Source organism: Talpa occidentalis, unplaced genomic scaffold (genome assembly GCF_014898055.3).
Source record: "Talpa occidentalis isolate TD23 unplaced genomic scaffold, MPIMG_talOcc4v2.1 talOcc4.17, whole genome shotgun sequence".
In the NCBI taxonomy this organism is placed as follows: Eukaryota; Metazoa; Chordata; class Mammalia; order Eulipotyphla; family Talpidae; genus Talpa; species Talpa occidentalis.
The window spans coordinates 680809-815589 of NW_023601754.1; the positions used below are offsets into that span (position 1 = coordinate 680809).

The 134781-nt window shown below is 65.5% G+C and overlaps 5 protein-coding genes across 6 annotated transcripts in view; 3 read left to right on the forward strand and 2 right to left on the reverse strand.

Moving 5' to 3' along the window:
* Positions 1-5028: 5028 nt before the first annotated feature.
* On the reverse strand, positions 5029-43920 carry BANP (BTG3 associated nuclear protein). The gene is made up of 13 exons (XM_037515757.2): positions 43853-43920; positions 35667-35804; positions 31833-31924; positions 30234-30433; positions 26279-26395; positions 24924-25099; positions 21950-22189; positions 19232-19408; positions 19004-19134; positions 17919-17981; positions 17521-17559; positions 8051-8194; positions 5029-5531 (listed from the first exon to the last, which is right to left on the reverse strand). Exons 2-13 carry the CDS (start codon positions 35734-35736, stop codon positions 5460-5462), a joined length of 1521 nt encoding a protein of 506 aa, XP_037371654.1. The 5' UTR covers positions 35737-35804; positions 43853-43920; the 3' UTR covers positions 5029-5459.
* A 2272-nt stretch (positions 43921-46192) lies between these two features.
* CA5A (carbonic anhydrase 5A) lies at positions 46193-56536 on the forward strand. Its single transcript, XM_054697618.1, has 8 exons — positions 46193-46213; positions 46328-46409; positions 50065-50262; positions 52054-52172; positions 53462-53557; positions 53664-53726; positions 55683-55838; positions 56352-56536. Exons 1-8 carry the CDS (start codon positions 46193-46195, stop codon positions 56493-56495), a joined length of 879 nt encoding a protein of 292 aa, XP_054553593.1. The 3' UTR covers positions 56496-56536.
* Positions 56537-63811: 7275 nt separating this feature from the next.
* Positions 63812-85117, forward strand: SLC7A5 (solute carrier family 7 member 5). Its single transcript, XM_037515756.2, has 10 exons — positions 63812-64346; positions 73052-73177; positions 78315-78420; positions 79119-79163; positions 79567-79690; positions 80447-80550; positions 80896-80992; positions 81971-82120; positions 82200-82377; positions 83186-85117. Exons 1-10 carry the CDS (start codon positions 63812-63814, stop codon positions 83239-83241), a joined length of 1521 nt encoding a protein of 506 aa, XP_037371653.1. The 3' UTR covers positions 83242-85117.
* A 17591-nt stretch (positions 85118-102708) lies between these two features.
* KLHDC4 (kelch domain containing 4) lies at positions 102709-118350 on the forward strand. 2 transcript variants are annotated; one of them, XM_037515753.2, is made up of 12 exons: positions 102709-102856; positions 103874-103965; positions 104841-104919; positions 105413-105511; positions 108553-108689; positions 112002-112094; positions 114142-114301; positions 115505-115580; positions 116016-116224; positions 116847-117249; positions 117505-117603; positions 117798-118348. In XM_037515753.2, the coding sequence occupies exons 1-12, from the start codon at positions 102758-102760 to the stop codon at positions 117860-117862; spliced, it is 1611 nt and encodes a 536-aa protein (XP_037371650.1). In that variant the 5' UTR covers positions 102709-102757; the 3' UTR covers positions 117863-118348. The 2 variants fall into 2 exon arrangements, with proteins under 2 accessions (XP_037371650.1, XP_037371651.1); XM_037515754.2 differs by lacking the exons at positions 102709-102856; positions 103874-103965 and having other exon boundaries at positions 104858-104896; positions 117798-118350.
* A 2364-nt stretch (positions 118351-120714) lies between these two features.
* JPH3 (junctophilin 3) overlaps positions 120715-134781 on the reverse strand; it is a 22422-nt gene continuing 8355 nt past the window's right edge. Inside the window, exons 2-5 of the mRNA XM_037515752.1 lie at positions 128857-129634; positions 123533-123657; positions 121839-122734; positions 120715-121085 (exon numbers count right to left, since the gene is read on the reverse strand). Of these exons, the coding sequence (XP_037371649.1) occupies positions 121005-121085; positions 121839-122734; positions 123533-123657; positions 128857-129634 (1880 nt within the window). The 3' untranslated portion in view covers positions 120715-121004. The remainder of the gene's footprint in view (positions 121086-121838; positions 122735-123532; positions 123658-128856; positions 129635-134781) is intronic.

Genomic DNA, 134781 nt, shown 5'->3' on the forward strand with positions numbered 1-134781 from the left:
GCAGCGGGGACCGCCCCTGGTGTGCGAGGCGCCCCACCATGGCGCGAGGCCGCACAGAGGCGTGCTCTACGTGGGGCGCTGCACCTCTGCGGACCCCCATCCCTCCCCGGCCACTCTGCTCAGCATGACCCTGGCCCACCCACGTCTGTCCTTTCTGAGTCTGTCTCTCCCGTCTGTCTCCCCTCCCTCTCTCCCCGCTCCCCCCAGCATCTCGTCAGGCCTGATGTCGACATCAGCGCCCTCCCTTATCCAACAACAGGGCCACGAGCCTCTCTTTCCTGCTGCGGAAGAATTTACGACAAACTGTTCTTTCTTAAACATTTGGAAGCACTTAGCACTGGAGTCATGTGAGCCCGGAGTTCTCCTTGTGACGGGACTGGAGCTTACAGGCGGCTCCCGTGACGAGCTGTGCTCAAGGTCGCATGAGAAGGCACAGCTCGGGCCACCCGCACCAGCCCCAGCCCCACCAGAGCACCCATGTGTGCCGTGTCACCATGCGCGTGAGGGCGGCCGGGAGGGCCACGGCACGGGGCACAGGTGAGAATGGGAGGAGGAAGACCACTTCACCCCCCACAGGCCCAGCACAGACACCCCCAGGGTGCAGGGATGGGAAGCGGCCCCTGGCGTCCCCACAGACACGGGCCCAGAGGGGAGGCCGCCTCCCCACCTGCACCAGTGGAATGTGCCCGCGAGCTCAAATTGGGGGCCCGGCACATGACCACAGGGTTGCAACAGTCACGGCACAGAGTGAGGGGCCCTGAGATGATGGAGCCCGAGCAAAGGCTGCGAACAGCGAGCCGTGCTCCTCCAGCTCCACAGCAAACGCATATGTGTACGCATGTGTAGGCGTTACCCGTGCACACCAATTTAGTTTGATATATGGTTTCATACTCACATCACACCAAACTTCCTGAAGAAGAAAAGTAAATAAATGTCATTCACAACACCACCAAAATAAAACTCTTGGAAACCAATCTAACTGAGGAGGTGGAGCTTTGCACACTGAAAGGGAAGAGGCCTGAAGAGAGACACTAGAGACGGGGCAAGGGAAATGATGCCGCTTCTGGGACTGTATCTGAAGACAAGACGAGGTTTTCTCTAAGCACATCTCTTAAGACATGCCACAAGCTAGTTTTTAATTTTTTTTTAAAGATTTATGTATTTATTTACACAAGCACTGGGTACAGTCAGAAGCGTGGGAGGGTGAGAGGATTCACCAGAGCCAGAGCAGGGAACAGAACAGGCAGACCGACGAAACACACTGCTGAGGGGAGTAGCAGGCGCGGCAGGAGAGGTCTGTGCACCATGTGGGACCCTCGCCAGTGTCGGGGATCGAACTGGCACCGCAGAGGCTGCAGGCAGCCTCGCAGCCCTGCGCTCAACCGCTGCGCCACCAGGGGAGGCCCTAGTTTTTAATTTTTATTGAGGTTGCCACAAGTTTTGACACATCAATTTGTCATATTCAATTGTTGATAATAAAAATACCTTTCCATTTTTTTTATTTGACCCATGGGTTATCTAAAAGTAGATTAGTTAATTTGCAAACAGTTGCTGTTTTTAACTCATTTTTTCTCATTAATTTTCACCCTAATCTCACTTGGTCAAGGGACACAGTCTCCAAATTAACGTTGTCAAAATGTCCTTACTGCCGCCCACAGCCACCTACAGACTCAATACAAGCCCCATTAAAAGATCAATGGCATTGGGTCTCCCTGGTGGCCTAGGAGTCAGTCTCAGTGCTATCACCATTATGGCCTGAGTTCAATCCCTGGCCAGGGAGCTGACCCATATGGCGCAGCAGACCTCTCATGTCTCCCCGCTGCTCCCCTCAGCAGTGTGCTTCAGTAGATCTGCCTGTTCTGCTCCCTTCTCTGGTGAGTCCTCTCATTCTCCAAACTTCCAGCCTATACTCCAGTTCTTCTACACAAAATAAAAATAATTTTTGGGCCTCCATGGTGGCACAAGGGGTTAAGCACCGCACTATGAAGCAACCCGCAGCCACTGCAGCACAAGTTCAATCCCCGGCCGGCCAGCAAGCAACCCACACAGTGCAGCAGACCTCTCCTGTCTCCCCACTGTTCCCCTCAGCAGTGTATTTCAGTCTGCCTGTTCTGTTCCCCACTCTGTCTCTAGTGAATCCTCTCACCCCCCGGCATCTCTCACCTGTACCCCAGCTCTTGTATGCATAAATATGCATAAAAAATATGCATAAAAATATATAAAAATATATAAAATATATAAAAATATATAAAAAATATATAAAAATAATAAATATGCATAAAAAATATGCATAAAAAATATGCATAAATAAATATGGTGGCATAGCAGTTGAGGGCTGGGCTGCGAAGCTGCCCGCGGCCTCTGCAGTGCAGGTTCAATCCCGGGCCACAGGCAAGGGTCCCCCGCAGAGCTCTCCTGCTGCACCCGCTGCTCCCCTCAGCAGTGTATTTCGTCAGTCTGCCTGTTCTGTTCCCCACTCTGGCTCTGGTGAATCCTCTCACCCTCCTACGCTTCTGACTATACCCAGTGCTTGTATAAATAAACAAACAAACAAACAAATAAATCTTTAACCAAAAAAATACAATAAAATAAATTAATTAATTAAAAAAAAAAAAGACCTACAGAGGGACCCTGGGTCCTGACAAGGTGTCAGGGAAGGCAAATCAAGTCTACCATCAGGTGCCACCTCACTCCTGAGAGAATGGCAGTCATGAAAGTCACCAGGCAGCAGTGTTGGCGAGGGTGTGGAGAACTGGACCCCATGTGCTGCCAGCGGGACCAACACTGGTGCAGCCGCCTTGGAAGTCAGCCTGGAGGGTGCTCAGCAAAGTGGAAGTAGGACAACCCAAGGGCCCCACAACTCTTGATATGGTCCACCAGTTTTAATCCCAATTTGTCCTATTTAATTGCTAATTAAAAATACCTCTCATTTTGATTTATTTCACCAATTTGATTAACATTTGGAGTTTTCTACTCATTTCGTCATGATGTTTCGCTTACTCCATGTGGTAAGAGCTCATTGTCTGCACGATTTCAGTCCTCTGACATTTATTTATATGTCTTTGATGACCTTCCAAGAGCCCTCAGTGCTCCAGGCCAGCGGCAGCTGAGACACCCATCACGTCAAGCACTTCAGTCACCTCACTCAAGTGAGGGGCACACCCAGTGCCCTCACCGAGCCAGCTCGTCCCCCAGCTTCACCTGGGGAGCCACCGTGGGTACAGCTGGCAGGGTCCCGGGCCCCCTCATCTCGCGGGGAGGGAAGGGGGCAGCTCAAGATGGCTGCCAGCATAAGCCTTCACTGTGCAGGTACTGGACTTGCTGTCTTCAATTGTGCAATGACTTGATCCTTGCTCTCCTGGGTAATAAGAAAGGACTTCAAAACAACGTATCTCCTTTCCTGCCCACCCCAACCTAGGAAGTATTTTCCATCATTTCATCATCCTAGAAAATCTCATCATCCCATTTTATGCTTAGAAAGCGCTCAGATGTATCTCCAGGACTAACACGGTGCATGTTCACCGAGTCGTCTGCCACGCCGCCTGTTTCTGGAGAAAAGTCCAGTTTCTACAGTTTTCATTATGAGGCATCGTCTGCAAGTGACACCCTGAAGGGCAAGACTCAATGACTTTCAGTGTATTGACAGTGGTGTCCACATCACCACTAAATCCAGAATGTTTTCATCACCTCTAAAGAAACCCCCACGCATCAGCAGGCGCTCCCCACGCCCTCCTGCGGCCACCACCTGCGGCATCTCATGGACCTGCCTGCCGCGGACATCTGCAGTGGTACTTCACTGCTCAATGACACGCCGGCTTTTGTCCGGCTTCCTGCACTCCTCGTGGCGGTCTGTCCATGAAGGAAGGTGGGCCAGAACCCCCTTCCTTTTCACGGCCATGTAATATTCCAGTGTGGACAGAGAACATCTTGTTTCTCTGTCTTCTGATGGACACGGGCTCGTTCCCACCCTTTGGCTCCTGGAACAAGGTCATGGTGAAGCTCCACTGCAGACAAAGAGCTCAACCCTCTTGGGAGTGCGCTCACAAATGCACTGAGCCGCCAGACACGGGAGCAATAGTTTAGTGCGTTTTCCGACACCTTGCTGTGTCTGCCTCTTTGCCTGACCTTTGGAGGTCGGGTCCGTTCTCGTCCACCGTCCATTGAAGACTGCTGGCCCTTCTGACCAATCTCAAAATTTTGTGTCTCTTTGCGGTCTGCACGTGCTCGGGCACGGATGTTTCCCTCGCTGCTTAGACCTGGTCTGCTTCCTGCATCCTGCGAGTATCACCTTCCTCTGTCCTTCCCTCTCCAGACAAGCACTAACCAGACCGTCTCCTGCAGGACCACGCACCTCCTTTCCTTCCCAGAAAGTTCTGAGATGACCAGCCGGCAGGCCCCAAGTCCTCACCGCCCGAGACTCCCCGGAAGGTGGCCAATCCCACCAGGCAGACAGAAGCGAGGACTCTAAGTCGGTGCAGTCCACTGGGCAGCTGCCGCCCCGACTCCTGCCTCCAACCATCAGCAAGGAACCCCGTGCCCCAATGGGGCAGAGTGGGAAGGGGCATGATTGGGATGCAATTCTGAAGGTTTTCCAGAGAATGCGGAACAGTCACATTCTAGCCAGTGAAGAGTTTGGATGTGGGAGTTTCACGGCCGTCCCCCCGTAGTGTAACAGCTAAGACGGCCGCGGGCGGGCCAAGCAGCTCTGCAGGACCTCTGCTCACCGCCTCACCTGCCACAGCTTTTAAAACGTAAGGTGCGTGCGAGTGCACACAACTTTCTCTGTGAGGCCCGGAGCTGCCGCTGTCGAAAGGGGGGTCAGAGACAAGCGCCCCACGGCTGACACGTCTGGGCCGCGTCTGGGCATGGACGGCAGAGCTGGCACGGCGCCCCCGTGACCCGCAATGACACGGAGCCACAGTCTTTGGCAGGAAAGGATCCCACAGCCCCCACTGGCCCCGCTGAAGGGCCCTCAGGGGACACCCCAGCCCCACGTAAGGCATCTCTTAAGAGGAAACAACGCGGACGCTGCTGCAGTGCTCATAAATACATTTTATTTCATTAAAAATGTGTAATTACAGTGTCTGAGAGCATTTCCCCTAGAAAAGTAGGTAAGCAATATTTCCATCAAAATCGTTAGTCGTCTTTTGCAAACACCTATTTTCACGACACTGACCAGAGCTCACGGCAAAAGGCTTCCGGCAATCCACTTTTTTTTCAGTTTTCTTTTTTGTTATAAACAACAAAGCTAATTTTAAAAAGCTGTTTAAACAGAGAAAAATATGATAGTTCCTGATACTCTGTGGATCCTGGAGGCCGCCGCGCTGTGCCTCCCCACCCGCTGGACGCCGCGCGGGGGCTGGGGGAGCTCCGGCCGGGCGGGCGACGGGCTCTTGTCCGCATCTGCCCGCGCCACCCGCGGGCCAGGCCCGGTGCACGGGAACAGAGGTGCGTCCGACTCACTGGATCTGGATGGCGCCGTGCTCAAGCTGCATCTCGGGCTGCAGGGCGGGCTGCAGGGTCTCAGCCGTCTGCAAGAGGGAGAGAGGACGGCTCGACAGACATCCCTGCCCGGGAGGGCACAGGCCGCGAGGCAGCCAGGAGACACCGGCGTCAAGCGCCAATTAAGACACACCCTGAGCTGGGGGTGCTCCGTGGGCCTGTGCTCACGTGCAACGACTCCCACTCTGCTCCCCTGGTCGCACCGCACCCACCCACACACACACAGCGCAGCAGCCTGTCCGCCTCTGCACCCAGCCCTGCTTGTCACCGGGGAGCGCCCTCGACCCGACGTGTACCCAGAATGTCAGCTACCACTTGGCCTCTGGTAAAACTGTTCTAATGTTCCCATGAGGTACTTTAGTGGCAGCTACCCCAGCCCCCCTACAACCTAACCTCTAACCCACAAGTCAGACATCTGAACGATTTTAAAAGCATGACTGCGGTTTGAACATAAGCATAGGGACAATACAAACTTGGAATAATCCACCTCAACCCTGCAGAGTGAGCTCCCAGATGGAGATCGTCGGGGGGTTTATTTTACAGACTCCCTTAACCTCTAGGTCAAAGATGCCATCATGAAGATGGCCCCTCCGAGGAGGGCTCCCTGGCTCCCCAGGCAGGAAAAGCAGCTGCAGAGGCCGGCCAGGGCAGAAGGGCAGGAAGACAGGCCGGGGGGCAGGGGCTGCGGCCTGGCTTAGTTGAAGGCCGCACTTCAGAACACACACACGAGCAGCTTTCAACAGCACGTCCTGAAAAGCAGGGCCTTCTGTTTTGATGAAGGGCTTGGCACAGGCACTGGCTGCAGCCTGTGAGAGGAAGGGCGGGGGTCAAGAAAGGGGTCACCGTGACCCAGACTGCAGGGGTGGGGAAGCCCCGCACAGCTGGAAAAGGCAAGTGGGCTTGAGCGTGATGACTGGGGCCCCAAGGTGCCGGCGGTGGGGCTGTCAGATGCGAGAGCCGTGTCCGACACCACAGGGCCGGGAGTAGCAGGAGCTGGGAGCCCCCTCAGGCTGAGCAGTGCTCGAAGGGGAGGGGAGTCCCTAAAAACAGAAAAATCAGGCCCCAGACTTAACTCCTGCTGCAGTTTCAGCCTCTCCCCAGAGTGTGGCTCTAAACCCACCCACATCAGTCTAGAGGTGGCACCCGGGTCACCAGCAGGACCGACCTGCTGGCCTGAGGGAAGGTGCCAGGCCTGGATGACGGGGCCCCACCCTCCTTCACCCTACTCTGCAACCCCTCAGGGCCCTCCTCTGCCTGGCGCATGAGGCCCACAGGAGCCGTCTAATAAAGCCGACGCGCCCCGAGCAGTGGACTTGGTCCCTCAGCTGGGTCTCTGCAGATGCTGTCTGCAGGAGGCATCCGAGGAGCAGCCCACCAGCAGAACAGGAGTGGAAGGGGAGGTGCTGGCCCTGCCTTGGGGCCGCCCGATGAGCTGAAGGCCCAGTCCCGGCCAGCTGGGCTCTGCGGCAAATGCCCGGTCAGCACAGATCTGCTCACCCGGTCGAAGGCGTACGTCCTGATTAACAGTTCCCTGAGACCTGAGGGTGTGGACGGAGACGGCCTGACAGGACACTGAGCAGAGCTAACGCAGGCAGAGCTCAACGTCAGGATCTGTGAGGGGGCCGGGGGGTGACCGAGCTCATAGCACCTGGTCTAAGCACCTGGGAGTGTGGGCACCAGGCCTGCCCTGCAGCAGAGGAGCCAGAGCTTCGGGGTGCTCCTACGAGGACGTGCATCCTGCCTCCCAGGACTGGCCTGAGTGACGTCCACAAAGCAGGGCCAGGCCCAGACCTCAGAGGCAGTGTTGTCAACACTGCCAGTCAGTCAGAATGGACGCTGCCGGCCCCCGGAGGGGCATAAGCTGCCAGGCTGTCCACACTAGCATGGGGCCCTGCACAACAGTCCCCCAGACCTGGGACAGGGAGGGGGCCCTGAAGTGAGAGATCACGATGCTCTCAGCCAGCACCTGCGCAAGCTGCCCAGACACCTCACACTCCTGAAGAAGCATCCTGTCATCTGACATTCTAGAAAGCGCCCAAAGGAGCTAGAGGCCAGGCTTTCCAGTGCTCCGGGAGAAACACTGATGCTGGCAGTGCGGGCAGGGCTCAGGGGGAACATGGCCCAGCAACGCCAGTGACGGGGTGGGCTCTGCGGGGCAGCGGCACGCCCCATAGTGCACCACAGTGGCAGGGCCTTCTTCCCACTGCAGAGGGGCCGCTCAGAGGCCAGGTCCTTCTACAGCAGCCCAGGCAAGGCTTGAGGCCGCAGGTAAACCGGGATCCCTGTCTCCACAGCCCCCAACGCAGGACTGAATCACAACATTTGCCAGAGACAAGAGTCAGGGTAACGCTGGTGCTTGTGCCAGGACCTCGCCCTCACCTTCCCACCTCCAGGCACCTAGACACCTGCCCAGAACGAGTGCCTGTGTCCAAAGCACAGGCTCGCTGTGGTGACCAACTCCTGCAGGAGCATGCCAGGAGCGGCAAGACCTGGGCTGAGGCCCATGCTGCAGAAGCAGAGGCCCAGGCCCATTGGCAGGAGCACCCACCTGAGCCGCAGCGGTGTGGTCAGTCACTGGCGCCAGCTGGACGTACTGGACCTGGATGTCGCTGCCCTGGAGCGGTGACCCGTCCACACCTGTGGCCGCAGGGTCAGAAGAGGCCACGGCAATCAGCTGGGCCCCCTGCAGCACCTGGAAGAGAAGGCAGGGCGTCAGTGGCGCAGCGGCAAGGGGGCTCTGCTCTGGCGAGTGTGGGGCACCGGGACCCCTGCGCTGCACTTCTGAGGCGAGGAGGCGGCTACACACACATTTGTGGGGCGCATGTGGGTGCTACGGGTTGTTTGTCTCATCTGCACGTCACCCCTTAGCTGACACGCAGGCGGCACGTCTGGGCACCCAGGAGCCTGACCTGGAGTGCCAAGGGGCCCCGAGAGCTGACACAGAGGCGCCGCACACTGCCCGGTCCCTGCAGGACCCCTGGGGAGAAGCCCCCCCCCCACACCTCAGAAGGCAGAGTGACAACCCAGTCGGCTCCACCCAGGCAGCCCAGCCTCCGGCCTGAACTCAGAGAGGCCTGCACGCCAACACGGTTCTCAGTGCCGCCGCGCACGCCCTGTGCAGGACACGCACCCTCGGCACGAGCCAGTGGCTTTGACCGCCCCACGGCCTGGTCTGCAGAGTCCTGGGCTAAGGACAGTTTCACGTTTTTGACGGTGAGAAAAAGAACAAATCCAGAGCGATTCATGGTGACAAGAGAGCACGACGGGAAACCCACACCCCCACGCCGTCACCACACCAGAGTTCTGGGGGGTAAAACCAGCACCACAGCCGCAGGCCTGGTCTGCGGGAGTCCGGTGGCTTCGCGGCCGCAGGCCCGTTGCGGAAGAGCAAGGGTTCTGCTCTTTGGCGGCGGATCCGCCCGCGGGAGAGGCTGTCTCACTGGAAGAACGCCACCGGATGCCGGCGGAACCTGGCCATTCCTTCTGCGCCACAGCAGAAGCACCGGACACAGCTGCCCCACAGCCCCCCGCGGCCCTGCCTCACAAGGAAAGTCCTTCCTTTGGGACCTAACGGGCCAACGAGAACTGTGAACCGTTTCCGGAAACTGCTTTGCTGTGACGAGCGAGACCACGGGGAGCTGACGCGAAGCCCCTGGAGAGAGAAACCTGCCGGACTGTGACGCGGGCGAGGGGGCGCCTGATGCGGGGCCACCGCCGGGCTGGGGCCCTGGGCTGGCGAGGACACCCAGGCCACACGGCACTGCCAGGCAAGGCAGGGGAGCGCGCATTTCTGCTCCCACGAGAAACCACGGGTAACTTCTAGACAACTCTGTCCACAGGCCCAGCACACTCGCCCCTCCCTTGCCAGAGGCCTGCAGGGCCTACCCTTAGGCCACTGGGCTGGGTCTCCCTTCGGAGCGTGAAACCCGGCCCACCCGTCACCTCCGGCCTAGCTTCCCGCCTGGCACACGGGCAGGAGACGGTGGCCAGGCCACATCCTGCGGAGCCTGGCCCACACCCATCTAGCCACGGGATGGCCTGGGGAGCAGCCACCCCGCCCTCACCCCAGCCCCACTGCTTCCTGGGAGCGGTCGCTGGGCACCACGCGACTGAGAGGTTCAGGGGGGCTCAGCAGGGGAAGGACGCAGGCGCGGGCTGTGCAGGGCCACTGCACCTCGGGCTAACCAGGGAGACCAAGGGCAGGACAGGTGGGTGGTGGGGGTGGAGGTGAGTCCACCACAGAAACAACCGTTTCCACAGAAATGGGGCTCGAGCTGCAGCTCGGGGCGGTGGGGGGGATGCTGCGGGCTCCCGGCGGAGGGAGTCAGAGGAATGAGGGCTGTGGCACAGCCCTGCGCCCTGCAGCCCCACCAAGGGAGGTGGGCGGCCAAGGGCGCCCGCAGAGGACCGCCCGGGAGAACAAGGCTCATGTGGCATGCAGCCTGCGGGATGGCCTGGGCCACCCCCGACAGGCCTCTCGGTGGCCGGACCACCAGCACCACGTTGTCCCACGTGAGCAGTGGCCGTGCCTGCAAGGGCGCAGGGCCTGGAGGCGCCGTCTCTGCTCCGGACCGCAAGCCATACTGGAGAAATGGTGTGGACACAAGAGGCTTTCAGGGCTGCTGCCACCGCCCGGGGCTGCACCTGAGTGGGCCCGAGGCGCTGCAAGGAGCGGAGCTGAGCACGGCCAATGATGTGGGCGAGGCCTCGAAAGTCTCACTTGACTTCACAAGTACTTTCTCCTCAGAGTGACGAGGGAAACGAAGCCACCGCCTGCCCGGCCTCCTCATGGCCATGGCCTCCTGGCGGCAGGGGGCTTTCTGTCCCTCAGGGGCAGACTCTCCGATGCAGGGGCCTCGGGGAGCTCAGCTCAGGGGCCAAAAACCTCCCAGAAAGGTTCTCGCCTGCCCCGGGAACACTGTTCTGCAGACCCTGACGCCTCTGTCCGTATCAGGAAGCCCCTCGCGGCGGGGGGAGAGGGGCGCTGGGCGCTACAGGCCACTTACAGGCGTCGCTGCCTGGCTCTCAGAGCCCGGTCAACGTGAGGTCCGGGGCGATGTCCGCGGCTGGCCGTGACCCAGGCTCCCTTCCCACCAACACCCGCCTGCAGGACGGGGCCCACCGGGCGGGGCTCCCCTGCGCCTGCGGCCACAGCACCCCACCTGCAGGCTTCCGCTGCCAAACCCCGCCGAGCCGCTCTGCTCTCCGAGGAGCACCGCCCTCAGAACGGGGCGTCTGGCATGGACAGCGGGGATCTCCCTGGGCGAGGACAGGCGCTGCGAGAGCACACGGGGCACGGGGGCCGGGACAGGTGGTGCCTCAGGCCGGGCTGTGTGTTCTCAAGCGACGATTTCACCAGAAGGGAAGTGACAGTGGGCAGCTGCCTACCACGGGTTCCCTGCAGCGACACTGGGCGACAGGAGACGGCCGCGCACACCCCTCCCGCACGCTACCTGTAAGATTCATGCTGAGATTTTTCTCTGGCTGGGCTACGAGCGCCAGCGGGGGACAGACAGTCAAGGCCTGGAGAAGAGCCCGCTGTGGCCCGCGGGCCTGGGGCAGCCGCCCCACACACACAGAATGGCCTGGGCGCCCTGCTGCTCTGCTTGGTGCCGCGTCACTCACACACACGCACACACACGTGCTCAGGGCCGCAGAATGCACATTCTCTCCAGGCGCCGTTGTTTGGTCCATAGACGCTGATGAACTTTCAGTCACGCTCTAGGTGCCACGACAACCATGAAGGCACACAGCAGGTCCACCCACTGTGGGCGCGCACCCCAACGCGACAGCGCCAGCAGCTCCACAGCTCATGATCTAAGCAACGCGAGGAAACGAGGTCTTTAAAGACTTCCCATGCATCTGGACCCTCTCAGCTCCCAGCCAGGAGAGGGAGCAGCCCCCGCCCCCGCCCCCGCCCAGTACCTCAGCAGACACCACATCGCCCAGCAACAGCCTGGCGTGAAGCTGACGGTGCGCTCGCTGGTCCTCGCCTGAGCGCCTCAGCCTGGCCAGGAGGCGGAACTGTGCCAGCACAGCACACCCCACGCCCAGAGCACCTCCCCCCTCGCCCACATGCGGACAGTAGGGCAAGCGCTCTGGCTGATTTCTCCTACATGTTCGCCTCCCACAAACACGCAATAGGCTGGCAAAGGAGGCAGAGAACACAGATCACGCCACCCCTGGGGGTGGGTCTGGTGCCCCAGAAGCCCGATGCGGGCTGGGGCTTCCGGACCCAGGGGAACTGGTGCCAAGCCTGCCTTCTTGCCCAACACAAGGGCCGCAGCATGACGGCATCGCCAGCCTGGCCGCCACATCAGCCCAGGAACATGTCCCGCGGGGTCTCGCAGTGGGCGGGTCACAGACAGGAGCAGGTGCAGGGCGGGGGGGAGGGGTCGGCGCAGGGTTGGTAGACCCGAGCCACTACGAACACCCTGTGAGGACACGCCGGCACTTCCACCCCTCTCCCCAGTAGCCCCCACTGCCTGCAGGCACACATGCCCAGGTGTGCCCTTGGGGCCCCAGGCCTGTGTTTGGCATAGGCTCTGCCTTAGAGGGACTCTGAGTCAAGACACATGGGGCTCAGAGGCCGAGCGACATATGTCCAGCCCCACCGCTGCCTTCCCAACTCCAGCCTCCAGCGCGGACATCCTACGCTGTCTCCCGGGTCCTGCAGCGTGCCCAGCCTGCGCTCCCTAACCCCGGGACAGGCCCTCCTGGAGCCCGAACACCATGCCGTGGCCCAGGCCGCAGGAATGCCCACACGGGAAAGCTCGGTGCCGGAGACTGCTGTGGAGACACGGCACGGGCCAGCCCGCTGGGTGCCCAGGCCACCCGGAGCCCCAGCAACGCCACGTGGAGCAGAACAGTCCCCCCACCCCGCCCGGCAAACAAAGGCCGTCGGTGTAAGCACTGCACACAGGAAGGAGGCGTGTGACACAGCCAACAGCAAGAGGCGACCGGGAGCGGAGGACGCACCCTGGCGTGCAGACTCCCTGGGCATATTACGCCTGCTGCCAAGGCTGCTGGTGCCTGCAGCTCACCACCACTGGACTCAACGCAACAAACACATCTGGCCTCACACATGCGCACGGAACCCCGGCCATCAGGACCTATGCATGCCGAGCCCTGGCTCGTTCACGGCTGGTTCTAAGGCAGTTTCAGAACTAGACTCGGCCCAGTTTCACGGACACGGAAACTTCTCGTTCCGCTGTGTCCACCTAGATTACTAAACGGAGACGTCTACTCACTTGGTTCCACTGGGACTCAAAATGCTCGAAGCAGCCGTCCAGAGGACGTGTCTCAAAAGCAGAGTGACACTCAACGGCATTGTGGCTGCATTTATCCCAGTCGAATCTTGCCTGAAATATCTGGAACGAACCCAAAACATAAGGATTCACAGCCCTGCCAAGGTGACTGAGTGCTCAGCCGGCAGAGGGCCCGATGCCCAGCCCACACGCCCGTCCTCTCCCGCGGACGGCCTGCCTGGAGGGGCCGTCGTCACCCGCAAATTAAGACAACACATCCCACGCCCGTGCCATCTCAACCCCCAGAACACGGTCACCTCTAGCGCAGAGACCCAGGCAGTCCGTCCCAGCACACTGAGGCGAGTCACTGGGCGTCCAGTTTGGATGTTATCGCCGGACGCCAGCCTGCACAGTGCATGGAGGGTGGCGCCGGGGCCACGCCTCCGTCGGGAGGCCATGCCGACCCCGCAGCTGGGCGCAGCCAGCTGGAAGGCGCAAACCGTGACTCGGCACTGACGCTGCATCAGAGCAGATGTCCCTTTTCTTGCCTCCTCTCCTGCACTGCTCAGGGCGCCCCTCCATGCGGTATCGGGACCGCAGTGCTGGTGGGTAACTGCACCGTGGTCTGAACTGAGCCAGCGATTCGTTCCTCCAGCTGACCAGATGCCCCTGGAAAGTCACGCTCAGGTGACCGCGGCCTCGAGCACACCCAAGCTGGCAGCAGCCCAGCAAAGGCATGTCCTGCTGTCTCAGCTGCGTGTCCGCACGTGGACTTCCTGGCGTTTCTACCTAAGATCGATCATTCAAGGTGAACGAGTGTCGTAACAAGCTCACAGCCAACCACTGCAGCCATAGGTGACCCAAGAGCTCCCCTCGCCTTCCTGAGGGCTGGTCCCCTAAGACACAGTGTTGGCTTCTGCCAGCCCCAGGCCCACGGCTCGGTCAGGGGCACGGCCGCAGCATGTGAAAGCATCCTCACAACAGCATTTTGGCACATCACAGGAACTGGGGCGTTGGCCAAGTTAAGCAGACACCCTGTGGACACGACACAGCTGTGAGGCAGCGAGGGTGTGCTGTCACCTGGGCAGAGAGCAGCACTCTGGGATGGGCTGGGATGTGCCATTGCTGTTCCCACCCAGACATCAGAGTAGCACACAGGAGCCGGGACCCCACGGGTGGGCACCTTGCTGGGTCATATCCTGACCCACACCAAAATGCCACAAGGCAGAGGACAGAGACAGCCACACAGATTTCCAGACTCCGTAACCCGGAGACGGGGCTGCATGCAGCTGGGCTTAACTAGCTCCTGAGTGTGGCAGGATAGTCCAAGCCAGGCTGTCAGTCACCCCAGGCCCCGGATGCCCCCTGGCCCACCTTCCTAAGGGGAGTCCTGGCAGATGCAGGTCTGAGTCCCAAGCGAAGCTTCCCAAGCTGCCTAGCAGCAAGGGCCGCTGGCATATAGGTGACAGCGTTCACGGGCTATGCTTTGTGAAGATGGTTTGTGGCAGCCTCCATTTTTCAGTCTCAAATACAAATTTTTAAAAGTTAAAAGGGGGGGCTTCCCTGGTCACCTAGGGGTTAAGTCTCAGCACTGTCACCTCTGTGGCCTGAGTTCAATCCCTGGTTAGGGAGCTGACCCACATGGCGCAGCAGACCTCTCCTGTCTCCCCGCTGCTCCCCTCAGCAGTGTATCTCAGTAGATTCACCTGTTCTGCGCCCCACTCTGTGTCTAGGGGATCCTCTCATGCCCCGTACCTCTGGACTATACCCCAGATCTTCTGCACAAAAACAAATAAAATAAAATAAAAATCTTCCAATAAAGGAATAATTCTTAAAAAAAAAAAATGAAACACTGAAAAGGGGTTCAGAGATCCCCTTGATCCGATGCCCTGCTTTCCCAAGGCAAAAGCCGCCTTGGAGGCAGCACCACACACGGCTCGTGGGCCTCCGCCCCGGGCCCAAGCAGGGTGCCGGTGTACGATGTTAGTGACCCCCCTCTGCCCACGCCAAGCCAGCGTCTCCACGCCGCCCCGGAGCATAGCAGGGTCTGGAAGAGCCGGCCCCCAGCACCGAGACCCCTGGAAGGTGAATGAGAAGGCCGCGTGCCCAGGCCTCAGGTTTACAGGCTACACAGCAGGTTCAGCAAAGGAGAAGTGCGTGTTACAGGGCACGGGCACAGTCCAGGGGAAGTCAAGGGCCGCTCCCAGCCACGTTTTCACGTCATTCTTCATTAGCACACACACTTGGGCCAAGTTCCCTGCCTGTATTATCCTTTTAAAAACGGACTTGCCAGGGTGAAAACACTCATACCCTCTCCCAGCATTTTCCATGTATGAGGGCCAGGGAGCCAGTGGCCAGAGCGGTTACCTTACTGGACAGCAGCCCGGCCTTCCCGCTAAGCCTCCAGGGCCTTTGCTGGCTGCACGGGGCCAGACCCCACGGCCCGGTTCCAGGAAAGGAACAAGACTCCCTGAAATGCACAGAAACGCAGCCTGGACCAGATTTTGTCCACTGAACAATATTTGGTAAGAAACGTGGCCGGAGTTTCCTAGTTAAAGCTCACGCTGCACCCCCACCCTCCAGGCGCCCCACCTCCCACCTCCGCGCTGAGCTGTGTGCAGTGCGCTTCCCGGTGACACGCGCCCAGTGCCCTGGCACCCAAGCCCCCACCGTTACCAGCTCCCTAAGATTACCAGCACACGCTGACAGCACGCCTGGAATTTCTTCAAAAAGTAATCAATTTACTTTACAAAATTTAAATTTCAAACCTGAACTGCTTCAACCTCGACTGGCTCACGTGATCTGCTTTTGTTAAAAGGTTCGTTTGAGACAATAATTTTGACAAGGAAAATGCTACCTCTTAATCAATGCTGCAAGCGCAGCGCTTGTACGTGCTCTCCCAACGTCACAGTAAAACTAAAGGGTCGCCCCCTCCCCCCATCTCCATGAGCAGTTTCTGAGGCTGCTCAGCCAGCTCAGACATCACCTCTGGGCGCAGGGGGAACCCACCCTCTTCACACACCGCCCATCACTGCCATTAAAGGCAGTGCACCTCCCAGCACCCAAGACCCTGCTGTTACCAGCTCCCCAAGGACCGGCCCCCGTGGTCAGGCAACGCGCCACCCTCCTCCCAGAGCACGGCTGTGTGGACCACGGGCACCAAGCAGACGCCTCCAGGACAGAGTTTCTATCTCCCCAAACCCCCACAAGGGCTCCACGCCAGCACCGGAGGCTGAGGTGTGGACTCCCCCCCGGGCCCCAGAACCTGCAGCACGGCAGGCCCAGCGCTCAGGGAGCCGGTGTGACGCTCAAGCCACACACAGGCCTCAGGCCCCAACCCGGGCGCAGGGCCGGACAGGCGTGCGAAGGAGGAGGTCCTCACTCATCACTCGTCTTCGGCTCGAATATGGTTTTTAAAAGTCTCGCTAATGCGACCATGGAGCTCTGCACCAGCCGCTCGTCTTCCCCGTCACCTCACTCATCAGACAAGACATTTAATGTTTACACACGTCACGCCGTAAAACCACAACCGCCTAGACCCGCAGGCTCTTAAGGAAGACGCGGGCACAGCGGTCTGGCCCACGTGTCAGGCTGCGGGCTGGACATCACGGGCTGTGTCCTGACACGTATCCGCGAGTGAGGGAAAGAGAACGGGAGCAGACAACTGACTGGCGAGTGGCAGCCAGGCTGCTGTGCTGTGAGCCCGCTCCTGTGTGCACGGGGGTGCGTGTGCGCGTGCCTGTGTGGAGGATGGGGCTCTGGCACCACCACTGTCATGGACACAAGTGTCCAGCTCCCCCCGTTTCACAGGCTGCTCTCTGCTCTACGATGGGTAGGGCCCTCTCCACACCCCCAACCGGCCACTAAGGCCCTGTCACCGCAGGATGACGAGAAAACAGACGTGGATTTTTTCAATTTTGCACTTCCTTGGCCTTTGACGCATTTCCAGGGTGGTTATGTTGTTCGTACACACGTACTATTCCAAGACTCTGACTAAAATCCTGTTACGTTTAACATGAAACATCTGAAGGAAGACACATCCCTTTAAGAAATGCTCTAAGGTGTGCGACACCATCCCTGGAGCCGAGGATGCGAGAGAAAACCCGCAGTGTAACTGTCCTTCCACACACACTCTCCAGGTGTCGCCCGTGTCTGTCCTGGCAACAAGGGCTTCAAGGGTGATTAAGCACTTGGTTCTGAGAACAGCGTCATTATGATAAATGAGCTCTGTGTTTACGCTTCATAAATAATCATTCATGTGTTATCGATGCCTCTTGGATAGAGACCCTTCAAAATGACATGCCAGCGTAAACCCTCAAATTCGCCAGGCATTTCCCTCCATCCTGAAGAGCACGCCAGCCCTGGAGCCCCCTTTTCTGCAGCGAGGATGTCACTCTGGGACCCACCAGCATGCTCAGGAGCGGTGCTGGTTACTTTCTGGGCCACAGATCGGAGGGCAATGGCTGGAGCTAAACAGTGATGCACACCCCTTAGCGCTGAGGCGGAAACCCCCTGGATCTATCGGCACCTACATGGGCACCAGCAACGCTAATGGGAACTTATGGAAAACTGGGAGATGGGGGGGACTGCATGTGTGAGCCAAGGAGCCACGTGAACCCTGCAGTGATGCTACCCACACCTCCACCTCCCCCGGGGAGGCTGGTAACAACATGCCCCCCTCTCACTCCCTGCCTCCCCCCAGGGCAGCGGCAGATCTGGCCAGCAGAAGGTCCCGGCAGGGCGCAGGGAGCGAGGGCAGGTGAGTGCTTACCTGCCCGTCCTGTCCAACATGGTGTATCTGTAGATTACCCTGCAAAATGGACGAAGAAAGGCGCGATCAAGGACCAAAACCACTTCAAGGCAGATTCAGACAGAGGCAGGAGCGTTCCTGAGCTGTTTCTTAATAGCCAGCCAGACCGGTCACACCAATTCTACGAAAATTCAACCCCTCGAGCAATAAAACTCCTGAACAGAACCTTCAAGCAGAATTTATGCGCCTTTTTTTTGTTAATGTAGATAAATCAAAGACCCACCATGACGGCCGCCACCTCCAACCCCAAGTGAGAATGCCCACGTCGTCTGGGGACCCCCAGCTGTGCACGACATTCACAGGAACCAGGTGAGGGAGCCCACCGCAGAGGGGCCCGGGTTGTGGTGGCCACCACTCACCTCGCTGTCCTGCGTGATCTGCACCTGCTCCCCCTGCGGCACCTGGGCGATGTGGAGGTGGCCCTGTGGGATCCGCAGCGAGAGAAGACACCAAGAAGCATCAGAAGAAAATCAAAGCCAGGCAAAACAAGAAACACTTTGCAAAATATTCCTGACTGCCGACTCTGAGTTCAAGGAAAGACACCTGAACCCTGGCAAGTGCCACGTAGCTGTGTAGGAAGTAGCCGCATGAAATCGCCCTAATGTGAAGCGTCTAGTCTCTCACATGCAGAGGACATTTTGCAACATTCTCAAAGCCTCACTAATGCTGAGGGAAGGTGCGTGGAATTGATACACTACAGGGTAAATTTAGTGAAAGGCACACGGGGAGGGAGGGGGACAGACGTTTCCCACAAGTCTAGAATGACAGCTTGTTTCAAAACCACACGGTCAAGTCAGAGGGTCCAGAAAACCCTTGGAAGCAGTAGGAAGAGTTCTGGGCAGGCCAGGAGGTCCGGAAGGACATTGCGTCTGTGTCTATGCTGAGAACAGATCGGGCAATTTTTTCTTTAAATCAAAGAAAACTTATGTGACTAAACAGCGAGAATAAACACTAACAAATGTGGTTCCAAAACAGAAAAAATATCAAAGAACCCAGCTTAAATAGACTACGTTGCAGATACAGGCCGGCAAATGACTCCCATAAACCCCAGCCTGGCTCAGCCAGACGACCGCCCCTCTCAGCCAACATTCTGGCAGTTAACAGGGGATCGTGAGAGAAACCGCGCAGCCTTCCCACTGCTCGCATCTCAACCGTCTTTTTAAACTCCAGGCCGAAGTTGTCCGTCCCGGAATTCTTTCAAAGAACTTCCTTATTACGAGATAAGCGTCGGCCTCTGCGCGGTACCGCAGGCCTCGCTGTCGATCCCCTTCTCCCTGCGGCCGGGCGGGAGCCAGGCGGGCCCGGGGTCCCGGCGGCCCCCCGCGAGCGCGAGGAGGGCCGGTCTCCGCCCGGAGCCCGCCGCGCCCCCCCGCACCCGCGCCCTCCTGCCCGCCGCGCCCGGGGACCCGCCGCCCGCCCGCGCGCGCGCCGGGAGGGCACATACTACTTGGACCTGGCCGTCCTCGCCGATCTGGTGGATCTGGACCTGCTGCGCGTTGGCCAGGGCGTAGTGCAGCGCCTGCGGCGGCGGCTGCGGCATCTCGCCGGCGGGGGACGGCGCGCTCAGCACGGCCTCTGCGGGGACAGCGGCGTCGGCGCGGCCCCGGCCTCCCCCGCGCCCGCCCGCCCCGGGAGCCCCGACGCCGGCCCCCCTTCCCGCCGGCGCCCGCACCTGAGGCGCCGTAGGCCGCCGAGGCGGACGAGGACGGCGTCCGCCGCGAGAAGCTCTTGACCGCCAGGCTCTGGCCGCGCTGCTTCCGCCGCCACGCGGTGCGGCACTTGGAGTCGATGCTCTGCTTGATGCGGTACCAGTCGGACTCGGTGATGCCGAACTTGTAGAAGAGGTGGCCTGCGGGGGCCGGGGCGGTGAGCGCCCCCCGCGGCCAACCCCCACGGCCGCGCCCACCCGCCCCCACTGCACCCACCCACCCACCAGGTCAAGGGCCTAATTCAGGAGCAGCTGATTCCCCGAATTGGCCCCGCTCTCCCTCCTGCTCCCACCTCTGCAGGCCGTCCCCCCACTTCCCATAGGGCCCCAGGATCACCCCACCACCCTGCCCTGAGGGCCACCTCAGGCCTGCCGGCAGCTGGTGCCCACAGTGCGGGGAACTGACACACGCAGGTTCACTCTGGTTCTCTCCCCCAGTGGGGGTCTTGGTGTTGCCCCCCTGGGAGCCAGGAGCCCGGACACCCAGCCCGGCGCACACCAGGTGTCTCCAGAGACGGTGACCCCAGCATCTTGCACACCTTTCCACCACTGCTCAGCCCAAGGCTGGCCTCAGGGCCGCTCTGTGGTGCCCCGCCTACCTCCAGGGCTGGAATAAGAGCCCCCCCAGCACAGCAGCCTTTTCACACTCCTGAATGGGCACCCCCTGAATGGGCACCCCCACTCAGCTGCTGCCACACAAGGCACCTGACCAGCACCCACATTCGTGAGCCACAGAGGTCCCAGGGACTCCCAGCCCTTGCCTGCACGGCACCCTTGGGAGCGTGTCCAGGACCCTCCCCGTGCTGACAACACAGGCTCGGGAATGTGGGGGCAGGAGACACCCTCCCGGAGGCAACCTTCTCTGGCCAGCTCATGAAACTTCGCTGATGAAGGGAAGATAAATGGAAGAAATTCAAAAATTCAGTAATAAAAAGATTAAGCTGAAAATTTCCTGTTTTGATTACTCAGAGCATTGAAGTTGGACGTGAACTGAGAGATAAACTAATGCCCAATCCCTAAAATCTGCTCCTCTCAAGACAAAGACACTGGAGATAACCCCCAGAGGAAGCCCCGGGTATGGTGGGGGCACAGAGCATCTGCTTCTGGAAAGCCGCGGCGTCCCTGTGCACGTACACTCAGACACCCCGCCCGAACAGTCACCGCACAGGGCCGCGACGTGAAGTGGGCTCGGGAGGGCGGGAGTCAGAGGCCATAAGGCACCGCCTGTGGTGCGGCCACTGTGGGCCTCGGTGAAGGCTGGGGTCCGCGCCCTGTGCACGCCACCCCTCAGCGTTCCTGCTCGCCACCCGCCGCGCCTTCTCCCCGGCGTCCAGCCAGCCCGGTGTCCCCAGAGATGTGCAGCCGCAGCCTGGGAGGGAAGCCCTGCAGCCCTGGGTTTAGGGCTTGAGCCTCCAGACCGGGAGGGCAGAAAGCCTCAGCCCCGCAGCCCAGGACATGCACGCGGCCATGCTTGTGCCCCGCAGAGATGGGAGAGCACCCCCACAGCCTGCGGAGCGTGCACGCAGGACTGGGAGTTGGTGCTGGGAAGCTGGGGCTCCCGCGTGGCTGGGCGGTCTCTGAGGTGTGGCGCAGTGGGAGCCAAGGGGCGTCTCCAGGTCGCCTCAGTCTCGCAGCTCAGCTGCTGCGTCTCAGCTGGCGTCCCAACCCACCGGCAGTGCGCAATCGCAGGGGCGAGAGCAGCCACCAGCACTTAGGGGCCACATTCTTCATGAGAAGACCCCAGTTTCTCAAGTGCAGGGGGGTGTGCCTTCGCGTAGCATGCACAGCGCGTGAGTGGTGCCCCAAACCTGGGGAAGGCCCGACAGCCCTTGGGAGACTGGAGCTGCGGCATCTTGGGGGTGGAGGCCGCTGTCCAGGGATGGTGCTACGCACTCCTCACCAGCACCCCTTCGCCCCCAGGCGCGCACAATGGGAGAGTACCCAGGAGGGCTGGGCACCCACGGGACAGACCCTCCAGAGCTCCAGGCCCGGCCAGCACGGGTGGGCACGGCCAACACCCTCAACCGCCCTGGTGCTCGGCTCAAAATCCCTAGGCCCAGCGGCAGGGGTCGGCCCCGCCAAGGGGGCCCAGCTGGCTGCTAAGTTCAGCTTCTGGGGCCGCAGTAGGTGCGTCAGCAGCACAGCCCTGCCCCACACCACGAGGAAGCTCTGGGCACAGGCACATCCACCCACCTGTGCTCCTGCTGGGTACCATTATATCTCTAGAACCTTCTTCTCTGTTTCTGCCTAACCAGGTACCTCTCTGAATCAGAGGCATCCCCCACTAGCTTCATGCCTGCTGGCCCCGTCACCCCACCCAATGCCAGGGCCCCGCAGGCCTGAGGCCCAACTAGGCCACTCCCGGGGACCCAGCCCCCAAGCACAGCTCTTCGCCAAGGCTTCCTCCCCAACCGCTGCAGGTGGGGGGTTCCCCTGGCCCAGAGCGGGGTGGGAGTCATCTGCCCCCATCCGTGCTGCGAGGGAGACCACACAGCCACGAGGGACAAGACGATAGGACGTGACACCCCAGGAACCCGCTAGAGAGGTCAGCACTGGCCGGAAGGAGGGAGGACCCCACTGCCTGGACCCCGGGAGGGCCAGTGAGCACAGCTGGCGCTTGCCCCTCAGCACACCAGGATGGCCCAGACTCGCCACCCAAACGCCGGGCCCCAGGGTACTCACAGCGGATCCCGTAGATGGTGAGGGGGTCCAGCTGCTTCTTGCCGTGCTTGCCCTGGCCCGAGAGGTTGGACACGGCCTGCACCTCCCGGTGGAAGAGGTAGTCCAGCAGCGTCAGCGCCATCTTCTCGGCCGTGCGGCAGTTGGTGCTGATGTGCAGCATGTCGGAGGGGATGATGGCGCAGCGCACCCGCATCTCGGGGTTATTCTCGTCCCCCAGCCACGTGCCATTGGGGTAGTCCTCTGGAAAGAGGGAGGGGCTCCAGTCAGTGCTCCCACTCCAGCCCCCACACCCTAGAGGGACCTCCTGGGCCGGCTGTCCCTTGGGACCCCACTCCCAGGAGGCTGCAGCGCCCGCGGTCACCTGCGTGGAGTGGACAGGACCACTACGCAACCACAGCCGCCCGCAGGGTGCTCGGCGGCCTCCTCGGCAGCATCCAAGGGGCTGGCCCGGTGTCGGCGCAGGTGAGAACACAGGGAACGCCTGGCAGGAGCCTACTACCCGACGGGGCCCTGCCCGGGGCAGCTGGACCCGCTCGCCGGCAACGTCCAGCCCGCCCCAGCCTCAGACTCAGTGGCAGCTCCAGCCGATCAGGCCGTGCTCGCGTCCTGCTCTGCCCTGTGGCGGGGGATCACGGCAGCCGGCCTGCCCCTCCACTGGCTGGACCACGCCATTCACAGAAGAGCTGCTGGGCAGCTCGGCACATGCTCAGCAGACCCACGACAGCATGACCGCCATGCACTCCAGCTGCTCAGTGCTGGCCCCACCAGCACCCAGCACTCTCCTGTCCTGGCTGTGTGAGCCGTCCCTCAGAGAACCCCTTCTCTGACTGCCGCTCAAGCTTGGCTCCCCCTCTCGAGGGCCTCCCTTTACTCACCACAAGTCCTCTGAGTGCAGGAACTCAGAGAGAAAGCCAACACTGGCCCCCAGGGACTGCAGGATGCAGGAACAGCAGGCCCGGGGGGCTCTGGGCCTCCAGCCGTAGTGCCAGCTGTCCTGAAGCCCAGCGGGTGGCACCCTCAGGGCAGCCGAGCCTGGCTGCACACCTCCTGACCTTTCCCCACAAAGCAAGTGCCTGGGGCAAGGGTGCTGGGCAGCGGACACCCCATGGGATGGGGCTGAGGCAGAGCCCAGGGTAGAGCACTGGGCTTGGCGCTGGCCTTGGCACAAGCCACCATCCCCGCCTCTGGCTCTCTCCAGCAGTCAGAAGAGCCAATCCTAGAGACCCGGCGGGCACCGGAGCACGGGCGTCGGCAGTCTGTGGGAGGGAGGGGCACCTGCCACAGGGACACACCTGCAGGTTCTGGAGACGTGGCCTCCACCCCCAGACACCCCTCACGCCCAAGCGTGGCAGGTGTCAGCTGTTTCTGCAAGTCCATGCCAGCGCTGGGCACCACCCAGCGGGCAGTACGCCAGCCCAGAGAAGGCTGCCCTCTGAGGTTCACTAGACTCCGGAGAGCCTGGGGTTGACCCCACCACTCCGGGAGCCCCGCAGCCAGCCAGCCCCCAGGGCCAGCCCCACCAGCTGAGTCTTCAAAGGACAACGTCAAGGCCGCAGCCGGAGTCAGGCTGTATTTTCCATCCCCACCAAAAATAAATTATCTGGCTTTTATAAAGGCCTGACCAAATTATTTATGGATTTCTACAGCAAAACACCAGATAAAATGGGAGAAAGGGTTCCCAATATAGACGTGACACAGAATACACCTGCATGAACACCCCAGGGTGCCCGGGGCGCCCAGCCACAGCGCTGCCCACGTCACAGCACGAGGTGCGTCCGACAGGATGGGACCCAACAAGCACGCCTGCGCCCCAAGTGCCGTGCGTGACACAGAGTGTGAGTGTCCTGAAGACAGGCGGCGTGTCGCTCACGGTGAGGACAGCCAGTGCTCCCCGCAGGGGGCCCCCCCCAGACCCGTTGCTCATGCGTGATTTTAGAAACCCACACACCGACAGCCCGCAAATTGCAGAGACCGGCCTCGCCCGGAGCGGTACAGCCCGCCCTACCCTGTGAAAGGCCTTTCTGGAGTGGCCAGTTTGGCTTTCTCCCCACTTGAGTGGGGTATTTCAGGCCAGCGATTCTATTAGAAAGATGTTATCAGCAATCCTCAAGCGTCGCCGAAAGCGAGGCAGCAGCCCAGCCCCCCAGGGAGCCTCCAGGGCCGCGCTCCCACTGGCAGGCACTGCCACACCCGAGGCCACAGCCGTCACGGCCTCCGCGGGCCTCAGCGCCACCCACCCTGACTGCTGGCCTCCGCAGGGGCTACGGTTTCAGCTGCGCACACATCTCCCTTCTCGGAAGTACCCTGCAGAAGGACAGTGCGTGCCCAGACTCCTCCGCGCCGCCAAGACTCCCCAGAATGCAGGGGAGCCCCGGCAGGGAGCAGACCCACTGCGGGTGCTGGGAGGAAAGCATCAGCGCGCCCCCTTCCCCAATTCTGGGGCTGGGTGAGAGGCGAGGGGCCGGCTCTAGGAAGGCCTCGCCCACACCGGAGGGACAGGCGCGCGCAGGCTGTGCGGCAGGGGCTCTGCAGCCAGGCCCGCCGCCGTGACTCTGTCACCAGGCAACAGGCCCCCGGGTGACTACAGGGCCAGCCGGCGTGCCTCGCTGGGGGTGACGGGCGGCCTGCGCAGCCCAGGAGCCTGGAAAAGCAGTTTTCTCCGCAAGGGCCTATGACTCGAGAGGACGCAGCGACACGGCTTAGACCAGATACACATGAGGCCTAGAGGGATGAGCCAGACCCCAGCATGGAGAGGCAGGCACAACTCCCCTCCTCCGCAGCTGTCACCAGCGTGACCCTGCTGGCCATGGGCTTCGATGAGGTCAGTAGTGTCCCTCTAGCCCTCGAATTCAAGGTGCAAAATAACTAGGCGTCCCGTCCCAGCATTCCAGTGCCAGGGCCTCCGCCAGGGAAAGGGAAGCACGACCCGCACCCCGCTCCCGGGAGTCCAGACGCGTCGTGCCCCTCCACGCACCTTCCGAGTTGAGGGTAATGAGGGTGACGTTGTTCCCGATGCTCTGGCTGCCCGACTGCCCGCAGTTGGAGACAGAGTCGCTGGCCTCGGACCCGCTCTCGCCGTCCTCATTGTGGCTGTCTTCCTGGCCCGGCACCTTCACCACGATGGTGTTCTGCCGCCGCCCGGGAACCGCGCTGAGCGAGAAACAGAAACACCAGCCAGTGTCGTGAGGGCCCGAGGCAAAGCAGAGGCCAGGCGCGTGCCCCGCACCCCTCAGGCCTGCACCCACCCACTCGCACGGAGCCCGGCAGCTCGCTCTACTGAGACTAACGGCAACTCCATGAGAACAATCCAGGAAGAAAAAAACAACACAATTTTAATGCTTAAAATACATTTATCCAAGACAAGTGAAACCAAACCCACGGTGACTCGAGGCCAGGCGCTCCGTCCGACCCCGGGGCCGCCCTACAGAGTGTCGGTGTCTGAGAAACCCCGAGGCTGTGTCGGAGGAAGGACTGAGTGAGGAGACGTGTCTGGAGGCCGACACTGACCCCTGCCCACGCTGCAGATGCCCCCGAACCACTCAGCCTCTGGAAGGTGGTGGGCCCCCTGCCCCCGCTGACTGCCTGGGCCCGTCACCACACTGGGGACGTCCCCCCACCGTAGGCTGGGGGCAGAGGGTGTGGAGACGCGCACAGGCCTGCAGGGGGGCTGCAGATCCAAGGGGCCCTGCCTGCAGAGCCGGAACCACGCTTACAACCCCGGCCGACCGGACTCCAGAGACGCCGGCTGACCTGCCCCGAGCGTGCCGCGGGTGATGGTCTGGACAGAGCGCAGGCCTGCCCTGCCTGCTTCTCCCGTGGCCAGACCGCGCAGCCTCTGCACAGTGAGGTGCCCTCCCTGTACCCCAACAGGGCAGCTGAGCCTCAGCCGTGCCCCAGGCCCCAAGCCCCAACCAGCAGGACTGCTTGCCTCGGCTGGAGGGTGGGCCAGGGCCAAAAGCCCGGTGCACATGTGGGGGGGGCACGGGCCTCCCGGGGCAGCTGCTGGGTGGGCAGGGCCCCTGTGGAGCAGCACCGGCACCACCGATGTGAGAGGAAGTTGTCCCCTGAAAGGCCAGTGTCCCTACGCAAACTTAAAAGAGAATGTGGTTGGCCCGCCACAGCCATGTAGACAGACAGACAGACAGATGTGAGGGAGCGGCTGTGGGTGAGCCAAGGAGACCCGGGGCACGCGAGGCCCCACAGCGCCATCCTCTGCGGCCTCACACGCTACCCCACGGGACGGGGCCGGGGCGGGCAGAGGCTGGCAGGGCGCTCTCCGGCATCGCGCGGCAGCGGAGCGCAGGTGGGGTTGGTAGGGAGGCTACTGACTTGCTAACGATATTTTCCAGGGGGTCCGGCGCCCTGCTGCACAGGGGGTCCTCCGTCTTGGCTACTATGGCGCTCTGCCGATCGCTGTTGAGTATTACTGTAGTCTGGGGGACGACGCTGGGAACAGAAGATCACAGAGAAAGAGAAGACCTTAAGCCACAGCGTTCACTGCAGGCGCGCGCGAGTCCTCCCCGGTCGGCCCGCACAGCCTGCGCAGCCGCCGCGGGCCCCTCGCTGTCAGAGGGCGGGTGCGGGCTGCTCACGGGCGCCGTCCTGGCAGCGCGCACTGCCCGGCTGGCGGACAGGTGCTGAGTTGGAGGCCTGAACCTCCCGCAACGGAGCGGCGTGGCTGGCGGCGGCACGGGCAAGTCCTGGCCGCCAAGGAGCCATCCCCGCAGAGCAGCCGGAGTCCTGCGATCCTGCCGCCAGCTCATGGCCATGCAGCAGGTGAGCACTCTGGAAAGGAGGGGGGAGTCCCGCCGTGGTCACCTGGGGCCCCAGTTAAATGTGTGCCCTGCAGCCTGCGGGCCTCGGGCTCGCTTGGAGGAGAGTGACGCCCTGCCGTGAGCAGGCATGGCCAACTGCCCGCCAAGGACAGACGCCAGACCCCACGTGACTCGCCCTGTTGTCAGCAGCAGCCTGGGGCGCTGGCCACGGAGGGCATGGGCTCTGGCGTGGAGTGAGGGTACGGCCACAGACAGGACAGGCAGCCACCTGAGGAGCACACCTGGCTCTGGGGCTCCTGTCTCCAAAGCACACCTGTGGGAGGACGTGCTTCCCAGGAGGAGCCACGTGGCCACCCACAGAGACCCGGTCCCGGCCGCGGGGCTGCCCCCCATCCAGGGCGCACACCACTGCCTCATGCAGGCACCTCCCTGCACCTGCTCCACCAGGTGCTGCTGCTGCTTCTCAGTCACTTGCTCTCTGTTACTTGCCCCATCCAGGGGCCCTCCCTGGCATCCCAAAGCACTGAGGTGACCCGTGCCAGGGTTGCCGCGGTCACCTACAGCTTCAGCGCCCTCGGGCCTAACACCTGTGAGGGCTGGGGCGGAGGAGCCGGTGTGCACGCTGCTTGCACTCTGAGGCCCCGCCCCTCGGGGGCCCCCCACTCATCCCCAAAATCCTCACCCACCAGCAGCTGAGTGCGGGTAACTGCTGAGCAGACAACAGGCCCCGAGGGCAACTCACAGGGGTCACTGGCTCACGACAGGCCTGAAAGGCCGGGGGTTGGGGGTGCGACAAGGAGCTCAAGTCTGCTCACGCCATGACTGGTGACACGGTTTGGCCGAGGCGTCCTGTTCCCCTAAAGAGCCCAGAGCAAGACCGTCCTGAGGCAATGGCTGAGGCTGGCAGGGACGTGACCTGGTCCCAGAGCACCTGAGGCTTCAAGGGACCCCTGACTGTGGGCAGCAGGCGGCAGCTCCATTTCCAGACCCTCACCCTCCAATGCGCTTCCCGAAACGGCGCTCGTGAGGGCCCCACGGCGAAGCCTCTTCCTCACTCTGCGCGTGCGGGTCAGGGAGCCGGGGCAGCTCCCCTCGCTGAAGTGCTGACCAGCTGACGGCGGCCCTGGCCAGTGTTCAGCTCGGACAGCCTCAGAACAACTGCTGTGCCCGCCGCCCCGGCCCGCAGAGCCCAGCGCCGCGCCCTGCCACCCACGTGGACCAGATGTCGGACGAGACAGGGTAACACTGGCTCGGTGCCACCAGGCCCTGCCACACTCGGCCCCGCACTCGCAAGACCGTTCCTGCACGTGGCTTTAGTGTTTACTGCTGTTGCCCGCGGGATAACGACCAAAAAGACATAAACACCAAGACCCCTTCCCGCCCCTGCCCTGCGCTTAGGGAAGAACGAACCAGCACTGCAGACGCCGTTCCGGCACTGAGAGATGAACACGAGAAAGCATGGGACCACCATCGCCCCTGCCCGCCCCCCTCCCCTGACCACGGCCCAGGACATGGACGCCTCCTGCGTAAACCTGGAGGACGAGCCCTGGGGTGCTCTGGCCCACCACAGTCGCACCCTCCACGGGAGCAGCCGGAGGCGTGCCTGTCAGGACGCACCGCCCTCCCTCATCCTCCCCACAGTCGCAGAGATGACCACCGATGAGGGCACGGCACCCGCGTGGGTCTCCAAGGGAGAGGAAGGAGCCCACATGGGGCAGGGACCCCGCAGAAGACGCCCAGCGCTGGGTCTTGGGCACGATGCCAATGGACAAGGACAGAGGACAGCCAAGCGGAGGCAAAGCGCACAGAGGCCGGGGCACTCAGGGGAAGACCCAGAAGACACAGCCAGCTTCATGGGGTGGTCAGGGAGAGCTCCCCGGACCAAAGCTGGAGCCGTTAGGGCAGCAACACCGAGTGGCCCTGGATTCCGACCCAGAGTGTCCAACAGTCTGTCCTGACGTGGATCACGGCTGGGCAGGGAGGTGGGGAGCCCCGCGGGAGCCTTCGCCACTTGGCAATGGCAACTGACCGCACACCAGTGTCCTACGAGGGCACAGATTTACCTCACGACACGATCCCTTAGAAGCCCTGGCCAGTCCGGGTCACAGAAAGGGATTAGAGACCTGACTTTCCTGGGACCATGTGTGGATACTGAGAAACACGGGTGGGGCTCTACGGGCGGGGAGACAGCACAGCGCCTCACTCCCAGCCATCACTCGGGCAGACCCTCAAGAAAGCAGGAAGGGGTGGCTCCCTGCAGCCCCAATGCCTTGACTGGGGGGCTCTGTAGGCACCCCCCAACAGGGTGAGCCCAAAGCTAAGGGAGCCTGGGCCCAGGGCCCTGCTTCTGTCTTCTCTCCACAGCTGGAGAAAGCAGCTGCAGCTGCTACAGCGCCACAGGCCGAGCAGCCTGGGACAGACACGCTCACTGGCCCTGACCAGCACGCAGGTCGCCGTGGGGCATGGGAGACTGCGGTCCCCGGTTCTGAGACCTCGCATGGCACAGTGCCCACGCAGGGGCCCGGGCCCTCTGAAGCCAGAGGGCAATGTGGCGGCCGTAACACCGACGAGCCACTGGGGCAGGGGTGCTGTCCTCCACGTGGTCTCGTGTGATGCAAACTGTCCGCTCTGATTCCCAAAGTCCTCGACGGTTGTGGGCGCGAAGCCCTGGCCTCGTGTCCCCGCTGGCCCTGAACCTCGCTTGCCCCAGGCAACGCAGGTGAGCGGCCCCAACGTGACCCAGCGTCCCAGGATGTCACAGGCCTGGCCAGCCACATGGGGCTCCTTTGCCCCCCAACCCCGGTCCCAGGCACCTCCTCCAGGACCCAGCGGACACTGTGTGAACACCCCTCGTCTCTCTGCACTGCCACCCCCTTGTTTCTGGGAGAGTCAGCATAGCCGAGATGGCCACGCACAGGGTCACACACACGGCCCCACACCAGGACAGGGGCCGCCCCAAGAGTGGGGCCTCTTCATAGGGACCCTAAAGCAACAGGAGCCCCCTGGATTCCGCATTCTTGTCATGCCCAGAGTCCTCCACCACCCCTGCCCCTCCCTGGCGAGCACAGGGCCCCCTCGGCCACCACTCGTGTGCGGGGCGGGAAGCACAGTGGCCAGAGACCTGCGGAACCAAGACACACACTGTCAGGCACAGGCCAGCCCGAGTCCCCACGTGTGGGGCTCCCGGAAGCCGGTGCTGCGGACACGCCTCTGGGCGCCCTGGGCCATGGACAGGCGAGACGGGAAGAGACACTGCCACCCAACCTTGCCACGCTCCCCGTTTCCATTCCGGCAGCACAGCGAGCCCCACGCACCCGCTGAGGCGCCTCTGAGCACCCCCAGACAGCAGGCACTGTGAAAACCGGCAGTGCCGGAAAGTGTGACACCCACACGCACGGAGAACACCGGGCCAGGCGCTGGGCTCTGCCCCCAAGCTCCTTCCAGGGAAGGACATGCGGGCCCCACAACTGCGGTGGCGGGCAGGGCGTGCGGAGTGGCGGGCATCTTACCATCGTACTTTGTTGCAGGTCTGTGTGGCGCCCAGGGGGGAGCCGGCCACCATGGGCACCTGGATGGGGCTGTGCTGCTTGTTGGTGACCAGGTCCAGCTTCTCCTCCAGCGACTTGCATGTGGCCTCAAGCGCCTGCAGCTTGGCCTCGATGCTGTCCAGGCGCAAGCATATGGTCTGGTTGATTGAGTACAGGAACGACTGTGGCGGGAGAATGGTGCTCAGGCGGGCGCAGGGCTGGGCTGGCTGAGCCAGTGGAGGCAGCAGGAGCCCCGTGAGTGCCCAGGCACACATGTGATGCCAGGCACGCCCCACGCCCAGAACAGACATTTAGGTACTTGAAGACACCACTGGACTGGTCAGCAGATTTATACATAAGGCCAGTCAAACTTTTCTCGCTAGAAGAACAGGCCTCGCCTGACACCAATCAGCCCGAGGGGCACCTGCTGCACTCCCCTGCGCCCACCTGCGCAGAGCAGCCGCCAGAGCAGCCGCTGCCCGTGCATTCTGGGCAGGTCAGCGCAGCAAGCCTGCCACCTGGTGGCCACAGCCCAGCATGCATGGCCCAGTTGCCCATCCTGCAAGCAGGGTGCCAGGGCTCCACACCCCAGAACTGACCCGATACACACACTCCTGTAGCCGCCGTGCAGTCCCGCCCCATGGAGGGCGCCTGCGTCCCCCCTGGCTGTGCTCCAGGGTGACAGAACCCAGTACGTGAGGGCAGGGGCCAGAGGACCTGCATCAGGGCTAATGTCGCCCACCCACCCACAAATGCAGCTCCAGGGCGTCGTGAAGCCGTCCCAGAACCGCCAGCTGTCGCTGCCTTCTCCAGAGAAAAATGACTATGATTTTTTCTGAATGAGAAGCAATTCTGCCTGAAATTTGGGTGAAAATTGTGGCTCTATAGGAACAAAGCAATTTATCAAGTAAATAACACAAACTAACAAGGGAAAGAAGATTATAGACTAAGTCTTGCTTTTCACACGCAACGCTGAACAATGCCCGTTGTAAAGCGCTGCTGGCAGCCACTAGCCAGCTTCTTCACGCGGGCCCAGCAAGCCGGGCCCGCAGCCAGAGGCCGCGGGACAGCATGAGCGCGGAAGCCGGCCTTTCTCCAGTCTCCTGTGCGTCTGTAACGTTTCTGTCGTCCCGGATGTGTGCAAGTGTCTCCCTGCGGGACTGTGACTCAGAGGTGCACCAGGAGCGACAGTCCGGCCCTGTCTAGCAGCATGCCCAGCACCTCCGGACAGAGGAACCGATGTCCCTGCACAGGTGCCACAGAGGCCCGGCCACGTTACGCTGGCTCGGAAGCTCCCCAGGGGTGGCCGCTCAGTCAACGCCCAACAGGTGGACACGGAGACCAGCAGGGCCACCTGGCTCACTGGCTGCAGCCTCTGGGACAGCATCTGAGGGCCACTGGCAGGCAGGTGATGTAATTGACAGGGCCCAAAGTCCTTCCCCTCATGGCAAGCACAGCCAAGAGCCGCGCGCCCTGCCCCAGGTGGTCTGTGGGGCTGGGGAAGACCTCCCTGGCCGTCCCGACCCAACCTGGTGCCCTGGGCCGAGACCTGGGGCGAGACAGACGCCTGTGTCGCCCTACCTTTATGGAGGGGTCCTGGCAGTTGATCTCCAGGCGCTGGCGTTTCAGAGCCGGTTCGTCATCATCTGTCACCACGTGGTTCTCCAGGACAACTGAAACCAAGGGCGGAGCAGAGGGGACACTTCAGCAGGTGGTTCCCAGAACACCGCGGATGCGGAGAGGGACGGTTCTCAGCCCTGAAGGCGCGTGGGGAGGCTGCCACCATGTCTGGCCTCCCACAGTTTAACCGCATCCTCAGGCAGGCAGGAATGCGACGCCCTCATCTCAGAGCGCTGAGGGGACCTGACCAACTGAGGTGCCGGCCAGCACGTTGCTGACACACACAGCCTCTTCGAGGAAGTGCTGAGCACCTGCCTGGCCGCGGCCTGGTGTCCCCCACATGCGATAACAGCACCTTCCAGCATCAGGGCATGGGGCTGTCTGGGCCCTGCGTCCACACCCTCTGCTGCCCCCTTTTCTTTTTTTTTTTCCTTTTACAAACATTTATTTATTTATGCATACAAGAGCTGGGGCACAGGCCACAGATGTGGGGGTGAGAGAATTCACCAGAGACAGAGTGGGGAGCAGAACGGGCAGACTGACTGAAATCCACAGCTGAGGGGAGCAGCGGGCGAGACAGGAGAGGTCTGCTGCGCCATGTGGGTTGCTCCCTGGCGGGCCAGGGATCTAATTCGTGCTGCAGAGGCTTCGGATTGCTTCATAGTGCGGTGCTTAACCCCTTGCGCCACCAGGGAGGCCCCAAGCTTCCCCTTTTCTTAGGTGCCGGTCCGCACACCGCCCTCACTGCACCTGCTGGCTCCCCGAGAAGCACCTGAGCTCCCATACGAACACCCGAGAAGCAGCTGAGCCCACGGATGAGGTCGCCACGTGCTGTCCTCGGGTCTCAGATCAACCACAAAATGAAGACGCGTGGCAAAGAGCAGAGAGCTCCCCTTCACACCCACGCTCGCCCCTCGCCGCAACCGAGGGCCAGGCCTGGGGTGTTTCTCTTCATCCTCTGCCTGCATGTACACAAGTGAGTGTGCAAACACACACACACACCAGGTCCACATGGGGCCAAGAGCTTAGGTCCCACCGCAGCCCCGTCTGCACGTCCAGAGACCTGGGCCAGACAGCAGCCGCGCGAGCCTGTGGCATGTGTGTGCACGGCGGCTCGTGGGGGCCGTGTGCCGTGAGCCCCAGCGTGTGCTCACTTTAGCACATCATCAGGGCACCTTTCCAGGGCCCCCAAACCCACCAGAGAAGGAGGAACGTGCCGGCCTGCCGCAGTGTCACCTCCACCCCAATCTTCCAAGCCCTCCACTCGGCAGCCCATCCCCTACCTCCTAGCCCCGAGCAGAGGCCAGAACACAGGCCCCACACACTGAGGCCCAGCCCCCGCCCCCCCGCCCCACCCCGGCTCAGGCGAGCCCATCCTGCAGGTGTCCATCCCTCTCTGCAGGGGCGGCTCGGTCAGCACTGAGGATCTTGGCACACACACCCCCTGCCCCCTCACGGACCAAGCACCTCCAGGCACAGCTGCACAGAGATCGGTGTGCGTGCAGAGGGTGCACCGAGGAGTCCTGGGTGCACCTCCCACGGCGCTGGGGGAGCAGTGGGCTCGGCCTTGCCGAAGCCCCCCACAGCAAACCCCAAGCAGGAGCATGGAGGGGCCCCGAGGCTCTGCCACCCCGCTCCACAGACGCACATATAGAGAATGGCCCCCTGTTCCGGAGAAAAGATGCGCCCGGGCCTGGGAATGCACAGGGCTGAGCAAGCCACAACCACTCAGCCCCACGGCAGCCCTGGCCCCACTGGAGCGACGCAGCTGGTCCTCGAGGACAGCAAAGGAGAACTCACGCCCTCGGCGGACGAGGGGCTCAATTGAGCACCAGGCAGTTGGACGGGGGCAGGAGCCGCCGACCGGGGTAGTCCCGCAGAGCCGCAGAGCCTCCAAGGCCAGGGCTTGCAAGCTCATCGCCTCCTCTGTGCTCTGCGCATTCTGCACACGCTGCTGGCACTGCTCTTTACAGCTCCGCACACACAGCTTTCGGAATTACACATTTCGCGTGTGCACTGAGAGCCGCCCCACCGGGCCGGCAGGCCTGATGCAGGCACACTGCGACGCCACCGCAGCCTGTGGCGAGGTCACTGCTCAGAAGGACCCAGACCGCGGGCTGTAATCAGAGACCAGGGGGCCAAGCAGCCGTGTTTGCCAGGGGGCAGGAAATGCTTATTTATTCTACTCGCTTATTTCTTTTTTTTTTTTATTTTTTTTTATAGAGGCATATTTTATTTATTTATTTGTTTGTTTGTTTGTTTTGTTTATACAAGCACTAGGTACAGTCAGAAGCGCGGGAGGGTGAGAGAATTCACCAGAGCCAGAGTGGGGAGCAGAGCAGGCAGAGGGACCGAAGGGCACTGGTGAGGGGAGCAGCGGGCGGCAGGAGAGGTCTGCGCACCATGTGGGACCCTCCTCTGGTGGCCGGGGAGCAGCCGGGGATCGAACTGGTGCTGCAGAGGCTGCGGGCAGCTTTGCAACCCAGCGCTCAACCGCTGCGCCACCGGGGAGGCCCTCGCTTATTTCTTAATTTTACAAGATCGCGCACCAGAAACGCAGACGGCTCGGCATCAGTGAGCCAGCTCCACACCCCTCTCCCGGCGCAACCGCTGTGACAAATACCGAGCTGAACAAAAGCACAGGGAGAGCCTCCCAGGTGGCACAAGAGGTTAAGCACTACTCTATGAAGCAATCCGCAGCCTCTGCAGCACGAGTTCGATCCCCAGCTGGCCTGGGAGCAACCCACAAGGCGCAGCAAACCTCTCCTGTCACACGCGCTGCTCCCCTCAGCAGCGTACTTTGGTCAACCTGCCTGTTCTGCTCCCCACTCTGTCTCAGGTGAATCCTCTCAGCCCCCACATCTCTGGCCTGTACCCCAGCTCTTGTATGCATAAATAAATCAATCTTTAAAAAAAAAAAACACAGGGAAAGGGGCCTGCAGCCTGCAGGGGGTGAGCCGCGTTTCTGGGACACCATGAGCATCTCATACGGCCACTGTACTTCCGGGACCTGCCCCCACAAAGTGCCTGCAGTGAGTGGGAACACGGGCTGGGCAGGAGCTGCAACTCGATGGGGCACCTGGAAAGGAGCCGCAAGTCGCTTCCGGCAAGTCGCTTCCGGCTGAGGCCTGCGGAGGCCCTGCAGGCACATGGGAAGCCTCTGCCACTCCCTCGCCTGTCCAGAAGAAGGAAAACTGGGGGTCTCACCTGGACTTTGGGTTTTTACCAGAAGTAACCTTCCCGGCAGAAGCTGTTTCTGTGGCAGGAACAACTTCTGAGCAGAGCACGGGATCCTTGACACGGGCGCCCCCCCACGCCCCATGACGCAGACCCCGTCCCCAGCTCAGACACACACCCTGTCTGGCCTCCCGGCTTTGGAATCTTGATGTCTACGTAGAGTCCCTGCACACGTGTGATTAAATGTGGTTTTCTCCTACTAACGTGTCTGACGTTAATCCGCAAGCTCTGGGCCAGCCTGAGAAGGGCCCGGAGGGTGGGGGCGCCCCTCCCCTACGACGGGGCGCTGCCAGGCCAGCGGCACGTGTGCCATTATGGTGCCATTACGAGATCACTTCACAACGGAGGCCGCGTCTGCAGACCAGCATGGTGCGCTCCCGTGGCAAGGAGAACAGTGAGCTCACGGGGTCCTGCGAGAAGTCTGTGGCGCGCCAGCCCGCAGCCCCCGGGGGAGAGGGAACAGGCCTCGCTTTTCCTCCTGCTTGATTAATAGAAAGAAAATGCCAGAAGCGCCTCCGTTCCGCCGAGACGCGCGCGGCCCGCCGCCCACAGCCCTACCTGGGTGGTCGGGGCTCAGGTCCTCCACGGCGATCTGCACCACGTCCGCCAGGTCCTGCTCTGACATCATCCAGAACCGGGGGGAGCAGCCGGCCGCCGAGCAGGAGTCAGACTCAGGGAGGACCAGGGTTCCGTCACCTACGACACGAAACCGGACAGGGCAAGGGCCACCGTCAGGACAGGGGTGACTCGGCCCCCGGCGCTCCCCCCAGGCGCTCTCCCAGCCACAGGAGGGCGGGGGCTCAGCCTCTCAGAGCGCAGCCCCTCACGCGGCCTCCCGGGACCACCAGAACGTGATGCCCCCACGCTGGTCTCTGGGGATCCCCCACTCTGCTCCGGCCACCCCCACAGCGTTCACGCTGATGCTCCCCAACAGTGACACACCTCCCACTCCCAAATTCCGCCAAGGGCCCTTCCAGAGCTCCCCCCATCTGCCCCCCCTGCCTCGCTGTGCAAACCAGCCTCCCCGGGAGCAGGTTCTCGAGACCCGGAGGGAGGACAGCACCCCCGGGCCCAGGCCTGCACCTACCCCGGCCCCATGTCTGCGGCAGTCACTGTCTCCTGTTCCTGGGGTGCCCTGTTAGGCCTGCGAGACCGCGCGCCCCCGACAGAAAGGCCCCAGCGCGGGTCGGCCCTTCCGGGCCCGGGGGTGCACAGACGCGCTCTGGGCGGAAACGGCCTTTTTCACTTTTTCAGACCAGGGTGGGCGCTGTGGCCCCGGCGAGCCCGCCAGTCCTCCCGCCGCTGGCCTGGGACTAGACCGAGCGCAGAGGAGGAAGGAGCCGCCGCGGGGCCCGCCGGCCTCCCCGGCCTCCCCACGAGAACGGACGCGCCGCCGCCACCTGCTCCCAGGGCTCTGCCCGGCGGGCTCACCAGGTCGGCTCACCAGGTCGGTGGCCGCCTCCTCCCGCAGAGGCCGGCGCGAAGTCTGCAAGCCCCCAGCTCAGCTCCCTCCTGCCGCGGGCCTCTCCCAGGCCTGGGCCTGTCCCGCACACGACCCGCGTGCTCCGCGCAGAGGCCGGGGGAGCGCCCCAGGGGAGAGCCCCGGAGACTCTGCTGCTGGCGGAGGTCTGAGGAGAAACTCCAGGGCGAGCAGGCCGGGAGCGCTGGGGCGGAGCAGTGCCCGCGGCTGCGGCGCTGGCACGAGACTCCCCGTCCCCGGCGGGCCTGCTGGCCCCGAGGCGAGCGCACAAGGCTCCCACCGCAACGTCTCGCTGGGCCCGGGCAGCCGGCGCGCGAGTGTCTTCCTGGGCGCCGCGCGGTGGACACTGCGGGCGTCACGCCGGCCGCTTCCCGACGTCACAGAGCATCGCTTCAGCGCCGGAGAGCTCCCGGGAGCACCGCCGACAGCCAGGAGCCTGCCGTCCGAGAAACACAAAGCCACGGATCCGAAGAGCCGACGCGCCCGCGGCGCTACTCATGACAAGAGCCGGAAATGACCGAAGGCCTGAGGGGCGGACGGAGGGACGCGGCCCGTCCACGCCGTGGAATACCACGCGGCCACACAAAGGGAAGCCCTGCCGCCTGCAGCCCCCGGCACGGACCCGGAGGGGAACACGCTGAGTGACGTCAGCCAGAAGGAGGCCCCACGCCGTGTGACTTCACGCGCGCGCATGTGTGCAGAGAACGCCGAGTGAGTGAAACAAAAACCCCCTTTGGGACGATAACACCCTCACGCCACCATGTCACCACACGTGTCGCTGTCACAGCGTGAGGGAAACGCACGGCAAAGCCCAGCCAAGCTGAGGGTGACCCCCACGTCTGCGCGGAGGTGGGAGGGGAGCGCCGGCATCTGTGCATCCAGATGACAGGCCTGAAGCGCGGGTGGCTCAGGAGGGAAGGGCTGGCCTTCACGCACCCGAGTCCTTCTGGAGCTGGGCCTGCCCAGCCTGCGAGTGCCCGCCCCACTGCTGGGGCGCTGCAGAGACCCTGCTTCAAACCCACAACCACCACGAGGGCGCGCCCCGGAGGCAGCCCTGCCCTGCTCCAAAGGCCTGCTGCCCCGTGTCCTCCCCTCCTCCCTCAGGCTCAGCTCTCTCTGGCTCGCCCCCCACCCCCCCCCCGCCTCTGCTCCAGCGTGTCCCTTCAAAGGCACCCTGCACGCACCCCGAGCGGCACCGTGGCCGAGTGACTGCAGAGAGGGCTGTGGGCCTCACCCACATGCGCCCCCTCCTGCGGGGACGCTGGGCCAGGGTCCTCGCCCGCTCGCACGGGGGCAGGGCGCCGGGTCTGTCGAGCGGGATACCGCCCAGTCTGGGCAGCCTGGGACCACGGTGGCACAGCTCTGGGTCTGCGCTCTGACCTGCTGGGCCACGGCTAGCTGAGGAGGCTGCGTGCTGACCGTGCGCTCCGGGGTGGCCATCGGCCACTAGTGGTGAGGGCACAGCAGACTCGTGAGCGGACACTCAGAACTGCACATTTTGGGGGGGTGAGATTTTTTCAGTATTTTGGACACCCCTAAAAAAAAAGCCAGGAGATCCCTGAAACAGGAACAAGAGCAGGGCCGCTGGGCCTCCCTGGTGGCGCAGCGGTTGAGCGTTGGGTTGTGAAGCTGCCCGCAGCCTCTGCAGCGCCGTGTTCGATCCCCGGCCACCGGTGAGGGTCCCACGTGGCGCGCAGACCTCTCCTGCCGCCCGCGGCTCCCCTCAGCAGTGTACTTCGGTCCTTCTGCCTGCTCTGCGCCCCGCTCTGGCTCTGGTGAATTCTCTCACCCTCCCGCGCTTCTCACTGTACCCAGTGCTTGTATAAACAAAACAAACAAACAAAATAAATAAATAAAACATGCCTCTATATAAAAAAAAAATTTTTTTTTAAATTAAAAAAAAAAAGAGCAGGGCCGCTGCGGGGGAGCACAGAGCCAGCCTAGCAGAGGGGGACGGGGTCGCCCCACAGGCACACCCCACAGGGACCGCACCCTGCGGCGGCGAGCTGGCTTTTCCGGGCACTGTCCTGGAACTGTCCCCCACACCAGCCGGCAGATGCCCTGCAGGAGGCTCGCTGGGGCGAGGTGGGCGCTGCCGACAGCAGCAGGGCGGCCCTTGCTCTTGGAAGCAGCCACCCAGGTGGAAGGGGGAGGACGCTTCAGAGCCGCAGGGGGTGAGGGAAAACAAACTGCTCTCACGGGGCAGCGCTGAGGCTCCCCCCACGGCAGGCGGCGCGCAGGGACAGCGCGGGAAGGGCAGGCGGCTGCGCCGGGCTCCGCTTCTGCAAGGCTGCGTTCTCTTCCCAAGACTTTCCCAGGGCAAACCAAGAGTTTCGGCCCGTCCTCCAGGGTCTTCACACAACTGGGGCAGTTTCGGGGCGTCCTTCAGAGGCCCCAGACACCTGTCAGCAGTAGGCGCAGTAGCGGCAGCCCGTCAGGAGGGCCGACAGCGGCTCCGGGAAGCGCCCTCCTGTCCGCGCCTGGCACCCTGGCCCGGTGCTCCCGCCCGCAGGGCTCCAGGGCTGGCGGGGTCTGCGCGGTGCCCGCAGCCCCGGCCGCTCCCCTGTTCTGGGGACTGTCTGCAGCTGTGACGGGGCCCACCTCGCCCTCTACAGTTTGGGGACTTCTGCCCTACAGCACCCAAACGCGTCCAGGCTCCCGGCATCTTTAACATGCTCAGCCCCTTAAGAGAGGGCGAGACCGAGGCACGAGGAGCGGGAAGCCTGCGGGGGACAGAGTCACCGAGGCCACAGATGGCCGCTTATCCCCCCCTGCCCCCCAGGCCACGTCCAGTGTTTACAGTCCCAGACACGAACGGCCCCAAGACGGTGTCTTCCCGCCACCGAGGCCTGGGGTGGCGGCGGCCAGAATTCGGGCCAGATCCCCCTCGCAAGGCGGCCCGAGATGCCCCCGCAGCGCTGGACACGCGACGCTCAAAGCAGCAGCTGCAGCGGCCGAAGGGCCCGACACGGCCCCACACACGGCTCGGCCAGCCCGCTCCGGCCTCCGCCTCCCCTCGGCTGTGACAGCAGCAAGACGGGGAGAAGCTTCTGCTGCTTGGCTGCTTGCAAAGCCCGAAACTTTCCCTCTCTGGGGCTGGCTGTGGAGGCCCCGCCCCGTCCTTCCCAGGCCGCGCCAGCCTCGGGGAGATCCGTGTGTTGGGGCCGAAATCACTGACCCCGAATCGCTGAAGATCCGAAAATGCTGAATCCCGAACACTGAACCCGGGGGGGCTGCTCCTGCAGGCCCTTGTATTGCTCATCAGTCTCCCCCCAACACTGCGCACTTTCCCTGGGGCGCCTTCCCCACCAGCGCCGCTCCAGGGGGCGCCACCTGCCACCGTGTCTGGCCTCAGCCCCCCCCTTACAACAGGAGCTTGAAGTAAACAAGCCCCGAGTAACGTGCTCTCCCTTTGCAGAGAATGTGAAATTCGCTTGAATCCACAAATCTTTTAACATCCACAAAGCGCTTAATTTCAAAACAAGAAGGCCAGTCAGGTGTGACCGCTTTGCCCCTGGAGGGGCGGGCAGCTCCGAGCAGGCACTGGACACCAGCCTCGGAGGAACTGCCTGGTGCCCAGGCTGGGCTGGCGGCCATGCAGCCTGCGCCAGGCCCTCTGCCCCCAGGCCCAGCCCCAGGCCGCATGGAGCAGACTGGTCCTCCCATCGGCCACGGAGCCACCCATGGGAGAGCAGGGGCCGCAGGGGACAGCAAGGGCCACAGACCGAGTCCTTCCCTGCTAGTCTGCGAGGCAAGGCGCGGGGGTCTCCCACGGCCCAGGGACATGCGGGTCACACCCACGCGGGAGGCCAGCGCACCCGCTCCCCCCGAACCGTGACCAGTTCAGGGGTTACGGTCTGCTCCCCAGAACTAGCTGACATTCCCCCGGAGGAAAGGAGACCACGAGCCGCTTCTCAGAGGCACAAAATATCGTCTTTATTACTCAAGGTTTGAGGCGCAGGCAGCTCGTGGGGCTCCACCTGCTGGGCCCTCCAGCACACGGGGCCCTCCCTATGCGCGGCTACTGGTATTGTAATGCCCCCCCAGGGGACTTAGCAGGGACAGGAAGCTGGCTGCACACCGCACCCGCCTCGCCAGACATTAAATGAGAATCTATCCTCTCCTTTCATCATTTCTGGACTTTTCTGCCAGATCTCAACCTCCCATGGCTGATGCACTGTGAGGACCTGCCTGACCGGCGGGCACCCAGCACAGCCCCGCCCCCATGGCCCGGAGGCAGGACGTCGGAGCATGGGGTCAGGCTGGGTGGGGCTGACCACAGGCCGAGGCTTCATGCCCCTGTGGCGCCACGACACCTTGGGCAGAGGATCTGCCCCGGGCTCAGAGGCGGCCACGTTAGTCACACCTTCCCTCCAGGACACCCGCAGCTCTCAGGCTGGGGCAGGGAGGCGGGGATGGGGCCGCGCCAGCACCGCTTCCAAGAGACAGAGGCCGCAGGGAGCACCACCTCAGACAGAGCCCTGCGGGGCTGGAGCGAAGAGGGGAGCCGGAACCCTGCCCCTTCCGGGCCGCAGGGGCCATGGCCAGCCAGGGACACACAGCAGCACAGGCCAGAGGAGAGCAGAGAGGGGACGGGGGCCTGTCACACCGGCCCGAGCGCCACCGGACACAGCGGGAAACCCGAAGGTTAGTGAAGCCCGGCAGGTGAAGCCCGGCCAGGGCAGACGGCAGCCGTGTAATCCCTGAAACTCGCTCCCCCGCCCCGGCCGGCCGGCTCAGGGGGCCCGGTGGACAGCGCACGCCGGCTGCCGCGGCCGGCACGCTCGGGAGGTCAGAGAACGCCGGGAGAGGCCTGCACGTGTTCAGAGAGAGTCTCAACATCCTTTACGGGAGACGTCCTCACGGAGGCCCTGAAGTGTGCCGGCTCCCCGCGAGTCTTCTCTTCAGGAGGGGAAACGTTCGTTCTTGCAGGAGGCGGCTGCGAAGCCGGACGCTGCGTGTGAAGGCGGGACTGGCACGGGCGTATCTAGCTGCAGGGCGCGCGTCGTGGGCTTTGCACACAGAGACAAGGATTCTCAGGAAGCCTTGCTCACGCAGGCTGCGGCCCCCACCCCCCCAACACCCGTGGGGATCCCTCGTTTCTGGGCGACCACTCACGCGGGACGCCCTTCGCCAGCACCAGGGGCCACCCCGGCAGTGTCTTAAGCGGCAAGCCCTGGGCCCATCCCAGCGGGGGCCCCTGAGCAGGGCGGGAGGGTTTTGGTGAGGGGCCCCCAGTGGGCCGGTGACGGAGACCGCGGCAGGCCCCCCTCCCCAGTGCCCTGCCGGGTGCGCGCTGCCCTCATGCCTCGCGGGAGGTGCTCTGCGGCTCGTGGGCCCTGCGGACACCAGCCTGGAGTGGACAAGGAGACAGGGCGGCTCAGCCTGGGGGGGGGGGGTGCGGGTTAGGCCCGAGCCAGCCAAGGCCCCAGCAGCAGGCCCCCGGCGCGCAGCCGGCTGAGATGCCCACCTTGACTGCCAGGTGGCCACGGGGGGGGGGGGGGGGGGGGGGGCTCGCAACAGCTTCCCTTGCTGGACAGTGACAGTCGCTCCCAAAAGCAGTCTACAGAACGGCAGCCCCTGACGCGCACGCCTGTGCCCAGCCCGGAGGTGGCCCCTGCACCGCAGGCCCTGGCCGCGTGGCCGCCACTGCTCACTGTGCTCAGGTCTCAAGGGACAAAGAGTGGCCAGGCCTCGAGGTCACGCTTGGCGGACAGCGGTCCATGGGGGTCAGGCCCTCCTGGAGTCGCCTCTGCACCCCGGAAGCAGGAGCACCTCGCTGCTGCCCAACCCCGCGGCCGAGGTGGCGTCCTCCTCTGGGCCCCTGGAGGCAGGAGCTGGGTGAGAGCGGCCGGCCAGGCTGAGGCTGACCCACCCCTGACAGTGGAGGCCAACAGCAGGGGCGCAGCCCGAGAGACAGCGGGACCCCGGGGCCCACAGGCCACAGGGCAGGCCAAGGCCACCTGCAGGGAGCGGGGGAGCGGGGTGCGCAGAGGCTCCCGGAGCCCAGGAGCAGCGGGCGAGTGGCCGCCACGCAGGGGCCGGAGGGGCCGGAAAGGCCAGCAGGACGCCCCCCAGGCCCGACCGCCCTCCGCGGGCGCCCTCCCGGCAGCAGGGCAGTCTAGTCACGGGGCGTCCTGAGTCCTGGGTGGGCGATGGGCACGCAGGGCGGCATGGGGGGGCAGCTGCTCCCCACGGCGCGGGCCTCCCGGGACACCGATGCGGCAGGCGCGGTGGGCGGGGGCGGCAGGGGGGGCGGCGCGGGGAGAGGATCCCAAGGCGGCGGCGGACTCGGGTGCACACGGGGGGTCTGGGATCTGGGGCGCCGGGGCCAGGTGTCGTGGGGGTGGGTTGCTGAGGGCCGGGGGGCTGAGGGTAGGGGGCTGAAGGCCACGTGTCGGGGGGTGCTGAGGACAGGGCTCGGGGGTGCTGAGGGCCAGGGTCAGGGGTGCTGAGGACGGGGTTTGGGGTGCTGAGGGCCGGGGTCAGGGGTGCTGAGGACGGGGCTTGGGGGTGCTGAGGGCCGGGGTCAGGGTGCTGAGGACGGGGTCAGGGGTGCTGAGGACGGGGCTCAGGGGTGCTGAGGACGGGCTCAGGGGTGCTGAGGACGGGGCTCGGGGGTGCTGAGGACCGGGTCAGGGGTGCTGAGGACAGGGTCAGGGGTGCTGAGGACCGGGTCGGGGTGCTGAGGACGGGGTCAGGGGTGCTGAGGACCGGGTCGGGGTGCTGAGGACCGGGTCGGGGTGCTGAGGACGGGGTCAGGGGTGCTGAGGACGGGGTCAGGGGTGCTGAGGACCGGGTCAGGGTGCTGAGGACTGGGTCGGGGTGCTGAGGACGGGGTCAGGGGTGCTGAGGACGGAGTCAGGGGTGCTGAGGACCGGGTCGGGGTGCTGAGGACCGGGTCAGGGTGCTGAGGACCGGGTCGGGGTGCTGAGGGTCGGGGGTGCTGGGGGTCAGCGATGCGAAGGGCCGGGGTCGGGGGCCGGGGCGGGGGTCGGGGGCCGGGGCGGGGCGTCGGGGCCGGGGCGGGGCGCCGGGGGCCGGGCGGGGGCCGGGGGCCGGCGGGGCCGGGCGCGGCGGGCGGGCGGCCGGGCTCCCGGGGCGGCGGGCGGCGCGGGCCGGCCGCGGGCGGCGGCGGTTGGCGGCGGCGGGCGGGGCGGCGGCCGGAGGCGGCGCAGGAGGCGGGCGGCGGAGATCTCGCTCTCGTCTCGCCCCGCGGGAAGGGGGAGGCGGAGACGCGACCGGCTGCGGGAGCTGCAATTACCGTGTGGGCTGCGGAATTCTCGTGGTGTTTGTCGGGGAGCTGCGATAATGGCGTCCGTCCTCGCGAGAGAAGCCGCCGCTCTGCGCAGGCGCCGCGAGTTCCTGCCCGCGGCCCGCCGCCCGGCCGCGTCTGCGCAGGCGCCCGAGCGCGCGGGACGCGGGGCGGGGAGGGGGCGGGGCGAGGGCGGGGCGGGGCGGGGCGGGGCGGGGGCGGGGGCGGTGCGCCGAGGCCTCCAGCGCGCGGCCCGGGCCGCGCCTGCTCCCGCGTGCGCGCGCGCGCGTCCTTCCTCGGCGCCAGCCCGGGCCGCCGGGGTTCTCGCTTCGCCACCTCGCGCGCCGCGTCCGGAGGGCCCGTGAGAAGCCGCGCCGCGGGGCCGTCAGGGAAATCTGCGCTTTCTTTGAATACGCATGAGCTCCCGGACGACTACATATCCCGGGGGGCCCCGCGCGAAGTGCTCGCGGTGCTTTCTGGGACTCGTAGTCCCTGCGTGGGGGCTGTGCCTGCCGGTACTTGTAGTCCCGGACTCCGGCCGCCCCGGCGGGCCGCCCGCGGGCTGCTGGGACTTGTAGTGCAGCCGCGCCGTCGGCCGCTGCGCGCGCACCTCCAACCGCGGGGCCCGTGTCGGCCCGGCCGGCGCGCTGGGCCTCAGCCTCGCGAGGCCGTGGCGCCCGGGGAGAGGCGCCCAGACCCGACGGCCCCGGAAGGGCCCCTCCGCCGCGCCCGCCGTCTGGCCCCGCGCGAACGGGGGCGCGGCCGGGGTCCCCGCGTGCCCGCACCCCGCGTCGGCTCCGGGGTCCCCGAGGCCTGGCGGGTCCCGTCTCCCCCAGAGCCAGCCCGGGGAGCGCGGCGCGGGGACCCGGGGCCGGCCGAGCGCGGGCCGAGCCGGGCCCTGCCTGAGGGGAGCCGGGCCGGGGCGCCGCGCGTGGGGGGACACGGGGCGGGGCCGGAGCCCGGGCCGGCCCAGCGCCCACGCCCGCGGCCCGGCCGAGCGCGCGCCCCCGCCCCTGGGCGGCCTCCCCGCCTCCCCGCGGGCGCCCGCCGGGGCTCCGCAGCCACCACCACCCCCACCCCACCCCCCCGGCCCCGCGGGCCGTGGCCGCGACGAGCCCGGCCCCCCTGAAGCTGCGGGGGCTGCCGCGGCGTGGGCGGGACGCGGCGTCCGCTGCTCTCGGTGACGCCGGAGCTGCGCGGCCCGTGCGGACCCCACGGTGTCCGGCCAGCGGGAGGAGCGGCCGGTCGCCGGCCAGGGCCGCCCCCCGCTGTCGGGCCCCGGAGGGCGGGGGGAGTCTTGCGCCTGGTTTTGACCGGGTCCTGCTTGGGGATTTTGGGTTCTTGGTCTGTTTTGGACACAGCCTTTGTCTGGAAGGTGTTTGCAAAGACGTCCTCCCAGCCTGTGCCCTGACGTTGTCTCCGGAGAAGCAGAAGTTGCTTTTTTTTTTTTTTTCACGCAAACAAGAACCGGGGTGCAGGCCAGAGGTAAGAGGGGAGGGTGGGCAGGGGTGTGAGAGGACGCCCCAGAGACAGAGCGGGGAGCAGAACAGGCCAATCCACTGAAACGCACTGCTGAGGGAGCAGCGGGAGACAGGAGGGGTCTGCTGCGCCGTGTGGGTAGCTCCCTGGCTGGGGATCAAACTCCTGCTGCTGTGGCTGTGGACAGCTTCATAGGCTGAGACTTAACCCCTGCGCCCCCAGGGAGGCCCTCCTCCTTTTTTGTATTGAAGTCGTCCCTTTGGTGTTGTCTAAACAGGTGTCTTGTGGGCCTCCTCGGGGGCCCAGGGTTGAACGCTGGGTTGCGAAGCTGCCCGCAGCCTCTGTGGAGCCGGTTCGATCCCCGGCTGCTCCCCGGCCCCGGGAGGAGGGTCCCACATGGCGCGCAGACCTCTCCTGCCTTGCCCGCTGCTCCCCTCAGCAGTGTCCTTCGGTCCCTCTGCCTGCTCTGCTCCCCGCTCTGGCTCTGGTGAATCCTCTCACCCTCCCGCGCTTCTGACTGTACCCAGTGCTTGTATAAATAAATAAATAAAAATCTAAAGGAAAAAAAAGATTTTTAAAAATAAAATTTTTAAAAATAAATAAACAGGTGTCTTGTCCCTAAGGTCGCTCAGCGTGTTACTGTGCTGTCTTCAGGGAGCGTGGGAGTTTGGCATTTTATTTTTAGACCTGTGGGCCATTTTGAGTACATTTTTGCAAAGGGCGTGTGCGCTTGCGTCTTCCTGAATTTCTTTGAGTGTGGACGTCCAGTTGTTCCAGCATCGTTTGTTGATGGGCCCTTGCGTTGTGTTTACCTTTCTGTTACCGTGACTGGCGCTGCTGGGATGTCTGCACACGGGTCTTTGCGTAGACATGTGTCTGCACTTCTGCTGGGTACGTATTGTGAAAAGCTGGCATTTGTGTCTGTTCCAAGCAGGTCTCTGCCCCTCCGCGGCCACATCGGGACGGCCCCCCACGGTCTTAGGATGGCGTATGCCCTTGCGCTGACCAGACGACCCCGGAAAAGTACAAGCTCATTCTCAGAGCCTGGAGGTCGCCCAGCACCCTGGCCCATGCAGCGAGACCACAGGTACAGGAAGAACCAGCCCATGAGCTGGGCTCTGCTTTTATCAGGGTTGCAGGTGGGCCCCGAGGGTCTTGCCGGCTCCCTCTTCACTGGTGAATTTAAAAAACAAGAGGAAGGGGCCTCCCGGTGGCGCAGCGGTTGAGTGCTGGGTTGCGAAGCTGCCCGCGGCCTCTGCGGCGCCGGTTCGATCCCCGGCTGCTCCCCGGCCACCGGAGGAGGGTCCCGCATGGCGCGCGGACCCCTCCTGCCGCCCGCTGCTCCCCTCAGCAGTGTCCTTCGGTCCTTCTGCCTGCTCTGCTCCCCGCTCTGGCTCTGGTGAATTCTCTCACCCTCCCGCGCTTCTGACTGTACCCAGTGCTTGTATAAATAAATTAAAAAATCTTAAAAAAATTAAAAATAAATTTAAAAAAATAAAATACAAGAGGGAGAAAAAGCAAAAAACACAAGCGGCCCTCCCAAAGGTTACCTAAATCGGCCAGGTTCTGAAAACAGAGGCACCCAGGGTGGGGGTGGGGGGTGGGAGGGGAGGTGGCCTGGCCCGGACCTGCCGCTACCTGAGTCTGCGGGGCCTGCACTGAGGCGCGGCGCCTCCTGCCAGAGCTAAGTCAGGCTGGGGAAAAGCCGTCAGGGTCAACACTCCCAGTCCGGAGCCTCACTGGTCATCTTCAGGGGGCAGGGGCTGACCTTCTGGTTCAGGGAGGGCCTCACTGCGGGGTTCTAGAGTCCATACCTCCTCACCAGCCAGGTGGTATCTCCGGGACTCAGAGCCCCAGTCCCGGGGGCTCAGCCTGACAGGTGCCGGGTCGAGCGGCGGCTGGCTGTCCCCTGGGCTCCACCCCAGAGGCTGGGGACGTCCTCCTTGTCTGTGCGGTGAGCAGAAACAGTCGCTAACTGGGGCCCGGCCAGAGAGACCGGAACAGCCGATTGGCATCACCCCGCTGTGCAGCTCGCTGTGGGGTGACTGTGGGGGCCTCGGAGGCGAAGACGGCCTCCCCGCCTCGCGCTCGCCTCAGACGCGCGGCCCTCAGCCGCCGTGCCCTCCCCGTTCATGGCCGCCAAGATGTCTACTAAGTGAGGATCTTTTGGCACCAACGAGAAAAGGTAACTGGCTTAATGACGAGAGGAGCGTTGGCTCACGTAGCTGAAAGGCCAGCAAGTGAAGGCTGAGGCCAGGGGTGGAGCCGACCCAGGCTGTCTCTCCTCCCTCGTGTCTCCGGGTTTACTCTTCTCTCCATTCTGTGGGGGTTTCAAGAAGGGTCCCCAGCACCCCTCCAGCGAATACTGGAAATCTCTCCGGCTAAACCCCCACCGGGCAACACTGAGGTCCCAGACAGGGCCAGGGCTGCTCGGTCACCTGGCGGCCCCGCCTGGGGGTGCTGAGCCTCCGCCGGGAGTGGGCAGGCGGCCTGGGCCCCATGCACAGTGTGGGGAGGGCCGCGCCCCAGCACACGCAGGTGGTGTTCCCAAGGGAAAGGGGCTGGCAATGGCCTCGGCATGGAAGCCAGAGGACCCGTCAAGCTGCCAGCGCTGCCAGCGTCCGTCTCTCCAGCTCTGACTCTTCCGTGGTTCGTGCTTTCTGGAAGGAGAGGATGAGGCTGTTCAGGTGGAGCAGGAGAAGACGCCTCTCCTGGCGCCCAGGCTGCCTTGACCGCTGCTTTCCGTTTGCTGCCCGGTGGCCATGAGCACGTGGGCACTGCCGGGCACCGCGGGCTTGAACAGCCTCTCAACAAGTTTCACACCCAGGCGCCCGCTGGGCTCCCCCACGGGCCGAGAACAGGCGCATGAGTCCACGAAGCCGAGCTCAGGCAGAAGCCGCACGTGTCTTCCAGACTGCCGGCCGGCCAGCGTCTCCCATTGCTGTTGCCACCTCATTTTCCTGGACTTGGCTTTATTGCGCTCCACAGACTTCGCGGTTTCCGGGAAAGGAGGGTCCGTGGCCCCCCTGTGCCCACACACCCCCGCAGCGGCCCTGCGGCCGTCTTGGGCCCAAGGGGGTTCGGCGGCCGGAGTCAGCTCAGCTGCCCCCTCGGCCTCAGCGCCCCGCCCATTGCCCGCAGCTTCCCGGACTCGCCGGCTCACCCGTGTTTACCTGGGCAGCGTGGTGACCAGGGGCCAGCCCTGGCGAAGGCCGTTGTCCCTGGACGCACCCCCAGGCCAAGCCAAAGGCCACCCGGGCAGCTGGGGCGGGCGTGGGTTGAAATTTAACCTTTAGGTCAGGGGTTTGGGTGAGTTTTCGTGGAGAGTCGGGTCCGCGCTCTCCACACTGTCCCGGTGCAGGGGGCCGGGCTGGGGGGAGAGTCACCCTCTTCATCGGGCACTGCGGGGGGCACCAAGATGCTGCGGGCGCTGATGTCAGGCAGGCGCTGCCCCATGCGCTGGGGCTCCTCCGTCTGGGTGAAGCAGATGTGGGGGTGTCTCCAAAGTCGTCTGCCCCGGCCGCGGCGAGCATGCTCCCAGGGCCCCTGCGCCCCGAGAAACAGGACTGACGCTTGTAAGTAGAGCCTGGGGTTTCCCGGGACGCGGCCCCAGGGCTGTCTGCTTTCCCGGGGCCAAAGCACAAGACAGGCCGAGCCCGGCGGGCTCCCTCCTGCGTCTCCCTTGGTTTCCTGGGGCGCTAGGGAGGGGAGAGCCCAGCAACAGACAGGCAGCAAGCACCCTTCCCCCAAAAAAAGGCTACTGTGACCCCACGCCCAGCTGGACAGAGTGAGCACGCCGGCCAGGGTCATGGCGGCCGTTGCGGCAATCGTGAGCAGATGGCCCGGGCTTCTGCGGGGACCGCCCGGTCCCGTGCCCGGCTGATTCCCTGCTGGGGTGCCCTGCGGCCTCGGGCTCGCCCCACCTCTGGGGATCCCAGACCTCCCTCTGTCGTTTGGGGGCCTACACCGCAGCTGACAAGCTCGCTTCCAGCCGACTGGCAGCCCTTCCCCGCCCCGGGTGTCAGAGCTGGGCTCCCGGCTCGGGCGCCCCCGCCGTCCTGGGCGAGAGGGTCCTGGGCGAGAGGGTCGTGCTGCCGCGCCTGAGCCCGGCCTCCGTGTCTGCGGGGGGACCGGCCGGGAGGGGCTGCTCTGTGTTCTCCCCTGCGGACCCCGTGGACGCACCCCTCTCCCGCTCTGCCCCCCATCCCTGCTTGAGCTGGAATTGGGCATAAGTTACTTTCAAGGTTTGTATCGCTGGGATTTCCCTCGGCGACACCCACCAGGCAGGAAGCTGGTGTGGGCTCGGGCCCCAGGAGGCCACTGCGGAGAGTCAGCCCAGAGAACACTCCACCGGGCCCGGAGGCCCCAGAGCGGCGGGTCTCCAAGGGCAGGGGTCGTGCTGCGCTGTGTGCCCTCCTTTCTGCAGAGTCTCTCTCCTGCTCTGGGACAGACAGGCCGCGGGGTGGGGCTTGGAGGGGCCTGAGGCCGGTGTCAGCCAGAGGGGTGTCACATAACTGGGAAGAGCTGGGTCTGCCACCCGGTTGGACAGAGCTGCAGGGTCCTGAGCTGTCCGGGAACTGGCCCCGGAGCAGACCCAGGGCCGCAGCCCAGGCGGGCGTCCAGAGGAGCGGCAGGCAGCAGGCGCGGGTGTGTGGGCGGCCCAGCGGCCACAGGCTGGCTCCTCCGAGACCTTGTCGGGGCCGGTGCATCACCAGGCCCCGTCTGTCTTCTCTACCCCCCAGTGCACCCCCTCTGGAAGGGCCCAATCTCTGTGCCAGGGGGGACCCGGCAGTCCCCCATCAACATCCGCGGGAGGGACAGCCTCTACGACCAGCAGCTGGGGCCTCTCAGCGTCTCCTACGCGGCGGCCACCTGCCGGGGCGTCTGGAACACAGGCTACTTCTTCCAGGTGGAGTTCGACGACTCCGCCGACGGGTCAGGTGAGCAAGGTGGGGGTCGAGGCCTGGCTCTGCACTATGGCAGCTCAGCGTCAAGGAGGAGAGGCAGGTCTGCACGCGGCACGAGCCCGAGGAGGCCAGAAGCTTCCAGATGCTCCTCCGGAAGACTGGGCTCTTGGGGATGTGCTCCCCCAGCCCGAGCACAGGCCGCTCCCCCAGGACTGTGAGAGGCCTCGAGACCAGGCCCAGGAGGACTCCGTGGCAGGGGTGCTGCTGCGCTGGAAGGCCAAGGGCCAGGGTCCCCGGAGAGCCCGCGTCCTGGAAGGCAGCCCGGCCTGCCCCAGCCCAGTGCGGGGAGCGGGGGGCATAGACTGCCCGCTCCCTCCATGGGCTGAGAAGTGCCACGCTTGCCCTCTGTGCACCCAGTGCCTTCCCTCCTGCTTTCTCCCCACCTCAGCTCACCCAGCAGCCAAGACCCGCCAAGGCAGCTGCTATCCCCCCTCCACGGAGTGGAGCTTGGGACCACAGATGGCAGAGCTCCCGGCTGTGCTCCAGCACCCCTCTGCCCTCTCCCAGCACCCCACAGGGTGCGGGAGGAGCCCCAGCCTGGGGCCATGAGGGGCTGTGAGGTCAGTTTCCCCACTGACCAGTCCATGGTGCGAGGAGGCCCCAGACCTGTCAGACCCTCGGTCTCTGCTTCGGGCCCTGAAGGCTGGATGGCTGCTCTTGAAGGGATGCCGGAGCCTGGCCCGAGCCTCTGTCAAGGTGGCTGTGCCCACTGCGTTTCCATAAAGTGCCAGCTCCCCACCAGGACGCGCAGAGGGCCGCCCAGTCCGGCCGTCTCAGCCCCCAGAGGCCGGTGCTCCTGGCCGCCCTGGAGTCTGCGCACCGCACCGCCAGGACCCTTGGTGTATTTCCCTAGAGTGACTGGTGATGTGGGCGCGTGGTGGCAGAAGCGGGGAGACCCCCGGGAGACCTGTGGGGCTCACGTGTGAGGTCCAGGGATACTCAGGCTAACACCTGCTCCAGCGAGGAAGCCGGCAGGAAGTCTGTGGGCGTGGGCGGGACAGGCGTGGGCTGTCTGGAGGATGCGCATCCAGGGCCTCCTGCTGCCAACACCTGACCCCGCAGCCCACGCCCCTCGTGTCTTCCCGCCTTCGCCACACGGTGGCGCTGTGATGCCAGCCAGGCGGGAGGCGGCCCCGCACGCCCGGCCCCCCGGGCCCCCAGGCTTGGCCAGCTCCAAGCTCTGCCAGCTGCTCTGGGTGTCCAGCTGTTGCTGTTCAGTCCACAGCCTCTGGGGACGCGGTCGAGGGACTCGTAACCACCAAGCGCCGGCAGGAGAAAGCAGACCATTCGCCTCCGCCAGCCCCAGCCGCTCCCAGCAGGTTCCCAGTCGTTGCCTGGACCTGCCAGACAGCGCGCTGGGGGGCGCCACAGCTCGGCGGGGGATCCAGCCCCCCAGACAGTGCTCGAGTCAGCTGGCCCCAGGGTGTGGGGATGACTTAGGGGAAGGCGTGCAGCGACACCTGGTCCCACAGGGTTAGGTCGGGCGAGCGCGGTGCAGAGGGCAGCAGAGGGCAGGAGGCCACCGCCTCCCGCATGGGGTCAGGTCCAAGTTGCTTCCTTTGTCCTCAAAACTTATTTTTAAAATTAGAGTCCAGAAATCTCGTGGGACCGGCAGGCAGCTCAGGAGCATGTGCACGCGGGAGCAGGCCGCGCGGGCGAGGGCCCCGGGCGAGGGGCCCAGTGTCTGGAGAGTGCACGGGGAGCTCAGGGCGGACAGGCTGGGCCAGCCCAGCCAGCAGGCCGCTAACCCACCCCTCCCCGCAGGGATCAGCGGCGGCCCCCTGCGGAGCCACCACCGGCTGAGGCAGTTCCACTTCCACTGGGGGGCGGAGGACGCATGGGGCTCAGAACACACGGTGGACGGCCGCGTCTACCCGGCCGAGGTGGGTGCGTCTCATGGCCGTGCGGGGCCGTGCCAGGCTCTGCTCTCAGGGACACCTGTCCCGCTCCCCAGGGAAGGGCCTGCCTGGCCGCCCGGCCCTGTGGTCACCCATGTCCCCCCCCGGGCACAGCAGCACCGTCCTTTGCTGCCAGGACCAAGGTTCCGAGTGGGCACAGGACTTGCCCAATCAGACAGGGCCCTGCTCGCGCCGCCCCTGCCCCCTCCCCACCTCCTCTCCCCTCCTCGCCTCCCCTCTCCCTCCCTCCCCCCAACCTGACTCCCTGACACACCCTGCGTGGGCTGCCTGGCCTCAGAGGCCACGTTGGGAGTAGCGAAGGTTACAGTTGAAATAGACCCAGAGTCCACGAACCTTGACGTGGAAATCGCCTGTGAGTTCCCCGCCGAGTGCCCCTGGGGACAGTCAGGCAGCCACAGCCGGGGCTTTCCCGGCCACGGCCGCTGCCCTCGTGACACAGCATGTCGCAGCAGACACTGGGCAGCGGAGGCAGCTGTGGTGCGTCAGTGCAGAATGAGGCCAAAGAGCCAGGGGCTCTCCTGAGTCTGGCCCAGGCAGGTTGGCAACACTGGCCTCTCGGGGCTAGACGGCAAGGCCAGCCCTGAACTGGGGTCCGGAGGGGACAGCGGCTGTCGGAATCTCGGGGCCTGTCTCTGTCCTGGGGACCCCAGGGAGCTGCTGCCGCAGATGGGCAGGGAGAAGCCATGCCCTCTGCTCAACCCCCCAGGGCTCTGGAGGCAGGAGGGCCCCGAAGGCAGGAGGGCCCTGGACGCCCCCCCCCCCCCGCCCCAGGCCTCAGCAGGTGCAGAGCCAAGACCCTCCTCTTCTGAGTCAGAGTCCGCCCATGCCGGCCTTTCTGCAGTCCCCACGCCCCCCATGTAAATCCAATCCTGGTGCCAAGTTTGGGCTCCACAAAACCAGAAGACACAGGTGAAGCTACGGGAGGGACCTGGCGGTGGAGGGCAGTGTTGGGGACGTGCCCGGGGCCACCTGTCCGCCTCGCGTTGGCCCGAGGCCTGCGCTGTGGCTGCCTTCCCAGCTCAGGGCAGCCGCAGGCCGCAGGCGCCATCCCCATGAGAGCCTCCCTTTGCCCACCGGGCAGACACCCAGCCCTTAGGGCTCAGCAGATTTGCGGGAACCGCACCCCAGCTGGCCTGCGGCCGCTGCTCTACCCCTAAAATCATCCAGCGACCTCAGCCTTGGAGCAGCCATGCAGAGGACGACTGTCGACCTCGGGCTGCGTCCTGAGGGTGCCCCTCCTGCCTGCCTTTCAGCTGCACCTCGTTCACTGGAATTCTGCGAAGTACCGCAGTTACAAAGAGGCGGCGGCGGGGGAGCAGGGCCTGGCGGTGCTGGCCGTGTTCCTGCAGGTAGCCGCAGCGGGGCGGGCGCTCCGGGGAGGGACGGAGGTGGGGCCGGGAGGGATGGGGGCACAGGGCCTGCGCCATCCTCGCGGCGTGTGTTGTGTATCTGCAGCTGGGGGCCCCCCACGAGGCGCTGCAGTCGCTGGTGGGCATCCTGCCGGAAATCAGGCACAAGGTAAGCTCGGCACGGGGAAGGGTCTCAGCCCCGACTGGGGGTGGGCCGCCTGCGGGTTGCGGCCACGGTCCCGCAGGTGCGTCCTGAGTCCAGCGAGCCCTGCCGTCCCGGGCTCCCCTCCCCAGCAGGTCAGGGAGCTGGGCCCCAAGCGAGTCTCCCAGACGCGGCCTGCAGGTCCCTCGCTCAGTGTCTTCCCGCGCGTGGTCGGCTGCCACAGACGCCAGCCTGTCCCGGGAGCGACCCCCTGCGGGACGGGGTGTCTGTGGGCATAAGCACGTGGCTGCTCACGTCTGGGGTGTGGGTCCCCGTGTCCCCGCCTCACTGCAGGGAAGGATTTGGGAACCCCCCTCGAGGGGCGCCCGGGGGGGCTCAGCTCTGAAAAACAGCCAGGGCGCCCCTGCCGCTTTCCCCACCGTCCGCTGAGAAAGGACCTGGACGGGGAAATGGAAGTTTCAAGACAAACACCGTTTATTTGCTTGGAGAGGAACAAAGGACCCCGACGGAAGGGTCGCGTGGGGACGGATGGGCTCCCACCTGTCTTGACAATGGCGAGATGGCGGCGCCAGATGAAAGCTGGGGGCCCTTCCTCGCCGGCCCACGGGGGCCTTTTGATCTTGGGAGGCCACCCTTGCCGTGATGTCCGGCAGGCCACCCCCCCCCCAACCCCGGCCGGCCAGCCAAGGCACAGGAACGCGGCAAGGTCAAGGTGCTGGGCGGCCCCTTCCCTGGTCTGTGGCCAGAGTCAACCTGCGGTGTTTTCCCAGCCAGCGCTGCCTCGTGGGCCTGGTCCCCGGGGACAGGAAGGTGCTGCAGGAGGGGCTGCTTACGGGGTCTGCTGTCCTCCAGAGGGGTGCTCCGGGGCTACACCAGAGCCTCTTGGGCACAGCACGCAGAGAGCCGTTGTTGCAGGTAGCCGAGGGCACCACCGGCCTGGTTCTGGGCCCCCCAGCATCTCTGGGCTTCAGTGTCCCCCCCTGGAATGTCAGAGGCAGCGCCCGAGAGTGAGGCCAGCCTCGGGACACAGGGCTGTCCGGCGCCACAGTCTGCTCCATCTGGGCCTCCCCACATCTCGGTGGATTTTTAACTTTGCGACACAGTAGCTGCTTCTGTGTGTAGTTCTGTGGGTGTGCTGATGGCCGTCGAGCCCCCCCCGTGGCCCTGGACCACACCACAGGGGTCACGCCTCCCGCCCACGCGCCGTCCTGTCCGTTCTCTCTGCTTCGCTATGCTGTGCACCTGCCAGGCCTCCCACTCTCTCGGCTCTCAGACTGGGGGGCTGCCAGCCCACCCCAGGGCCTGAGCCAACAAGCAGCGGTGACTGAGTGGAGGGGTGAGTGATGACGGCTGCACTGTGCTGCTGGGGCTCAGAGGCGCAGACCCCAGGGTTCATGCCTGGAGAGACCCCCACAGACCTGAGCAGGGGGCCCTGGCAGAGCCCTCTAGCGCAGCCCAGCCCCACCCCAAGAGGACCCCGTCCAGACCCACGCCTGCCCTCCCCGGGGAAGGAGTCAGGAATTAGGGCGGAGGAGCCCCCGGCCTTGGGGGGCTGCTTCAGATAGGAGGAGCCGCTGGTGTCAGCATCCTGGGGCGGGAGAGCAGAGGTGACCCAGCACAGGGCGGGAGCGCTGGCCCCTGCCTCGCGAGGGCTGACCAGGCCACGGCGCCGGACACGAGCCAGACTGACAACTGCAGGGACCCCACTCCCCAGGGCAGCCCCCCACAGAGGCAGTGTGCTGGAGAGCAAGAGGGGGCGCGTGATGGGTCAGACTCCCCTTCCGAGCAGCACCCCTGGCTGTGGGCTTTCAGGCGTGTTTCAGGTCCAGTGCGGTTGTCGGAAGGGGCCGCTTCACGGGAGGTGGAGCCCAGCGTGCGGGGTCCCCACAGAGGCCTCGTGGCTGAGGTGGAGGTGCCTCCGCCACGCAGGCTTGGCCTGCAGCCTGAGGTTCTGTCCCCCAGGACGCCCGGGCGGCCATGGGCCCTTTCCAGCCGTCCTGCCTGCTGCCCGCCTGCCGGGACTACTGGACCTACCCCGGCTCCCTCACCACGCCGCCGCTCACCGAGTCGGTCACCTGGATCGTCCTCAAGGAGCCCATTCAGGTGGCTGCGAGCCAGGTGAGCCGGGGGGTGTGCGGGGCTCCGGGGCCATGCTCGGTCGCACCTGTGTGCTGCGGATGCCGCGCTGGCGAGGGTGGACAGTGAGGCAGGGCTGCTGGGGTGGACGGGGTCCCGGCGTCGCGGCAGTCCGGACGTCGGCATAGCGGGGGGACGGGGGGAGAGGGGGCGGCTCTGCTGTCACGCTCTGACCTGCGTGGCTCCCGTCCAGGAGGGGCAAGTGTCCCTGGCAGCCGGGCAAGGCCAGCACGCGCTCCGCCTCTGTGCAGACGGCAGTGATTGTTGCAGGCGCGCGCCCAGCAGCACCCAGCAGGCCCCCTGAACCGCGCCTGAGCAGTGCCCCCTGAACCGCCCCCGTCTCTGGGGGCATGACGGTTACAGGCTGCCCTTGCAGAGGATTTTCTCACGTGCTGCCCCGCATGGGCCAGGCGGGGCGAGGCGCCCGGATCCAGCGTGGCAGGGACCCCGGCCGCCGCGGTCCTGTGCCCGGCTCACTCTGGCTGCTCCCCACAGCTGGCCGCCTTCCGCTCGCTCCTGTTTTCTGGCCCCGGCGAAGAAGAGAGGACGATGGTAAACAACTACCGCCCGCTGCAGCCCCTGAGGAGCCGCCGGGTCCGGTCGTCCTTCCCAGCCTGGGGCCAGGGCACAAGGCCCTGATTGGAGACAGCGGGCTGGTGGGGGGGCTTCAGAGTCGGGGGTGTCCCTGGTTCATGCACTGATCACATGCAGCCTCCGCAGCTAACCCAAGAAAGCGGCTCTTGTCTGACTTGCTGGTCAGGAGTGAGCGGAAGCAGTCACTTCAGAGTGCGCGCGTCGGGGGTGCACGTCTGACACGGCGGGGCCCGGCCCTGAGCTGCCCATGGGCCTCCGTGTCTGCACATTGTGGCCACCCTGGTGCCCCCACTGCGCTCCGGGCTCTGGAGGTCAGCTCTGTCGGCCACGGACAGCTCAGCGCAGAGTCCCCACGTCCCAAGCCTAGACAGAGGTGGGGCGCACATGGCGCTTGCCTCACGCTACGCGCCCCTGCCTGGCTGCACAGAGGCCGTGGCCCCGGTGTCACGAGGGCTGCCCTGGCCGCAGGCGCCGTCTGCCGCCGTGCACAGCAGCCGGGCTCGAGGCTCGCACAGACTCTGGGTCACACAGGGCCTGGCTCCGCTCGGTCCGTTGCATGAGCTGGTGGCCTCAGCCTCGACCTCGGCTGACCGGGCTCACAGACTTCTCATTGACGCCACGGCCTCTCTGACCGGGCTCACGGGGGGGCTGCTCCCTGTAAACGTATGGGGTTCAGGGGGGCTGGAGCCAACGCTCATTCTCATCTTGAGAGAGTGCAGGCCACCCCATGTCCCCACGGCAGTGGGTGCTAGAGGAGCCCAGGGCCACCTAGGAGTGACCACAGGGACTCCCCTCCATTACAAGGGCCCCTGGGTGCTCCCGATCATCCTCCTCTCCAGACCCCGAAGCACACCTGCAGAGTCCCTGCGCCAGGTGAGGTGACGCAGGTGGGTGTGGGGCCCCAGTCAGACGGGGTGTCTGGGCCATTCTCGTGCCCTGTGCGCACATGTCAGGTTGGGGGGTCAGAGGTCAGGCTGCCTGGCCCAGGTGCGGGGCGGGGGGGGGCGCTGACTGGTCTCGGGGTGGGGAAAGTGTGAGGGGTGGCATGGGGTGCCCTGGGTGTCTGGGACCGCACTGCCAATGGCACTTTCTGTGCCAGTGAAATGTTCTAGAGCTTGGTGTGCCTGGGGCTGAATTCTCATCACAGGTCACTGTGATTAGCTAAAACGTGAACCGCACACGTGACCTTGCCGGGGCCGCTCTCCTGACCTGGCCTGAGGTGTCAAAACCCACCATTTCTGCGCTGTTTCTAAGCCGTGTCCGGCTCGCCGAGAGCCGCTCATGATAGCGGCTGGGCCACCGTGCCACCCGGCGCTGGGCGTCGTGGGGCAGGCCACACAGCCAGGATGCTGGCCTGTTTACTGCGGGAACAGCCACCCAGCGTCACTTACGTGGGCAGGAGGACAAAGAGAACAGGGCGGCGACACTGAGAACGAGCTTCTGTCGCCGGGGCCTCAGCGGACCAGAGCCTGCGGGCCCGGCCAGTCTCATCTGCTCGGCCACCAGGTGTCATCGAAAGCAGCCCCCGGCCCCGTGTGGTTCCAGTCTCATCAACAGGCACCCACTGACCAGCTTCCAGGGTCCCTGTCATGCATACATCAGTCGGCGGCCCCGGCGATCCCCGTCCCCCCTTGTGCCGCCCGCCCTTCCCGGTGTGACCCGGCCTTCTGCTCCCGGTTGAACTGAAAGGCACCTTGCAGGGTTGGGCTCCTATAGGTGACGGACCGGGCAGTTCTGACCTTGCGCAGGAAGCAGACTCGCAGGTGACAGAGGGTGGCCGCTGGGGATCAGCACACCCCGCGGACCCTGGCTGTTCCCTGTGCACCCGCACCCCCTCAGAGCCACCACGGAAGGGGGCTGGGCTGGGCTGGGGGACGCCTGGCGGCCCGCTGACGTCAGAGCAGCTGGGGGAAGTTCTGGGCAGGCGTCCTGGGTTTCCGTGGGGAGAGGGAGGCTCAGGGTCGGAGTCCCCGCAGGGAGAGCAGGGCAGGGAGGGGACGGTGAGCGTGGGGCCCCCACTCAGGATCACAGAAGGGCCTCTGGGCCTGGGCTCACCCCTTCGCACATGTGCACAGGGGGGGGGGCTCGGCAGGCGCCCCCACCCAGCAGCCGCCGAGGGGCAGGACCGGGCGGGGCGGGCTCCCCCAGGACGCGGTGGAGGCCCCCGATGGCATTGTGGCGTTTCTGGCCGGGCTTCTAAAGGTCAAGGCTTCTTCCCTTTGCTTTTATGTTATTTTTTTCACGTTGCGGAAATGCACACGTGTGAGAAGCCTCGAGGTGGATGGCAAACTGCCACCCTCCCCCCACGCTCCGGGTGCTGGGCAGAGAATTCCTCTCCGGGGGCCGGGCCCACACCCTCCAGGTGCCCTTCCCAGGTAGCGGCCTGGCCTGCCCCCGCCACCCCCTGCCCATCCGTCCCAGAAACCAGCCCTTCCTGCCCCAGGGCCGCACCAGCTGTTCCAGAGGCCTGGGCCTCGGCTCCCCCACCCCATTTCTCCTCCTCTTCTCAGCCGAAGCAGCCCACCTCCGGGAAGCCGGGGCGCAGCTGCACACCTGCAGTAGCAGGCCCCGTTCTGTAGAACTTGTCCCCTCTGCTGGCATGCCCCCCCGCCCCGGCGCCATCCACCCAGCGCCCAGGCAGCTCCCGGCTCCCGGCCCTCCGGGCAACTCCACCTCGCAGCTTCCCTCCCAAGACCGGCCCTCGCTCCGCCGCTGCCCGCCTCCCCCGGAGCCACGAACCGGCTCCTGGTCCCAGGCCCTGCTCCAGCAGCATCCCCTCTCCTCGGCCGTTCGCGTCCCTGTCCAGAACTCCGACTGCCCGCACGCGAGGCCGGAAGCCCTGTCTGCTCCCTCCACGCCACCTGTGCCAGGGCGTGCTTGGGTGACACGTCCCCGCTGCTCCTTGCCGGGGTGCCCCCTCGTCCCCACCAGCCCTGGTCTGTGCCCGGGCTCGTCCCCAGCTCGTGGTGCCCCGGGGCGCCAGCCCACGGGCGCGGTGTCCCACATGGTCGCTCCATCCAGGGGAGACGGTGCCGGGCGCTGCCTCCGGACCCTGGCGTGCTGTTCCCTCCCGGGCGCGCCCTTCCCTGGGTGCTGCAGTCACTTCCATCTGCCCCCAGGCACAGCCCACGCTCCCCTTGCCACTCTCCCGGCCCCGCCCCAAGAGGCAGCCTCTCCTCATGGCGCTGCACTCCTCCCGAGGCTGCCTCTCCGCCCCGGCACGCACTCTGCCCTGCTCGGGCAGCCCGAGGGCGGGGGGTTCCTCCGCCAAAGCAGGTGTGTCTAGCAGTGATGTAACATTCGGCGGGTAGGAGAAGAAAGGCAAGGTGTGGGCCGTTGCAGGTTGCACCCTAGAAATGCACCGCAAATCAGAGAATTACTGACTCCCATTATTTGAGAAGTGCAGAGAAAATGGCAAGAGGCAGCAGGTATTGAGCACCGTGGAGCAGGCGTGGGACAGCACGAAGCAGCATGGAACAGCATGGAGCTGCACGGAACAGCACGGAACAGCACAGAACAGCACAGAACAAGCACGGAACAGCATGAAGCAGTCCTGGAGCAAACAGAACAGCCCGGTGCAGCATGGGGCTGTCGGGACATGAAGGTCTCCGGGTGCTCGCAACAACGGCCCGTGTAGGAACTCTCCGCTCAGCCAGGCAGCTCAGGGCTCCCGGCGTGGTGGTGTGTGTGACAAACACCCCCAGCAGCTGTGCCCACAGCCCCGAGGAGGGAGAAGGAGCCGGGCAAGCAGCTCGGGAACCTGCTCCTCCAGACCCCTGGAGCCGAGAGCTTCCTGGACGTGGACGGAGCGCGGCCCTGCAGGACTGGGTGTGGGAAGCTCTCCTTGCCGGCGGCCAGGGCCAGCGTGAGACCCAGCTGTCCACACACGTCAGTGCACGGAGCCTGGCGCCCCATCTGTGGAAATGTTACAGTGTGTGTCAACAGGAAAAACAGGTCTTCTGTTTCCTCCACACTTAGATACGCTCCCCAGCAGGCACTGAGGATCAAGCCTGCAAGTTTGTCCGCGGTGGAGCACGTTCTCCCGGCCAGGCTTCCTCTGTCAACTTGGGGATGTTGTTTTTAGTAGCACTGAAATAGGAGAATTACTTTTAAGCAAAGCGAAATCTTCTGATCTTTTTCAGTGAATTCTGGAAACCGGGGGGGCCGCCCCACAGGTGTTGTCGGTCCCTGAACACAACACAGATCATAGGCTGCACGCCAAACACGGGCCCCCTGGGGGGAGCCCCTGGCGCGCCCCAGCCCTGTTCTGTCATGTCAGAGTGCAACACCCCATCCACGTGCACAGCTGCTGTCGCTCCTCGCCCCGGCCCCTGGGCAGTGTGCCAGCCTCAGGGCATCAGCGAGGGCAGCGTGGCAGGCCGGGCCTGTGAGCTGGCGTCAGCGGGGGGCTGACCCACAGCCGGGGTGCGTCTGTGGTGTGCGGTGCTCTGGAGGAGGCGGAGGGCCAGGGGGCAGGATCGGGGCCCGGGCACTTCCGGGGCGGGGGTGTTCGGCCCCCGGACATTTGAGCTGACATTTGAGCAAAGGCTAGTGGGGGTGTGGGGGGCGCCAGGTGTCCCAGGGGAGGTGACTCCGTGGGTCCCAGTGTGCGTGGCTGCAGGTGGCAAGGCGAGGTCCACCAGGGGCCTGAGGACACTGAGGCTCGGGACAGGAGAGCCGCGGGAAACGCTGTGAGCTGCTGTCTGGGCCGGACACCCGGGCTGCCGGCCAAACCTCCAGACGCCCGCCGAGAGAAAGAGGCTTCTGGAAAGGGGGCAGCTACCGCCAGGCCGCAACCTCCCCACAGCCCTCCCCACCCCCTGCAGGCTGGGCAGCATCCTGCCCAGGGGCAGCAGCCAGATCTCGGGTTACACCCTGCATCGGAGAAATAGGGAGTGAGCTGGTTCCCGCAGAACAGAAGCGGGGACACCAGATGGGCCACTCCGGCCACCAGCTCTCCACCACAGATGGCTCTGGGAAAGGGCCCCGCCCGCCCTGCTGCTCAGCCGCCCCTCGGCCCGCCTGAGACAGAGGGTGCCTGTGCCCCCGCTCTGCACGCTGGCTGCGCCACTTAGCAGCCACCCAGCCCGACACCGCACGCGCCCTCAGACGAACTGGTCGAAGCGCAATTACTGGGTGCGAGAGGATACCCGCATGTTTTCAGGCTTTGGAGGGAAACCCCCCAGAAGCCCTCTCCAAGCCCTGACTTGAGGCCGAAGCGGGAGCGCCTGTGATGGCGTCGCCAGCAGGTGGTGCTCGCCGCCAAGGCTCGGCGCGGCGGGCAGCTGCACCCTCCCTGCTCCCAGAGCCTGTGCCTTCAGTGGGAAGCAAGCTTGGGAATTTTTGGCTCTAACCCGGCGCCCCCTTCCAGCTCGCCTCATCAAGAGAGCGTGGAGTCGGTGACCCCGACACGGCAGCACCCCTCCTCTGGCTCTTCCTTTGAGTCCCGGGACGGCCTTCTCCAGGCCTGTGTGCCTGGCAGCGGCCACTGGGATCCACCCAGCTGTTTTGCTTTGCGCTTTCAGTGCTGCTCCCGTGACTTACAGGATAGATCCGTCAGATACAGTTAAAAGGCAGCTTCATTTTTATAAAATAAAAATAAGTGGCTGCCCAGCTGGAGGGTGAGTGCCCAGAGCAGCTTCAAGCCCCAGGCCTGGAGCCTCAGGCATTAAATGCCTCTTACCCTTGTCATATCTGAGATGGGCCTGTCGGGAGGTCTGTGCTCATCAAAGCTGGTGGCTGGAGGACGACTGGGGCCTTATCAGATGAAAACCAGGTGGAGATCAGCCGCGGTGGGGCAGCCCTGGGGTCTCGGAAGTGCTCCGGCCTGGGGCACCCTTTGGGGACACATCTCCCTGCCTGGCAGCCACCCATCTGGGTCCAGGCTGGGTCCTCCACCTGCCTCCTGAGTTCTAGCCCAGAAACAGCCGGGTTGGAGCGCCCTGGGTCCTCCCCGGTCCCTGTGGTGCCTGGACTCGTGGTGGTCAGAAGGGTCACTCCGTGCGCTGGGGGGAGCACTCTGCCCTGCGCTGGGGCCCCGTGCAGCAGCGGCTCAAGGACAGAGAAGCTTGGGACCTGGACCAGCCCTTGGCCAGGTGACCGCCCCCCTCTGCCCTGCGCCGGGCCACCGGAGGCCAGAAGAACAAGGAGACAGATGCTGGTTACTGCCCGGCGGTTCAGGCGGCACCTACAAAGCCCACGTTTGTGTTGTTTCTGCGGCTGAGATTCCAGCCCCTCCCAACGCTGAGGTGAACGGCCGACACGTTGGGGTGGGGAGGTTGGGGGGTGCGGAGCATCGGCTGAAGTCCCGCAAGATGGACTCCCGGTGCTGTCCTGTCTGTGTCCACTGAACTGGCAGGTATTTGACATTCGTGGTGGCTTCCAGATCTGGTGACTGGGCCTCTGGCACCCCCTCTTCTGACCACTGGGCCCCTCAGTGGTCTTCTTGCCTGTGGTGCCTCCCCATTTACTGGGGAATGCAGGCGAAGCACCTGCACCCTGAGCCTGCTTGGAATTCCTGAGCCCTGAGGGGGCTCTTTCTGGAACGGCGGGTGTTGGCGGCACCGGTGCGGTGCCGGTGTCCCAGAGCCGGGCCGCTGCTTCGCAAAGCTCTTCCCTGCGAGTGTCGCTCCTGGGCCAGGACGCTCCCCTGGGGGGAAGATGGGATTTCTGGGCCTGCCGCAGCAGCACTGGGGTGCACTGGGGTGCAGCCCCGCCCTCGGGCTTCTGCCGTGATTCCCCGCGGGGCCTTTGTGTCCTGCAGGCCGGGTGGCCCCACTGCCTTCCCCCTCCACTGTCTGCCCCCCCCCCGTGTCCCCCTCCAGTCTGCCCCCCCAGTCTTCGCGCCTGCCAAGCCCGGGAGAGCGGACGGCGGGGCCGCAGGGCCCGTGTGCCGCGGCGGGTCGCACGGTCGGCTGGGGACGCCGCGGGCCGCCCCGCGAACCCCTCTCCCGCGGGGGCCCAGGCCGGGAGGTGCGGGGGGGGGGGTTGGGGCGCGGGCTCGGCCGCTGGAGGGCGTCGGGAGGCGGGGCGCCGCGGGGCCGCGGGCGGGCGCCCCACGTGCACGAGGCCGGGGCTGCGGGCCGGGGGTGGGGGTGGGGGGTGGGGGGCGCCGCGGGGGGGGGAGGGGGGAGGACAGGTGCCCGCGGGGGGGGCCTACGGCGCGGGGGCGGGGCCTACGGCGCGGGGCGGGGCCGGTGTCGCGGGGCGGGGCGATGACGCGCGGGGCGGGGCGGGCGGGCCGCCCTATAAAGGCGGCGGGGCGGGCGGGCAGGGGACGGAGCGGCGGGCGGCAGCGGCGGGCGGGCGGCGGCGCGGCGGGGCGGGCGGCGGGGCGGGCGGCGGGGCGGGCGGCGGGCGGCATGGCGGGCCCGGGCCCGAAGCGGCGCGCGGCGCCGGCGCCCGCGGCGGCCGAGGAGGAGCGGCAGGCGCGCGAGCGGATGCTGGCGGCCGGGGCGGGCGCCGGGGCCGGGGCCGGGGCCGAGGGCGTGGCCCTGCGGCGCACCATCGCGCTGCCCAGCGGCGTGGCCATCATCGTGGGCACCATCGTGGGCTCGGGCATCTTCGTGACGCCCACCGGCGTGCTGCGCGAGGCGGGCTCGCCCGGGCTGGCGCTCGCCGTGTGGGCCGCGTGCGGCCTGCTGTCCATCGCGGGCGCGCTGTGCTACGCCGAGCTGGGCACCACGATCGCCAAGTCGGGCGGCGACTACGCCTACGTGCTGGAGGTGTACGGCGCGCTGCCCGCCTTCCTCAAGCTCTGGGTGGAGCTGCTCATCATCCGGCCGTCCTCGCAGTACATCGTGGCGCAGGTCTTCGCCACCTACCTGCTCAAGCCGGTCTTCCCCAGCTGCCCGGTGCCCGAGGCGGCCGCCAAGCTCGTGGCCTGCCTGTGCGTGCGTGAGTACCCGGCCCCCGGCCCCGCCCCCCGGCCCCCGCCCCCCGGCCCCCGGCCCCCGGGCGGCGGCCCAGACCCCCTGCGCTCGGCTGCCGGCCGGCCGAGGGACCGCAGGACCCTGCCCTGCCCGGCCGCTTCCCCTCCGCGGCCTCCCCGGGCCCCAACGCTGACGCCACGTGGAGGCAACTTCCGCCCGGAGGGACGCCCGCGACACCCCATTCATTCACTGGTGCCGGGCGCAGGAAGCCGGGCAGAGCGGGCCCCGCTGCCCCAGCCCCCGCGGCGCCCAGAGGGAGCAAAAGTGCCTGACGGAGGGTGAATTTGAGAGGGTGGGGGTGGGCTGAGGTGTCCCAAGGGTGCTGAGGGCACTGGCCGTGGCTGGCACGCGGGGCGCTGGGTGGCACACGGCCTCCGGTGAGGGACCGGCCGGACAGGGTTGCTTCTTGGCAAAGTAGGTTTCTCACCAGCCCCAGGGGCAAATGTGCCAGATGCCACTGACCTACACTGGCCTGTGGCGGGCACTGTGGCCGGTCCTGACCCCCACCCCGGCTGACCTTAAGGAGGCCTGGGAGTGGACCTGCCGGCGCTGACTTTCAAACAGCAGTCCGCTGGGGCCGCGCGAGCCCGCGGTCTGCACAGTTTGGGGTCCTGTTGGTGGGGTCCGGGCACGGCTCAGTGCTTGCAGGGCCCTGACTCCCACCACCTGTGCTGCCCTTGGGGCTTTCAGCCTGGGGACCATTGCTGGGGTGGGGGTCCCTGAACTTCAACGCCTGCTCTATGGGGGGTGAGCAGAAGGCAGTGGGCAGCACTGGCCTGCCAGCTCCCAGGGCCTCGCCCAGCCCTCAGACCCCAGCAGCAGCCACATGGGCCGAGGGGACAGTATGTGCCCTTTGGGGAGTCTCAGCGATGTGGGTCCAGACCCTGAGCGGGCGTGACAGCAGCACGTGCAGCTGGACTGAGGACTCGAGCGGGGCTGGCCGTGGGGATGGGTGCCGGCCTCGGGGGCCAGGGGCCTGGTCAGCTCAGCTGTCCCAACCAGCGTCCTCCTTGCGAGATGGGGTCCGTGCTCCCCCCACCTTAGGGACAGAGCTGTGCTCTAGACGGCCCGCTCTCTGGTCTCCTCTGGCCTCAAGTTTGTCAATTGTGGGGGCAGATCTGGGGTTGGGGCCTGGGGGCACCCGCCCCGGCAGCACTCGGGGCCCCGCAGCATGACCGGCAGTGTAGAGGGGTGCACCATGCCCCCTTCCCACATGGGGAGGGCAACTAGCCACCCTCCCCGGTTCCTTTTCTCTGAACCGCCGCGTGAGAAGGCGCGGGCCCGGAAGGGTCTGTGATACCAGGGAGCCGTAGGCTGCGGGCAGAGCCGGGCGAGTCGGCCTGGCTGTAGGACGGAAGGGGCTCGCCCGGGTCCACCGCTCGCTCAGAATTTGCCCCGCTTGGCACGGAGAGGTTCCGGGCGCCCGGGGAGGGGCACCCTTGCAGGGGACATCTGAGAACACCTTGGAAAGCCACACGAAGTTTGTGTTTATGTTAGGGTGCGCGAGCTGGGTCCTAGAATTTCTCTATAAGAAGAGGAGGTGCACCCTGCTGAGCACTCTTCCACCACTGCCCCCGTGAAGTCCCCCATGTTCTCCCTCCCTGAGGTCTCAGGCCAGGGATAAAGCTGTGCTCCTGAAGTTTACCCTTCACCCGGCATGTGCCACCTGTGGGCCTGGCACAGTCTGCAAGGAGGGCGCTCCCTGGGCTGAGGGGGTGACTGAACTGGGCTGCCGCCTCCTCCCCCGTTCCAGGCGGAGGGGCCTGGCCTGCTGGGAGGGCCGCCGGGACACGCCTGTGTGGGGCAGTGGCATCCTTCAGCCTCACCGGACATAGCCGGTGGCTGGGGATGGACTCTGGGTCCCCCCAGCGTGGTCGTGTTTGGGGGAGTGATGTCCTGAACACACCCCACAAATAGGTTTTATGGGCCCCGTCCCTCCCCGTTGACTCTTACTGTAAGTGCGCAGGTGAGGACGCACAGTCAGGCAGCCCGTCACGGCGGGGGTACCCTGTACCCCTTGTGGCTCAGGGAAGCGTGTCCTGCCTTCTCGTGGAGGTGGGGATCAGCGGGGTTGCGAGGCTTGTAGAGAGTTTACCCTTTACCTGGGCCTTCAGCCCCAGAAGGGACCCCAGCTGCTGTTCTGAGGCCTGTGCCCAGGGGTCCGGTGGACAGACCTGGTTCTGCTTCTGGGAAGCTACTGGCACCTCCTGCCACCGCCCCCAGCTCTGAACTGGGCCGTCACAGCGGCTGGGGTTTGTGGGCTCGACCCTGCCCGCACCGCGCCACCCACCCGCCTCGCCTGCGACATCTTCACGGTCCAGACTCGCTCTCGCCTCAGAAGGGGAAGGAGAGGGGGATCCCCAGGGAAGTCCGCCAGGCGGCATCTGCCCTGTGCCCTTGTCCTGCCGACGCCCGGCCCACCTCCTTCAGCCCCTGGCAGTGACCCCCCTCCTGGGGTGTGGGCCCCATCGGGCACATCCGCCGCGGCTGCCCCCAGGCTGCCTACACCCTGCGCTGGCCTGGGCGCCTGCCAGCCGCCAGGCCGGCCCCTGGCTGCCTGAGGCAGAGGCTTCTGGGTGTTTCCAAGGGGCTGGCAGCTGAGTTCTGAGCTGGGAGCTGAGTGCTGTCGCCAGGCTGGTAATTAGCGCGGAAACCACACTTTCCCGGCCAGACATGAAACGGCTCCCGCCTCCGGGAGTCACGCGTCCCTTCACGGGAGCGGAGGCCCCTGGGGTCCTTCAGGAGCATGTGACCTGGGGGGGGGGGCGCGGCTGACCCTTTATCCCTGGGTCACGGACCCTTTTGATAATCCGCTGGAATGTGCAGACGGCCCCAGAATGCGCACCAGCTGCCCCGGCTCCGCAGTCACCGGCTCCCGGACCCCGCCCAGGGGGTGCCCCGTGACGGTAGAAGCAGACCTGGGCTTTCAAGCTCTGTTGCCAGCTTAGACACGAGCTCTCACTTCCTCGGCCACTTCACAGCTGGGGAAACCGAGGCAGAGGTGGGCAGGGAGCCCTCTGGCATCAGGCTTGCGAGGACACGTGTGTGTCTCTGCCAAGGGCGGCAGATACAGGGTCCGGGGGCTTCGGTTACCACATCTGCGTCCTCCTGGCCTGGGTGGGGCCCCTGAGGACCTCAGGTTCATCTGTCCCGTCTTCTTGGGGCGCGCACCTCCCACAACTGGAGAGCCAGGCTTTTTCATAAAGCCCGTGGGATGCTTTTTAGCTTTCCAGGGAGACTCCAGCGGGTGTGGGGTCCCTCAGACCTGCTCCTCCTGCCCTTCCCCGGTGCCAGCCCCTCCTGGTAGGGGTTGCCTGCAAGGTGAGGAATCAGCACCACCCGCCCCGCTGCTCCTCGTAACCCGATCCCTGCTGTGTGGTGCCCTGTGCCTGGTCCCCCTGCCCTAGGTGCTGACCTCTGAGTCCTGTGAAGTGCAGTCGCGCAGAAGGGAGCCGCTGCAGGGCCACAGGCTGTGGGCCGGGTCGGCTCCTCACGGGGACCTGCTGTCAGCAGAGCCCGACTGGGGCGGCCGACTGTGCCCTTGGCCTGGGGTCAGATTCCCCCTGGCTTGTCTTTAATCACCAGGAGCCCGGTGGGGACCAGGAGGGACCTGCAGAGGGGGGCCAGGTATGGGAGGGGCTGACCGATGTGCCCTGGGGCTGGGGGACGGGCAGGGGCAGGGCCCGGGCCGAGGGCCAAGGTGGGTGGCGGTGGCGGGCCGAGGCGCACGGGTGAGGGTCTGTGTCCAGCCTCCTCCCATCCTGTAGTCACAGGGACCGGGGCTCTAAGCAGGGGGTTCCGGCGCAGACTCGGGGTCTCAGCCCCTGCCATCCTCCCGGGAGGGCCCGTGCTCAGGCTGGCCGGGGCCTGGGGCAAGGTGGTGGGAGAGCACAGGTGCCGGCCTGGCGGGGGGTGGAGGGCTGGGGTGTGAGGGAGGCGTCCCTGTGGCGGCGGCCACCTCGCAGGCAGCGTGGACGCGCATGGCCAGGCCGCGAGCAGCAGCAGAGAGGAGGGGTGGCCCTCCTGCGGGTCCTGGCAGTTTCCGGGGCCGGGACCCTCCGGGACTCCATTCTCCCGGACTGTGTCTGAGGGTGGGGAAAGTGGGAGGAGGCCGTCGGGGGCCCCAACCTCAGCTGACTTTTGACTCTGCCTTCTTCACCGTGTCTCGGCTGGCGCGTCCCATCGGGTGCTGGCGGCGCTCCGGCCTGGGCCGGGGAGCTCGTGGGGCTGCCGAGACCAGCCCCGTCGCCCGGGAGAGAAGGCGTCCAGGCCGTGGCGGGGCCAGGAGAGCTGACCCGCGTTAGTCATTTCCTCCTGCTGCAGACCCGTGGCTCAGCAGGCGCGGGAGAGGCTGAGGCTTCCCTCCTCCTGCCCTGGGGTTCCCCACCGGCCACAGACCCCCCCCACCCCCCGCAGGATTGGCTCCCTCTGCAGACCCCCCCCCCCCCCCCCCGCACAGCGGCGCTCCTGGGACTGCTTGATCTTCCTTCAGTCTCACAGGCGAAGGTCCCGGCGGTGGCCGGTGGGGGGACGTGAGCATCCCTGGGCCGCCCCTTCCCTACGGCTCGGCGTTCTTGGGCACCGGCACCGCTTCCTGGGCCCGAGGAAGGTGGGTCCTCCTGGGGCTCATCCCCACCCACCTGCAGCAGGTCCTGAGCCCTCACTGGTGGGAAGGGCACACACCAGCCCCCCGCACCTGCCGCCAGCCTGGTAGGAGACTGTTCGTAACGGGTGGGAGCTTTTGTTGTAGAGCAACCCCTATACAAAACGGGGTGCCTGAATGTGGGTCCTCACCCGCGCGCTTAAAAGGACATATCAATGCTCTGCTGCAGGCGCACGCGAAAGGTTAATGAAAGGTTTATTCACAAGGGAAGGGGAAATGAGGAGATGTACAGCTCAGGGAGAAAAGTGGGAGACCAAGTTTTAAATGCATCCTACCCGATCTGCGGATCTGGAATCCCAAATGGCGCTCTGAGAGCTGGCCGGGAGCCAGGAGCCATGAAGCCAGGAGGCGAGCGATAGCGAGCCCCCCAAGGCCCACGTGTTGGGTTTTTATATCCAACCTGGCTGCCCAACTCCACCCTCAGGTCCCAGCCACCCTCCCTTTGGTGGTGATGGGATTTGTCTTTCCCAATGTCTTGATGATGGCTTTGGTCTGGAGTGGGGGTGGCGTCCACAAAGCCTGTATGGGATTAGCTCGGGACATCATTTCCCCCTAACACTTTCAAGGCTGGCAATGAGAAATGCAGGGCCCGGGGGACACCCCAGCCCATGGACATCTGGCTTAGAGCGGAGGGGGCTGCTGATCCCAGGCCCCTGTCCACCGAGCACCCTGGAGCCCTGTGTGACCCCTCAGGTGGGGTTGGCAGAGGCAGGAGAGGGCCTCTGGAGCCACTGGACTCCTTCGGGGCAGCCCCCCGGGCCATGTCTGCCGGGTCCTAACACCTGAGCAGAGTGGCCCCAGGGAAAGGCGGTGGCCCATCTTCCCGGAACCAGCGCAGCCCCTGCCACATCCTCTCCTGCCCCGGGCCTGGCGATGGGACTCTGGGTAAACTGAGGCTCCGGTGCTCATGGCCTGGGTCCCAGTCCTCACAGCCAGCTCCCTACGGCTGGGCCCATGAGTGTGAAGCCACACTCTCCCGGGGCGCCCAGACTGGCCAGGCCTGGGCCTCTTTACCCAGCGTCAAAACCCTGCCAGGAGCACCTTGTCAGAGCCTGGCTGGGGGAACCCAGAGTGGCTGGGACTTCCTCCTTAGTCTGCAGGCTGGGTGGGACCCGCTCTCCGCCCTCCGTCCCCGCCCATGTCCCCAGTGCGGCAGGGCCGGCACTGCTGGTTATCGGCACCCATGCCACCCAGGGCCTGGTGACACCCTGCGGGCTTTGCCTTCAGCGGGGCAGCGGCTTTGGTGGTCTGCTTTGGCTGCTTTTCTGTGCTGGGTTTTTTTTAAGGAAGACAGGCTCCCTGGGCCGCTCTCCTTGGGGTGCCCCACGTGGCCTGCCCACAAGGACTCCAGGCGCCGCTGTCCTGAGGTCGCGCGGGAGACCCCCCACCACGGGCGCTGGGAGCCCCTGCTGCCGGCTGGGGGGCACCCTGTAGCCAGAGCAGGCTGGGGTGGACTCCCTTAAGGGGACAGGCTCTGCTCAGCCCATCCCGCTGCTCCCGCCTCCCTCTGCAGAGGCACAGAGACCCGCTGTTCCCCGGGGCCTTATCTCTGGGACCCCAGCTGTCACCCAGCCAGAGCCCAGCCATGCTTATCTGGGGGTGCCAGCATGGAGAGCCCCCGAGAAGCAGGCCTGGGGTGGTGCCCCGTGTTTACCTGCTCTTCCCCCTCGGCCCAGCAGAGAACTTTCTCCAGAGTTCCTTTGGGGGAGGGGAGCGCTGGCTCCTCCCACTACCAGCAGCTGAGCCGCCCTTCCCGCCAGTGCGAGGCTGCTCCCCTGCCCCTCCCAGCCTGGGGGGGGCGGAGGTGGAGGACAGCGCCCCCATGAATTCTTCTTTGTTTAAGATAACGTCCTACTTTGATATTTAAAAAGGAACTGGGTGGACAATAACAAAGAGTCGCTTGCTCTTCAGCCAAAGCCCCTGAGCGGCAAACTCCATCCCAGTCTTTTTATCGGAGAGCCATAGTGGCCGCCTTTGTCCTGCACCCCACGCCCACCCCAGAGCGCCGGAGACAGGGCGCCTGGGCAGGTGCCCGGGCTCGGGACGCAGGGCGGGCCCCCTCGCTCCTGGGGGGGCTCCCCGCCATGCAGAGACCCCCGAGGCTTCCTTGGCCGCTCAGCCCGCAGCCTCAGCCCTGGTCGGCCGGCAGAGGGACCCCCAAGGCGCTGCCGGCGGGGCTGGGCTCGGGCGGGGCTGGGCTCGGGCCTCGCCCACCCGGCCTGCGTGATGCAATCTGCCAGCTTCTTGCGGCAGCGCGGGCAGGCGGGGCTGAGGGCGCGCCAGGTGTCCGCCTGGGCCGAGGCCCCCAGAGAGTCTCTTGGGGCTGGACTTTCTCGGGCCTCTCCCCACCCCCGCACCATGCTGGGGGTGGGTCGTGGCCACGCCTGGGTCGGCGCCGGGGTCTGCCGCAGCACCTTGGACAGGGTCTGGGCGGGCCTGAGGGCAGGACCGCCGGCGGCCCTCCAGACCCTTTGACCCTAACCGTCTCACCCAGGTGGAGGCGCTGAAGAGAGCCGGGTGGGGCCGCAGTTCCCAGGGGGATGGGCTGCGGGTGCCCTAACCCAGAGCACGTGGGGAGCTTCCTGCTCGCCTCCTGCCTGGCGGTCCCCGGGCAGTCAGCGTGGGTTCACTTAGTCCCAGGCCCAGCCTTCGAGTTGACATCACAAAGGACACATGTAGTTGGGGGGAGCCCCCAGGGCCACCTGCCTCAGCTGGTGGTGTGGGAAGAGCAGGGGCCTCCCAGGCCCCTTACCTGCGGCCGTCCCAGGCAGAGCCCTCCGCTGGGCTGGCTTCCTGGGGGGTTAGGCCCTGGGCTGCTTCCAAGCATCATGGTGCTGCATTCAGGGAGTGGGGTTCTGGACCCTGGGGGCTCCCCTCCAGCTGCGGGCCAGGGAGAGGGTGGCGAAATGGGACAGGTCAGTGTGGGAGTGACCAGCGCCTTATTTTCAAGTCTGCCTTGTTGTGAGTCCATGGGGTGTCTGTGTGAGCAAGATGCTGAACACTGTGGGTCTCCTGCACACCTGTGGGCCCCCCCCCGCTTCCCTTCCGGTGCACACCAACTGTTGTAGAGCAACCCCAATACAAAACGGGGTGCCTGACTGTGGGTCCTCACCTGCGCGCTTAAAAGGACTTATCCATGCTCTACTGCAGGCACACGTGAAAGGTTAATAAAAGGTTTATTGACAAGGGAAGGGGAAATGAGGAAATGTACAGCTCAGGGAGCAAAGTGGGAGACCAAGTTTTAAATGAGTCCTACCCGATCCGCCGATCAGGAATCCCAAAATGGCGCTCTCAGAGTTGGCCGCCAGCCAGGAGCGGTGAAGCCAGGAGGCGAGCGATCGCGAGCCAGAGAGAGCCCAAGGCCCACGTGTTTGGTTTTTTATATCCAACCTGGCTGCCCAACTCCACCCTCAGGTCCCAGCCACCCTCCCTTGGTGGTGATGGGATTTGTCTTTCCCAGAGTCTTGATGGCTTTAGTCTGGAGTGGGGGTGGCGTCCACAAAGCCTGCATGGGATTAGCTCAGGACATCCTTTCCCCCTAACACCATGAGTCCCCTGGGTCAGGGGAGGCATCTCTGTTGCGCTGGAGCTGGTGCTGCCTGCGTGGAGGCTGGGCTGGGCCTCAGGTGGCCCACTTGCTTGGCAAGGGAATTTGTGCTAACAGGATGTTCCTGTTTTCTCTGGCTGTCTGGAAGGTTCTCTGCAGCAAGGGCCCCTTCCTCAGCTGGGCGGGCGAGGTGGGCGGTGCAGGGCCTGCCTCCTGGGGATCGGCAGGGTGCCGGTGGGAGGGGAGGGGGCTTCCTGGCCTGCTCAAGAGGCTGAAAGACCCTTTATGACGCCTGGGGGCACCTGTGGGTCTCGGCTCTGACCCTGGAGACCAGCCCCTGGGTAAGAGGAGCCCCAGGAAGCCAGAGTCCTAGAAGGAGCTAAGGGCCCTGGGGGTGTCGCCTCATCCCAGGACCTGCTCCCCGCTGACACTGACCCCCTCTGCCCTGCTGTCTCCTCAGTCCTGCTCACGGCCGTGAACTGCTACAGCGTGAAGGTCGCCACCTCGGTGCAGAATGTCTTCGCAGCTGCCAAGCTGGGGGCGCTGTCCCTCATCATCCTGCTGGGCTTCATCCAGATCGGGAAGGGTGAGTCGGGGTACACGGGGCGATGGCTGGGTTGTGGTGGGGAGCCTGGGACAGCCTCCTTGCTGTCTGGACCCGGTGCACCGGCTCTGGGCAGAGGTGCCTGGCGGGCGGGGGCGCTCTCGGTTTTTGTGGCACGGCCTCTGGAAGTGGCGTGGCTGAGGTGAACCATGGCCCCAGCGGGAGAGATGATCACCTTGAGGACACAAGAGCACCCCTCAGTCTCCCTGGGGTGCAGGTGGGACAGGGGTCTCCATGGAGCCTCTCCCAGTGGGCCCTGGAGGCTGCTCCTGTGGGGGGCCACGTGGCTACAACCCACATGGGCACGGGGCTGGCAGGTCCACCCAGCAGGCTGGCCTTCAGCAAGCAGTCCTGGCCAGACAGCGGCCCCTCCCCATGGCTGACCCTGCCCCTCGCACGCCCTGGGGGCCGCTGTGCCCGGTGCCCCCACATGCACATCCTGGGGTATCTGCCTATGACATCCTTGCAGTTTTGACTGCTCTGCTCTCCCCACCGCACCCACCCACAGGCCACACAGCCACCTCACATAGGCTGTCGGGGGCACTCATGGTTCAGAAGAACCGGGTGCACGTGGGGCTGTGGAGGCTGCCAGGGTGCCTGCCCTCACATGCCAGCTCCATGGGGCTGGTCTGCACTGGCCTCTTAAAGTCGAACCAAGAATCCAGACCATCTGGGCAGAGGGTCTTGATCCCCTGTGTAGACTGGTGTGCAGCCTTGAGCAGGCTCCCGGCCCTTGGGACGAGCCCAGCCCCTTCCAGCTCTGCTCCACCGCACCCTCGGCCACCGCATCAGCCAGGGGCTGCGCCTTGGGCGGGAACAGGCAGACCAGGGTCCTCAGGGTCCTGGGATGTCTTGGGACACCCTGGCTCGCAGTGTGGAATTGGTGACCAGCAGCCAGGAGGTAGTCGGGTCTGGTCACCCCCATCCTCACAGGGAGTTCAGCTCGTGAGGACCCAGGTCCGTCTGCACCCCCCGGCCTCGCCCTCCAGCAGGTTGCCTTGGGACTGTCCTCTTCCTGCCAGAGGAGGAAACACAGGGAAACCTGATTTTTGTAAAAACAAATTTCAGTCAGGACAGCAAAGAGCTTTTGTTCAGCTTGAATCATAATGTTCATAATTCTGTTGCTGCCGGAAACACCCGTGTCCCCTGCCCCCCGCAATCCCTTTCTGAACTCGGGACTCTGCAGCATCTGCAAGATTCCTGCTCCAGTTTGTTCTCGGGTGAATGCCCCCCTCTGGACACGGCTGCTCCCCTGCAGCGTGGGCTGCCTCTGTTTCCCTCGGGCAGCCTGCCCGGCCCCGTGAGCCCCGTGGGTCCGGTGCTGGAGTCAGGGCTGGGCCAGATTGTCCACCCAGGGCTAGACTGTGCCTGGACTGGCAGCCGTCCTGCAGCCTGGACCTCACACTGTCCCCCTCAGGCTCCTGGGGTGGCCACCCTGTCTTGACTTTGGACCACTCCCCCTCCTTGGCACCAGGGGCAGAAGGAGTGAGGGCAGTGGGGGGAGCTAAGACTGCCCACCTGGCTGGGGGCCAGGCCCCGTGTCTGGATTTTCCCGCCCTGGGGAAAATGGGCGGGGGTGGGGGGTGGGGGAGGTGGGTGGGGACCCATTGGCGTTTCTTGTCCTGGAGCCACCACACCAGCTGGGGGGTGGGGCCCGGGTGTGGGTAGCTGTGTTGGCCGGGTTAGGCCACAGAGGGCTGGATGGGTGGGGACTTGGTGGTGGATGTGATGAAGGGGCCATGGGCAGAGGGCGCTCAGTTGCCCAGGATGTGCCCGCCGGCCAGCTCCCCCAGCTTTTGTCCCTGTTCACACCGGAGGGCGGGAGTGGGGTGTGGACGGCCTGTCCCTGTACCCAGGTCCCTCTCGGGACACACAATGGGGCCCTTGTGTCTGCTGGAGCCTGGGCGTCCGGTGGGGAATTGCGTGCTTCTCCTGGCGTGGTGACGGGCGTGCAGATTAAGACAGTTGCGCAGAAACTCCCCACCCCCTGCAGGCCTGGAGGAGAGGGAGCCTCCTGCCCCTGCCCAGGGCAGCCCCAGCCCCCATCCGAGCCGGCCCTTCCACGTCAGACCCGGGTGTGGGCTGCATCCCCAGAGGCTGCATCTCCTGGCCTGGTCCCCAGTGCCGGGGCTGCTGAGCTGGCCAGATATTGGGGACTCTTCGCCTGTAGCTGGGAAGCGCCTCCTGTCTGGCTAAACTTGAGGCCCAGGGGCCCCCCTCTGGGACTTTGCAACAGATGACAGGGGCCTGTCTTGGAGGGAGGCGGCCCTGTTGCCATCCCCTGACAAAAACGGCCCCAGCAGCTGGCTGAGCGGTGGGCTCGGGCAACCCCTCTGAGGGCAAGGCCTGAGGCCCGGTGCGCCCGAGGACCTGCTCGCCTGGCCCGTGGTGGAGCGGTGAGGCCCAAGGCCGTGTCTGCCCCATGTCCGCCGTGTCGGGGGGCAGAGCGGAGACTAGAGGTTCTGGCCCAGCGCGGGGAGACCTGGTCTGTCTGCAGGAGTCCTCCCTGCAGACTGTGGAGGCTCCTGCCGGCACCTGCGGCACCATGACCCCGTGTGCTGGGCTCCGGGCCTGCCCCTCTGCTGCCCCCGGACTTCCTGTGGGCCGAGCGCACCCTCCCCCACTGAGCCCAGGTCGGGCTTCTCGGCACCACCGCGCGGTCCTTTTCAGTCACGTCAGATTCTGAGGTTCCCAGGGGACATGAGTTTGGGGGACACTATTCAGTGCGCCCCACAACATGAGGGACCATGAGGTGGCATCTGGGGCGTTGGGGGCCATGGTGGAAGGTCGCAGTGCAGCGGACACCCCCCAGTGTGGGAACTGGCTCGTGGTCCACGTCCTGAGCCCTTCCCCGGAGGGGCTGGAGGACTGGCCAAGGGGACAGCATGGGGCAGCCAGTGGCCCGAGGCTGGGGGTTGTCACAGGGGTTGGGCTCCCCCGGCCTGGGGCCCAGGGAAGCCTGGAGGAGCCCCTGCCCAGCCCTCCCCGACACAGGCCAGGCGAGGTCCGGGGACGGCCGGCGGGGCCCCTGTGGTGAGGGACGGTTGCAGGGCCCTCGGGCCTGTGGTGGACGGTTCACGGGGGCGGGACCCCCTCCCTGGGATTGGAGGTTTCCAAGGCGGTGTCTGCGTGACGCAGGCCTCTGGGCTGTTTCCCTGAAAGCGGCTCCCTGGGGGCTCTGCACGTTCCCACCCCAGTTAGCCGCGGTCCCTGGGCCCTGCCAGGCTGCCAAGGCAGCCGAGGCCCGCAGTTGCGAGGCTGCCTCCGCGGTCGTGGCCGGGGGGCCCGGGCAGGGCCTGTGCTCCCTGCACTTCAGGGCCAGGAAGGGACGCACAGGCAGCGAAGGGGCGCGAAGGCCTCTGAGGCTGCTGCAGGGTGCTTGGCCAGGGCCACCCAAGGGGTCTGCGCCTTCTCTTCTCTTGGGCAGCAGGTGTGGGGGAGGCTTTGAGTCTTCTTCGGAGGAGGCCTTGATAAGGGGGGGTGACATGGGGTCCCCATACCCGGCCTGATCCTCCTCATCTGCTGCCTCCCAGTGTTAGGGGGAACCCGTTTAATATCGGGGCTGCTCTATAACACCAGGAGAAAGACGCAGCTCCCCTGGGGCCTGCCCTTCCCGTCTGTCCACCCGACCCTGTCCTGCCGCCCCCCTGGGAGCCCGGGTCCGGGGAGGACTGAGGCCCTTCAGCCCTGGCCTGCTGGTGCCTGGGGCCCTGGTGAAACAGCGGGAGCGGGGCTGGATCGGGGGAGGGGTAGCCCCGGCCCTTGGGGAGCAGGCACATGGGTGGTGTGTTTGCCATCAGCCCGGGGCAGGTTCCCGTCTGGGACGACCAGCTGTGGGAGCTGCCCCGGGCATTGCACCCCAGCCCCCACCCCCACGACAACCCCAGGGGTCTACAGAGTCTGTCACTGTGTGCTGGTCGCAGAGGTTGGGGCGGCTGCTGGAGGAAGAACACAGGGAGATGGCAGGGTGGGCACAGCCCAGGGGAACGTCTGGGTTGGGGGAGGGCACAGAACGGCCTGGGGCTGCCCGCCACGGCCTCCCCATGGCGGGAGTAAACAGGCCTGGATGTTGCTTTCCTCCTGGGACTTCAGAAATGAGGCCCAGGCACCCCAGGGAGACCCTGTCCCCTGCGCGGAGCGGCCTGTGGGCTGGGGCACCAGCCAAGCCCTCGCAGCCCTGGTGGAACCGACGCCCCTGCAGCCGGCAGCTGTTTCCTGAGTTTGCGGAGGCCATAAAATGGAAGGACAGAGCCCAGGAAGGGGGCCGGGGCAGGACCCACAGATCAGCACGGGTGCCCTGGGGAGACTGCCTTCACCCGTCAGGGCTCGGAGCCAGAGACCCTGAGACCTGTGCCTCCGGCCACGCTGGGCACGCCCAGTTACCCCTGCAGCCCCAAGTGGGGGCTCAGGCCTCGGATTTATCTTCGGCTTCGGCGACGGCCTTGCCCCACGCAGCGCTGCCAGCGCGCCTGCACACCACACGCTCACACTGTGCACACCAGCTGCTGTCCCGCCGTCCCTCTGGAAATGGTCCGCAGAGGACACACCATGTCCCGAGTAAGGCCCAAGGCTGAGGACGCCCCGCGCACTGTCCGGAAGGCCGCCGTCTCCACCCTGGCAGCGCCTCCTGCGGCAGCGACCCCACCGGCACCGTCCCCTCGTTCACGCTGGGAGGGGCCGTGTCCTGGGGTGCGTCTCGGTCCTTTTGGGATCACTTTGTGCTCGCGGTAGCCGACAGGAGGTTGTGCTTCCGGGGCCTTGCACAAGTGAGAGGCCTGGGCCCGGCATCCCTGGTCCTCCTGGCAGAGGGAACACAGTGCAGACCTGGATCCCCCGGAGCTCTCCACCCTTCTCTGAGGCAACCAGTGGTCCCCCCCACCCACACCCCAGCCGGGACCTGCTGTCCTCATGTCCACCCTGTGTGCAGACAGCCCCTGGCGCGTCAGGGAGGTGCATGTTGGGCTGCTCCACAGGTGCCTTTAATTTGTCTCTGGAAAGTTTTCACCCGACATTTTTGTTTGTTACCGTGTTTCCCTCCAGGAACATTCCAGAACTCTTGGCGTGACCCTGTGCTGCTCTCTGACCCTGCATTCCTTTCTGTTTGTTTGGCCTTTGCTAGGTGGCGTCTCCAATCTGGACCCGGAGAACGCCTTTGAAGGCACCAAGCTGGACGTGGGGAACATCGTGCTGGCCTTGTACAGCGGCCTCTTCGCCTACGGGGGATGGTGGGTTCCGCTTCGGACGCATGGCTGGGCCCCTGGGCACCCAGAAATCCAGGCAGTTTCAGAGAGTGGCCATCCTCCCCCAGAGCTCCTGAGATTCAAATGCCCAGCCGCTGAGCGGATGGCCTCTACGTGACCCTTCACCCACGGGCAGAAAGCATGTGGGCTGCAAAAGCTGGCCTGGCAGCCCTGCCCTGGCCCCGCTGGCAGTGGAATGCCAGCCTGCAGCTGCTAGAAGGACTCTCCATCCCCTGGGTCTCTGATCGCAGCCCCTGCTCTCAGTCCAACTGTCCCGGGCCTGAGAATAGTTGTGTGGTGGCTGGGTCAGGGGATGGACAGGGCCACCTGCGCTCGCTGGAGGCCACTGACGTGCACACTGGGTCCCAACAGAGCCGCCCTTTGCGTCACTGTCCCCTGTTGCCTCGGACCCTGAGGCTTTCATGCCCAGGGGTGTGAGCCTGCTCAGGCCAGGCTACGCCTTTGCCTCAGAGACGGTGCTGGCTGCCCCTGGAAAGAACAGGGCTCAGGGAGGGTGGGCCCAGCTGGCGGGCGCGGTTTGCTTTGTGTGCTCCAGGGCCCAGGGTGGTGGGTGAGGGGTCCCCTCCAGCGGCCCAGAGCAGGTAGGAGGGCCCTGTGGGGGCCGCCTTCCTTCCCCCGAAGACCAGGAAGGGTGCACCACTAAACTCTGCTCTGCATTCCAGGAATTACTTGAATTTTGTCACGGAGGAGATGATCAACCCCTACAGGTATGCTTGTGAGCGGGCCTTCTCGGCTTTTCATGTGAGGGGAGGGAGGGGCCAGCCTGTCCAGGCCATCCTGGCCACTGGGCCAGCCCAGCAGCGTGCAGGGCCACGGTGGGGTGGGGCAGCCTTGAGGTGAGGACTGTGCTGGGGGCTGGATTCTGGCCCAAACCTGCCTCCCAGCAGGTCTGTGTACCCTGGAGCTAGATGCCCCTCAGAGCTGGGGAGTAGCCCCGTGTCGCAGGCAGGGCCGAGGCAGGCGGGTGGAGCCCGGGGCAGGCTCTCCCCACCACCCCAGCCGCAGCAGCTGGCAGGCCCTCACTGCAGGTGCTCCTCCTTCCGGGACGTGAGGCTCAGGACCGGGGCCCCCTCCTGGGCTGCATTTGATGCCACCCTCCATTCCTTCCAGGAACCTGCCCCTGGCCATCATGATCTCCCTCCCCATCGTCACGCTGGTGTACGTGCTCACCAACCTGGCCTACTTCACCACCCTGTCCACCGAGCAGATGCTGACCTCAGAGGCCGTGGCTGTGGTAAGGTGTCACTGCCCCCATGGCCGGGCCCGGGAGAGGCTGAGGCGGGCCCTGCGCCTGCATGCCCACCAAGGAGGCACAGCGGGCTCCCCTTGCTGAGCAGGTGCCAGTTCTTGGGCCTGCTTGCACCTGGGACGCGGGGTCTCAGAGCCAGCTACCCTGGGCCGGCTTAGGCCAGCTGGTCTGGGGGGGTCCCAGCATAGTCGTTCCGACCGGCTTGGGAGGGAGGGGCCTCCAGGGACATGGAGGTCCTGTCCCAGTATGTGAGGAGTCGGGTCTCAGCCACTGCTGAGCAGCCAGAGCGGGCTCAGAGCCCAGGGCTGCAGCCCCGAGCTCATGGCGGTGGCCGACCGAGGAGCGTGCTGGCGAGCCGGCCCTGTCTGGGGGGTGCCCTTTAGGGGCATTTCTTAGCTGCCGCTGGGCAGGGAGGTGGAGACACCCCACTCCCGGGTTTGCCTCCCGAGTGTGTCTCCCCAGCGCATTCTGGGGCGCCTGACTGATAGCACCAGCCCCTATTGGGCGCGGGGAAGCCCACTAGGTCAAGGTCACCTGGCGATGCCAAGAAAGGTGTCCACATGTGAGGGCAGCACAGGCCCTGCTCTCGGGATGCGACAGTCCTCCCAGATCCAGAATTTGCCTCTGAGGGGTCCCCCAAGGGCAGGGGCAGCCAAGCCTGTGGAAGGTCCTGGGGCAGCGGGGTTGGGGCGTGGGCACCGCCTGCCTCGGGGGCGGGGCGCTCAGGGCAGGTCTCTGCAGGACTTCGGGAACTGCCACCTGGGCGTCATGTCCTGGATCATCCCCGTGTTCGTGGGTCTCTCCTGCTTCGGCTCCGTCAATGGGTCCCTGTTCACCTCGTCCAGGTGAGCGCTGGTTGCCTCCTGTCACCGGCCCTGCGCCAGGCAGGGTCAGCGGGGTCGGCAGTGCCGCTGCTGCTGGAGCTTGCAGGTAGAGGGGCCCCCTGAGAGGGGACTTTGCTGTGTCCTCCTAGAGCCTTTGACACGTTCTGTGTGACCCTCCAGGGCTGGGGCAGGGCAGACCCCCGGGCTTCCCCCAGGCCAGCGAGGTTGTGGGGGACACAGCCACACAGAAGGGCCCCCGTGTCCGACGTGAGCTAAGAGTCTAACAAGTGGGGCCAGGGCCAGGCCCCCATTCCTGCCCAGCCTGGGGTCGCGTGGCCGGGGGCTGACGTCCGCTGTGGCCCACAGGCTGTTCTTCGTGGGCTCTAGAGAGGGCCACCTGCCCTCCATCCTGTCCATGATCCACCCGCGGCTCCTCACGCCCATGCCCGCCCTCGTGTTCACGGTAAGCCAGCGGCGCGAAGGTCCCAGGGCGGGGGGATGCGGGGGGCGGGCCGTGCACCCCATCTGCTGGGTGTGTGGTCTGCCTGGGCCGCCGAGTCGCCGGCTACAGACCGAGCTCGGTGTGAAGCGGCAGGTAAGTGAGCGCAGGCGTTTCCACCGCCCGCTCCACTGAGCGCCACAGGCCGCTGTTTATCCAAAAATAACGTGGGAGGCTGTGGGGAGATTCCGATCTGGAGCGCACGCGGGAGCAGCCAGCCCCCTGGGGAGTCCCCTCTGTGGCCAGCCCAGAGCCTCCTGGGGCTCGGGTGCGGCTGTGTCACCTGCGCGGGCACAAGGCGGCACGTCCCACGCTGAGGTCACATCGCGGGCAGTTTCCTGCACTCGAGTCACGTGCTCTTGCTCTGTCGCTATGGAGCCAATCACCCCAAACGCAGAGGCCCCGCTGGGCAGCCGGCCCTGTCCCGGGGTCCCCGAGGGGCGGGAATCCCCGTGGCTCAGCTGGGCGGCGGTCTCAGCAGGGGTGGTGGCCGCCAGCTGCCCAGCTGAAGGCCCAGCCGGGGTGCAGGGGGAGCTTGCAGCAGGGGGCCTGTCCTGGGGACATGGGCTTGCCCTGGCCTCACGGGGCGGCCCCAGCTGTGCCCAGGGCGAGGGAGCTGAGAGGGGCGGCAGGGGAAGGCCTCTTGGTTCCCTCCGTCCCCGTCGGCAGGGGTCAGGCCGGGCTCTGCCTCACGCCGGAGGCGCAGCGAGTGGCGTGGTCTGCGCAAAGCCCCTGAGCACGCAGGCCTCGGCGCTGGCCGGACACTGGGCCCTTCTGCCGGGGCTGTGCTCAGCCTCCCTGCGGAGCCCCGGGTGGGTGTTGAGCTCTCCCGGGCGACCTCCCTTGGGGTTTTCTGAGGTCGCGTGCGTTCCGGGGCTGCCCAGGCGGTGTTCCTGTGGGCCCTGGGCACCCGCGGGCTCACGGCCCGGTTTCTGCTTGCAGTGCATCATGACCCTGTTCTACGCCTTCTCCAAAGACATCTTCTCCGTCATCAACTTATTTAGCTTCTTCAACTGGCTGTGCGTGGCGCTGGCCATCGCCGGCATGCTGTGGCTCCGCTACACCAAGCCCGAGCTGGAGCGGCCCATCAAGGTGGCTGCCGGGGCGGCCAGGTGGGGACGGGGCCGGGGCGGGGAGGGGGGCTCGGGTGACAGCGCTCTCCTCCGTCCAGGTGAACCTGGCCCTCCCGGTGTTCTTCATCCTGGCCTGCCTCTTCCTGATCGCCGTCTCGTTCTGGAAGACGCCCGTGGAGTGCGGCATCGGCTTTGCCATCACGCTCAGCGGCCTGCCCGTGTACTTCCTTGGCGTCTGGTGGAAGAGCAAGCCCAAGTGGCTCCTGCAGGGCATCTGTGAGTCCGCCTCCGGCCCCCAGGGCTGCCGCGGCCCGAGTGGTTGGCGTCCATGTGGGCGACACCCACCTGGCTCTGGGCACTGGCCTCTGGCCTGTAGATTTCAGGGATAAGGCACTCAGCTTGGCACCGGCTAATTTCAGAACAAGGACTCCAGCAAGCAGGCCGCTGGTGCCAAGGAAGGGGTCCCACTGGCTGGCGCCGGCGTCAACAGCCGCTGACCCAGAAGGGCGGGGGAGCGGGAGAGAACAAGCTCCCGGGGCCCAGCAGGCCCTGCACCCAGCGGCTGTCCGCGTGGCCACTTCCGGGAAAGCCGCCCCCACCACGTCCCCCAGGCCTGTGGTCCCCCAGGATGGCTGTCTCCCCTGTTCTCGTGGGCACCGGCCAGTGGCTGGGGCCTCATCTCCATCCCCGGTCCTGGCCCCCACTACCCTCCCTTCAGAGCACAAGCAGTGGCCCAAAGGGGGATGCCCCAGAGTGGGTGCTTGGAGGGTTGTGGGCCCCTTGACGGCACCCCTGCTTCACCCTGTGGGGGGCCAGGGCTTGGCAGCCTCAGGCGTGCTCCCCTCCTCTCCCCGGGCCTGGTACCTGCCAGCTGGTGACCGGCTGCCCCAGGATCAGCCCCCAGGCCAGACTAGACCTTGGGCACTGAGGCATGGAGTGTGTGCACCCCAGGGCGACTCGCTGCACCAGGAGCAAGCCGCTATCTGCTCCTCCAGGGAGCCACAGGCAGGTGCTCCCGGCAGGCGGGGCCACCCCACCCACGGAGGTGGTGCCCCCATGACTCTGCTCTCTCCCTCCCCCGCAGTCTCTTCCACTGTCCTGTGCCAGAAGCTCATGCAGGTGGTGCCCCAGGAGACATAAGCCAGTGGCCTGGAGGCTGCCAAGAAGATGTCAAGAGACCGTTCGAGATCAACTCACCCCTCCAAGGTGAACTGCCCGTCATCCAGGCAGCTCAGCCGCGGGCCTGCCACCTACCAGCCTCCCCTGCGGGCCCGGCACCCACCACAGAAGCTGGCAGGACGCCACACTACAGCAGCATCAGCAGGGCCCTCGGCGTGCAGAAAGGGCGCTGGGCAGAGCCCGGGCAGTGCCTGCCGGCACCCGTCACGCGGGGTCTTCCCCCTGCCCTCCTCCACCCACTTGTGTTATTTTTTTAACTTAAATTATGGAGGCCACCAAGATGATTATTTTTTAAAGAATTGGGGAAGGGGGAGCAGTGGGACAATCTCCCCCAACTCCCAGTGCTGCCCGCAGCGTGAGGGGCCCCCGAGGGCCTGGTGTGGCCAGCCTGACCCTGGGAGGCGCAGAGCCCCACGCTACAGCCGGAGGCCGAGTGCTGAGCCGCCCGGCACGGGACGTGGGTGTGCGCGAGGACAGGCCCTGCCCAGCTCCTGGTGTTCGTTGCTGCAGGTGTGGGGACAGTAGGGACAGTTGCTTTTTGCCTTAAAGACCCTGGGCAGAGCCCTCCCTGGCCAGGTTGGAGCAGGGGTCTCAGCCCCTGTCTGCCTGAGAGGAGGGGCTGGCGGAGTGTGCAGTAGGGCCGCGTTCTGAGCCCGGTGTCTGAGCAGCTGGGCCTCTAGCGACCCACAGCCAGCACCGCCTCTTGGCCTGGTGGCCCTATGAGGACCCCGGCTAAGCGCGTTCAGACGTGCCGGTCACGTGCAGTCTAGAAACAGGGTGACAGACGCTACATGGCCGGGCACCCCCTGCTTCCCCTCTTAGGTGCCGTGGCCGTCTTAGCCACTGACCCCCATCTGTCCCCAAAGTGTTCTGAGCCAAGTGCTGTGCTGAGCCCCCCGCTTCACCCTGGGGAGCCCTCCCCGCTCTCCACCCTGGGCTGCATGAATGCCGAGCAGCTGGTTGAGGCTGCGTATCCCAGGCGGTGTGATGGACACCAGAGAAACCCGGCAGGCGGCTTGGGGGGCCTGGGCTAGGTGTTGAGGTACAAAGGCATCAGCCCACCGGCCTTCCCTCCTGCTCTGCGGGGCCACGGGGAGGTCAGGAGACCCAGCCTTCCTGCGTGACCACGCGCAGCTCCGCAGAGGCTGCCAGGGGTGAGCTCTGGCCCTCGGGGCCATCTCTGCCCACTGGGTGAGACCCCTGGCAGGCGGCCCCGGGAGGCCAGAAGACCTGTGCGAGACAGCTGCGTCCCTGGCTCTGCCCGGGCCTCGATTTTGTCATCTGCAAGCAGACAGCGGCTGCCTGGCCGCCTGGCGGGTTCATGCGCACATCTCGGGGCACAGCCTGCTCCTCCCCGCCCCCACCCCCCACCTCCCAGTGTTTGCTGCTCCCCCGGGGCCAGGGCGGGTGACCGACCGTGTGCTCTGCCGCTGCGGGGTGGACAGGTGCACCCGGCAGAGGGGGTCACGGTGTGTTCTCATCTGGGCTTCTTGGCCGTCCCCCCACGCAGCCTGGGGGTGCCACCTTAGAAGGCAGAGCCCGCCGGGGCCACTCCTCCCCCGTCAGCCTGCGTGTGGTTTTCGTCTCTGATGTGGCCGAGCCCGCCGGCCATCCGCTCTTGCTCGCGTCCTCCCATCTCCCGGATGCGCGCCTGCGGGGACATCGCCCAGCCGGGACCACGTCCAGCCCTGCGTGGCTTCCGTGTCTCGTCCTGCTCGTGGCTAATCTGTTACATGTGTCTGGGGTGGGGTGGGGAGCTCTGGTTTTGTTTGTGAGGCTTTTTGTTCATTTTTAAAGAAAAACAATTGGACCCTTAAGTCGTGCCGGTGCCTTCTGTTCCTCAGCCCCAGCTCTGGGTGTGGGGACGCCTCAGGGACCCACCATCAGTCTCTGACGGCCTCCTGGAGGCACAGGGGGCCAGACTCCGGCCCCGGAGAAGGACAACGCAGCTGACTGGGGACAGAGGCCAGTGGTGGGGGCCGACTCCGGCCCACCTCTCGGGGGCCCCAGAAAGAACGTTCCAGACCCAGGGAGAGGAGCCCTGCTGTGGGGCCAGTGGTGCTGCCAAGGCTTGCGGGACGTTTGTGCTTGTGTCCAGGGCGGGCAGTGGGCGTGGGGGGCACAAGAGCTGGTCCTCCATGCAGGCTCTGCTGCTGAGCCAGACCTGGAGGCAGGTGTGGCCCGGGGTGGGGGGTGCAGTGCCCAGTGGCCAGAGCCCGAGCCACAGCCAGGACAGCTGCCAAGTCAGCCCAGATCAGGGGCCCAGGCCCCAGCTGACCCCCAGATGGGCCCTGCCGGAGGGACCCCATGTACAGGTGGTGCGGTGCACGGGTGGAAGGTGGGGCTGAGCTGGCTGGAGCTTGCCTGCATGGCCTCCCCCTGCGCCCACCCTCCGGCCTGCTCAGTGGGGTCAGCAGTTCTGGAGCTGGGCGCACCTGGACAACAGAGGGCTGGGTGTGGCCTAGCTAGTCACCTGGGCTGTGGCTCTGCCTGCCCAGCCTCCCGCTGTCCAGGCCCAGAGACAAGACTGGGGGGCACCGAGTGCTCAGCTGCATACCCCACCCCCCAGTATCTGAGTTGACTGCACCTCCCAGTCTGGGCAGCCTGGACCCCACCACCTTTCCCCAAGCCCCAAAGACCAATTCCTGTGACACCCCCTCCCCCCTGCAGGCTCACAGCTGGCAGGTCCAGAGCCCCCACTGCCCCCCCACCCCCCCACCCGTCTCTTGGCAGCTGCCTGGGGTCACTGGGACTGCCCCATGGGGATGTGCTGGACCCCAAGCAGCCAGGTGACAGGCATGAGGCTGGGTCCTGCTGGAGGGACCCAGTGGGGATACAGGGGAGTACATCTGCCACCCCAAAATAAAACTTGGACCAGAGGTCTGTTTCACGGGTCCCTGAGCTGGTGGAGTCGCTTCTGAGATGACTGTGAACTCCATCAGGGCTCGCCGTGGGCTCAGGCCCCGGGGTTGTAGTAACGCTCCCAGGGAAGCTCAGCCGCAGACTTGCCCGCTGCTGCCTGGCGCTTCCAGACGCTCAGCCCTCCTGCCCAGGGCGCTCGCGGACTTGGCCACATCATGGGCCGGCAGCCCTGCCTGCTCCAGGCACTCTGGCCTCCTATGGGGACCCCATGCCAGGCCAGCTCTGCCCCAAGACTCAGCCGTCCCTGCCAGACGAGCATCCCCGGACCCCGGGTCTGTGCCCCCCTGGGCAGGGCGTGGTGAGCGGCCCTGGCCTTGACCGCTGTGAGCTGAGCACAGAGGGGCTCCTGCCAGCCTCCCGACCATGACAACGTCCAGCTCACGTGCCGCTCCCCCCAGGGCGTGGGGTGTTGAGGCGCCGGAGCCCTGCCCACCCCCACCCCGGTCCCCGCGGTCTCCGGCAGGGAGGTCTCCTGTGGGTGCCGCCTCAGGGGGAGGAGGAGGAGGAGGGGGCGGGGCTGCCCCACCCCCCAGTCTGCTGCAGGGATTGACAGCTGGGCCCTCCTGCCCACCAGCGTTGCCCAGCAGCCGCGCAGCCCCCGCCAGGCAGGTCCCAGCTCAGCAGCCTCCTCACTTCCCAAAGCAACGCTTTGTCCTGCTGGGCAGCGAGGGGCGGGGGACCCTGGATGGCGCCCTGTTCCCTCCGCAGACACCCCTGCGGCCTCCAACGCCCGGTGGGACAGTCCAGCCTTGTTCTGAGAGCCACGGGCTGAGTCCCAGCTTCTGCCATCAAAGTTGCTTCTATTTTCTTTCTGGGCTCGCTCGTCCCTGGAGCTGGGCTGAGGCCACCGCAGGTGTCGCGGGGTGGGGGGGAACCTCGTGACTCAGGGCTGCGTGGTCCGGGGGCTGGGAGCCGCCTGCTCCCTCGGGACCCTCCTCTCCGTGCAGCCGGCCTCCCCTCTGCATCCCCGCAGGAAGGCCGCCCCGGGGCCCCAGGCAGCCACACCCGCTGGAGAGGGCAGGGGTGTTGGACAGAGCCGGTGATCTGGCTTGGGGGCTGGTGTGAGTGTGGGGCGGGCAGGCGGCCCCCCAAGGCCTGGCACCAGTCTGGCTGTGCCTGCCAGGCCGGGTTCCCCGCTGAGCCCACAGCCCAGAAGCTCCTACACGTCCTGCCCTGCACCTTAGGGATGGCCTGGAAATAAAGCTTGTGCCACAGGACCCGCTGAGGAGAGGCCGCAGGCAGCAGGTGGTCCTGGAGCCAGCGCCAGCCCTCCGTTTAGGGAGGGGAGGGACACACAAGGGAGGAGTGGGTGGGGTGGGGTGGGCAGCTGGAGCCCCTGGAAGCTGGAAGAGCAGGAGGAAGCGCCCACAGAGCCTGGGGGGGCGGCCCTGTCCCCCTGGCTGTGGGTTTGTGGGGAGTGAGATTCTGTTGTTGACGGACCCCATGGGGGGGCTTTGCTGGGGCTCTCCCCAGCCTCTGGAGTATCTCCCCAGGTCCCGAGCCCCAAGTCCCTCCAGCCTCTGTGCCCGGGGGCCGGCCGCGCTTTGGGGCCTAGGCCAAGCAGCTGCCTGGGGATGAGGACGGTAGGACCTGCAGGTGGCACCTATGGGCACGTTGAGGGACGAGCTGGGGAACTGGTGCGGGCACCGGAGCCGGGCTCCGCATGGGCATCAGCCTAGTCCCCTGGCAGGCGCCCCAGACGAACCAGGATGGGCCTGTGGGCACACTGCTTTCCTGGGCCGCCCCAGCCGACGACCCACGCCGGCCAGCGCCTGGAGCAGCTGTGCTCTCCCGCACCCCCCCCACTTGGGAGTCAGGATGTGGCTTCCAGGGGTGCAGGCACCCCCCATCGAGGCTCCCGGAGGACGCTTCCTGCCTCCACTGCCCTGCCCCGTCCCACAGCTTGGTCTGCAGATGCCCCGCCGCCTCCATCCAGCCTCAGCCTCTCTTGGCGTCAGCGTCTCAGGTGGCCGCGCACACCCCTGGATTGAGGCCCCTCAACCCATGGGCCCCTCAACCTCACGGAAACTACACGGTCCCATCCGCAAGACCCATTTCCAGAGTCTCCAGGTGGAGATGAATCTGGGGGGTGTCACCATCACGTCTCACAGGGCTGCAGTCGCAGCCCCCCCCCCAGTGTCTGGGGCCGGTGGTCCCCGCCTGGGTGGGAGGGGTCTGGTCCTCTGGGAAGTCTGATGGGGCCAGCGAGCGGCACCTGACTGACATGGGGGGCACTGCAGCTGCACCTCATCATGGGGGGCCTCACGGCCACAGAGCCCTGAGGATGGGCCAGAACCAGGGGCAGGGCCCCCCACGCAGGCCCCCTGCTGGCCGTCCACCTGCTGGGCCTCCTGGCCGTGCTCATCTTGGGAAATTTCACATGAAAAAACCGGATTTCTCATTTTCTCTTTGAAAAAGTCTCAGGTCTTGTCTTTTGAGGCTCCCGGGACTGGAAGCGGTCGGCGTCAGCGGGCACTGGACCCCTCGCCGGGGCCCTGGCCTTCTGCCATCACCCTCCAGTCTGAGCCCCAAGGCTGAGGTTCTTCTCCTGGCCCCTACCACCCCCCAAAAGGAGCTCCCCAAGGGCACCTTGGGCAGAGCCCAGCCTGGGGTTATGGTGCTGGTGGTGCCAAGGGCTGGTGCGTGCAGTTGCCAGGAGAAGCGGGGAGGGGGCGGCCGCACCCAGGCGGGATGGTGGCCAGGTGGTCAACAATCACCTGCAGGGCCCGGCTTTCCCTGAGTGGGGTCCCCTCTAGGGTGTGCTGGCTGGCTGGGGGCGGGGTGGGGCGCAGCGCACGGTAGGGTGTTGGCGCCCGGGCTGACCCACTGGAGCCAGCGGCACTCCCACCCAGCCAAGAGGACCCAAAGTGCCCAGGCTGTGCCAGGCCCTGCTCACAGAAACTGAGCCCACAGGCCCCTTGGGGGCCATCAGGAGCCCCACTGACCCCGCCACGCCCGCGTGCTGGGCAGCCTCTGGGCTCCACCAGCAGCCCCAGCCCCACGCCACCTCAGGGTCTCCACTTGCCAGGCCCTGTCCCCCGCCTGCCCGCCCGCCCGCCTGCCCGCCTGCAGGTGGGTGACTCAGGACCCAGGCGAGGGCGTTGCAAGCCCTGGCATCTCCCGGTAGCATCCGGGCCTGCCAGCCAGGGGCACAGCCGGCCGTACATGTTGCCCTGTCGGGAAAGCCCCATCTTCTCGGTCGTGGTGAGCCTGGAGCCGGGCGCCGGCAGCCTCTGGCTGATGCCGGCAGCTGCGGGGTGCTGAGAGTCTACCCGCACGCCCCAAGGAGAAGTGGGGGCAGGGCCGGACCCAGCCACAGCAGTGGGGGGTGGGCGGGGACGCAGCTGCCTCAGAGCAGCCAGGCCCTGGGGCTGGGGAGGCTGCGGGCCGCTCGGAGGAGACGGGTTTCCTTTCAGGCCCTGTGGGTTTCCCCCTGCAGACCTGACCTGACGGGGTCGGGGGTGTAGGGGGTGCGGAGGGGGGGAGGGATGGGGGGCTGGGGCAGGGCAAGGGCCCCAAGAGGGCACAGATACTACAGATGCTGCCACTGTCCCTCTTTGCTTCAACCCTGGAAGCCCTGCCCTGGGCCACGGGCTGTCTGGGCACAGCTGTGGGGTGTGTCCTGCTTGGCAGCGGGGTGGGGGGGGGGTGGGCAGGTGGCTGGGAGGAGTCTCGGGGCTGCACTGCTGCTTAGCTGTGCCTCGTGGGATTTTGGGGTGCCCATCGGTGGTGAGAATGAAGAGGGCCAGGAAGCTGGGCCCCTGTGTCACAGGGTTCGGGGTTCCCTGCCTCCTGCCCCCCACCCCAAAGACACTACAAGCGGGTAACTCTGGGGGGGTGCTCCGCCCGGGGCACCCAGGCGTCCAGGTCCAGGAGGGTGACCCGGGCGTCCTCTTCCCACTGCACACGCTGTCCCCTCGCCCTTCAGCCCCGCGCGGGTGTTTGGCCGCCGCTCTGGGCCCTTGCTGGCCTGTGAGTCAGGGGGCGCAGAGGCCGCTCCCGGGGGGGGGCACGGCGAGGCCTCCACACTGCCCCTCAGGGCCCCGGTGGAGCAGGTGGCCCTGGGGGAGGGTCCTACTTGGGGACATTTCACCAAGATGTGCTGGCGAGAGCAGGAGCCAGGACCACCCGGGGCCCAGGACGGCGGGGGTGGGGGGGGTCGGGACCCTGGGGATTCCTGTAGACTGGAGGCCTTCCTGGAGGAAGAGGACTGGCAGTGTGTCTCCCTGGCCTCCCTCTTTTCACCTGCATCAGTATTACATTGCCAAACACAGCAGGAAAGAGGGGATGAGGAATCTGGGGCTATGACCGCCACCCCCTCACCCGCTCCGGGCAACCCCAGGGCCCAGGACAGGCAGTTTGGCCACAGGTGCCTGAGGGACTCCGGAGGCAGGTCTGGGCAGGGGCTGGATCCCCAAGCCAGGTGGCTCCGGGTAGGCCCGGGTCACGGGGGAAGAGGGCAGAGAGGCTCATGCTGGCGAGGGCGCGGGCACGGCTGGCACGGGCGGTTCCAGATCAGGATCAGCGGCCCAGGCGACCTCCCAGCAGTGAAGCTCAAACAGCGCCGGGGAGGCTGGGACAAGCTGTGATTGTAAACCCGCCGGAGGTCGCGTCATGTCCCAACCTGCAGCCAGAGCCGCGCTGGCACCGTCCCCCACCCCGTCCTGGCTGCCAGCCCGCCTCCGCCGGAGCCTCCCCCAGCGCCAAGCTCGGCTCGTCTCCCCCCCCCTCCTCCAGCCAGCACAAGCGCGAAGGAAGGGCCCTCTGAGCAGCAGAGATGGGGGGCCCGGATGGAGCACCTGCTGAATGGACCCTCCCGCCCCCGGCAGGTGAGCCCTTCCCAGGGCTGCCAGTACAGTTGCACGGCCTGCGCACTGCACAAAGGGGGCTGCCACGGCTTGAGGGGCCCCCTTCAGCCTGAGGCCGTGCTGCTTTGCCCACAGAGACTCCCCACAAGCCGAGCCCCTCTGAGGCGCTCACGTGGCAGGCACCTGGGACCATGTCGGGTGCTTTGTTCCACCTGCAGGCACGTGTCCCCGCTGGGGTGCCAACCTCACACCCCAGGCAACACGGGCACGGGAACATGGGAGGCAGCTTCTCGGCAGAGGGGTCGGGGTCTGGGAAATGGGTGAATGTAAAGGGGTGATAATGGGGACAGCTGGGGCACAAGGCACTAAAGGAGGAAGGGTCCCAGCGGCCAGCGCATGGGCAGAGACCCGGAGCCCAGGAGCAAGCAGTCGGTCACGGGAATTGCCTGGCACTGCCACCCTCCCCCAGCCCCACCTGCAGCCAGTTTCCCGCTCTTTGCTGGAACTTCCTCAGATCACAAACACCCTCTGCCAGATGTGTGGCTGACGGAGGGGCCCAGGGGGCGGGGCTGTGCAGACCCCTCTCCCGCCCTGGGAGAGCCCGCCCAGGTCTCCTCTCGACGAGGCTGGGCACACATGCAGACGCTGCACATCCCTACCTCGCAGTGACCACTGTCCCGCTGCCTCTCCTCTGGAACAGGCCCTTCGCACCGCCCCCACTCCCCAGCTTAGGGCAGAGTGCAGCCCCCTCCAAGCCACAGCCCTGAGGAGGTGGCCCTGCCTCCCCTACCCCCCACTCCTGCCAGAATACCCAACACCCAGGTCACCTCCTACCAGCACCCGCCGAGAGAGCTCCCGGGGGCCTCCCGGGAGGACCGTGCTTGCCATCTGGCACACGGGCCTGGCCGGCGGGCGAGGCCTAGAAGCCGTGAGTCAGCTCACGAGTGAATCCCACCCTGCGGCCTGTTTCTTGGCACAGATGTGCTGGCCAGCTCCAGCCAGTTCTTCAGACCCACAAAAGGCTCTTGGCCTCGTCTGTGGGAGAACAGAGGGGACAGTGTGCTGCGTGCGCACGCGAGTGCCCGGTCTCTGGACACTCAGTCTGCGTGTTCAGCCAGCGCAGGGAGACACCCCATGACGCCAGGGTCTCAGCCCCCGCGGGCTTCTGTGTGGTGATGGCCAAGGCGACTCGCTGGCCTCCTGCTGCCAGACCCGTGCATGGCCTCGGCTATGGGCGGCAGGGAATGGTATTTACTGACCAGGTGCCACCACCTGGCTGGCACTGTGACCGTGCACTAAAGGGCCTGCTTCCCCCGGTGGACAGCCCCGGGGGGCGGGATGTGCCTGGCCAGCCAGCAGCCACTGGGAGGCCAGCACGGGGAGCCCAGCAGCCTACTGCCCGCCGGAGGGCCGTCCCCCAGCGCGGAGGCTGGTGTTCCTGCAGCGGGAGACAAGGATCTCCCCGGAACGCCCATGCACAGTCTGCCAGGGCTGGGACGCCGTGTCCACCAGCCAAGTAGACCAAAGGCTGGTGAGGCAAGTCTGCTCCCGGTCACCCGGCACGAGTGGCTCCATGTGCTCCCCCAGGGAGCGTGCCCTGGAGACCCCCAAAAGCAGAACAAAGAGGCCCAAAGCCAATGCCCAGGGCAGGGTGGTGCTTTCTGGAGAGGGTCCCCGGGTGCGAGGCGGGCAGGGCCTCCCTGACAATCAGCGGCCATGCTGGCCACGCCCAGAGAAGGTTTCTACCTCCTGGCAGGCCTCCTCTGGGTCACGTCCGTGCACCCCACAGCTCCCTGCCGCACGGGACGAGGGCACCTGGGGTTCACCCGGCGCCTTGAGAGAGCCTCCAGCCCCAGGACCCCGGCGCTCAGGGCAGCCCCCCTGCCCCACTCTGGCTGGCTGAGATGCGCCGGGGCTGCGCTGAGGCCCAGGGATGACTGTGCGGGCCGGGCTGCAGGAGCGGCCTCCCTGCCTGCTAATCCTCGCGAGACGAGCCGGCTGGCCGCCAGCCATGCGCCATCAGGGACACCCTGCAAAACGCAGCAGAAGGGGCCCCTGCAGGAGGGACAAGCAGGTTCCCCCAGGAACAGCGGAGCCCAGGAGGGAGAGGACGCCAGCCTGGGGGCCGCTGGCGGAGGGCGTCGGAGACGTGCAGCCCGGACGAGGAATGGGCTAGAAAAAAGGGAGGCCGGTGGGGATGCTTGGGAGGGGCAGATGAAGAGGGGGAACGTTTAAAGCCCAAAGGTGGCAAAGCAGTGGGTGGGCAGGGCTGAGGGCAGATGTGTTCCCGAGGCGGGCAGGACAGAGCCAGGCACATGCCCGTGGCGGGGACAAGGGTACCGGGCACGCCGAGCGCCCGCCGTGGAAGGAGCACGTGGTGGTGCGTGTCCGCTGTGCCCGAGAACCCACCGGGACACCCGGCGCCGAGCAGATGCCGGCAGAACCCCACGATTCAAGGAGAAAGAAAATCTTTCTTGGGCCTCTGCGCCTCAAGAGCCTGGACGTGGAGTCGCGAGCGGAGCCGCCTCAGAGCCCACAGCAGTGCTTCCTGCTGAGGAAAGGCTCGGGCGCCAGGGCCCAGGTCTGAGCATGAGGCTTGGCGGCCAGCAAAGCTGGGCCTGGCCGTCAGGGGCGCCCCGGACCCCTTCCCAGAGCTGGGGAGCCGGCGGCCGCAGCGGCAGCTCCCAGACATCAGGGAGGGCTGCCGTGGGCACGGTCTCACCCGAGGAGCCCTGGCCAGCGCGGGGCTGTGCCCTGAGAAACAGAGGCAGCGGGACTTCCTCTGCCCACGCCGTGGCCAGCTCGGCCTCGCGCCTGTGACGGAGCATGGACGTGCGCCTGAGGCTGTGGAGTGGGCAGTGGGGAGCGAGGCCAGGCTCTGTCCCCTGGGTCCACGGTGCAAAAGACAAGAGACGAAGACAGGCGAGTTCGGGGGACCAGGCTGGCCTGAACCCCTCCCCCGAGGAAGCCCAGGGTGTGAGAGTGGGGTTCCAGAAGTGGGTAGGAAACGCCCAGGTGCGTGGCACGTGACACACGGCGGGGCGGGGCCTCTGGGGCGCAGGGACTCCGGTGGAGGGACAAAGATGGGGGATCAGCTTCTGGGAGGCTAAGATGGGCGGCAACTCGGCGACTGTCTAGCATGTTAAATGTGTGGGTTCTGGGCAGCGCCAGACAGTGGGCCACCGTCACCCCACGAACCGGAGCTAAAGCTGGGCTCGGGACCCCGCTCCTGTGGACCGAGTGGTGTGACCACACTTGGGGCAGGGTCCTCCTGCTGCGGTTGGAGCAACCTGGCCACCCCAGCCCCAGCAAATAGAGGCGTCACTGTCGCCCACATCCGGACAGAGACGCCAGAGTTGGGGCTTCCCAGGCGAGAGCTGCGTCTCCCAGGCCCGACTGCAGGCCTCGCCCTGATTTGTTCCCAGGATACAGCAGGCACGGCGCGGGCAGGAGAACGTGCTGGGTTTTGTCTGGGTGCAAAGGAAGCCACCCACCCCCTCTGGATTCTTCTAGGCTGGCAAAAAATCCCGCAAATATGGGGTGCTGGCTCCCTGGACAGGACCCAGGGGGGCGCTGGACCCTCCTTGCCATGCCAGCTGGTGCTGGCTTGTTGGGTTTCTATAGTGGGGATGCTGGATCCCGGGGCCCCTGAAGCTTCCTCAGCCTGGAGCACTCACATGGGCAGCCCATCTCGAGTCCCGCTCCCCCCCGGCCCCCTGCTTCTTTTGGGCTGCAGGTGCATGTGCCCCTGGAGACCTGAGAGGACAGGGACAGAGCAGCCTCCCCATGGCTTCGGTGCTTCTCCCCACTGGGCACCTGGGAGACGGGGGAGTCAGTGAGGGTGACAGATTTAAGCCCCAGCTTCTCCTTGAGAAGAGAGGACAGCAGGTCTCCCTGGAGAGCCTGACAGAGACGTTTCTGCTACAGGTAGGAACTTCTGCCAGCCCCGCCCCCGCCCACAGACTAAACCTCTTGCCTAAAAGGCATATCTTGGGGTGCCAGACGTGCTCCCCTCAGCCTCCAGCTGTGGCTAAAGCCGAGCCCCTCAGACCTCTCTGGCTGTGGGTACTGATGGGAGAAGCCACACCCCACACCTCAGTGCCTGGCTCGCGTCCCAAGGGCTCCAGCCTCACTTTCCAATCAGTGGGGTGTTAGGGTGCCCGCGTTCCCACGCCCGACACCCCTGCAGCTGTGGCCCCTGCGGCCACCAGCACATCCGTGTCCTTTGCCCATAGATGCCCGAGGTGTTGAGCCGGACCCGCCAGGGCTTGTTCTGTTCCGAGTGGGACTCGGGCAGCGGGACAAAGGCGACGGGCCTTCGGGAAATGAGCCCCGAGGGAGGCCTCCCGATTTCTGGAGGGAAGAGCTGGTGTCCAGCGCCAGGAGAGGGAGGGGGCCCCACACGGCACAGCTGGGGTGGGCGCCCGAGGGAGGGGCGCAGGCACCCGGGTCTGCCAGGGCCGCAGCCACAGCAAGACAGGCACCGTGGGTCTGGAAGATTCCGTTGCCTCTTCAAGTCCCCGCAGCACTGCCCGCAGTCCGTGGCTCAGCGGCGGCACAGGGCTGATGTCTGGAATGTAGAGGGGAGGAGAAGGCGTGGGGGGTGAGGAGACTCCTTTGGGGGGGCCGACGAGGTGGCCAGCCCTGGGGCAGCCAGGGGACGGCGCAGCCTCCAAGAGAGATGCCTGCATGCGGCCCGGCGGGGCTCAGGCAGAAAACCCAGCAGGCCTGGGGCTCGTCTGTCTTGACGGGCTCACCCCGTGGGGAGGTGACCACGGGCCGCAGGGCTGTCTGCGAGCTGCGTGCACCCCTGAGACCGCGCCACCGGCGGCCGGGGCCAACGGCCAGGTGCTGCAGAGGGGGTGCGTGCAGGGGAGGGTGCGGGGAGCGCGGGAGAGCCCGCGCGGGGGACACAGCCCCGGCATCCAGGCTGAGGGTTAGAGGGTTAGAGGAAGTCGCGCGGCCTGCGCCCGGGGCCTTGGCTGCCCGCCACGCCTGGCAGACCTGCTCCTTCTCGGAAGAGTTGAGCAAGCAGTTATCTAGTCTTTCCGTGGACACCTGGGCGGCGGGCGGGGGCGCCTGGGCGGGCTTGGGAGGGCAGGCGGGGCAGGGCTGGCCGCAGGCGCACACCCCCAAACGCCCGCCTCCCCGCCCGGCCACGTGGCCCGGAGCTGATGCAACGCCGGCTTGGCGCGCGCCGCCCCCTGGCAGCCCGCAGCGGCACTGCAGCAGAGGCCGGGTTGCGTCAGCCGGCCCGCGGGCCGCTGCGGCCACCGCTGTCCAACGCCCCCGGCGGGCCGGGCCCCAGCTCCAGGTGGGAAGCCCCCCGGGCCCTGCCGCGTGGGTCTCCTGCCCTCTGCGACCCCTGCCCCGCCAGGAGAGAAGCCGCTCGTGGCCGTGCTGCAGGGCCCGCGGGCCATGGGCCCAAGCGTCCTGAGGCCAAGAGCGAGGGGGGCACCATCTCTGCTGCTGGGTGCACAGCAGGCCCGCCCCTGGCTCCCCGGGTCAGGGGTCAGAAAGGCGCAGGGACAGGAGCAGCCCCAGGTCACATGGCCTCGTGGGTGGTGAGGGCTCACCCCCCTCCCTGTCCCCTGGTCACTAAGTCCCCACGGCCCAGGGCATCCCGCCTCCCTCGCCCCTCCCGGCCAGAGAGAATGACCCGTCCTGTTTTCACACTCAGCATTGCGGTTCCCGGCCACGGGGCTGAGACTCCAAAGTGTCCCCCTCTGTCCCTCCAGGCCCATCCCTGGGCTGGACGCACAGCCAAGGGTGCTGCCCTGCAGCCCTTCATGGGGATGGCAGGGGCTTGCCGGGAACCCCCAGCCTCTGCCAAGTCCTCCGTGGACTCCATGGGCCACACCCCCTCCAAATGTGCCAGGACGGGCCTGGCACCCACAGCTCCTGTGTCCCTCAGCTGAGCTTTCTAAATCTTCGTTTTTATCTCACATGAGTTTTCTTTCAAACGTGCCTCACTGGGAAATGTATGATCTCCAGGTACGGCCCACTAGGGTAACTAAAGTGTCCGAACAGGGCAAACATCCCCGCTCGAGCCCGTGGCAAAGGCTGTGGCGTCTTGCTGAGCCCTGGGGACGTCACCCAGGCTCCTCCGTGGTCTGTTAACAGTGCACACGCGGTGCGGGGGTGTGTCCTGGGGAGGCAGCAACGAGGGGAGAAGAGCTAGCACAGGGAGGCAGGAGACAGGCATTTCTAGGGTGCTTCTGGACCATCAGGAGGAAGTGTGTTGATGGGGCCTACTTGGTAATTTTTTTTTTTTTTTTAATTTTCTAGAGGCATGTCTTATCTATTTATTTATTTATTTATTATTTGTTTGTTTGTTTGGTTTATACAATCACTGGGTACAGTCAGAAGTGCGGGAGGGTGAGAGAATTCACCAGAGCCAGAGCGGGGAGCAGAGCAGGCAGAAGGACCGAAGGACACTGCTGAGGGGAGCAGCGGGCGGCAGGAGAGGTCTGCGCGCCATGCGGGACCCTCCTCCGGTGGCCGGGGAGCAGCCGGGGATCGAACCGGCGCTGCAGAGGCCGCGGGGATGGGGCCTACTTGGAAATCACCATCACACGAGCGGGATTGCTGGCGTCGCCCTGAAACACGCAGGTTTTAGGCATTTTCTGAGCCATTCTCTGAGCTCGTGGGCCTCTTGCATCGTTGGGTTGCACTTGTTTCTTGTTAATTGCATCATTCACTAGTGTGGCCAAGAACATTAGCATGTGGTTAGCTCCATGCCCAGAAGTTAGTTTCTAGAGTTGCTCTTCTCAGAAAGGTAAGTTTGCCTCCCAGATGGCCGAGCCCCTAGCCACATGGGGGAACAAAGCGCTTCCTGAGAACTGGGCGGCTCCCCTTTCACAGGCAGGCAGCTGGGATTTCAGCTGCCTAAAGCGTGAGTGGCAGACCAGGGGAACACGGAGCTTGAAAACTGAGCTGACTCCCGGGTCAGGCGGGATGAAAGAGCCAGGTGCCCAAACACGACGTCACAGAGCTTTCACAGATCTGTTTAAGTTAGGCGCGCTGACATTTTCGCCCACCTGGTTTACCTTTCAAGAACGCACTGTGCGTCAGGACAGGGCCTGCTGTCTTGTGCCCGTGTGCTCTGCCCAGCGCCTGGGGCACCTGCAGGATGTGGGGGTAGCTGCATGTGGGTGGGTTTAGGGTCGGGCAGGGACCTGCAGCCTGGCAGGGGAGCTGGCAGGGGCACCAGATGCCAACCACCTGCTCACCACTCGTCAGTGGGGTACGGGCAGCCACTCAGACTTGGTTCCCCTTTCTGTGCTGTTTTCCAGGCTTGCTGTCTCCACTCCTCTGCCTTTGCAATTGACGACTCATAAAAAACATCCTTGATGGCCGGGGGCTGCCTCTGAGGTCTGGTAGTAAAGAAGACAGGGAGAGGGCAAGGCAGAGGGGGCCCTGCTGAAGGTCAGCCAGCAGAAAACCCCCACGTGGAGAGTGGCTGTGTGGGCAGGGGGTGTAGGTGGCTTTGAGGTTCCCTTCTTACTGTGTCTGTATTTTCCAAACCCTACAACTTAGCACCTGTGAATGAAGGTGCTCATTCTTAGCGCTGTGACACACGGTTAGCAAAGTGAAGCGATGGTGTAAGGTGGGGGGATGTGGCCTTGCGCTAACCCTTCACCCAATGCACGGACACACGTGGGAACGAGCCCCCTCCAAGGCCCAGGGAGCCGGTGGGGAGCCAGAATCAGCTGGAAAGCAGAAACGAGAAAAGGTCTCTCACTCCTAGGTGGTAGCCGTTGCTTTCTGGGGTCTGGTAGCCTCAAAGGGCAAGGGAAAAAATCATCAATCCCGGCTGCTCCGGGTGGGCTGGAGAGGAGACCCCAGACCGGGCTGACGTCCCAAGAGCCGTGCCTGAGGATGAGGGCAGCGGGGTTGCCCGAGGGGCCTCTGGATCCACAAGGACGTCACCTCGTGTTGGGAGGCTGACACCCTGGATATACTGCACCCACATCCCAGCTCTTCCTTGGATTTTCAGCTGAGATTTCCATTCTTGGTTTGTCTGAAAAAAACTTAAGCCAGGACCCTGGACTCAGGAGGGAAAGACTTGGCAGCGTCCATGGCTGTGGGGCAGAAGCCAGCACAGCTCCTGGCTGGGACAGACGCTTCGCCCAAGTCCTGTGGGCAGCTCAGACACCTCATGCCTACAGACGGCAGTGTGGCAGCACGACCACTTGCAGGAACTGAAAGACCAGCTTGAAAATAACTGCAGGAAACAGGAAGCTATCACAAGACTGGCAGAGTTCAGAAAGAACTAGAACATTTGAAAATATACTGGGATTGAAAATGATACAGACAGGGTAAGCAGTTAATGGGGTTCATGAAGAATGCAGACACTAGTAGATAAACTGGAGGGGCCTCCCTGGTGGCACAGAAGGTTGAGCCCAGCGCTGTGAAGCTATCTGCATCCTCTGCAGTGCAGATTCGATTCCTGGCCGGCCTGGGAGAAACCCACAGGGCACAGCAGACCTCTCCTGTCTCCCCACTGCTCCCCTCAGCAGTGTATTTTGGTCTTTCTGCCTGTTTTGCTCCCTGCTCTGTCTCTGGTGAATCCTCTCACCCTCCCGCACCTCTGGCCTGTACCCTGGTTCTTGTATAAATAAATAAATCTTTAAAAAAAAAAAAACCTAATAGATAAATCAGAAAGAACAAGCCACAGGCAGCACAGAGAGAAACAGATGGAAAATGAGGGAAAGGCTGAGCGCCTGGGGGTGCGGAGGAGAGCATCTAGGGCCTCAGTGGCATTCCAGGGGAGCAGAGGGGAGGGGGCAGCGGGCCCCGGAGAAGACGTCCCTGGATGCAAGGTAAAGAAATTAATATTTAAAATTTATTAAAAAAATTATTAAAAAAATTAATATTTAAACTTATCTTAGTGAAACTAAAGGGTAATGAAGATGATAAAATCATAAAAGCAGTTAGAGAAAAAAATTACTTCCAGAAAGATCTCTGGAAAAATCCCCACAGTGTGGAAACGAAGTTATACACTTTAAGTAACCCAGGGGTCTAAGAAGGAATCAAGAGGGAAATTAGCAAGTATCTTGAGCTGAATGCAACATAGTAGCACTGTGGGATGCAGAGAAGCTGTATTTGAAGGGAAATTGAAAGCATTCAGTTCTTAGATATTTCAACTCAATGAATTACATTAGAAATAAATAACAAAAGATCCCCAGTTATTTGGATATTTAGTAGCGTCCTTGTATTGTTCTGCTGCATACTTTAACCTCCAAGAGGGGAGAATCTTGTTTTCTACCACAATGGGGTGATGAGAGGGTATTAAAACCCCCACCCCGCAGGCACCTGCAAACCTGGACAGAATACACCAACAGGCTGGATCTCATTGGTTGATTTGCCTCCTGCCGACCCCCTTCCTTCCTCACTCTACCCCCCCCCCCACTGCCCATCTCCCTGCTTCCTCCCGCTGCATCATCTGTCTTAAGGGCACAGCCTCCTGCAGGTCCGGCTTGGGCTTCTAGCAAGGCCTGGTTCAAGGCTCACACTTGCTGTATCTGGTTATGAAAAGATTGTCAGCCAGTTCCAGCCTTGGCTGCACAGCACGGAGGCTCTCTTCTTAAGTTGGTATCTTGCGCTTGACTTTTCCAAGCTATTTTATGATCTCAGTTGATTCTCCCCAAAATTCTATGTAGTAGGGAGGCTGGTTAGTAGTTTCTAGATGGGAAATGTACGAAGAACCACCTCATGTATGTGGACACTGATTATTGTGGTGAGGATAACTAGAAGCTCATCAGTTTCTTTCATAGCTCAACACAATATATTTTATTGATTTCACCTTGAAGACAGCAGAGGGCGCCTGGCCACACAAAAGGTACTTGATAAAAATTAATAAGCAGTATTAGATTGAAGATGATGCATTAAAGTTTCAAAAATGTGAATTCCACTAAAATAGGACGCTGTACTTAATCTTTTTACTATTTTAGGATTCTGATCTCATTTTAAATATTCTATTCTCTTTCTTGGTAATGAGACTCTCAACAGCTCGTAAATCACGATGACACTTATAACCCGGGAGCTTTCCAATTTAGCTTCAACATTCTTCCCCAGAAGCAAGTATGACGCCCTGCATCTCCTCATCCTCTCGGTCCCGTCGGGGACACTCTAGCCCTTCGCAGCCCTACGAGGGGATGGCTGTCAGGTGTGCCAGGCAGATGCGCTGTGTCTGTGTTCATTTTGCTCCAGGTGCTGGCCTCATGGTTATTCTCGGAAACTAAAGTTGACAGGATCGCGTTCTTAAACTGGTAGCCCACCAGTAGGAAGGAGGCTGGGCCAGGTAACTGTGAGGGTCTCCACCCTCTGACCAGCAGTTAACAGGTCCTTCTCCCCAGTCATCCGAGGGTCTTCCCGCGAGTGTACAGAGCCAGGGGCAGCCTGAACCCTATTCTGCCTTTTCTCCCCATCGTTCCCCCAAATTTCCTTCTCTGTGCTGATGGACAGGCTTAGAGCTGGCTGGGCAAGCATTCCTTTCTGGCTGCCCAGTGGCTGGGAACCGGCCCAGCTGGAATTTTTGAGGCTGAGACCCAGGCACTTCACCATACAGTACAGAATTAATGCTACTCCCCATTTATGCTTCCTCGTGGCCGATATTTGCTTGTCCGTAATTTGTTCTGTTTCCTGGATGACAAGCCCGCAGGAGGCCCCTTCTAAGTGGTGATGAGCTGCGATGGCAGCAAGGCACAGGGCAGTTTCTCTGTGGACCTGGGATTCCGGCAAAGGGGAGTCCTGGGGCCCTCAGTGGCGTTTTCAGGCTTTTAATGATCTTTCTACAACATCTGTAGTGAGGCAAAACAGGCGGGGTGGGGGGAGGGTAAGAGGGGCGCTCTCTGGATGCTCTACACAGCACACGCCCTCCCCGGCCCTCCGCCCCGCCCCACCTTCCTCCGTGGCAGCCCTTCTGTGCTCCGCCTCCAGGCTCAGGTGCCCGCTCGCGCGCGCCCACCCGCACTCCAGGCGCCGCTGTCAGGCCTGCGTGTAAGGCCAGAGGTGTCGCTCATAGATGCTCAGGCGGGAGGCGGAAAACCCTGATAGCTGACCCCACATAAGCGCTCCCGCGCTTCCCTGTCCGAGGGCCAGCACCTCACCTCCCGCCGAGGCCTTCCCCGCTTACGACCTTATTTGCTTCGGCTCTGAGGACAGCCCGAGAGCAGGCGGGGGCCGCCTCCGGGCTCGGGAAGGGGCCGCACCCGGCGGGGGGCGCCACGAGCCCGGCCCAGGAGGGACCAGGCGCCCCCGCCAGCAGACACTCGCGGCCCCGAGTCGGGAGACGGGGCGGGGCGGGCCCGGGCGTCTCCGTGGCTCCAGCACGTCCGGCACTGACACGGGCTCGGGAGCAATTTCTGAGGGAGAAGGGCTGTCCGCTCGGGGGGGGCCCCCCGGGAGGGCGGGCATGCTTGTGGGGACTGAGGCCGCAGCAATCATCTGATCTGCAAAAGCGCCCCCGGAGACGCGGGGCCGGCGCCCAGGGCCCGCCGGTCACCCCGCGGCGCGGCGCTCTGCCGAGGGCCGGGCACCGCCGGCCGACGCGAGGCCGGGCCGGCTCCCGGGCGCGGCGGGGAGCGCGGGGTGCCGGGGAGCGGCGCGCCGGAAGCAGGGCAGGCCGGGCCGGAAGTGACGCGCTCCGCGCGACGGCGCCGCCCGAGCGCACTTCCGGCGCGCCGAGCTCGCCTCCCCGGGCGCCCCACGCCGCGGCGGCCGGCCCGCTGAGCGCCGCCGAGATGGGCAAGAAGGGCCGGAAGGAGAAGAAGGGCCGCGGGGCCGAGAAGACGGCCGCCAAGATGGAGAAGAAGGCGTCCAAGCGCTCGCGGAAGGAGGAGGTGAGCGAGCGGCGCGCGTCCCCGCTCCCCGCGGCCTCCCCCGCCCGCTCCCCTCTCCCGGCGCCCGCGTCGGGGCTGCGCTGCTGGGCGGCGGGAGGCCCGGGCTCCCTGGCGCGCCCCGGGGTGCGGTGTGGGCGGGGGCGAGGGGCCATGTCGCTTCTGAGCTCACCCCACGTCTCCAGGAAGAGGGGCCATAATCCCCGGAGCAGCCCCGGGCAGGGAGCGTCAGCGTCCCTCCGTGGACCCGCGGGGCGTGCGGCCGCCGCCCCTCCCTGCCCTCCCCCAGAGCAGGCGCCCCGCCGCCCGGAGCGCCCGCCTTCTGGTGACCGGCGCGGCGGGCTCCCTTCCTGGGCGGCGGTGGTGGCTCAGGGGTGTTCGCGGCACGTCGAGCCCTGTGCTTTCTGAGCTTCCATTCTAATAACCAGCGGTCAGTGCACGTTGGCGGCTCCGTCTCACGGTGAGGAAGACTTGAGTTTTTCCTCCCACCGCTGTGCCTCGGTTTTCCGTTTGTCACTGGGGCAGTAACTGCACAGGTGCCCCTTAATCCCTGGAGTCTTTAGAGCAGTGCTTGGTGCTAGGTGAGCACAGGGTACTGTTTGCTGTTACCTGTGCTCCTCTGCACATCTCCGTGCTGAGTCTGTACCAAACCAACAGTCGGGACACAGCTGATGCGCGTCCCCCGAGGCCCCAGAGAGCAGAGCAGCCACACTTGCCCCTAACAAGACACGTGTAGACTCCCATCTCATAGGGCTGGTTTCAAGCAGGGGGGCCTGGCTTGAGACTGGTGGCAGCAGAGAAGTTAGGTGGTTTGCCTAAGTGGATGATCCCTATCTAGGGACCATGAGAGTGGGAAGGAGATACCCAGGCAACATACCCACGTGTCACATTCTGTGTCTTCAAAGCAGGAGGAACTTCTTGTGGTTATGAATGTGACAGGACCCCAGCTTGGGCAGAGTGGGACAGCTGACACTGCTTAAGAACTCCCGTTTCACGCCCATGTTTTGTCTGTCTGCCTAGGAAGACCTGGAGGCACTCATCGCCCACTTCCAGACCCTGGATGCCGGGAAGACAAAGGTGGTGGAAACGCCCTGCTCCCCACCCTCTCCCAGGTGAGTGTGCAGAGGATGGTGCATTGTAGTTTCCTGCCCAGTTGGCCTTAGACAACATGGATGTGGACAGTGAGGGTCCGTGTATGCACTGGCTTTGCTTTCTTGTAAATAGATGCCATAATCTTCCGGTGTTGGTCATCATAGTCTGGTCCTCTCCTCATAACTTCTGCTGCTTATGAGTTTTGCTACCGTTGGGCCATAGCACACAGTTCACGTCAGTAGGAAGCACGGGTTTGTTGACTCTGTGTTTCTGGAGAGGCTTCCAGTCAACAGCAGGCTAGTAATGTGTTTGGTGAGTCAAAAATTATATTCAGATTTTCAACTGTGAGGGGATGGGTGCTCTTAGCTCCTGTTTGCTCAAGGCTCAGCCACTTAAATCAGCAAACGGTGTAAGTCAGGGCGCCATGCTTCCACCACTGGCGCTGTTTTCATCCTGAAGCCCATTGTACATCAGTGCCCACAGCTTTCGCTGTCTCCGAGAGGTCGTGGTGCTCGTCAATGTTCCTGTAGCAGAGGCACAGGATGGTGGCTGGCCCCCTGCTGCTCCTCTGTGCCCATCCTGGCCACGGCCTGTCACTGGTGGGAAGTGCAAAGCCACAAGGGCTCTTTGCTGTGCGTGTTCATGACACTTCAGAATTTTTGTGGTGAAAGTGAAAATCAGGCATGAGTTGTGTAGGCCATGTAAGCGAGCATGTCAGTGGTGTGAAGAACTCAAGAACCATTTGTTGGGTTTCATAGCTGGGACTGCCCCGGTGTTGGCACAGGTGTTATTTCACGGCAGGAGGAGGACAGCACCTGCACACTGTTGCTCGGGTGCCTGTGGCTCTGCAGCCCTGCAGTGTGGTCTGTGCTCAACTGCCGCTCTTGTCTTGCAGGTTAAATGCCTCCCTCTCTGCTCATCCCGACAAAGATGAATTAATCCTTTTTGGAGGTGAATATTTCAATGGCCAAAAAGTAAAGTATACATTTTCTTCTTTTTTCCCCAAATCTCCCCGGGTCTCATTTGGGCTAAAATTAACTTAAAGCCGTGATCTCAAACAGGCACTGGGCCTCTGGCTCCCGCTGTGCATGGCTCTTAGGGAGCTAAGAGATGGTGCCGGCACCCATCCTGCAGGCCACTGTCCCCTCAGCCTGTCGAGGTTGGAAGTGCCGTGTTCTTCAGAGTTCTGAGCGGGGAGGGGAATGAGAGCTGGCTGAGCTGACCTCTGCAGAGCAGCCTCAGCTTGTGCGCATGGTCGTGAGTGAGGTGTGACTCACCTTCCCCGCACGCGGACGCCCATGTCATCTTCTTGCCTCTGCCCAAGGGTCCAGGGCCGCATGCCTGGTGTCGATGGGGTTGACGTGATTCTGGGAATCCCAGTTCCCAAGAGTGGTCCCCCGTCCCCCACATCTCACGCTGTTCCTGTGGGATGCACATGTCTGATGCCAAACTCCTTCACTCCTGCAGACTCTTATGTATAACGAGCTGTACATCTACAACATCAGGAAGGATGCCTGGACCAAGGTGGAAATCCCGAGCCCGCCCCCGAGGCGCTGTGCTCACCAGGTACGCGCCGCTGTGTGTGAGAGGGCTGGGCTCCGCCTGGGAGAGGCTTGCACCGCCTGTCATCACTCGGGATGGGAGAGCAGTGCCTGCTCGTGGGGGCCTGCCAGGCCAGGGCGGCTGAGCAGGGGGTGTCCACATGGCTCTTGCTGAGAGGAGCAGGACAGTGTTAAGGAACAAAAGCAAGTCCTGAGAGGGACACAGAGAGCTGGCTCTCAGCTGGTGGATGGCGGGCTGGTCCCCCGGCCCCTGGGTGCTCCTTCAGCCCCTCCAAGCCAGGCTGTCCTGCCCTTGGATTGTGGGGCTTCGTGAGGGCCCGCCTTTGTGCCTAACCGGTCTGCCGGGGCTGTGTGGGGGGCGCGCTCTGGCCCCGGGCGGCGGCCGCCTCATCGGCGGGCAGTGTGGCCGTGGCAGCCTGGGTGTTGGATCCCCTCGCTAGCTCTGGGACCATGCCCCACACTCGCTCCTCCTCAGTGTTGTTCTTCAGAGCACGCCCTGGATCTCAGGGGTGGTGTCAGCCCCAAGCCTCCCAATGGGAGCAGTGTCCTGCGCAGCCTGGTGTGGCCTGGCGCCTGTCCTTCTGCTGCGTGGAGGGCTGCCTCCGGGCTTCTGTGCTTGCCGTCGCCCCGAGCTTCACAGAGCATTGGGAGGCTCTGGCTGTCAGACTCCCCTTTGGCCCGAGGGACATTGTGGTTTGTGTCTCTATTCCGTTAAGTTCTGAGACCTGAGAAGATTCTCGTGGCTGGATGGCGGCGGCGCTGGGGCTGTGTTCACCTGCCCCGATGGGTTGGGCAGAAGGGACAGAGACGCGCATAGCCTCCGCTCCCTGCCCCTGGTTTGGGGTTATTTTAGCGTGACCTTGAGAAACTAGTGTGACTCTAAAATGAACGACTCCCACGAGAAGTCAAGGGCCAGCTGTCTGCCGCGTGGCTGCGTGGAAGCTTCCACTGGCCGTGGAGCGGTGAGCAGGGTGACACCGGAGACCCCGAGTCAGCTCCCCCCACCGCCCCCAGGGGGACAGGCGTCCCTCCCGCCGACTGGCTCCCTGCGGGCTTCTCTCTGGGCTCACGCTTGGTGCCTGTGGCTGCGAGCTGGGGCGCAGGCGAGGGTTGGCGACGCGCTCTGCTCAGCCCCGTGGTGCCCCCTTCCTTGTCCGTGAGTCCCCTGGCTGCCCTGGCCAGCAGGGACATCACGGGTGAGAAGGGCACCTTCCCCGTCTGAGTCTGGAAAACGCGTCTGGTGTAACCTCGTTAGAGGAGGAATTCGCGGGTCCTTCCCCCCGTAACGCTGAAGTTGCGTTGACTCGAGGTGGAGAAGGCGCAGCGGGCATTGGCTCTGCATCCTGTGTGCAGGAGCGCGCGCCCCTGGCGCCACCCTGGGGTGGTGGTTCACTGTGACGTCCTGTCCCAGGCGTCCCGCTCCACCTCTTTCCTTCACCTGGCTTCGTTGGCCTTTCCTGGCTTTTTAAGGTGGAAACTTAGATCTTATGTCTGAAGGTTTCCTCTGACAGACTCGTGGGTGCGGTAGAATCACTCGGCAGGGCGTGTGGCCTCTGGCCGCATCCGCGCGCTCCGCTGGACTGGGCCTGGGCTGGCCGTGGGCGTGGCCAGGAGCGCGGGCATTCATAGGTGCTGGTGGTTACTGGCCACTCGGTCCTGACTGGGCTGCGGAGCGCCCTGCGCTAGGCTGACAGGTTTTTGGCACGCGCCTTGTGTGCGGCAGGAGCGCCCCCGTGTTGGCTCCGGTCCCACGGCCCTGTCCCGCACATGTCACTGCCGCGCCTGCGTCCTCGCCGTGCTGCCCGGGTCCACAGTGGGCACAGCCGCCAGGCTCCCGGGCTCCAGCTGGCATGGCATGCCTTCTCCCTGCTGCGCGTGCAGAGGGGACACCTCTGTTTCCGTGGACGCGCGGGCCTGGCGGGGCTGGGGTTGCTGTGACGCCCTTTGAGGCTGTGCCCGTGTGTGCGCCCGTCTTGGACACTTTTGCGCCCCAGGACTCACTCTGGTCTTGGCGGCCAGACATCCACCCCCTCACGCCGTGTTTCTTCTCGGCAGGCCTTTAGAGAATGGTGTCCAGGACTTGCTCTTCTGCCCTAGTGGGCTCTCCAGCCCGCGGCCCCGCCCTGGGTCTGGTTGCTGTCCCCGCCCATGGACACGTACTCCTTGTGGTGCTGGACAGCCTCTGACCCCGAGGCCACAAGGGACCCCACCGGCTCGGGCCGGGCTGGGAGTTCATCCTCGGGCCCCTGACACTTGCCAGGGCGAGCTGCTGTCCCGCCAGTCCCGTGAGGCTGTGGGCCGCCCGGGCCGCCCTAGGAAGTGAGGTTAATGCATCTTGTGGGGTGTGAGTCCTGGGGCCCGTGGGCAGCCTCCGCACCCATCCCTGCCGGGTGGGCACTCTGGGCCGAGAGAGATGCTGGGCTGTTGTGCCGGCCCAGACCCTGAGCTGTGCCCGCAGGGGTACGGGCTCCCGGGGCGGTAGACCTGTGGGACGGGGCTGAGGGGCTCCTGGGGAAGTTCGGGGTGTGGCCGCTGACGAGGGCAGTGCGGCCCGGCCTGCGCGGCGGGTGCTGGCGGGCGGGAGGCTGGCACGGCGGGCGGGCACCGGTGGGGATGGCGGTGTCCCCGCCGCTTGCTGTGTGAGGCTGAGCTTTCACCCATGGCTTGCCTTCCGGTCGTGGTAAATCTCGGTAGTAACGTGAGTGGAGTTCTGTGCATGGCACACGCGTGTAGTTCGAGGTGTGCAGTGCTCAGCAGCCGGGACACGGTCAGGAGGAGCAGCTCCGTGAGCTCAGCAGGAGACTGTGGTGCGGCCCCGCCGTGACTGCTGGTAGCCCGTCCAGTAGAAGCGGCCGCTTTGCCTCGTGCCCCGGGGAGGTGTGAGCGTCCATGGAGATTCCCACTGAGGGCGATTTGCCCTCTTGAGGGGTTTACGGGATCCCCTCAAGGCAGACGGGGACTGTAGAGGGGTGCGGCTGAGACTGCCCCGCACTGCCCCGGCCGTCCCCGGAGCCACGCCCTGACCCGTCCCTTCTGTTCGCGCAGGCCGTGGTGGTGCCGCAGGGCGGTGGGCAGCTGTGGATCTTCGGAGGGGAGTTCGCGTCCCCGGATGGAGAGCAGTTCTACCACTACAAGGACCTGTGGGTGCTGCACTTGGCCACCAAGACCTGGGAGCAGGTCAGGTAAGGTCCGGGCGTGACCGTCCCGCCTGGTGCTCTGCGCCGGGCCTGGGTCTCGAGGTGCCGGTGCAGGAGAGGGGCTGTAGCTGACGGGCGCAGGGTGTGCTCACGCTCCTCCTGGGCCTTCTTGGAACAGCGGGGCCTGCCGCCCGGCATGGCAATGACCTGCTGGGTGGCTCTGGCCAGATTCACGCTCCTGTCCCGGCCCCCACTGCCTGGACTCGGTGTCCGTGTGGTTGTCATGGGGGTGCGGGCCTGTTGGGAGGGCCTCCACCTCCGCAGCACGTGGGCAGTGGCTGTGTCCCTCTGGGCGCCATCCCTGTGAATGACCGTACTCTGCAGAGACCCCCGTGGCTGTGCTACACCGAGCTGTCCCGGGCAGTGAGGGCCCTGCCTGCTGCGCCTCTGCCTCAAGCCCGTCCTGCTCCAAGGACAGCGGCCTTCCCTGCTGGCAGCCTCCCGAGGGCCTGTGCCTCCGCAGGCGCAGTGCTGGGGCGTCCTGCTGGGTCCAGAGCAGGCCGCTCCCATTAGGCCGTAGCCGTGACGCCCCAGAGGGACCGGGCAGCCGTCCCGCTCAGTGGCGCAGGATCTGCAGGGAGGACAGTCGTGCTGCTGGGGGCCCGACAGTGTGAGCGTGGCGTGTGCTGGGCCGGGAGGAGCCTGCAGCCCCGGCTGCCTGAGCCCGCCCCGTGCGCGTCACATTGCGGGCGCAAGTGGACTTGAGTGTGGGTTTCTGGGCTTCTGCGCCAGTGTAGTGGCGCGTGGGCCTGGGCACTGCTGGTGCCCCTTGGATAGGGCTCCCTGGGCCTTGACTCTTGGTGGCACTGGCAGCGACGGGCCCTGGCCCTGGCATCGGTGACTTTGTCACTGGTTTCTTGTTTAATTCCCTTGTAGTCTGAGGGCGGCCACTGGGATTCCTGTGTTTTTTATTTCATGGCAGCGCATTTGTGGCCTCAAGGTGGTCTGTCCCGGTGGATGCTGGCCGTGAGCCTGAGGGAAGCGTGTCTCCAGCTGCTGCGGGTGCCGCTGTCCGTAAACACCCTCCGTGCCCGTGCCTGGATGGCGTTGAGCTCAGTGCGCCCTCAGTGGTCTGCCTGTTGGCTCTGCCCCTCCGGAGAGCGGGCAGGGGGTGCAGCTCCGAGTGTGGGTGCAGCTGCTCCTCCCGTGCTCAGTTGCACGCTCGTTGTTAGGTGTGCATGCGGCAGGTCGAACTGTTGCCATCCTGGGGATTTCTCTTGGCCCAGGAGCTCCCTCGCCTGTCCCCAGGACACCCCTTGCTTGCCGCCCGCCCTGCCCGCCGTTCTCACGCTGCTCTCGACCCGCCAGCGGCGCCCCGTCTCCTCTTGATCTCCACGTGCCTTTATATCCGCGCGTTTCTTGTGGGCAGCGCTGAGTTGGCTTTTGTTTTGTTTTTCTTTTTTTTTTAAAAAGATTTATTTATTTATGCATACAGGAGCTGGGGTGTAGGCCAGAGGTGCAGGAGGTAAGAGGACTCACCAGAGACAGAGTGGGGAGCAGAACAGGCAGATCTACTGAAACCCACTGCTGAGGGGAGCAGCGGGGGGACAGGAGAGTCTGCTGCGCCCTGTGGGCAGCGCCCTGGCCGGGGATGGAACTCGTGCTGCAGAGGCTGCGGACAGCCTCACAGCTCTGTGCTCAACCCCTTGCGCTGCCAGGGAGGCCTGTTGGTGTAGTTTTGGGTGTTTATTCTCTTTGGCGTTCCAGCGCATGCTCCTGGGGGGCTGGTGTCTGGGATCAGTCTGGACAAATCCGCCCTCACTGGTGTTTCCGTTGCTGCGTCCTCCTTCCCATGAGGTGTCCGGTGCACGCGTGTTAAATGCCTGTGCTTGCCCTGGGTTCTCGCAACCCGTCGCCTTCTGTCTCCATCAGCCCTGCCTTTGTGCTTTCAGGGGCTCTGCAGCGATGTCCTCTGTCCCTCGGGGCGCCACCGGGCCGCCGGCGGGGGGCTCTGCTCCCCAGCCCTCGGGCTGCCAGTTTTCGTTCCTGGTGCAGCGCTGTGCCTCCGGCATTTTCACTTCGTGCTTTTGTGCTTTGTTACCCTTGCGCCTGCCCGCCCTGGCTTGCCCACGCCTCGCCCACAGCCCGGCGTTGCAGGCAGAGTTGGGCTGGGTTCCGGTCTGGAATCCTGAGTCCCGCCCGCAGGCCCTGGCGCTGCTGCGCTCGCCACGCTGTGCCCGCGCCCGTCCTCGCCAGCTGCGCCCAGTGTCCTATAAGGGGGCCTGGAGTGGGGGCCTGGAGGGAAGTGGCCAGGCTCCCTTGTAGGCGAGGGCAGGTCTTGCTGGGAACGGGGTGCCCTGGCTTCCTCGTGGGGGTCCTTCCCCTCCCCTGCCAGAAGCGCCAGGGCGTTTTTCCTCTTTGCTCTGGGCACAGGGCGCCCTCCCGAGGAGCACCTTGCAGAAGATGGGGGCCCGGAGCCTGGACGGGCAGGCCGTCCACACGGAGCCTCCACCGTGGGCCCGTGGCAGCTCAGGCGATGGCGCGTGGTCCCTGAGCCCACCCCAGGCCCCGAGTCCTTGCCTGCTCTCTCCTCGCGGCGGCCCCTGTGGGCCTTGGCGCGCGACAGTCCCATCTTGCAGGTGCGCCGGTGCCTGTCGGTGCTTGCTCAGATGAGTGCCTGCCACCCCGACACCTCTGTGGACGGCGCCCGTCACCAGAGCTGACCCCGGCAGCGCCAGCGGTGCCCGCGGAGGGTCGTTGCAGCCCTGCAGCGGTCATGGTGCTGGCCGCCACCTCCAGCTTGACAGTCACGGGAGCCTCGGCCTGTGCTGGGCTCCAGGTGTCCTCGTGGTTTTGTTTCTCTGATCGGGCTCTGGAGTGAAGTGGCCCGGCCGTGGGCGCGCGGTGAGACGCTGCTGTGGCCGTGTCTGTCGTGCCCGGGGCTCGCCGGGCGCCGTTGCCGGCCTCTGGCTCCCGTGGGCTCCCGTGGGCTCCGCATCTTCCCGAGACAGCTGACCTCCGGCAGGCTGAGCTTCTGTGTTGTTTTCCTCGGCCTCGTGCATGTCTCCCACCCCCACCCCCGCCCTTTATGAATTTTCCGTTCAGGCCCCTCTCCTGTCTCTTCACCAGGCTGTGTGTCCGCGTTAGTAAGAATGATTCCGAGCCCAGGCGTCTGCTCAAGTGCGCGCGCTTACCCCGAGGTGCCGCTTCCGCTGCAGCGGCTGGGTGGCCGGGACGTGCCCTCTGCTCCTGCGTGGCAGCGGCAGGGCTGTCTGCGCGGCGGTGGCCGCGGTCAGTTGGAGCCGCCGGGAAGCGCCTGTGAGGCGGGTGGTGCCGAACACGCTCTCCCCTCTGCAGGTCCACGGGAGGCCCTTCAGGCCGGAGCGGACACCGCATGGTGGCCTGGAAGAGACAGCTCGTCGTCTTCGGTGGCTTCCATGAAAGTGCACGGTAGGTGGCTGGGCAGGAAGGTGGCCTCAGAGCGCCCTCTGATCACAGGTGGCCAGGCCGCCCGCCGACGCCAGGGCTGAGGGCAAGGCGGGGCAGTGCTGTCTCGCTCTCAAGGCTCACGTCGTTGCGCAGGGGGCCCTCCGGCCCCCCCAAGTGGCGGACCCTTTTGTCTGGGCAGGGCTCTCGAGCCGCATTCGTGGCAGAATCCCATGGCGTTCTCATTAGAACACGGGGTGCGGGCCTCCCTGGTGGCGCAGCGGGCTGAGTGCAGCGCTGTGAAGCTGTCCGCAGCCTCTGCAGCGTAGGTTCGATTCCCTGCCGGCCGGGGGGATTCCCACACGGCGGGGCAGACCTCTCCTGTCTCGCCTGCTTCTCCCCTCAGTGTCTTTGGTCCATCTGACTGTTCTGTTCCCCACTCTGTCTCTGGTGAATCCTCTCACCCTCCGGCGCCTCCGACTGTATCCCAGTACTTGTATAAATAAAAATAAATCTTTAAAGAAAAAGAAAGAACACTGGGTGCTGCTGCCCCCACCCCCAATTTTGACTTAGTAAGCTGGGGTGGGGGCTGGGAATCTGCGCAGGAGCCCACAGCAATGCAGCGCTGCTGGCAGGACGGGGACCGCAGCCCAGTGCCGGATGGGGTCTCTGGCTGTGGAAGCTATTGGCGCAGACACCCTCTGAGCACCCCAGGGCAGCCCTGGGGAGAGGCTCAAGCCGCACAATTCAGAGTGGCTGTCGCGTCTCCGTGCTTTTAGGTGAAGCGTGCTGCCAAGAGGGACGTGGGGCGCACATGTCACAGCCGCCCGCTGAGGGAAGCGGGTGCATCCTGCCCTGTCTCCTGCTCCTTTTTACTTTTTTTAAAAATATTTATGCATACAAGAGCTGGGGTGCAGGTCAGAGGTGGGGGGTGGCGCTGAGAGGATGCACCAGAGACATTGTGGGGAGCAGAACAGGCGGATCTACTGAAATCCACTGCTGAGGGGAGCAGCAGGGAGACAGGAGAGGTCTGCTGCGCCCTGTGGGTAGCTCCCTGGCCGGGCATGGAACTCGTGCTGCAGAGGCTGCCGATAGCTTCATAGTTCGAGACCTAACCCCTGCACCACCAGGGAGGCCCATCTCCTCCTTTTAAATGGGGCATCATCACCCTTTGATGTGTCCTGCTACCGCCACTGAGCACGCACTGATCACAGGCTCGCGGCCGCACACTTCTTCCAGCGGCTGTCAGCTCGGGGAATCCGTCCTCCTCGGCAGTGTGGGGGCACATCCCCCCGGGTCGGGCTGACCACTGGTGTGTGCATTGGTCCAGTTAAAGCGATAGTGTCTCCCCATGAACAGAGAGCGTTTTATTAATTGGGTAAACACTAATTAAAGGCTGGGGGGCTATAGAAGTAGCACCCTAGTTCTGCAGAACTTCCTCTGTCCTGGCAGGCGCACCGGCTGCGCTCATGCCTCGCCTCACGTTTCCCCTGCAGTCCTCCCTCTGCCGCCCGCCGGGGTCTTGGTGTCACAGTCATGCTCACAGTCAGGCCCGCAGACCCGCGCCATGGTGTTGGGGAGCCGCGGGGCCTGCGTTGCCCTGCATGTTGCAGGGTGAGGCCGGCTCCGGGGAGTGCGGGCTTTCCATGTGGATGTAGACTCAGCAGGTGGGCTGCGCGCGGCCTTGCCTCCGCCGAGACGCTGCTCCTGCCTGGCGGAAGCTGGGCCGCCGCCGGCAAGCCCCGCCGGTGTCCCTGGGGCAGGGGCAGGAGAGCCTGGGGCAGACTGGGCTTTGCACGCGCGAGTTGTGCCCTGTCACGTGGTCACAGCAGCCTGCGGAGGCCGGGCCGGCTTGCGATGACGTGCTTGGCTGTGGTGCTGGCTGCTTGGAGGTGTCCGTGCACAGGCTCCGCCCTCCCGGGCCGTGCCCCCTGGGTGCGCGGGTATGCACCCCGTGTGCCTATGGGCTCGCACACATGAGTCACAGAGTACGCGTGGCAGAAATCTGCTCCTCAAGTCAGGTTCACGTTGTAACATCACTTCAATTTTGCTTTCGTGCCGGCCGCACCAGGGATTACATCTACTACAACGACGTCTACGCTTTCAGCCTGGACACACTGCGGTGGAGCAAGCTGGCCCCCGCGGGGACTGGGCCCACTCCCCGATCCGGCTGCCAGATGTCTGTCACGCCCCAGGGCAGCATTCTCATCTACGGGGGCTACTCGAAGCAGGTGAGGCCGCATGGGTACTGCGTCCAGTGGGTCAGCCGGCACCGCGCCTCAGTGTCCTCGCAGACCGGCTGGCTTTGGAGACTAGTGTTATTCCGACTGACATCGTGAGGATGGATGTCCTCAGAGCCCTCGGCCCGCTAGTGCTGTGCTCAGGGTGTGGTAGAGGGCAGCCTGGGGCCATGCAGCGTGGGCACCTCGCCTGGGCACGGCATTGCACTGACTGCTGAAGGCGTGTCCCTGAGGGACAGCAAGGCCCTTCCAGAGCCTTGAACCCCCGTACACGGCTTGGCCTCTCCTGTTTCCTCTCATTGTGCAGTTGACCGCAGTGACGACAGCTGCGTGACGGGGGAGGCGGCACCTCAGTCGGGCGCATGAGTGGCCTGGGGCGTTCAGAAAATACCCCCAAGACAGCCTGCTGTTGGGCCCTTGGAAGAGGCGGAGATTGGATTGATTGGGGGCGGGGGTGGGGTGTCACACCCCTCAGGATGAGTATGCTCATGGCCAGTTACGTTGGAAGAAAAATGGCTTTTCTCCCACACAGTGGACAGCACATGCGGCTGGGTTGCACACGTTAGGTCAGAGGAGAGCCCCGTGTCTGTGCCCTGCGGTCTCGGCCCGGAGCCGCGCTTGCCTGGGGCAGCCTCGGTCCCCGGAGCCAGGGCTCGGGAAATAGCAGGGCTGGGCTGCGCCAGCAGTGCCTCGTGGGGCGCTCCCAGGACCCACAGGATGGGAGCCCGGGGCCCTAGGAGCAGCCCGACGCAGGGTGTGGCGGGCCAGGGCCACGGAAGCGTCTGGACGGTGGGGTTTGGGGGATGGGTGGCTCTAGAGACCAGGGGTGCGGTCGGTGGGGGATCGGGTCAGGACGATGGCCTTGCCCACGTCCTTCGGAAGGTGTGGGAACCGCCCATGGGGAGCGCGGGGAAGGCTGGTGTGCGGTGGGGTCGCAGAGGCGCCCAGTGGGGTCCTTTGCAGCCCGTAGGTCAGGCCGTGGCAGCCTCCGGAGCCTCAGTGGCCTGGCCTCTCTGATGTGCTCGTGGCCTGCGGCGGCAGCGGCATCTCAGTCCACCCGCCTCCAGTGAGCAAGGCGGCCGCGAGCCCTGGCACCAGGCCCGTCGACGGGCGCAGAGCCTGGTCTGAGAGGAAGGGCCCTGACGGCTGGCGGGGCCAGCACTGCTCGCCCTCACTTGGCTGCTCCCCTCACAGAGAGTCAAGAAGGACGTGGACAGAGGCACCCAGCATGCAGACATGTTCCTGCTGACACCGGAGGGAGGTGCCGAAGGTGGGCGTCGCAGGCGGGGCTGGCTGGTGGGGCGCCCCACGCAGACTGACTGAGTGTGTGTGACCCTGCGGCCCCAGCGCTGCGGAGTCAGCCCCACCGCAGCCCACTGCCCCAGCTGCTGGGAGTCTGGGCAGGCTGTGGGAAGGGCCTCGGGTACTCAGGAGCCCACAAGGTGCCCTGGGCAGCCTGGGCTGCAAAATGTTGCGGGAGAGGCTGGGACGGGGTGGCAGCCTGCAGCTGTGCCTGATGGGTGCGGTCAGCTCAGCTGTTCTGGCTCAGCAGGGGCAGCTCAGAACTTTCTTTCTAAAAAGGGTCTTGAAGGAATGTGACAGCCCCCTGCACACGATGTGGTGACGGTTGTGTCCCTGGGTGGTGTCCCTGGGTCCGTCCCTGTCGACTCGGCCCTCTCTGCTCACCCTCCTCGCTTCCTGGCAGGCAGGTGGACATGGACACGGGTCAACCCTTCGGGTGCCAAGCCCACCCCGAGGTCTGGCTTCTCGGTGGCCGTGGCCCCAAACCATCAAACACTGCTCTTCGGCGGCGTGCGTGACGAGGAGGAGGAGGAGAGCCTGGAGGGCGACTTCCTTAATGACCTGCACTTCTACGATGCCACCAAGAGCCGCTGGTTCAAGGGGCAGCTGAGGGTGCGCAGGGTCGGGCCTGCGGGCTTCTGCCCAGTGGGTGGTTCCCAGCCCTGGGTCACTGGTATCTGTGTGGCCCTGGCCCCCTCTGCCTGGGGCCACTGCCCTGGGGCTCCTCCCTGTCCAGTAGGACAGGCTGACCTGTCCTGTGGCCAGTGCCCACCCGGAGGCAGGGGAGCTGCTGTCCTGCGGTGGGGTCTGGGGCACTTTGGGTTCAGCTGAACTGATCAGGTCAGTGGCCTCAGAAACCAGGTCCTGACACCAAAGCCAGGCGGAACCATCGTGGCGGCAGGGCCTGGCCCCTTTAGAGCTTGTCCCATGGGTGCCAGGGGCAGGTGTGAGCGAGAGGACCCTCTGCTGTCCGCCAAGGCACTGCCCCAGCACAGGCGTGTAGGCAACTCGGGGCGGGCAGGTGGGGTGTCAAGAGCTGCCACAGCCGTGCTTCGGGCCCAGGTTCCTGCTCTAGTCTGTACCCTGTGGCTCAGCCCCAGGCCCCTCCCTCGGTCTACACCCATGGCTCAGCCCCAGCCCCTACCACAGCCTGCAACTTGCTTCCTTTATTGCCGCGCTGTGGGGCATGGAGGGTGCCCCCACTGATCCCTGTCCACTCTGCTCCTCACCACAGGGGCCCAAGTCAGAGCAGAGGAAGCGCCGGCGGGCCCAGAGAGCAGAGCCCAGAGGTGCCGGCGAGCAGGACGGCAGGGGGGCCTGCAGCCGGGAGCCCCTGGAGGTGGTGAAGGAGGTCGTGGCAGAGGACGGCACCGTGGTCACCATAAGGCAGGTGCTTGCAGCCCCAGGCCCCGCTGGACAACCACAGTCCGACGAGGAGGACAGCCCCGAGGAAGCGGGCAGCCCCCTGACGGAGCCCTGCCCCCGCTCCAACGCCATGCTGGCCGTGAAGCAGGGCCGGCTCTATCTCTACGGGGGCATGTTTGAGACTGGGGACCGCCAGGTCACCCTCAGCGACCTGTACTGCCTGGACCTGCACAAGATGGAGGCGTGGACGGCCCTGGTGGAAATGGACCCTGGTGCGTGGGCGGGTCCCCTGGAGTGTCCCCACCTTGTGCCCAAGGTGTCCAGGCAAGCCTCACTGCTGCGCTGACGCCCGGGCCCCGGGGGAAGGTCCCCCACGGGGGGGGGGGCCGAGCCCCAGCAGGATCGGCCCTGGAGGTGGGCATGGTGTTCACCAGCCCCAGCGCGTCACCCCGTTGCTGTGGCGAAGCCCGGGCACCCGCTCCCCGACCCACCCCGCCTGCACTGATGCGGGTCCCTGTGCTTGACAGAGGCTCAGGAGTGGCTGGAAGAGAGCGACTCAGAAGAGGACAGCGGCGACTCTGAGGAGGACGAGGACAGCGGCGAGGACGGCAGCCTGGAGGCCGGGGGTGAGTGCCCCACACAGCCCTGCAGCCGGCTCACCCCCTAGTCCAGGGGGCTCAAGTGTGAACGGATGAGCCGCACGGGCTGCCAGGCGAGCTCGCCTCCGTCCAGTCTGCGGGAGGGGCACCTCGCGCTGGCCCGTGGTGGGGGGCCTCGCCCGGCAGCCTCCCGCTGAGCACCCTCTCTCCTCCCCTCGAAGGAGCAGGCGCCTGTGCCCCTGGTGATGCCCGGCCAGCGCTTCCCGTGCCTCTCGCCCAGGACTGACCGGCTGGGCGCCGCGTGCTGGGCGACCACGAGGAGGCCGTGCCGAAGCTGCCCGCACCGTGGCCACAGCTTTCTTCCAGGGGTCCCCGGGAGCTGCCCGCTGGGCCAGCAGGTAACAGAGAGGCGCGGCCCCAGCACAGCGGCGCTGTCTGCAGCGAGAGGACCGCCCCGGAGGCCATGTGTAGTGGGGCCTGGCGGCAGGCTGAGCCCACATTGCCCGCAAATGACAGCGGCCCGCGGGCATGTGCCTGTGCAAGACGGCTGGGCAGCGTGGGGCTGGGCGGTCTTCGCGTGCGTGCCTAGGGCACCCTGTACCCTGTCCCCGGCTCCCGCCCAATAAAGTGCGGCAGCAGGTGGTGCCGCTCTTGCCATAGGCCTTGCTTGGGGCTCAGTCTATAGAGTTCTTGGATTTGGCGGTGGCTGGCTCTGGGGGTAGCACCTGCATCAGCCTCTCTGGCGGGGGAGAAGCCCTGGCAAAGCCAGGCAGGGCAGGGCAGGCAGTCGCCGCCCCCGGCCGTGACCCTGCGCGGAGCCTGTCCCCGGGAGGGAAGCCGGGCTGCCTGCCTGGCCTCGGGTCCAGCTGGCCTTGGAGGTCACGCCTGCACGCTCCGTCCTTACCTGCAGCGTCTGAGCGATGAGCATGCAGGTTCTGTGGGCTTCCAGGACCGGCCAGCGTCCTGCTCCATGCCTGAGGCCCTGAAAGTGGAAACGCCCATCCCGGCAGAGCAGGCTTGCCAGGGAGGCTGTGGGGGGCACTCACTTGGAAGCGGTCCGTCTCCCAAGCCTGCCCAGAGCCCCGCACGTGGCCTGTGGCCAGCTGGCCGGTGACCCAACGGTGGTGGGCTCTCACCACTGAGCAGAGCTGGAGGCTGCACGTGGAGGGGGCTGTCCTCTTGGGGCGCTGCCCGGGACCCCCGGGGCCGGCTAGTGTGGCTGAAGGACCTACGCTGCGCGCAGCGTCCACCCTGTGCCCGGACGGGTGGGCCGTGTCTGGCGCTGCTCTGTGAGGAAACGCCGGGAGGGCGTGTTGGCCACCAGCACCGTCTCCTTACGGAGGAGCCGCTGAGCTGTGGAACGGGAGGGCGAGGAGGAGGAGGAGGGTGGTTTCACAGCCACACGGTGTGAGAAGGAGCAAGCCCGGGAGGCCCTCGCGCGCGCAGACGCCTCTCGCCGCCACCCCCGCCCAGTCCCACCGAGCTCTGGGCCCTGTGGAGTGGCAGCCACGAGGGCCAGGGAACAAGCTGTGGCGTCGCCGGGTCACGGCAGGCCGGCCCGAGGGCCTGAGCAGGGAGCAGCAGGCCCACGCGCCGCAAGGGGCTCCCTCTGCCTCTGGCTTCCGGGTTTGCTGCGCTGTGGCGGGCTGGCACCTCAGCGCGATGGTGGATTCTGCTGGCCCGGCCACCCCTGACGACGGCTTGCCAGGCGAGGAGGTAGGCGCCTGTCACTCGGGCTGGCCCGGGTCCCAGAGGTGGGGTTTTGCGCGCATGGCACCGCCTGCTTCGGGCTGCGAGCTTTGGTCCCAGGGGCCGAGCTGGAGCTTTCTCAGGTTGTGACGAGTTGAGTGAAAGTCGGACGCACACGTTATGCTCGGGGCCTTCGTCGTTCAGAGCGGCTGAGCTCACAGCGGGTCTGCCCCTCCCCGGCTTGCTGGGGGCCCGGAGGGCCATGGGACAGCCCCTGCCGCCACCCTGTCCAGGGGCAGCCTGGCTCCGCCGTGTGGGTGACAGGTGTACTTCCGGTGGGGGCAGGCATGTTGGGGGACACTGGGCGGGGGACAAAGGAAGGAGGGTGGGGCGGCGTGGCCACCTGCGTGGTGTCCCCTGTGAGCGTGCGGCCTGCACTCTCCGCCCCGGCCTGTGTCGTGGTGCTCGGGCCAGAAGCCACAGAGGGCGTGGCAGCCTCATGGAGCACGCGGGGACACCCGCCTGCGGAGCCTCGTCACGCGCGCGGGGAGGACGGACGTCGCAGGGCGTCAGGAGCTCCCTCCCGGGCGGCTCCCCGGCCATGGGGAGGAAGGGGCGTGGAAGAAGAAAACTGAGTTTAACTGGAACATGCTCTAATCTTTAGTTTATTTCTGGTTAAAAATATAGCAATCCAGTGCAGTGTAGTAAAGAAATCTGCTCGAAAGGCAGCAGAGGACAGCTGAACGTAAGCGAAGCAAGGCCGAGCCCACGACACCCGTGGCGGGCGGGCGTCACTCCAAGGCCCTCCCAGGCAGCCCCGCTGTCCACGCAGGGATGGGGCCCCGTGGCCACACGGCACACGCGAGTTCTGGGACCTTTTTATTTGGACGAGGGGAAACGGCTGGTGGAGGAGGCAGACACGCCGGGGCGCCCTTGGCGGGGGCGGGGCCTCAGAGCGGGCGCCACGACTCTGGCGCGCCTACCCCCAGGCTTGAGCCCCCCCCCCCCCCCCCCCCCGTCCTGGAGCAGACCCGAGCAGGAGGGGGGCGTCCAGGGGACACAGGAGGCAGGCACAGGATGAGACGGGGACGCGGGGTGAGGGCTGCCTCAGCTGCAGTGTCTGGGGGCCCAAGCCCAGGCCCGGCCCCCCCACGTGCTCACTGTGCCCCGCACCAGCCTGGCTCTGGCTCGGTGCCACTGCGCATCTCCTGGGGTCTGATGGGGGAGCAGGACTTGGCCTGGAAACCGGTGTGGGAAGGCAGTGCTGGGGGTCGGGTGAGACGGGGTTTCTGCTTCTTCACGCGCGCACGAACTGACCGCCGGGCCCGCCCCTCAGCCCGCCCTGGACAGGAGGCACACGGTCCACCGTGCTGGCCTCGCCCCGCCCGGCGCCTCGGCCACGCGGAGGGTCTCCCGGCGCCTGCGCTACGCCCCGGGCGGGGGGCGACGGCGGCTGTTTTGCCATTGGTTGGCCGGCATCCCTTGTCTCCACGTCAAGCTGGGGGGTCGGCGTGCTGGCCTCCTGCCATGCCACACAGCATAGTGTTATACAAGCAAAGAATTTTGGCTAAAATCCAAAAAACATTATCCAGAAAAAAAGGCAAACTGTGATAATACCCAATCACGTGGTCCTGTGAAAAGGCTCGGAAGTGCTCGTCGGCCGAGACGGGGCCTGCCGTGGAGGCTCCTCTCCGCCCCTTTTGTCCCCCAGCTGACGCTCTGCCGACGCCACAGTCTCGTCAGATGAAAAAGTTAATGAACAAGATGGCGACTCCGATGTTGAGCAAGATCACCATGGCTACCAGGATGGGGGCCGAGCCCTGCAACGGGAGAGCGGAGCGTGAGGCCACCGAGACCTGGCCCGGCCGGCTCTTCATGGCGGGAGCCCCCTCGGGACAGCTCCAGCGGCGGCTGTGCGGGACAGCTGTGCGTTGTGACCCTGAGCGCGCGCGCACCCCCACACCCCCACAGCCCCACCCGGAAGCCCCGTGCCCGGGTCAGCTCGGACGCCCTGGGGCCGGGGGCAGCCTGCCCGGAGAGGCCCTGTTTCGCCCTGACCCCCACCCAGTGATGGCAGGGCCCTCTCTCGCTCCCCCCAGCACCCCTCCTTCCAGCAAGCTGCACCCCGTGCTGCTGCCTCTGGTCCCCTTCAGCCCCCTCCTGGGCTGCAGCCATCGCCCCCTGCCTGGGGTCCTGGGAGCCCACCGGGCACAGCTGGATGCCAGGTGCATGCCCACATTTCCCCACCCGCGCCGAGGGGCTTGTGGCAGAGCCCCCGGGAATGTCCGCGTAGCTCTCGGCTGCCTAGCGCCCTCCTCCACCCCTCCCCGCCTGTCCCCCGGTGGCCCGAGAGCCACACACGCGTGCGCTGCACCCCGCGTCCCGCGAGCTGGCGACAGGCTGTGGTCTCTGAGGCGGTGGGGTCAGGAGCACCCTGGAACCAGGCAGCAGGGATGCAGTGCGGCGCCCCAAGGGCCCAGGCATCTCGTGGGAAGGGCCCGCTGGGCCCCCAGCCTGCCCTCCCTGGAGGCGGGAAGACCCAGGTCGGGTGGGTGGCGGTCGGCACCCCTTACCGTGCTGGCCTTGAGCTCCTCGCCGGCCTCCTCGTCTGACTCCAGGGCCACGGGCGACGACTTCTGGGGCGGAGAGAAGGTGAGGTCCCAGCGCAGCAGCCGGGGCTCGGCCCGGTCCCCCCGCCGCAGGCTCTCCAGTCTCTGCACGGCGGGCTCTGCCGACGAGGCCGGCCTGACGTTCTCCTTGTTCTGCGACCTGCACCTCAGTCTCTGCGCCCCCGCGACCCGTTCCTCAGACCGGTGGTCCTCCCCCAAGGCCCGGCAGGTGCCCCCCTTGCTGTAGCGTCTTTTCTGGGGGTGCGTCTCCTGCGTGGCCGCGTCCACCCGCAGGAGGGGCTTCATCTCCGTCTCGTAGCTGCTCAGCTTGTCCTCGTCCAGCTCCAGCAGCCGGGGGCCCGCCGCGCCCGGGTGGCCGGCCCGGAGGTGCGAAGTCCAGGAGAAGGTGGGGGGCGACTCCGTCCGCCGCTCCCGGGGCTTGGGATTGCCGGGCGGCTTGTGGCCCGAGCCCCGAACACGGCAGTCCTCCGCGGGGTGGCCGCTGCGGAGGGCGCCCCCGCGTGCGCCCCTGGCACCCCCGGCCTTCTCCTCGCCCCAGCTGTTGCGGGCATAGTCGCCGCCCCCGCCCTCCAGGAGCATCTGGATGTCCCCACGCTCCTCGTCCACGGACACCTGCCGGGAGAAGTGGGCCACCTTGTTCCTCGGGGCGGGGGCGGGGGGCGGGCTGGCCGAGGGGCTGGCGGGGAGGCTCTGCAGGGGGCTGTCGTCGGGGGTCAGGTCGGAGGGCGTCGTGCCTTTGCGGTACAGCTCCGGGCTCTCCTGCGGCAGGGGCGTCCCGGTGGAGAGCACCTCCATGTCGTCGCTGGAGAGCTGGTGCTTCGGCCGCGGGTACTCGAGCCCTGGGGGCAGGAAGTCGAGGGGCTCAGGCTGGGACTGGGCTGCCAGGCGGGGCGGGGGCCGGAAAGCCCCCGCCTGCACCCCACGCCCCTCACCCCATGGCGCCTCAGCCCAGTCCCCGCCTGCAGGACTCCGGGCGAGCACAGCTAGGGGCCCGCCCCGATGGCCCCTTCCGGGCCTGAAAGGCGAGCCGTGCTGGGTGACCTGCAGGGGCTTCCCGGGCCTCAGGGGCCGGCAGTGCGCTTCCCTGCTCTGGAGACCCTGGGTTGGGGCCAAGGCGGGTGTGACCGGCCACGCGGCTGTCCTGGGGAGGGGGGGTGGTGCTCGCTTTCCCGCTGTAGGGGAGTCTGTGGCCCGGGAGGGCGTGAGACCAGGAAGTGGTGAAGGGCGGGCAGCTGAGTGCACCCCGTCCGCCTAGTCCCCTGCCTCACCCCTGTGGGCACAGGACGGGCGGCTTCCCAGCTGGCTGCAGCCGCCCCTTCGAGCAGAGAAGGGGGGTCCCTGCGCACTGGGTGGGGGGCCCAGACGGCCTCTGGGGGCGCGCCCCTTGCCTGCCAGCCACAGCTCTACCGCAGCCCCAGAGCTGGCGGGCGAGGGCCCGCCCCCCCGTGGGAGGCCGTAGCGGGCCGGGGCCGTGCACGCAGCCTGCCTGGGGCCACATCTCCGCCCAGAGGCGGGCACAGGTGGCCAGTGTCCGGCCACGTGCGCCGTCGCCAGACCGTGCCTTCCAACGGCGGGTGCCGCGCAGCCTGGAGGGCGGGCCGCGTCCTGGGGCGTCCCCAAGCGTGCCGGGGACCCACCGTTCTCCCTGTGCTGGAAGGAAGGGGAGAACTCTTTGGCAGTGATCCTGGCGATCCGGGCTTCCTCCTGGGCCTTCTGGGCGGCGGTGAGGGCGGCCTCGGCCTTGGCCCGGGAGTGGGAGGTCCTGTGGGAGAGACGGGAGGTGAGGGCCGAGCCCCGCGCTGCGTCTCCTTCAGCAGACACGGGTGGCGCCCGGCCCATGCCGCAGCCTGGGCTCTGTCACGGCGCAGGGCCCGCTGCAGGGCGAGCCCCTCCCTGGGTCGTCACAGGCACAGCGCGGGCACCAGGAGGCGCAGGCGTGTCATGGGGGGCAGGTCTTCTGCGTGGGGAGGCCACGCCCAGGCCCCAGGGCCCAGAGGTTGCCTGGGCAGCAGCCCCAGGAGGGAGGGGAGCCGTGTTGCTCGCGGGAGAGGCTTGCCGGCTGCCCTGGCCACAGCGACCTCCACGCTCAGGCCGGGGCAGCGACCGGGCCCTGCGGGAGTGGCCTCCCCTACCCCAGCCGCTGGCAAGCTAGCCTGCGCCCACCTGTGCTCGCGCGTGGGCTCCTCTTGGGGCCTCAGCCTGCCCTGGAGCGCCGCGTGTGGGCAGGGGCCCCAGCACGGGTCGGCGTGGGGACCCCCGCGCCGCACCGTGTCAGGCCTGTGCCTGCGCCGAGGGCTGCTCCCCGTAGGGGTGACCTGCCCCAGAAGCTTCCGCAGGGTGACGTCCCTGCCAGAGCCCGAGTGACCCTGACACAGCACCCAAGGACGGCTGGTCCCCACCAGGCACCCCTCCACCTGTCCCTCATCGAATGCCAAGGCCCGGGCTGGGGCCTGACGCACCACCACTGTCTCTGCGCTGGCCTGCGGCAGGGCCTGCCCCCCAGCACCCATGGAGTGGGTGGCGGCACCACCCACCGTGAGGTCCCCAACCTGGGGGTCGGCAAAACCGGGGTGTCACAGAAACACGGGGTCTTGCCTGCCCACTGCACTCGGCCCAATGGGCCGGGCCTTGCAAGGGGTGCCTTGCACACATGGGCCCGAGCCCCGGAATGGCCCCGGGGTGACCACTGGTTGGGCGTGGGGGGGGCCGGGTTTGTGGGCTCTGAAGCTGTAACATGGGGGGCCGCCTTTGAGAGAACATGTCCTGGGATATCTCACAGGTGGGGGCTGGGGCCAGGCTTCCAGCTGGAGAAGGGCAGGGAGGGGTGCAGGTGCGGGAGCAACACCAGGGATGAGTGTCAGGTGTTTTCCGCAGCCGACTGAGTCACGCCCACCTCGAGTGAACCCCTGTGCAGCCCCTCCCCGAGGGAGGCCGGGACACACAGGCAGGGCCCCAGGAGCCGTGGCTGCTGGACACTGCGAGGGGGGCCACGTGAGAGCTGGTGCCTGGCCCTGGCCGTGCCCCCCGCAGGAGACGCGGGTCCCACAGGCTCCTGGCCCTGCGTTTGCGTTTGCGTTCAGCACAAACAGGAGGACGTCTGCCCGTCACGCGGATGCGCTGACCACAAGGCCCCCTGGGCAGAGGCCAGACGGCACTCGGCCGTCCCCACCAGGCCATCGGCTTCCCGGGGCCACTGGCTGTGGGGCTTTCCCGCTCCGGGCCCACAGGACCTCCCTCCACCGACAGCCACTGAACACCGAGTACCTGTCCCCACCCAAGTCAGACGCACGGCTGAGGTCCACGTGTGGCCTGGCCACGGCACCCACGTGTGCCCAGCTCCACGTGGCAGGCTGGGCAGCGAGGCCAGAGATGGAGGCCTGGGCTTTCACCACGAGTGCTGCTGCCACAGTGCCAGACCCTGTGCCAGGGACACAGGCAGAGACCCGGGGCTGGCCCGGGGGGTGCCTTGGAGGCATGAGGGGCACCCAGTGCCCGCTGCCACTCACTCTAACGCAGGCATGCTGTGGACGGCACACCTGGTGCAGAAAGCACTCCAGAGCAAACCCCACCGGCCCCCCCTTTCCCCTCATGAAGCAAAGAAAAAGAAGGGGAGCCCCCTCCCAAGAGACCAGAGGCCAAGGGGACCACCAATGGGGCTGGAAATGAGGGTCCACTCCCCCACCTGGGGTCCAGGGCCAGGCCACACTGACACCCCAGCCTCCGCCCCGTCTCCCTGCGGCTTCCCCAGGGCCTGCGTCCCTCCCCCTTGTCTCGTAGGGACCCTCATCACTGGCCGCGGCCTGCGTGGGGCCCATGTGAGGTTTGGGGCCACCATCCACCCGGCTAGGGGGGCTGATGCCCCAGTCCCTCCAGGACCTGCTCCCGGACAAATGTTGCCCCAGGACGCGTCTGAGCCCACCCTCGGGCCAGGGGCACCTGGGCTCCCTGCACCAGTGGCTGCAGGGACGGGGTGCGGGGCTGAGCCCTGCGCAGAGGGAGCTTTTCGCTCTTCAGCCTGGGGGCGGCCTGCACCCCGTCTGCCTGCTCTGTGCGGCTCTGCCCTGCGCTGTGCTGTTTCGGGGAGCGACCAGGGCTGTGGGGGGCCCAGGGCCGGAGAGGCTGCGGCCCAGCCCCAGCCCGCCCTGCTCTCCGCAGCCAGCGCCGCTCAGCTCCTTTCCCTGGGGCCTCCCTGAGTTACAGCTTTGACAAAACCCTAGAAAATCACCCTCCTGGGAACGGGGAGCCCCGGGGCCTCTGGAAGGCGGGGCCGAGACAGGACACCCCTCAGCTCTGCTCCGCCGCCTTGGCTCCCCCGCAGCCCTGACAGACACCCACAGGGTCCAGGCCCCCCCTCCCCACTGGGCAGAACCACGATGAGATCTGGGCCTGGACAGGCCCGCAGAGGCCCTGGGGCAGGGGAGGGCGGTGGTCTGCCTGCTGGGGGGCAGGGGGCGTTGGCAGCGACGCGGAAGAGGGGCTGATCGCCCTCCGCTGGGGCCGCGGTGGCCGAAGCTAACGGTGCACGAAAGCGGCGAGGACTCCCGGGGGTGGAGCGCGCCGCTGCCCTGCGCCCCACAGGGAAGCGCCGTCCCCGGTGGGTTCTCCTCACGCGCAGGCGGCACACGGTCTGGGGACGCCCCGGGGCCGGGCCGCGGGTGCCTGTGAGGTCCCCTGCTGGGGCGGGCCGGCCCCGGGCCTCCTCCCGACGCCGGCCCTGAGCTGGCCAGCGGCTTCCCGCTCCTTTGAAGGCGGCGTGTGCCAAATGCGCGGAGCCGGGCCCGGCCGCCGGACACGGGGCTGCTGCCCTTCCCCGCCCCGCGCCGCGCCAGGGGTCCCCGGGCGCGGCAGGGGCGGGATCTGTCTCCGTGTGGGCGCGGGGGTGAGGGGCTTCCCCTGTGGACTGGTCAGCGCCGGCCGACTCCGGGCTGCGGATCCCCCACTGCAGACAAACCTCTGGGCGGCTGGCCTGTCCCTCTCTGGTTTGTGGGGGTGGGGTGGGGTTCACCGGTTGCCATGGCAGCCCCCAAGGTGCCGCTTCAGAGGAAGGACTCGGAGTCGACTTCCAGTGGCGCGCGCCCTCCTTGCCGCCGCCTCCCCCCGCTGTCTATGTTTAGACCCGTGCCCCCTCCTCCCGCACCCCGGGCCCCCGCGCACCAGGAATAGCAGAGAACCGGGCCCCAAGTAGCCGCGAGCGCGGAGCCTGAGCCGGGGCTGCCGTCCCGCTGCCAGCCCCGCCGCGGGGGCCTCCGGGCACCGCCAGGCCTGCGCATCCTGGGCGCCCAGGGGCTGGATGTGCTCGTGCCGCTGTCTCAAGGGCCATCAGGACCCGGCCCTGGCACTGCTGTCCTCTAGGGCTCGATGGGGCTGGGACCCCACTCACGGGGTGGCCGCGGGGCGGGAAGGCGCCGGGAGGGAGGGATGAGCAGCCAGGCCCACTTCAGGGGTTCACAGCGGCCGCCCCTCATGCTCACCTCGGGGGCGCAGTGAGTCTCATGAGACCCGCGATGGGCTGCTGCTGTTGGCCGACACCCCATGCTCCGTGGCCCCCTCGGCCAGGCTGGGCAGTGACCATTTCTGAGCTACGCAGAGCCCCCAAATTGCCACTACCTGTCTGAGCCATCACCCCCAGAAATAGAGCAGTTTGGGGGTGTCCGCTCTGCCTGCTCCAAGGAGGTGCCTTGTGCCCACGCCCCACTGGGCACATGCCGCCACTGCCCACCCCCGAAGCCATGCAGAGGCCGGGAGCGAGCACGCTGGCCAGGCTGGTGCTGCCCCAGGGCAGAGCCCTGGGCTGTGGGGGTCGCTCCTGGGCCTTGTAGAGGCCACAGCTTCCTGGGGTACCCGGCCTGGGCTCTCCTGATGAGAGCTGCCTCCCACGCAGCCCGAGCCTGCCCAGGGCCAGCTGCCTGTGGCCGAGCCCGAGGTCCTGGCCACTTGTCTGACGAGCAGCGGGGGCGACGGTCCCATTGCCTCTGACCGGTGCTCAAGGGCAGCGCCTGGACACGCCGGAGATGTGGAGGAGCCTCGGGCCCCGACGGCAGCTGCACCAGGCCCAAGACCAGGGGCGTGAGGCTCAAGGACCACACCCCCCAGCCCCCTGCAGGCAGGACCCTGAAGTGTCTTGGTGCCTGCTCCCCAGGACGGTTGGCCAAGCTCCGGGCTGTGGGCCCAGGGGCTGTGGGGGTGGGGACGGGGTTTTGGGCACGGCCCTTCCACACCTCCCCACTGCAGTCGGCCTGCACCTCGAGCCCCGACACAGACCCGAGCCCCGTGGGTCTGGGGTGCACGGGTCCCACGTGGCTTGTCCTCACCCCGTCGCTGTGGCACCTCCCAGGCCCGGCGCTGGCCACGGTGGACACCATCTCCCAAAACTCCGCGAGGCAGGCTGGAGGGCAAAGCCCACCCTCTGCAGAGCTGGGGGGCCCGCCCAGGCCACACCAGAGCTGACGCCCCCCGAGGGTGCCTGAGCCCGGCGCGGGGACGCTGGGCCGAACCTGCGGGGTGCAGGCTGTGGGGGCCAGCAGCAGCCGCCCTGCTCCTGCGAGACTTCCTGCCCCAAGAAGCGGAAGCGACTTCTGCCCGGGGAAAAGCTGACCCGGGGCCGGGCGACCGGGTCTTGTGGCCTCGGCCCAACATCCCTGGGGCTGCCGCCACTGGACTCCAGGCCTGAAGGGAGCCAGTGGGGCTGAGGCGCTGGTGCCCGCACCGCCCTCCCTGCCCTGTCCAGCCACCCAGCACCGTGAGACGAGGTGGCCACTGAGCCACCACCCGGCGAGGGGTGGCCACGGGCCCCGCAGCGCAGCTCCCACCCCACGAGGGCCGGCGGCTGACCCCTCGCAGCCTCCCCGTCCGCCACCAGCCTGCAGCTGTGGGAGCCGCGCTCCGGCCTCACCGCCGGCTGAGCGCCTGGAGGAACCCCTGGGGTCCCGGGGCCGGCCCCCCACCCCTCCCCCGCCCCTACCTGGAGGCTGCGATCTCCGCCTTCTGCTTGGCGATGGTGGCGGCCCGCTCGGCGGCCTCCACGGCCCGGTCCACCTTCTCGCGGATCTTGCTGGCCCGCAGCGGGATGAGGTTCTTGCGCTTGCCGCTCACGAGCGCGTTCTGCTTGTACTTGCCTTCCTCCTTGGTGCCGTCGGGGAAGGTCATGCAGCCGTAGCCGTGCCGCCGGTTGCCCGCCCACTCGCCCTGGTACTTGAGCCCGTCGGAGCGCTGGCTCACGCCCACGCCCGCCCGCTTGTCGTTCTTCCACTCGCCCACGTAGGTCTCGGTGGTGGTGGCGTCGATGTCGTCCTCGATGGCCGACAGCTCGGCCTCGGCCTCGCCCAGGCTGGCGGTGGAGTGCACGTCGCTGGCCGCGGAGCTGAGGGTGCTCATGCCCGCCTCGCTGCGGAAGGAGCTCTGCTTGCTGCGCTGGCTGGCCAGGCTGCTCTTGGACTCGGACTTGCGCAGCCGCAGCCCGCTGAGCAGCGAGCGCCGGAACAGCCCCTTCTTCTTGCTCTTGAGGATCTCGGAGTCGCTGTGCGCCACGAGCACGAAGCCGCCCCGGGACACGGCCGGGCTGCCGGCCACCGCCGGGGAGGCGTCGGGGTGCAGGGCGGCCCCGTTGGTGTGCTCGCTGCGCAGCGAGTTGATGGACGTCCTCAGGGGCGAGCGGATGACGGCCGCCATGCCGTAGGGGACGCTCTGCCGCACCCCGTAGCCCTGGCGCATGCCGCCGGCCCACTGGCCCTGGTAGGTCCCTGCGGAGACAGTGGAGACGGGTCAGCTCCAGCGGGGGCCACGGCCCCGACCCCGCCCCACCCAGGACAGTCAGCCTTGGGCAGCGCTGTTCCTGGCGCTCGGGGTTGGGGAGCCACACGCTGGGGCGCACGCTCGCTATCGGAGTCCCTGCTGGTTGGATCTGAGGCCACTTCCGTCCTGCTCCCCTGGGCGGGGCGGGCCGTCTCAGGAGGACGGGGCTGGAAGCCTGGGAGTCGACATGGGGCCGGAGGAGACGAGGTGGGGCACAGGGAGGACGCCCCTGCGAGCGGCCAGCCAGGGGTCGCGGGGCCCAGATCCGACGGCAAACCCTGCCGAAGGGGCCGCCTTGCAAGTGGCCAGCTCCCCGCTGCCAGAGGCGCGCGAGGACGGTGTGGGCGAGCTTGCCGGGGGCGCCGCGGTGCGTGGGACCGACAGTGGCAGTTTTGCCGGGAAAGCCCCCCAGCCTGTGGGGTGTGGTTCGACAGCCCAAGTCAAGCAGCACCAGAGCGAAGCAGCTCCCCTACCCCCGCCGCCCTTGGGTGGGGAGGACGGAGGAAGAGCAGGTCAAAGCCAGAGCGCTGAGGACACAGCAGCAAGGGCTGGGACAGCGGCTTCTCCCTGGGAGCGCGCTGGGGAGACAGAACCCCCCCGGGGCCGGGGGACCAGCCACCCCATGGCTGGCTGGGGTGCGGACCCGAGACCTGCCCACCTCGCGGCTGGCCAGGGCACGGGCGGCCGGCCAGGCCCTCAGCGCGGGCCCCGCCGCAGCCTGACCAAGGAACAGCCGAGGCCTCAGACACCCAGGGACAGCCTCCAGCAGGGAAGAGAGACCCAAACAAGCAAATGAAAACCGGGGACGCTGGCAGGGAGGTGGGGGGAGGGCACATGAAATGCCCGGCCATGGAGAAGCCAGAAGAGAAATCCTCGGCGAGACGAGGCCACGCCCACAAAATGAGAGGGAAACGCAGCGAGAGGGGAGCGGAGGAAAGAGCCGCTGGAGATTGGAAGTGCGGCGGCTAAAATTAAAACCCTGGTAAATGAGTTGGAAGATGAATTCAAGAATCTTTCAGAAACTAGAACAAAAAGAAGAGGTGGGCAAAGTAGTGAGGAATAGTGAGAAGAAAATTAGAATCTTCCATGAGTCATCCAGAACGGCCCCAAACCTGTACATGAGGCGTTCCGGAGAGCTCGAAGGAAAATTACCACAGATGTAAAACAGGAACCCGGCCCGACTGAAGGGCGCGGGGCGTCCAGAGGAAGGGCTCGCGGGCGCCGCACGAGGAGGCTCCGCCCCAGACGTGGTTTGGTGCAAATTCAGAGCTCAAGGAGCCGAGACCCCACACACTCCCAGTAAAGTAGAGCCCGCTGCAAACAGTGGGGAACAGGAATGACACTGAGCTGCCCCAGAGCGACGCGGAGACCTGAGGGTGAGGGGCTGCCCCCATCGTGAGCAAAGGTGACCTTCACGCTCCAGTTCTGTGCACGACCCGTGTGTCCACCAAGCACCAAGCCACGCAGAACAAGCTTCCAGGCAGCCCTTCTCAGGACGCTACTGCAGGGTGCGCGTGGCCAAAACAAGGGCCTGACACAAGAAAGATGATGCCTTGGGCACCCCACACAGGGGGAGGGGGAACCAGGGAGACAGCATGTATGGGAGTGGGGGGGAGACCGCACCCCCATATGCCGTCCATACAGCTCTCCTTGCGGACAGCCACACACCACGCAACAGTCTCGGCCACCAGTGGCCACAGAGCTGACCGTGGTCCCCGAGTGCAGCCTGGGTGGGGACGGGTCGTGTGCGTGCTCTGTGATGCTGTGCAGCTGCATCACCTACTGACACACTTCCCAGAGTGTGACCCTGGCATTTCAGAAGGCAGGAAAGCCACACAAATAGAACGGGCAGAGCGCGCACAGATGATGCACACACACGTATATGTTAGTGCTACGTAACCCAGGGGGTGGGCTTACGTGGCAAGCTGCGGGGAGAGATTTTCCTGAGCACTGGGAAGGCGAGGGAAGAATCAGCCGGTGATTTAAAGACACCTGTGCTGTTGGGAAAAGGAGTCGTGAGTGAAACGCATAAAAACGTACAGACCCAGAGGCGCCGCCTGGCTGAGCAGGAAGCCCCCGGCTTTCCACGGCGCGGCGCCAACTGTGGGCTCCGCAGGAGACCGTGAGAGCTGAGCAGGCAGGGAGGGGGAGAGACCGGGCTGAGTCTCTGTCCTCCAGGGCCGGAGGGCACACGCCACGCTCGCAGTGGCTGGCGGGGAGGTCAGCATGACGCGGCCCCAGGGAGGCCCAGCAGCGGGCGGAGGGTCGGGGCCTGGCGGGTGCTGTTCGGCTTTGACCTCGCGCGCGGACAGACACCCCGGCCCCCGGGCCCACGTCCTTCATGGAGGACTCAACGCTTGATCCGGGGGCGGAGGGGAGGCACCGGCGGGACAGCTCTGACGACAGAGACTCGTACTTCTGGCCATGAAACCACCTCGGGGTGGGGCCGGCCCGGCGCCCGTGCAGGTCCACTGGAGGACGAGGGCGGTGGGGCCGGCGCTGGGAGGCCCGGGTCCAGGCTGAGAACCACAGGGAGCAGTCCTGGGGGGGGAGGGGGGGGAGCACAGGCCCACTAGGTGCGAACTTGACCTTCACGTGACCCTTGCACCCCCACCGAGTGGGGACCCCAACAGGCACGGGAGACGCCACTTAGGTGTGCCCACCGCACGCACCCCCAGGCGGCAGGGATGAGGGTGTGCATCTGTGGGGTGGGGTGGGGTGCAGGTATGCGGGACGTATGGGGTAGGGTAGGGATGTTCAAGCATGTTGGGGTGTGGGAGGCCCCCAAAGGCAGGGAGGGGGGTTCCAGAGGCTCACACCAGCCCCCAAGGCCTTTCCACGCTCCACGTTCACTCACTGTGAAAAGGACTATTTTTCCAAGTGTTTTTTCTTTTTAAAAATAGACTATTTTTGGAGCAACACAGGGCACAGGAGGAGGGCGCGGAAGTAAGACTCCCCATGTGCCCCCACAGTGCATGGCGCCCAGGAGCGTGCTTGGGCCGTGGGGTGCCTGACCCCGGGAGTCTGCCGTGTGGACAAGAGCTGATGACGTGTCCCCACCCACTGCCGTGGTCAGGCCGTGCAGCTTCGGCACCCCGAAGCCCTGGGGTCCCCGTGCTTCCTCCACACTCCCAGCCCTGCCCTGCCTCTTTCAGAGCATCCAGAGGTCGGGGTGCCCCCCTTGTGCACCCACAAGCCGTCCCACTGCTGGGGGCATCTGTTGCTTCCAGTGTTGAGCCGGATGGCAGGATGGAGGCTGCCAGACAGCACCGAGTCACCCCCGAGCATAGTGCAGCCCCCGGGCCCCATGAGAGGCTGGAGTGTAGCTGGTCCCCCCAGTCCCACCTGGAGGACTGGGAGGAGGCCCAGGGGCCGCGGAGCCCCCAGGCGGTGTCCACTTTCCTCCTCTGTGGGCTCTGACTTGAGGGCCAACATCTAGCTGCCTTCCGTCCCTACCCCCAGCTCCCGGCTTCCCCCATGGGTGCTCCGCGCCCCTGCCTCACTCCGCCCCAGGCCTGCCCCTGAGCCCCGGGAGCCCTGCGTTTGGGAGGGTGCAGGGTGGTGGACATGGGTGCCCACACCCGCCACCGAGCCCAGGGGTCAGCCCGTGAAGGCTGCTGGGCCCGGGAGGTCTTCTCTTTGGGATGCTGGGCCGAGCACCAGGGGGCAGCTGGGGAAGCCGGGCAGCGAGTGGCCCCCTGGACCGGAGGGAGTCCAGAGCGTGAGGCTGGTCCAGCACCCCCATCCCCGGTGGCTGCAGCCCCTCTACCCAGGCCCTGGGCCCGGCAGGAACTCGCCCTCGGCTGCTCAGTGCGGGAAGCCACCTGTGCCCTGCAGACTCGTGAGCCGGCCCGTGCTAATGCAGGAGGCGGGCAGGCGGGCGGGGCCTGATGGGGGACCCCTGGTGTGCATGTCAACTCGTGCCTTTGCACACCTGAGCCCACAGGGCAGCGCTAGAAGGGCGGCTACAGGAGGACGAGGGCTACAGGAGAGGCAAGGCTGCGAGAGAACGCCAGAGAGAGCCCTGAGAGAGTGGGGGCTCATGGGGGGCTGGGGGTGCCGTCACCGGCCTGCCTCCCAAAGCGCCCTCCCCCTCCTGGCCACGCAGCGCTTCCCCGAGAGAGCATGAAAGCCCGAAACCCCCACCGCGGGCTCTGGCTCCCCCTCCTGGCAGGTGTCCCAGCCCGACCCCAGCGTGAGGACTTCCAGCCAGGAGCCCTGTCCAACACCCCCCAACCTCGCCAGCTGGGCTGTTTCCAGGCTGCACCCCAACTCTCCCAGAATGCCCAAAATCTGCCCAGAGGACCCAGGTGAGCCGCAGGAGGAGAAAGCCTGGGCCGGGGCCCCACAGAGCACGGGAGTGGAGGGTCAGAGTTCAGGTGTGAGGCTGGCGCCCCAGGGCCCTGCACAGAATCAGGGTCTGGGGGAAGGGGTGACATCCTGGCCTCCCGGGGTGCAGGGCTGAGTCTCAGCGCTATGAAGCCACCGCAGCCTCTGCAGCGGGAGTGCGGCCGGCCAGGGAGTGACCCCCAGGGCGCGGCAGACTCTCCTGTCCCCTGCTGCTCCCCTGAGCAGTGTCTTCAGTCAGTCCGCCTGTTCTGCTCCCCACTGCCTCTGGGGAGTCCTCTCACCCCACACCTCTGGCCTGTGCCCCAGCTCTTGTGTGCATGAATAAATCTGTTTTTAAAAATAAAGGAAAAAAGAAGACCAGTGACATCCTCACCGGCCTAACCCCGACCTGAGGCCAGAAGCCCCACATGGCGCTCACAGCGGAGCTCGCCGGCCTGCGCCCGGGCAGCCTCACGGCCCCCACGGTGACCCCGGCATCCTAGCCCTAGCCCAGGCGTCCTGGGTCAGCTCACAGCCCCCCAGAGTGGCCAGTCAAGGGGGCAGGAGCCTACTGCCCCGCGGCCACCCCAGGACACGGCTGCCCGGGGCAGGGAGGGGGACGCCCCTGGAGGACAGCCTGGACAAGGGGGGAGTCTCAGGGGCCCAGGCCAGACCCCTCCCCCAATCTCCTCCCCCCTCCCCCGCACCGGCCCCTCCCGTCCCTGCCCTCCCCCGCTGCCGTCCAGCTGCCGGGACACGGGTCAGC

Bases quoted from the DNA above. Each gene is read 5' to 3' on its own strand.
- BANP (XM_037515757.2), bottom strand. From the start codon at position 35,736: ATGATGTCAGAGCAGGACCTGGCGGACGTGGTGCAGATCGCCGTGGAG. The intron at 26,396-30,233 runs GTAAGATGCCCG...TTCTGTTCCCAG, and splicing joins ACCTGCAACAAAGTACGATG to CGTCGTCCCCCAGACTACAG. The intron at 8,195-17,520 runs GTAAGCACTCAC...CTTCTCTTCCAG, and splicing joins ATGTTGGACAGGACGGGCAG to GTGCTGCAGGGGGCCCAGCT.
- CA5A (XM_054697618.1), top strand. From the start codon at position 46,193: ATGTGTCTGCACTTCTGCTGG. The intron at 52,173-53,461 runs GTGGGTGCGTCT...CCTGCCTTTCAG, and splicing joins GCCGCGTCTACCCGGCCGAG to CTGCACCTCGTTCACTGGAA. The intron at 53,558-53,663 runs GTAGCCGCAGCG...GTGTATCTGCAG, and splicing joins TGCTGGCCGTGTTCCTGCAG to CTGGGGGCCCCCCACGAGGC.
- SLC7A5 (XM_037515756.2), top strand. From the start codon at position 63,812: ATGGCGGGCCCGGGCCCGAAGCGGCGCGCGGCGCCGGCGCCCGCGGCG. The intron at 78,421-79,118 runs GTGGGTTCCGCT...TCTGCATTCCAG, and splicing joins CTCTTCGCCTACGGGGGATG to GAATTACTTGAATTTTGTCA. The intron at 82,121-82,199 runs GTGGCTGCCGGG...TCCTCCGTCCAG, and splicing joins AGCTGGAGCGGCCCATCAAG to GTGAACCTGGCCCTCCCGGT.
- KLHDC4 (XM_037515753.2), top strand. From the start codon at position 102,758: ATGGGCAAGAAGGGCCGGAAGGAGAAGAAGGGCCGCGGGGCCGAGAAG. The intron at 102,857-103,873 runs GTGAGCGAGCGG...CTGTCTGCCTAG, and splicing joins AGCGCTCGCGGAAGGAGGAG to GAAGACCTGGAGGCACTCAT. The intron at 116,225-116,846 runs GTGCGCAGGGTC...TCCTCACCACAG, and splicing joins GGTTCAAGGGGCAGCTGAGG to GGGCCCAAGTCAGAGCAGAG.